Source organism: Sylvia atricapilla, chromosome 27 (assembly GCF_009819655.1).
Source record: "Sylvia atricapilla isolate bSylAtr1 chromosome 27, bSylAtr1.pri, whole genome shotgun sequence".
Lineage (NCBI taxonomy): Eukaryota > Metazoa > Chordata > Aves > Passeriformes > Sylviidae > Sylvia > Sylvia atricapilla.
The window spans coordinates 2911822-3050018 of NC_089166.1; the positions used below are offsets into that span (position 1 = coordinate 2911822).

General features: G+C 51.3%; 10 protein-coding genes and 17 pseudogenes across 10 annotated transcripts; 15 read left to right on the forward strand and 12 right to left on the reverse strand.

Moving 5' to 3' along the window:
- Positions 1 to 6359: 6359 nt before the first annotated feature.
- Positions 6360 to 7123, reverse strand: LOC136372366 (feather keratin Cos2-2-like; annotated as a pseudogene).
- A 2621-nt stretch (positions 7124 to 9744) lies between these two features.
- LOC136372372 (feather keratin Cos2-2-like) lies at positions 9745 to 10519 on the reverse strand (annotated as a pseudogene).
- A 1577-nt stretch (positions 10520 to 12096) lies between these two features.
- Positions 12097 to 13980, reverse strand: LOC136372122 (feather keratin Cos2-2-like). Its single transcript, XM_066336590.1, has 3 exons — positions 13917 to 13980; positions 12820 to 12827; positions 12097 to 12447 (listed from the first exon to the last, which is right to left on the reverse strand). Exons 1-3 carry the CDS (start codon positions 13978 to 13980, stop codon positions 12097 to 12099), a joined length of 423 nt encoding a protein of 140 aa, XP_066192687.1.
- An 882-nt stretch (positions 13981 to 14862) lies between these two features.
- On the forward strand, positions 14863 to 20484 carry LOC136372123 (feather keratin Cos2-2-like). The gene is made up of 2 exons (XM_066336591.1): positions 14863 to 14946; positions 20134 to 20484. The coding sequence occupies exons 1-2, from the start codon at positions 14863 to 14865 to the stop codon at positions 20482 to 20484; spliced, it is 435 nt and encodes a 144-aa protein (XP_066192688.1).
- Positions 20485 to 22063: 1579 nt separating this feature from the next.
- LOC136372073 (feather keratin Cos2-2-like) lies at positions 22064 to 23163 on the forward strand (annotated as a pseudogene).
- A 2588-nt stretch (positions 23164 to 25751) lies between these two features.
- Positions 25752 to 26081, forward strand: LOC136372124 (feather keratin Cos2-2-like). The gene has a single exon (XM_066336592.1). The coding sequence runs from the start codon at positions 25752 to 25754 to the stop codon at positions 26079 to 26081; it is 330 nt and encodes a 109-aa protein (XP_066192689.1).
- A 1575-nt stretch (positions 26082 to 27656) lies between these two features.
- Positions 27657 to 28763, forward strand: LOC136372376 (feather keratin Cos2-2-like; annotated as a pseudogene).
- A 2592-nt stretch (positions 28764 to 31355) lies between these two features.
- On the forward strand, positions 31356 to 31685 carry LOC136372125 (feather keratin Cos2-2-like). The gene has a single exon (XM_066336594.1). The coding sequence runs from the start codon at positions 31356 to 31358 to the stop codon at positions 31683 to 31685; it is 330 nt and encodes a 109-aa protein (XP_066192691.1).
- Positions 31686 to 40559: 8874 nt separating this feature from the next.
- On the forward strand, positions 40560 to 41437 carry LOC136372169 (feather keratin Cos2-2-like; annotated as a pseudogene).
- Positions 41438 to 44078: 2641 nt separating this feature from the next.
- Positions 44079 to 44835, forward strand: LOC136372384 (feather keratin Cos2-2-like; annotated as a pseudogene).
- Positions 44836 to 51379: 6544 nt separating this feature from the next.
- Positions 51380 to 51709, forward strand: LOC136372126 (feather keratin Cos2-2-like). Its single transcript, XM_066336595.1, has one exon. It carries the CDS (start codon positions 51380 to 51382, stop codon positions 51707 to 51709), a length of 330 nt encoding a protein of 109 aa, XP_066192692.1.
- A 1577-nt stretch (positions 51710 to 53286) lies between these two features.
- On the forward strand, positions 53287 to 54072 carry LOC136372143 (feather keratin Cos2-2-like; annotated as a pseudogene).
- A 2763-nt stretch (positions 54073 to 56835) lies between these two features.
- On the forward strand, positions 56836 to 57608 carry LOC136372068 (feather keratin Cos2-2-like; annotated as a pseudogene).
- A 3020-nt stretch (positions 57609 to 60628) lies between these two features.
- Positions 60629 to 61505, forward strand: LOC136372060 (feather keratin Cos2-2-like; annotated as a pseudogene).
- A 2637-nt stretch (positions 61506 to 64142) lies between these two features.
- LOC136372385 (feather keratin Cos2-2-like) lies at positions 64143 to 64899 on the forward strand (annotated as a pseudogene).
- Positions 64900 to 70964: 6065 nt separating this feature from the next.
- Positions 70965 to 71294, forward strand: LOC136372127 (feather keratin Cos2-2-like). The gene has a single exon (XM_066336596.1). It carries the CDS (start codon positions 70965 to 70967, stop codon positions 71292 to 71294), a length of 330 nt encoding a protein of 109 aa, XP_066192693.1.
- A 2305-nt stretch (positions 71295 to 73599) lies between these two features.
- Positions 73600 to 74639, reverse strand: LOC136372381 (feather keratin Cos2-2-like; annotated as a pseudogene).
- A 2748-nt stretch (positions 74640 to 77387) lies between these two features.
- Positions 77388 to 77717, reverse strand: LOC136372128 (feather keratin Cos2-2-like). Its single transcript, XM_066336597.1, has one exon. It carries the CDS (start codon positions 77715 to 77717, stop codon positions 77388 to 77390), a length of 330 nt encoding a protein of 109 aa, XP_066192694.1.
- Positions 77718 to 80307: 2590 nt separating this feature from the next.
- LOC136372151 (feather keratin Cos2-2-like) lies at positions 80308 to 81411 on the reverse strand (annotated as a pseudogene).
- A 1577-nt stretch (positions 81412 to 82988) lies between these two features.
- LOC136372129 (feather keratin Cos2-2-like) lies at positions 82989 to 83318 on the reverse strand. The gene has a single exon (XM_066336598.1). The coding sequence runs from the start codon at positions 83316 to 83318 to the stop codon at positions 82989 to 82991; it is 330 nt and encodes a 109-aa protein (XP_066192695.1).
- A 2590-nt stretch (positions 83319 to 85908) lies between these two features.
- LOC136372148 (feather keratin Cos2-2-like) lies at positions 85909 to 87012 on the reverse strand (annotated as a pseudogene).
- A 1577-nt stretch (positions 87013 to 88589) lies between these two features.
- LOC136372130 (feather keratin Cos2-2-like) lies at positions 88590 to 88919 on the reverse strand. Its single transcript, XM_066336599.1, has one exon. The coding sequence runs from the start codon at positions 88917 to 88919 to the stop codon at positions 88590 to 88592; it is 330 nt and encodes a 109-aa protein (XP_066192696.1).
- Positions 88920 to 91896: 2977 nt separating this feature from the next.
- Positions 91897 to 92675, reverse strand: LOC136372407 (feather keratin Cos2-2-like; annotated as a pseudogene).
- Positions 92676 to 104357: 11682 nt separating this feature from the next.
- On the reverse strand, positions 104358 to 105139 carry LOC136372386 (feather keratin Cos1-1/Cos1-3/Cos2-1-like; annotated as a pseudogene).
- A 1670-nt stretch (positions 105140 to 106809) lies between these two features.
- On the forward strand, positions 106810 to 107587 carry LOC136372067 (feather keratin Cos2-2-like; annotated as a pseudogene).
- A 4849-nt stretch (positions 107588 to 112436) lies between these two features.
- Positions 112437 to 113209, forward strand: LOC136372059 (feather keratin Cos2-2-like; annotated as a pseudogene).
- A 23428-nt stretch (positions 113210 to 136637) lies between these two features.
- Positions 136638 to 137420, reverse strand: LOC136372297 (feather keratin 1-like). The gene is made up of 2 exons (XM_066336849.1): positions 137353 to 137420; positions 136638 to 136945 (listed from the first exon to the last, which is right to left on the reverse strand). Exon 2 carries the CDS (start codon positions 136941 to 136943, stop codon positions 136638 to 136640), a length of 306 nt encoding a protein of 101 aa, XP_066192946.1. The 5' UTR covers positions 136944 to 136945; positions 137353 to 137420.
- Between the last annotated feature and the right edge of the window lie 777 nt (positions 137421 to 138197).

Consider the following 138197-nt stretch of genomic DNA (forward strand, 5'->3'; position numbering starts at 1 on the left):
CATACACTTCTTGAGCTCTGTCAGGTTTGCTGCGCAGACCACTTTCACTGGGGAGCCTGTTCCAGTGCTCAATCACCAAATACCCTCTGGGTGAAGAAACTTTTCCTGATATCCAACCAAAACTGTGGGAGTATGACTACCCCCTGGGCCAAATCCATGAATGGCCCGGAGTGTCCAGGGATGTGAGAATTGAATTAGAACCTTCAGAATCTAAACCTTCTAATTAGAACCTTCTAAATCAAAAATATATAAAACCACAAAACATGAAGTAGACAGACATGTCTGGCTATAATCAAATAGAGGATTGTTAAGTGCCTGAAAAATAAGTGCTTGTGTTAGTAAGTAAGAAAGAGACCAATACCTAGTTGATAGTTCAGTGATATTGCCTTTTGCAAAGTTCATTTAAATTCTAGTCATAATAAAAGTAATGTAACTTTGGTGTGCAACGTCGGGTTGAACAGATAGAGCTATATGTGTAGAATTTGTGTAAGAATTTGTGTTTGTCTTCACACATCCATCTTAACTTAGGATTGGCCCAGCAAGGATGTAGAAATTTTGTGTCTATATCTAATTTGTCAAAAATAGAATAAACACGTACTACTCAAAGACCACACACACAGAGGGCTCACAAACACTGATGCCACTGTTGTTGCTACTGCATGAACTGCTACTGATACAACGCTCATGGGACACAGACTACTGAGGCCCCTGCTGCTGCTGTGGCTGCTGCTTCTGCTTTGACTTAAAGACTTTATGTGACCTGCCTCCTGCGTACTGCTACACACTCTGATAACTTGGCCTTCATGGGACTGATGTAATGGTGCAAAAACGGATTTCTTTTTCAACTGCCCAGCTTTTAGTCTTCAGTGAAGTCGTGCCAAAATATCTGCACTAAACTTCCCTCAGCTCAGCTCCAGCCATTTCCTCAAGTCTTGTCACTGGTCGTGAGAGTGAAGAGTTTGGTTCTTGCCCCTCGACTGCCCCTTAGGAAGATGTTGAAAACCACAGAGCAGTCTGAGCTCAGTCTCATTTTCTACAGGGCGGAATGGGCCAGGTGACCTCAGCCACTCCTCATATAGCCCCTCCAGACCCTTCCCCATCCTCAGGGCCCCCTTTGGGCACTCTCTTGTAGCTTATAGTCCCCTTTAATGATGCAGGTCTGCAGTGGTTTCATGTCCGATGAATTCAGTGTCTGCCATTTTTTACCTCTGGGAGACAGGATTTTGGAGAAAAAGGCAAAACAGGCCCCAACTTAAGGTATGCAGTGAGATTATTAACACACACAAAAGGAAAAGAAGACAATGACAGAAAAATAGCACCCCCCTGTTAGACGGACAAATCTGGAGTCTCTGCCCACAGATCTAGACAGGAGCGGCATATGCAGAAGGTCACATGAATCACAGAATGCTGTGCACCTGAGCTGGTATTTGGAGCCCAGCAACACATTCAGCCGTTCATTTTGTGTACCCAGGAGAACATGGATACCCAGGGAACGATATTTGGAGTATTGCCTAGGGCTGAAGGCCAAGGACTAACCAGAAACTCTCAAGTACAACTGGAAACATTGCTACATGTTGGCACTAGCAGTGAAGTCACAAATCATTTGCACAGGGAAGATGAAAACCTGGAAACAAAGCTTTCCACCCCTTTGGAGCTGTTGGGTTCACAAGGATGGAGACTCCACTGCAGAGATGGAGTGTGTTACCAATCCTAACTTGTGACTCACCTCAGCCCTGTGTGTCTGGGCAGCACTGGGCCCTGCCAAGTGCTGAGGGACTGTGTGAGGTTTGGATCACATCTGCTTGTTGCAGCGTGCGCTGGCCACAGGCCCTAGGGCAGGAAATGAAGGAAGGCCAGGAAGTGATGAGGTTGTGGGCTGTCCCCAGGTGTTGTTGCTTCCAATCCCCCCGCGTTTGGAGCCAAAGTCTCCATGATGGCCTTTGGCTGCCATATAGCCAGGGATATTCTTCATCATCTCCAAGGGAAAAAGGGCACAAAGTAAAATCCAGTGCAGAGAATCCCACCCATTGCTGTCTCCATCTTTTTCCGGAGCAGACTGGAGGATTTGTCACAGAACAAGAGACTCAGAGGCCAAGGCTTGAATGCAGCACAATTTTAATAAGTTTAAAGAAGAAAAGGACATGGCCCACAGAGAGCACCAGGAGCAGTCACTTAGATGGAGCTGCCATGTGGTGTTCTTTGGACTGCCCTGCAGAGGAAGGATGGGCGACAGGTCCACACTGGACTGGCCTGGGGACAGAGGCACAGAGAAGGAGAGGAGAGTAGAAGAAGGAAGCGATGGTCCAAAGCTCTAAATACAACATCCGGAAGCTCTATCTCCTGGCCAGAGCCACGTTCTGAGGTCTTGGAGATTCTTGCCCAAAGATGTTGCCAGCGCATTTAGCAGGGACGACATCTGCTGCCTCCATAGCAGTTGGTGATGCAGGAGATGTCAAAGCCCCCAGAGCTGATGGGCACTCCGCCGCAGCTGAGGATGTTGCCCACAGCAGCAGAGGTGGAGGATCCCACGGCAGTGTTCTGTGGGAAGGAGCTGAGGACGGGGCCGGGCAGGGTCACCAGCACAGCAGGCGGCTCAATGACGACGTGGGAGCTCTGGCACTGCCTGACACAGCACTCATTGCAGCTGCTGGCCAGCGGGCAGGGGCCGCAGGGCTGGCAGCAAGGGTCACAGGGCTTGCAGCAGGACATGGCTGGGGCTCACAGGTGCACCTGGCACAGAGGGCAGGGAGAAGCAGAAAGTGAGGACACGTGAGAAGCAGCACTGCACCCAATCACCCTGCAGCCAAGGCACCTCCTGGCCCACATTGCACTGCCCAGCTCAAAGCCCAGCAGCCACCTCTGCCAAGTCCCAGTTTGTCTTCCTCTGTCTGCACAAGACCTTCTCTCCCCTACCCTCTCCCCCCAAAAGTGCCTCCAAGCCCTGCACTATGACAGCCCCTCTCAGCTGAGACCTCCAGCCAGGAAACAGCTGCTCTTGAAACAGCAGCTAGAGAAGAGGCATCCCACTCACCTGATTCCTGAAGAGAAGGAGGTGAGAGAAGTGGCTGAGAGAGCAGAGATTTGAGCTGCCTTTTATAGCAGTCCTGCACTCCCACAGGTCCACAGGTACCTCAGTGGAAGTCATAATTTTTTGGCCAGCTCATGTCACAAGTGTGAACCATCCCAGCTAATGCTGTGGGGTGTGTCCTGGTTTCCAGCACTTCTGCCTTTTCATTTCCTGGCTAATTCTGCCGGCTTTCCTACATGAAGGGTCATTTCTCTAAGTGCTGGGATGAGAGATTCAAGGACTTCCTGGGCCAAAACCATGCTGAGTGCATTTAGAATGCTCAGAACGTTGTCTGGCAGCATCCTCTGTGGACAGATGTGTTCACCGGTGTCATTCCTGTGGGTTTGTTTTTGTCCAGGTTGTCAGGAAATGAGCATCAGTCCTGTGCTTCTTGCCCACATGCCCATGGACTGCCACGTGAGGGCACATGACATATCATTTTCTCATGCTTTTTCCATCTGTCCATGATGGTCACTCACTGTTGCAAGCTTAGATGCAGCTTCTGAGAGAGTTGAGGCCTGTTGCTACTCTAACAGTGCTCAGACCAAAATTTGTGTTGGCCTGATAAATGTCCATTTATTATCTCCCTGCCAACAAATGGGAACAAAATTGCCCCAGAGAAAAATCTCCAAAAAAGCTAGCCCCCAAGGGAAAGACAGAGGGTATGCAATTGTTTGTCCTTGGAGATCTGGTGGCTTTTGGAGGACCTCCTCACAGTGTTTTTGTCATTAAATGGGATCTGCCAAGAGGACTCAGACTTTCTCAGCACAATCACAGAATCCTAGAGACCTTAAGGATGCTGAGTTGGAAGTGACCCGGAAGGAGCATCAAGTCCAACTCCTGGCCCTGCACAGGACACACCAAGACTCCCAGCAAGTACCTGAGGGTGTGGTCCATACACTTCGTGAGCTGTCAGTTTTGCTGCGCAGACCACTTTCACTGGGGAGCCTGTTCCAGTGCTCAATCACCAAATACCCTCTGGGTGAAGAAACTTTTCCTGATATCCAACCAAAACTGTGGGAGTATGACTACCCCCTGGGCCAAATCCATGAATGGCCCGGAGTGTCCAGGGATGTGAGAATTGAATTAGAACCTTCAGAATCTAAACCTTCTAATTAGAACCTTCTAAATCAAAAATATATAAAACCACAAAACATGAAGTAGACAGACATGTCTGGCTATAAACAAATAGAGGATTGTTAAGTGCCTGAAAAATAAGTGCTTGTGTTAGTAAGTAAGAAAGAGACCAATACCTAGTTGATAGTTCAGTGATATTGCCTTTTGCAAAGTTCATTTAAATTCTAGTCATAATAAAAGTAATGTAACTTTGCTGTGCAACCTCGGGTTGAACAGATAGAGCTATATGTGTAGAATTTGTGTAAGAATTTGTGTTTGTCTTCACACATCCATCTTAACTTAGGATTGGCCCAGCAAGGATGTAGAAATTTTGTGTCTATATCTAATTGGTCAAAAATAAAATGAACACATACTACTCAAAGAACACACACACAGAGGGCTCACAAACACTGATGCCACTGTTGTTGCTACTGCATGAACTGCTACTGATACAACGCTCATGGGACACAGACTACTGAGGCCCCTGCTGCTGCTGTGGCTGCTGCTTCTGCTTTGACTTAAAGACTTTATGTGACCAGTCTTCTGCGTACTGCTACACACTCTGATAACTTGGCCTTCATGGGACTGATGTAATGGTGCAAAAACGAATTCCTTTTTCAACTGCTCAGCTTTTAGGCTTCAATGAAGTCATGCCAAAATATCTGCACTAAACTTCCCTCCGCTCAGCTCCAACCATTTTCTCAAGTCTTGTCACTGGTCGTGAGAGTGAAGAGTTTGGTTCTTGCCCCTCTCCTGCCCCTTAGGAAGATGTTGAAAACCACAGAGGAGTCTGAGCTCAGTCTCATTTTCTACAGGGCAGAATGGGCCAGGTGACCTCAGCCACTCCTCATATGTCCCCTCCAGACCCTTCCCCATCCTCAGGCCCCCCTTTGGGCACTCTCTAGTAGCTTATAGTCCACTTTAATGGTGCAGGTGTGTAGTGGTTCCATGTCCGATGAATTCAGTGTCTGCCATTTTTTACCTCTGGGAGACAGGATTTTGGAGAAAAAGGCAAAACAGGCCCCAACTTAAGGTATGCAGTGAGTTTATTAACACACACAAAAGGAAAAGAAGACAATGACAGAAAAATAGCACCCCCCTGTTAGACGGACAAATCTGGAGTCTCTGCCCACAGATCTAGACAGGAGCGGCATATGCAGAAGGTCACATGAATCACAGAATGCTGTGCACCTGAGCTGGTATTTGGAGCCCAGCAACACATTCAGCCGTTCATTTTGTGTACCCAGGAGAACATGGATACCCAGGGAACGATATTTGGAGTATTGCCTAGGGCTGAAGGCCAAGGACTAACCAGAAACTCTCAAGTACAACTGGAAACATTGCTACATGTTGGCACTAGCAGTGAAGTCACAAATCATTTGCACAGGGAAGATGAAAACCTGGAAACAAAGCTTTCCACCCCTTTGGAGCTGTTGGGTTCACAAGGATGGAGACTCCACTGCAGAGATGGAGTGTGTTACCAATCCTAACTTGTGACTCACCTCAGCCCTGTGTGTCTGGGCAGCACTGGGCCCTGCCAAGTGCTGAGGGACTGTGTGAGGTTTGGATCACATCTGCTCGTTGCAGCGTGTGCTGGCCACAGGCCCTAGGGCAGGAAATGAAGGAAGGCCAGGAAGTGATGAGGTTGTGGGCTGTCCCCAGGTGTTGTTGTTTCCAACCCACCCGCGTTTGAAGCCAAAGTCTCCATGATGGCCTTTGGCTGCCATATAGCCAGGGATATTCTTCATCAGCTCCAAGGGAAAAAGGGCACAAAGTAAAATCCAGTGCAGAGAGTCCCACCCATTGCTTTCTCAATCTTTTCCCGGAGCAGACTGGAGGATTTGTCACAGAACAAGAGACTCAGAGGCCAAGGCTTGAATGCAGCACAATTTTAATAAGTTTAAAGAAGAAAAGGACATGGCCCACAGAGAGCACCAGGAGCAGTCACTTAGATGGAGCTCCCATGTGGTGTTCTTTGGACTGCCCTGCAGAGGAAGGATGGGCGACAAATCCACACTGGACTGGCCTGGGGACAGAGGCACAGAGAAGGAGAGGAGAGTAGAAGAAGGAAGCGATGGTCCAAAGCTCTAAATACAACATCCGGAAGCTCTATCTCCTGGCCAGAGCCATGTTCTGAGGTCTTGGGGATTCTTGCCCACAGATGTTGCCAGCGCATTTAGCAGGGACGACATCTGCTGCCTCCATAGCAGTTGGTGATGCAGGAGATGTCAAAGCCCCCAGAGCTGATGGGCACTCCGCCGCAGCTGAGGATGTTGCCCACAGCAGCAGAGGTGGAGGATCCCACGGCAGTGTTCTGTGGGAAGGAGCTGAGGACGGGGCCGGGCAGGGTCACCAGCACAGCAGGCGGCTCAATGACGACGTGGGAGCTCTGGCACTGCCTGACACAGCACTCATTGCAGCTGCTGGCCAGCGGGCAGGGGCCGCAGGGCTGGCAGCAAGGGTCACAGGGCTTGCAGCAGGACATGGCTTGGGCTCACAGGTTCACCTGGCACAGAGGGCAGGGAGAAGCAGAAAGTGAGGACACGTGAGAAGCAGCACTGCACCCAATCACCCTGCAGCCAAGGCACCTCCTGGCCCACATTGCACTGCCCAGCTCAAAGCCCAGCAGCCACCTCTGCCAAGTCCCAGTTTGTCTTTCTCTGTCTGCACAAGACCTTCTCTCCCCTACCCTCTCCCCCCAAAAGTGCCTCCAAGCCCTGCACTATGACAGCCCCTCTCAGCTGAGACCTCCAGCCAGGAAACAGCTGCTCTTGAAACAGCAGCTAGAGAAGAGGCATCCCACTCACCTGATTCCTGAAGAGAAGGAGGTGAGAGAAGTGGCTGAGAGAGCAGAGACTTGAGCTGCCTTTTATAGCAGTCCTGCACTCCCACAGGTCCACAGGTACCTCAGTGGAAGTCATAATTTTTTGGCCAGCTCATGTCACAAGTGTGAACCATCCCAGCTAATGCTGTGGGGTGTGTCCTGGTTTCCAGCACTTCTGCCTTTTCATTTCCTGGCTAATTCTGCCGGCTTTCCTACATGAAGGGTCATTTCTCTAAGTGCTGGGATGAGAGATTCAAGGACTTCCTGGGCCAAAACCATGCTGGGTGCATTTAGAATGCTCAGAACGTTGTCTGGCAGCATCCTCTGTGGACAGATGTGTTCACCGGTGTCATTCCTGTGGGTCTTATATGGGTCTTATAAACTCAGGCCTCTGGGATGTCACCATTTAAAAATTTGTAGCTTCAAGGGCAAAGGATTCTTTATCTCAAGGAACAGAGATGTCTCCTTACTTCTTTCACTAGTTCAGGCGTCTCCTCATCTCTCTCTCTCTCTGTTCAGGCATTTCATGGGACCACAAGAATCACAGATTTTAATGCACTAGTACTCAGTTCACCACAAACACCTTTGCTCAAAAATCCACAGATCATTTCCCCAAATGCCTATTTTTTCCATGATTTAAAGGATAATCTGCTTAGAGAGTTCATTTCCATAGCTCCAATAAGAAAGTCCAGCCAGCCGACAACTCCGTCATCCTTCCTCTAATTAGTCTTTTACACACTCTGTCCATCTGACTGTTACACTGGGTGGCTGATTTTTCTCTCTCTCAGGGAAGAGCTAAGTTTTAAAAGCCTCAATCTGTTTTAGGAAAGAGTTAACATTCTTGCAGACGGGTCAGGTGATATCTGCCAGGCGGCAGCCAGGATTTCTAAAAGCGGCAGGGATGCGGGAGAAAACTCAGGCTGACAGATCTCAGAGCAGCCCGGCTGATGGATGCCTCCTGCCCCCAGCCCTCGGCCTCATCCGGGATAGCCCAGGTAGGAGCCGCTGTCAGAGGCGGCAGGCTCCTGTCCCCTGCTGGGGGAAAGGGCCCAGGCCCATGGACAGGCCTCGGGCCAGCTCCCAGCATGGGGGGAACAGCAGGGTGCTTTACTGCTGCTGAAAACCGATCCAGGCCGGGACAGAGGCATTGCTCATCCCGTCCCCCAGCCCGGGAGTCACCAGGCCGGGCGGGCCTCCCATGAAAGCCCGGGCCCAGGCAGGATGGGCCATCCTATCACCCTCAAGGGGAGAGCCAGGACTGCCTTACGTCCACTGGGGCCAGAAGGAAAAAGAGCGCTGGGCTTGGCCACCCTCAGCTTTATATGGCTACTACCAAAACTCACCTTTAACACTCTCAGTGATCAAACGACCTGCCAATAGAAAGAACTGGCCTCTGATAGGTCCCTGTCCTTTTGAAAACAAAGTGCCAGGTCCTGGAACAGCCGTATTCCATTAATCAAAAACCAAACTGTGTCAATCTATGAGAGGGTCCTAAAAGGGAGCCATGTGGAGGGGTTGTCCATCAGGGACACACAAACACAGTGAAGTAGAACTGGAGATGGCTTGGTTCTGGCAACAGACAGCAGCGCTTGGGCAACAGGTCTCACTAGGAGCACGTGAAGCCTTGCTTTTGGAAAGAGGAAGGTGTGCCAGCAGCCCTCTCATACATGGACAAAGCTGGTGTCTCTGCCCAGAGATCTAGGCAGTTGCAGCATGTACATAAGACCACATGAATCACAGAATGCTGTGAACCTGAGCTTTTTATTTAGAGCATAGCAAGACATTCAGCAGTTCATTTTCTGCAACCAGGAGAACATGGATACGGAGGGAATAATATTTAGAGCATTTCCTGGGCTGAAGGCCAAGGACTAACCAGAAACTCTCAAGTACAACTGGAAACATTGCTACATGTTGGCACTAGCAGTGAAGTCACAAATCATTTGCACAGGGAAGATGAAAACCTGGAAACAAAGCTTTCCACCCCTTTGGAGCTGTTGGGTTCACAAGGATGGAGACTCCACTGCAGAGATGGAGTGTGTTACCAATCCTAACTTGTGACTCACCTCAGCCCTGTGTGTCTGGGCAGCACTGGGCCCTGCCAAGTGCTGAGGGACTGTGTGAGGTTTGGATCACATCTGCTTGTTGCAGCGTGCGCTGGCCACAGGCCCTAGGGCAGGAAATGAAGGAAGGCCAGGAAGTGATGAGGTTGTGGGCTGTCCCCAGGTGTTGTTGTTTCCAATGCCCCCGCGTTTGAAGCCAAAGTCTCCATGATGGCCTTTGGCTGCCATATAGCCAGGGATATTCTTCATCATCTCCAAGGGAAAAAGGGCACAAAGTAAAATCCAGTGCAGAGAATCCCACCCATTCCTGTCTCCATCTTTTTCCGGAGCCAACTGGAGGATTTGTCACAGAACAAGAGACTCAGAGGCCAAGGCTTGAATGCAGCACAATTTTAATAAGTTTAAAGAAGAAAAGGACATGGCCCACAGAGAGCACCAGGAGCAGTCACTTAGATGGAGCTCCCATGTGGTGTTCTTTGGACTGCCCTGCAGAGGAAGGATGGGCGACAGGTCCACACTGGACTGGCCTGGGGACAGAGGCACAGAGAAGGAGAGGAGAATAGAAGAAGGAAGCGATGGTCCAAAGCTCTAAATACAACATCCGGAAGCTCTATCTCCTGGCCAGAGCCATGTTCTGAGGTCTTGGAGATTCTTGCCCAAAGATGTTGCCAGCGCATTTAGCAGGGACGACATCTGCTGCCTCCATAGCAGTTGGTGATGCAGGAGATGTCAAAGCCCCCAGAGCTGATGGGCACTCCGCCGCAGCTGAGGATGTTGCCCACAGCAGCAGAGGTGGAGGATCCCACGGCAGTGTTCTGTGGGAAGGAGCTGAGGACGGGGCCGGGCAGGGTCACCAGCACAGCAGGCGGCTCAATGACGACGTGGGAGCTCTGGCACTGCCTGACACAGCACTCATTGCAGCTGCTGGCCAGCGGGCAGGGGCCGCAGGGCTGGCAGCAAGGGTCACAGGGCTTGCAGCAGGACATGGCTGGGGCTCACAGGTGCACCTGGCACAAAGGGCAGGGAGAAGCAGAAAGTGAGGACACGTGAGAAGCAGCACTGCACCCAATCACCCTGCAGCCAAGGCACCTCCTGGCCCTCATTGCACTGCCCAGCTCAAAGCCCAGCAGCCACCTCTGCCAAGTCCCAGCCTCTCTTTCTCTGGCTGCACAAGACCTTCTCTCCCCTGCCCTCTACCAGCACAAGTAGGCCCCAGCTCTGTGCTTTGACTCAACCCCTCTCAGCTGAGACATGCAGCCAGGAAAGAGCTGCTCCTGAAGTAGCAGGGGCAGGAGGAGTAGAAGTGGCTTCCCACTCACCTGATTCCTGAAGAGAAGGAGATGATAGAAGTGAATGAGGGAGCAGAGACTTGAGCTGCCTTTTATAGCAGCCCTGCACTGCCTCAGGCCCAGAGGCACCTTTGTGGAAGCAACAATTTTGTGACCAGCTCATGCCAAATGTGCACCAGCCCAGCTAATGGTAGGGGCTGTGTCCTGGTTTCCTGCACTGCGGTCTCTATTTCCTGCTTACTGCCGTGTGCATTCCTATCTGAAGAATTCTTCTGGGGCCAGGATGAGAGGCCCAAGAATTTGCAGGATATAAGGACATCGGAGTAGGCAGGAGGCTCGCATCACGGTCTGGTGGCATTCCTTGCAGACACATGATGTGAACCTGTGTCATTCCTGTGGCTTTGTTGGTGGCCAAGTACTCAGGGCATCACTCTCGTTCTTCCTGTGTACCTGCCCATCTCTCCCTCATCTCTCTGTGACATGCCATGGCTTTTCACGTGCAGCCTGTGTTCCCAGCCCATTTTGGGAATGGGTTGGGGATATAAGGTCTTCCTTGTGCTCTCGCTTCCCCTCTAATACATCTCCTTTGGTCAACAGTCCTTGCCCGCTTCTCTAGCTCCTTCCTGCTCTGGCCCTGGGCTGGATTACCAGCTGTGCTCAGTACACTTTGGCAGGGTGGATGGTGGCCAGCAAGCTGCCCTATCTACCCCCTTTCTCTGGTGGGAAGACAAGGTCAAATGAAACAAAGAACAACTTGAAGCATGATAGAAGGCAGTTTGTTAAAGCAAAACCAAAAGGTTATGCACGCACAGATACACTGGCAAAGAAAATAATTCATGGCCAGCTTCCCTCAGGAAGCAAGGGCTGGCCACTTGCCAGGAAGCAGGCCTTCCTCATGTCTGCTGGTTGCTCACAAAGGGAAACCATGTAAGTAAGGCTGCAGGAACGGGCTCTGTGAGAAGGGTAGAGGGGCTCCCGCCACGTCTGACTCAGTCAGCTCCAGCTGTGTCCAAAGGGGACTCAGCCCCGCCCAACACGGAGCACATCTGGCACACTGCTGAGGCCTCTGTCCAAGCAGACTTCATTAGGAGTGGCTTGGGCTGGAAGGCAATTTCAAGGCCATTTCTTTCCATTCCTCCCGCCCTCAACAGACGGGCACTAATGCTACCCACTCAAGCAGCTTGCTCAAAGCTCTGTCCAACCTGGTCTTGCACATTTCCAGGCTTGAGGCACCCAAAATCATTCTAGGCAAGATATTCCAATGCCTCACCCCTCTCACAGGCAGGGACATCTCTGTCTTCTCCATGGGAAAGGGAACAAAGAAAATTGCCCTGCAGGGATTTCAATGCTGCGCTGTCTCCCCCATTTTCCTATGAGCAGTCTGGAGGTGTTGTTGTAGAAACAAGGTGGAATCACAGGCCGCACTTTGAATGCAAAAGCAACTTTATTGAGACAGAAGAAGAAAAGGAGGGGGCTCACAGGGAGCACCACAAGCAGCTACTGAGATTCCCCAGCGATGTTTGAAGTCCCGGCCTGTGGAGGGAACGAGGCCAATGGGTCCCACTAGGCTGCCACTGAGCGGTGGCGACAGGAAAGGAAGGAAAGAGAAAAAGAGAGCAGGAGAAGAAGGAAACAGCAATCTGAAGCTCTAAATGCAGTGTCTTAAAGTTCCATCTTCATTCCAGTACCATGATCTGAGGTCTTGGAGGTTGTGTCCGCAGGATGTTGGCATCAGCATCTTTAGCATGGACGACAACATCTGCTGCCACCATAGCCGTTGGTGATGCAGGAGATGTCAAAGCCCCCAGAGCTGATGGGCACTCCCTCAGTGCTGAGGATGCTGCCCACAGCAGCAGAGGTGGAGGATCCCACGGCAGTGTTCTGTGGGAAGGAGCTGAGGACGGGGCCGGGCAGGGTCACCAGCACAGCAGGCGGCTCAATGACGACGTGGGAGCTCTGGCACTGCCTGACACAGCACTCATTGCAGCTGCTGGCCAGCGGGCAGGGGCCGCAGGGCCGGCAGCAAGGGTCACAGGGCTGGCACTGCTGGCACTTCTCTGGGCAGGACATGGCTGGAGCCTGGCGCTGCACCTGGCACAGAGGGCAGGGAGGAAGCAGAGCACACGCACACCTGAGACACAGCCCGCAAGGCACCCCCAGCCAGACAAGGCCCCTGCTGCCTGCGCAGCTCCAGGCTCTGCAGCCCCAAACTGGGCATCCTTTGCCTGAGCCCAGCATGATCCTTCTGAGCTCAGCCAGGCCCAGCCGCGCTCCTGCCTAACCTGGATGGAAGTCAGCACCTGAGCGCAGCCTCAGCCTCTGGCCAGAACACACCGTCTCCCCTCTGCCCACAGCAGCACCATTGCAGAACACCACTCCCAGAAGTACAAGGAGCAGGAACAAGGGCTGCAAAGCTCAGTGCTGTCCTAGAGAGCATGGAGGAGAAAGGTGGTTCCAACTCACCTGGTTGCCTAGGAGCAGGAGGTGACAGGAGTGCTTGAGAGAGCCAGCAGTTAGGCTGCCTTTTATCCTGGTCCCACAGTGCCTCAGGGCCCTGCATCCATTCCCCATAAGTGACGATGTTCCCGCATGATCCCAAATGAACGGAAACATCTCTGGGAACGGCATGGCATGAGTTGGTTTTTCCCTCCACAATGACTTTGCATTTCCTGGCCTCCATCCTTCCCATTCCCTCGCGGACAGTTCTTCTGAGAGCTGGTATGTGAGATTCCACGTAACCTGGGGACAAGGATGTGTCAGTGTGGGTAAGAGTCATGAACTAAGTGCAGAAGGGATCTCAAGGATGTAGGTGATGCCAGCCTGAGGCGTTCCTTTGGATCATTTTGGTTTCTGCTGCCTGGAAGGGCCCCATCTTCTCCCAACCATCCTGTCTTTGGCTCATCAGCTCTCCCATCTGCCTAACCTTCCAGGGAAAACCTCTTTGCCTTCCTTCTCGGCCTTCGCTGTCCATGAAACTCTTGCAGCACTGCTGTCTGAGCTTCTGTCCTGCTTGGATTGATCTGAACCTGCTCTGGCTAGGAGCCCCCCTATTGGAGTTCCCAATACCTCTGAGGCTCCAGCTGGGCTTTGCTGTAGTTTTTGTATTATTTTCTTTCCTCACTGAAAACTTTTGGCTTTTTCAAGACACACTTAATCATGCCATCTCACTAATTAATGTATTCTCGTTTTCTGCAAGTGCTGGAGCCTCAGAGGTATTGGGAACTCCAATAGGGGGGCTCCTAGCCAGAGCAGGTTCAGGTCAATCCAAGCAGGACAGAAGCTCAGACAGCAGTGCTGCAAGAGTTTCATGGACAGCGAAGGCCGAGAAGGAAGGCAAAGAGGTTTTCCCTGGAAGGTTAGGCAGATGGGAGAGCTGATGAGCCAAAGACAGGATGGTTGGGAGAAGATGGGGCCCTTCCAGGCAGCAGAAACCAAAATGATCCAAAGGAACGCCTCAGGCTGGCATCACCTACATCCTTGAGATCCCTTCTGCACTTAGTTCATGACTCTTACCCACACTGACACATCCTTGTCCCCAGGTTACGTGGAATCTCACATACCAGCTCTCAGAAGAACTGTCCGCGAGGGAATGGGAAGGATGGAGGCCAGGAAATGCAAAGTCATTGTGGAGGGAAAAACCAACTCATGCCATGCCGTTCCCAGAGATGTTTCCGTTCATTTGGGATCATGCGGGAACATCGTCACTTATGGGGAATGGATGCAGGGCCCTGAGGCACTGTGGGACCAGGATAAAAGGCAGCCTAACTGCTGGCTCTCTCAAGCACTCCTGTCACCTCCTGCTCCTAGGCAACCAGGTGAGTTGGAACCACCTTTCTCCTCCATGCTCTCTAGGACAGCACTGAGCTTTGCAGCCCTTGTTCCTGCTCCTTGTACTTCTGGGAGTGGTGTTCTGCAATGGTGCTGCTGTGGGCAGAGGGGAGACGGTGTGTTCTGGCCAGAGGCTGAGGCTGCGCTCAGGTGCTGACTTCCATCCAGGTTAGGCAGGAGCGCGGCTGGGCCTGGCTGAGCTCAGAAGGAGCGTGCTGGGCTCAGGCAAAGGATGCCCAGTTTGGGGCTGCAGAGCCTGCAGCTGCGCAGGCAGCAGGGGCCTTGTCTGGCTGGGGGTGCCTTGCGGGCTGTGTCTCAGGTGTGCGTGTGCTCTGCTTCCTCCCTGCCCTCTGTGCCAGGTGCAGCGCCAGGCTCCAGCCATGTCCTGCCCAGAGAAGTGCCAGCAGTGCCAGCCCTGTGACCCTTGCTGCCGGCCCTGTGGCCCCTGCCCGCTGGCCAGCAGCTGCAATGAGTGCTGTGTCAGGCAGTGCCAGAGCTCCCACGTCGTCATTGAGCCGCCTGCTGTGCTGGTGACCCTGCCCGGCCCCGTCCTCAGCTCCTTCCCACAGAACACTGCCGTGGGATCCTCCACCTCTGCTGCTGTGGGCAGCATCCTCAGCACTGAGGGAGTGCCCATCAGCTCTGGGGGCTTTGACATCTCCTGCATCACCAACTGCTATGGTGGCAGCAGATGTTGTCGTCCATGCTAAAGATGCTGATGCCAACATCCTGCGGACACAACCTCCAAGACCTCAGATCATGGTACTGGAATGAAGATGGAACTTTAAGACACTGCATTTAGAGCTTCAGATTGCTGTTTCCTTCTTCTCCTGCTCTCTTTTTCTCTTTCCTTCCTTTCCTGTCGCCACCACTCAGTGGCAGCCTAGTGGGACCCATTGGCCTCGTTCCCTCCACAGGCCGGGACTTCAAACATCGCTGGGGAATCTCAGTAGCTGCTTGTGGTGCTCCCTGTGAACCTCCTACTATTCTTTTTCTGTCTCAATAAAGTTGCTTTTACATTCAAAGTGCGGCCTGTGATTTCACCTTCTTTCTATAACAACACCTCCAGACTGCTCATAGGAAAATGGGGGAGACAGCGCAGCATTGAAATCCCTGCAGGGCAATTTTCTTTGTTCCCTTTCCCATGGAGAAGACAGAGATGTCCCTGCCTGTGAGAGTGGTGAGGCATTGGAATATCTTGCCTAGAATGATTTTGGGTGCCTCAAGCCTGGAAATGTGCAAGACCAGGTTGGACAGAGCTTTGAGCAAGCTGCTTGAGTGGGTAGCATTAGTGCCCGTCTGTTGAGGGCGGGAGGAGTGGAAAGAAATGGCCTTGAAATTGCCTTCCAGCCCAAGCCACTCCTAATGAAGTCTGCTTGGACAGAGGCCTCAGCAGTGTGCCAGATGTGCTCCGTGTTGGGCGGGGCTGAGTCCCCTTTGGACACAGCTGGAGCTGACTGAGTCAGACGTGGCGGGAGCCCCTCTACCCTTCTCACAGAGCCCGTTCCTGCAGCCTTACTTACACGGTTTCCCTTTGTGAGCAACCAGCAGACATGAGGAAGGCCTGCTTCCTGGCAAGTGGCCAGCCCTTGCTTCCTGAGGGAAGCTGGCCATGAATTATTTTCTTTGCCAGTGTACCTGTGCGTGCATAACCTTTTGGTTTTGCTTTAACAAACTGCCTTCTATCATGCTTCAAGTTGTTCTCTGTTTCATTTGACCTTGTCTTCCCACCAGAGAAAGGGGGTAGATAGGGCAGCTTGCTGGCCACCATCCACCCTGCCAAGGTGTGCTGAGCACAGCTGGTAATCCAGCCCAGGGCCAGAGCAGGAAGGAGCTAGAGAAGCGGGCAAGGACTGTTGACCAAAGGAGATGTATTAGAGGGGAAGCGAGAGCACAAGGAAGACCTTATATCCCCAACCCATTCCCAAAATGGGCTGGGAACACAGGCTGCACGTGAAAAGCCATGGCATGTCACAGAGAGATGGGGGAGAGATGGGCAGGTACACAGGAAGAACGAGAGTGATGCCCTGAGTACTTGGCCACCAACAAACCCACAGGAATGACACAGGTTCACGTCATGTGCCTGCAAGGAATGCCACCAGACCGTGATGCGAGCCTCCTGCCTACTCCGATGTCCTTATATCCTGCAAATTCTTGGGCCTCTCATCCTGGCCCCAGAAGAATTCTTCAGATAGGAATGCACACGGCAGTAAGCAGGAAATAGAGACCGCAGTGCAGGAAACCAGGACACAGCCCCTACCATTAGCTGGGCTGGTGCACATTTGACATGAGCTGGTCACAAAATTGTTGCTTCCACAAAGGTGCCTCTGGGCCTGAGGCAGTGCAGGGCTGCTATAAAAGGCAGCCCAAGTCTCTGCTCCCTCATTCACTTCTATCATCTCCTTCTCTTCGACAATCAGGTGAGTGGGAAGCCTCTTCTACTCCTCCTTCCCCTGCTACTTCAGGAGCAGCTCTTTCCTGGCTGCAGGTCTCAGCTGAGAGGGGTTGAGTCATAGCACAGAGCTGGGGCCTACTTGTGCTGGTAGAGGGCAGGGGAGAGAAGGTCTTGTGCAGCCAGAGAAAGAGAGGCTGGGACTTGGCAGAGGTGGCTGCTGGGCTTTGAGCTGGCCAGTGCAATGAGGGCCAGGAGGTGCCTTGGCTGCAGGGTGATTGGGTGCAGTGCTGCTTCTCCCGTGTGCTCACTTTCTGCTTCTCCCTGCCCTCTGTGCCAGGTGCACCTGTGAGCCCCAGCCATGTCCTGCTGCAAGCCCTGTGACCCTTGCTGCCAGCCCTGCGGCCCCTGCCCGCTGGCCAGCAGCTGCAATGAGTGCTGTGTCAGGCAGTGCCAGAGCTCCCACGTCGTCATTGAGCCGCCTGCTGTGCTGGTGACCCTGCCCGGCCCCGTCCTCAGCTCCTTCCCACAGAACACTGCCGTGGGATCCTCCACCTCTGCTGCTGTGGGCAACATCCTCAGCTGCGGCGGAGTGCCCATCAGCTCTGGGGGCTTTGACATCTCCTGCATCACCAACTGCTACGGCAGCAGATGCTGTCCCCCCTGCTAAATCTGCTGGCAACCTCCTCGGGCAAGAACGTCCACAACCTCTGAATAACCTCAGAATGTGGAGCAGCACTGAACATGGATCTTTGCCACAACGCATCTGTGCCCTTGCGTTCCTCTTGCTTTTCTCCAGTGTCTTTCCTTCTCTTCCTTTCCTGTCAGCACCACCCAATTCCAGCCTACTGGGACCTCTTGGCTTCCCTCCATCCCTCTGCAGGCCAGGCACATGGACACCCTCACTGCACCCCGGTGCCTGCTCCCAGCGTGCCCTTTGAGCCACCTCCTTTTTCTTCCTTCGACTCAATAAAGTTGTTTTGCATCCAAACCTGGGCCCCCGCTTTCTCTTTCCTTGTGTGGGAACTCTTCCAGTCAGCTCAGGGCAAGAGCTGGAGGAAGCTGTGGGTTGTCACTTCCAGGTGGTTTTGACTTTGGACTTTTTCTGTTGAAGATTACAAATACATCCCTTGCTTCCCCAAAATAGTGAGCATCAGGAGAAGATGATGGCAAAAGGTCACCTGAGAGGGAATGGGAAACAGCAGTGCCTGGGGATGGTCCACAACCTCCTCTCTTCCAGCACGTGCCTCACATTAGCCTTTTCTCCAGCTTCCAGCCGGTCAGCCAGGGCTGAGGGGCTTCAGAGGATCAACTAAGCACCAGGGCAGAACCAAAGCCATCTTCCCACCGTGTTGGAGGCTGCCACTCTTTCCCCTTCTGGGTGCGGGAGAGGAGAAACTCTCCCATCTTCTGGCTTCCCACTCCCAGACACGGTCAAACACTGTTCTCCATGTGCCTCATTCTCTTTGACAGCAGCATTTCCCACCGCTCCTGGCTCAGGACACAGGCCAGTGTGGTCACAGGACTGCCCCATCCCCACAGAGCCACCAGGACACGGTGAACTCCAAGCTTCCCATTAGGCAGGAGCAATGAGCCTGGGAAAGAGCTGAGTGTCCCCAGGCTGCCTGGAGGTGACAGCAAAGGGATGGCCTGGGTTTGGGATTGTCCTGGGGAGAGTGCCGTGGCCCTCTCCAGCTTCCTGCAGAGGAGCCCCTGGGGGCTCAATGTGTGGGTGGCTGGCACTGCTGGGCAGGGAAGTCCCTACGGGGCTTGCAATGGCTGGGCTGAGAGGTCAGCTCAGGCACAGCTGTGGGCACACACACAGGGCCACTGACACATTGCCAGCCTGCCCAGCTGTACCCAGACATGACCCCAGACGCACAGAGCCCAGCACACGGGCACAGGCACACGGGCACGGGGCTTGCACACAAGTGCCCTGCCCTGAGCACAGCCAGCCCCGTGTAGGCCACAGGCTCTCCGGGGGCTGTTGGCACGGGTGCAGAAACCCAGGGATGTGCAGACACTGGCACACAGTGGGGCATGGCCCCAGGGCCCCCAGGCACTTCCTGGCACGTTATTGTGGGGGAGCACATGGGGCAGAGGCCATAGGAAGGGATGTGACCGAGGGGATGCCGGGGAGTGTTGGCATGCACCCCGTACCCCCTGCAGGTATTGCCATATAGGGAAAGGTCTTAGACTCAGCCCTTGCATTTCTTATCAGGTAAAGGACCCAGAAACATCTTTGCTGTCCTGTCAGTACTTGGCTCAGTGGCAGTACAGAGGCATGGATTGGGCTTAGTCGGTGTAACTCAAAGCCTGTTGCCGATTTCATTGGGCCAAGGGCCAAAGGGCCCACCTGAACTGTCGAGCACTAAAGAGAGAGAACAAAGAGGCTCAGCGCATTTTCAGGCTGTTGCAGCAAGTGCGTGGGACCTGTCCCTCTGCTGTGCTGGGCTTTGCTGTAGTTTTTGTATTATTTTCTTTCCTCACTGAAAACTTTTGGCTTTTTCAAGACACACTTAATCATGCCATCTCGCTAATTAATGTATTCTGGTTTTCTGCAAGTGCTGGAGCCTCAGAGGTATTGGGAACTCCAACAGGGGCGCTCCTAGCCAGAGCAGGTTCAGGTCAATCCAAGCAGGACAGAAGCTCAGACAGCAGTGCTGCAAGAGTTTCATGGACAGCGAAGGCCGAGAAGGAGGGCAAAGAGGTTTTCCCTGGAAGGTTAGGCAGATGGGAGAGCTGATGAGCCAAAGACAGGATGGTTGGGAGAAGATGGGGCCCTTCCAGGCAGCAGAAACCAAAAAGATCCAAAGGAACGCCTCAGGCTGGCATCACCTACATCCTTGAGATCCCTTCTGCACTTAGTTCATGACTCTTACCCACACTGACACATCCTTGTCCCCAGGTTACGTGGAATCTCACATACCAGCTCTCAGAAGAACGTGTCCGTGAGGGAATGGGAAGGATGGAGGCCAGGAAATGCAAAGTCATTGTGGAGGGAAAAACCAACTCATGCCATGCCGTTCCCAGAGATGTTTCCGTTCATTTGGGATCATGCGGGAACATCGTCACTTATGGGGAATGGATGCAGGGCCCTGAGGCACTGTGGGACCAGGATAAAAGGCAGCCTAACTGCTGGCTCTCTCAAGCACTCCTGTCACCTCCTGCTCCTTGGCAACCAGGTGAGTTGGAACCACCTTTCTCCTCCATGCTCTCTAGGACAGCACTGAGCTTTGCAGCCCTTGTTCCTGCTCCTTGTACTTCTGGGAGTGGTGTTCTGCAATGGTGCTGCTGTGGGCAGAGGGAAGACGGTGTGTTCTGGCCAGAGGCTGAGGCTGCGCTCAGGTGCTGACTTCCATCCAGGTTAGGCAGGAGCGCGGCTGGGCCTGGCTGAGCTCAGAAGGAGCATGCTGGGCTCAGGCAAAGGATGCCCAGTTTGGGGCTGCAGAGCCTGGAGCTGCGCAGGCAGCAGGGGCCTTGTCTGGCTGGGGGTGCCTTGCGGGCTGTGTCTCAGGTGTGCGTGTGCTCTGCTTCCTCCCTGCCCTCTGTGCCAGGTGCAGCGCCAGGCTCCAGCCATGTCCTGCCCAGAGAAGTGCCAGCAGTGCCAGCCCTGTGACCCTTGCTGCCGGCCCTGCGGCCCCTGCCCGCTGGCCAGCAGCTGCAATGAGTGCTGTGTCAGGCAGTGCCAGAGCTCCCACGTCGTCATTGAGCCGCCTGCTGTGCTGGTGACCCTGCCCGGCCCCGTCCTCAGCTCCTTCCCACAGAACACTGCCGTGGGATCCTCCACCTCTGCTGCTGTTGGCAGCATCCTCAGCACTGAGGGAGTGCCCATCAGCTCTGGGGGCTTTGACATCTCCTGCATCACCAACTGCTATGGTGGCAGCAGATGTTGTCGTCCCTGCTAAAGATGCTGATGCCAACATCCTGCGGACACAACCCCCAAGACCTCAGATCATGGTACTGGAATGAAGATGGAACTTTAAGACACTGCATTTAGAGCTTCAGATTGCTGTTTCCTTCTTCTCCTGCTCTCTTTTTCTCTTCCCTTCCTTTCCTGTCGCCACCACTCAGTGGCAGCCTAGTGGGACCCATTGGCCTCGTTCCCTCCACAGGCCGGGACTTCAAACATCGCTAGGGAATCTCAGTAGCTGCTTGTGGTGCTCCCTGTGAGCCCCCTCCTTTTCTTCTTCTGTCTCAATAAAGTTGCTTTTGCATTCAAAGTGCGGCCTGTGATTCCACCTTCTTTCTACAACAACACCTTCCAGACTGCTCATAGGAAAATGGAGGAGACAGCGCAGCATTGAAATCCCTGCAGGGCAATTTTCTTTGTTCCCTTTCCCATGGAGAAGACAGAGATGTCCCTGCCTGTGAGAGTGGTGAGGCATTGGAATATCTTGCCTAGAATGATTTTGGGTGCCTCAAGCCAGGAAATGTGCAAGACCAGGTTGGACAGAGCTTTGAGCAAGCTGCTTGAGTGGGTAGCATTAGTGCCCGTCTCTTGAGGGCGGGAGGAGTGGAAAGAAATGGCCTTGAAGTTGCCTTCCAGCCCAAGCCACTCCTAATGAAGTCTGCTTGGACAGAGGCCTCAGCAGTGTGCCAGATGTGCTCCGTGTTGGGCGGGGCTGAGTCCCCTTTGGACACAGCTGGAGCTGACTGAGTCAGACGTGGCGGGAGCCGCTCTACCCTTCTCACAGAGCCCGTTCCTGCAGCCTTACTTACACGGTTTCCCTTTGTGAGCAACCAGCAGACATGAGGAAGGCCTGCTTCCTGGCAAGTGGCCAGCCCTTGCTTCCTGAGGGAAGCTGGCCATGAATTATTTTCTTTGCCAGTGTACCTGTGCGTGCATAACCTTTTGGTTTTGCTTTAACAAACTGCCTTCTATCATGCTTCAAGTTGTTCTCTGTTTCATTTGACCTTGTCTTCCCACCAGAGAAAGGGGGTAGGTAGGGCAGCTTGCTGGGCACCATCCACCCTGCCAAGGTGTGCTGAGCACAGCTGGTAGTCCAGCCCAGGGCCAGAGCAGGAAGGAGCTGGAGAAGCAGGCAAGGACTGTTGACCAAAGGGAGATGTATTAGAGGGGAAGCGAGAGCACAAGGAAGACCTTATATCCCCAACCCATTCCCAAAATGGGCTGGGAACACAGGCTGCACGTGAAAAGCCATGGCATGTCACAGAGAGATGAGGGAGAGATGGGCAGGTACACAGGAAGAACGAGAGTGATGCCCTGAGTACTTGGCCACCAACAAACCCACAGGAATGACACAGGTTCACGTCATGTGCCTGCAAGGAATGCCACCAGACCGTGATGCGAGCCTCCTGCCTACTCCGATGTCCTTATATCCTGCAAATTCTTGGGCCTCTCATCCTGGCCCCAGAAGAATTCTTCAGATAGGAATGCACACGGCAGTAAGCAGGAAATAGAGACCGCAGTGCAGGAAACCAGGACACAGCCCCTACCATTAGCTGGGCTTGTGCACATTTAACATGAGCTGGTCACAAAATTGTTGCTTCCACAAAGGTGCCTCTGGGCCTGAGGCAGTGCAGGGCTGCTATAAAAGGCAGCCCAAGTCTCTGCTCCCTCATTCACTTCTATCATCTCCTTCTCTTCAGGAATCAGGTGAGTGGGAAGCCTCTTGTACTCCTCCTGCCCCTGCTACTTCAGGAGCAGCTCTTTCCTGGCTGCAGGTCTCAGCTGAGAGGGGTTGAGTCATAGCACAGAGCTGGGGCCTACTTGGGCTGGTAGAGAGCAGGGGAGAGAAGGTCTTGTGCAGCCAGAGAAAGAGAGGCTGGGACTTGGCAGAGGTGGCTGCTGGGCTTTGAGCTGGCCAGTGCAATGAGGGCCAGGAGGTGCCTTGGCTGCAGGGTGATTGGGTGCAGTGCTGCTTCTCCCGTGTGCTCACTTTCTGCTTCTCCCTGCCCTCTGTGCCAGGTGCACCTGTGAGCCCCAGCCATGTCCTGCTGCAAGCCCTGTGACCCTTGCTGCCAGCCCTGCGGCCCCTGCCCGCTGGCCAGCAGCTGCAATGAGTGCTGTGTCAGGCAGTGCCAGAGCTCCCACGTCGTCATTGAGCCGCCTGCTGTGCTGGTGACCCTGCCCGGCCCCGTCCTCAGCTCCTTCCCACAGAACACTGCCGTGGGATCCTCCACCTCTGCTGCTGTGGGCAACATCCTCAGCTGCGGCGGAGTGCCCATCAGCTCTGGGGGCTTTGACATCTCCTGCATCACCAACTGCTACGGCAGCAGATGCTGTCCCCCCTGCTAAATCTGCTGGCAACCTCCTCGGGCAAGAACGTCCACAACCTCTGAATAACCTCAGAATGTGGAGCAGCACTGAACATGGATCTTTGCAACAACGCATCTGTGCCCTTGCGTTCCTCTTGCTTTTCTCCAGTGTCTTTCCTTCTCTTCCTTTCCTGTCAGCACCACCCAATTCCAGCCTACTGGGACCTCTTGGCTTCCCTCCATCCCTCTGCAGGCCAGGCACATGGACACCCTCACTGCACCCCAGTGCCTGCTCCCAGCGTTCCCTTTGAGCCACCTCCTTTTTCTTCCTTCGACTCAATAAAGTTGTTTTGCATCCAAACCTGGGCCCCCGCTTTCTCTTTCCTTGTGTGGGAACTCTTCCAGTCAGCTCAGGGCAAGAGCTGGAGGAAGCTGTGGGTTGTCACTTCCAGGTGGTTTTGACTTTGGACTTTTTCTGTTGAAGATTACAAATACATCCCTTGCTTCCCCAAAATAGTGAGCATCAGGAGAAGATGATGGCAAAAGGTCACCTGAGAGGGAATGGGAAACAGTAGTGTCTCGGGCTTGGTCCACAACCTCCTCTCTTCCAACACGTGCCTCACATTAGCCTTTTCTCCAGCTTCCAGCCGGTCAGCCAGGGCTGAGGGGCTTCAGAGGATCAACTAAGCACCAGGGCAGAACCAAAGCCATCTTCCCACCGTGTTGGAGGCTGCCACTCTTTCCCCTTCTGGGTGCGGGAGAGGAGAAACTCTCCCATCTTCTGGCTTCCCCCTCCCAGACACGGTCAAACACTGTTCTCCACGGGCCTCATTCTCTTTGACAGCAGCATTTCCCACCGCTCCTGGCTCAGGACACAGGCTAGTGTGGTCACAGGACTGCCCCATCCCCACAGAGCCACCAGGACACGGTGACCTCCAAGCTTCCCATTAGGCAGGAGCAATGAGCCTGGGAAAGAGCTGAGTGCCCCAGGCTGCCTGGAGGTGACAGCAAAGGGATGGCCTGGGTTTGGGATTGTCCTGGGGAGATGGAGTGCCGTGGCCCTCTCCAGCTTCCTGCAGAGGAGCCCCTGGGGGCTGAAGTGTGTGTGGTGGCTGGCACTGCTGGGCAGGGAAGTCCCTACGGGGCTTGCAATGGCTGGGCTGAGAGGTCAGCTCAGGCACAGCTGTGGGCACACACACAGGGCCACTGACACATTGCCAGCCTGCCCAGCTGTGCCCAGACATGACCCCAGACGCACAGAGCCCAGCACACGGGCACAGGCACACGGGCACGGGGCTTGCACACAAGTGCCCTGCCCTGAGCACAGCCAGCCCCGTGTAGGCCACAGGCTCTCCGGGGGCTGTTGGCACGGGTGCAGAAACCCAGGGATGTGCAGACACTGGCACACACTGGGGCATGGCCCCAGGGCCCCCAGGCACTGCCTGGCACGTTATTGTGGGGGAGCACATGGGGCAGAGGCCATAGGAAGGGATGTGACCGAGGGGATGCCGGGGAGTGTTGGCATGCACCCCGTACCCCCTGCAAGTATTGCCATATAGGGGAAGGTCTTAGACTCAGCCCTTGCATTTCTTATCAGGTAAAGGACCCAGAAACATCTTTGCTGTCCTGTCAGTACTTGGCTCAGTGGCAGTACAGAGGCATTGATTGGGCTTAGTCGGTGTAACTCAAAGCCTGTTGCCGATTTCATTGGGCCAAGGGCCAAAGGGCCCACCTGAACTGTCGCGCACTAAAGAGAGAGAACAAAGAGGCTCAGCGCATTTTCAGGCTGTTGCAGCAAGTGCGTGGGACCAGTCCCTCTGCTGTGCTGGGCTTTGCTGTTATGTTTGTGTTATTTTCTTTCCTCATTGAACCCTGTTGGCTTTTTCAAGACACACTTGATCATGCCATCTCGCTAATTAATGTATTCTGTTTTCCTGCAAGTGCTGGAGCCTCAGAGGTATTGGGAACTCCAATAGGGGCGCTCCTAGCCAGAGCAGGTTCAGGTCAATCCAAGCAGGACAGAAGCTCAGACAGCAGTGCTGCAAGAGTTTCATGGACAGCGAAGGCCGAGAAGGAGGGCAAAGAGGTTTTCCCTGGAAGGTTAGGCAGATGGGAGAGCTGATGAGCCAAAGACAGGATGGTTGGGAGAAGATGGGGCCCCTCCAGGCAGCAGAAACCAAAAAGATCCAAAGGAATGCCTCAGGCTGGCATCACCTACATCCTTGAGATCCCTTCTGCACTTAGTTCATGACTCTTACCCACACTGACACATCCTTGCCCCCAGGTTACGTGGAATCTCACATACCAGCTCTCAGAAGAAGTGTCCGTGAGGGAATGGGAAGGATGGAGGCCAGGAAATGCAAAGTCATTGTGGAGGGAAAAACCAACTCATGCCATGCCGTTCCCAGAGATGTTTCCGTTCATTTGGGATCATGCGGGAACATCGTCACTTATGGGGAATGGATGCAGGGCCCTGAGGCACTGTGGGGCCAGGATAAAAGGCAGCCTAACTGCTGGCTCTCTCAAGCACTCCTGTCACCTCCTGCTCCTTGGCAACCAGGTGAGTTGGAACCACCTTTCTCCTCCATGCTCTCTAGGACAGCACTGAGCTTTGCAGCCCTTGTTCCTGCTCCTTGTACTTCTGGGAGGGGTGTTCTGCAATGGTGCTGCTGTGGGCAGAGGGGAGACGGTGTGTTCTGGCCAGAGGCTGAGGCTGCGCTCAGGTGCTGACTTCCATCCAGGTTAGGCAGGAGCGCGGCTGGGCCTGGCTGAGCTCAGAAGGAGCGTGCTGGGCTCAGGCAAAGGATGCCCAGTTGGGGGCTGCAGAGCCTGGAGCTGCGCAGGCAGCAGGGGCCTTGTCTGGCTGGGGGTGCCTTGCGGGCTGTGTCTCAGGTGTGCGTGTGCTCTGCTTCCTCCCTGCCCTCTGTGCCAGGTGCAGCGCCAGGCTCCAGCCATGTCCTGCCCAGAGAAGTGCCAGCAGTGCCAGCCCTGTGACCCTTGCTGCCGGCCCTGCGGCCCCTGCCCGCTGGCCAGCAGCTGCAATGAGTGCTGTGTCAGGCAGTGCCAGAGCTCCCACGTCGTCATTGAGCCGCCTGCTGTGCTGGTGACCCTGCCCGGCCCCGTCCTCAGCTCCTTCCCACAGAACACTGCCGTGGGATCCTCCACCTCTGCTGCTGTTGGCAGCATCCTCAGCACTGAGGGAGTGCCCATCAGCTCTGGGGGCTTTGACATCTCCTGCATCACCAACTGCTATGGTGGCAGCAGATGTTGTCGTCCCTGCTAAAGATGCTGATGCCAACATCCTGCGGACACAACCTCCAAGACCTCAGGTCATGGTACTGGAATGAAGATGGAACTTTAAGACACTGCATTTAGAGCTTCAGATTGCTGTTTCCTTCTTCTCCTGCTCTCTTTTTCTCTTCCCTTCCTTTCCTGTCGCCACCACTCAGTGGCAGCCTAGTGGGACCCATTGGCCTCGTTCCCTCCACAGGCCGGGACTTCAAACATCGCTGGGGAATCTCAGTAGCTGCTTGTGGTGATCCCTGTGAGCCTCCTCCTTTTCTTCTTCTGTCTCAATAAAGTTGCTTTTGCATTCAAAGTGCGGCCTGTGATTCCACCTTCTTTCTACAACAACACTTCCAGACTGCTCATAGGAAAATGGAGGAGACAGCGCAGCATTGAAATCCCTGCAGGGCAATTTTCTTTGTTCCCTTTCCCATGGAGAAGACAGAGACGTCCCTGCCTGTGAGAGTGGTGAGGCATTGGAATATCTTGCCTAGAATGATTTTGGGTGCCTCAAGCCTGGAAATGTGCAAGACCAGGTTGGACAGAGCTTTGAGCAAGCTGCTTGAGTGGGTAGCATTAGTGCCCGTCTGTTGAGGGCGGGAGGAGTGGAAAGAAATGGCCTTGAAGTTGCCTTCCAGCCCAAGCCACTCCTAATGAAGTCTGCTTGGACAGAGGCCTCAGCAGTGTGCCAGATGTGCTCCGTGTTGGGCGGGGCTGAGTCCCCTTTGGACACAGCTGGAGCTGACTGAGTCAGACGTGGCGGGAGCCGCTCTACCCTTCTCACAGAGCCCGTTCCTGCAGCCTTACTTAGACGGTTTCCCTTTGTGAGCAACCAGCAGACATGAGGAAGGCCTGCTTCCTGGCAAGTGGCCAGCCCTTGCTTCCTGAGGGAAGTTGGCCATGAATTATTTTCTTTGCCAGTGTACCTGTGCGTGCATAACCTTTTGGTTTTACTTTAACAAACTGCCTTCTATCATGCTTCAAGTTGTTCTCTGTTTCATTTGACCTTGTCTTCCCACCAGACAAAGGGGGTAGATAGGGCAGCTTGCTGGGCACCATCCACCCTGCCAAGGTGTGCTGAGCACAGCTGGTAATCCAGCCCAGGGCCAGAGCAGGAAGGAGCTAGAGAAGCGGGCAAGGACTGTTGACCAAAGGGAGAGGTATTAGAGGGGAAGCGAGAGCACAAGGAAGACCTTATATGCCCAACCCATTCCAAAAATGGGCTGGGAACACAGGCTGCACGTGAAAAGCCATGGCATGTCACAGAGAGATGAGGGAGAGATGGGCAGGTGCACAGGAAGAACGAGAGTGATGCCCTGAGTACTTGGCCACCAACAAACCCACAGGAATGACACAGGTTCACGTCATGTGCCTGCAAGGAATGCCACCAGACCGTGATGCGAGCCTCCTGCCTACTCTGATGTCCTTATATCCTGCAAATTCTTGGGCCTCTCATCCTGGCCCCAGAAGAATTCTTCAGATAGGAATGCACACGGCAGTAAGCAGGAAATAGAGACCGCAGTGCAGGAAACCAGGACACAGCCCCTACCATTAGCTGGGCTGGTGCACATTTGACATGAGCTGGTCACAAAATTATTGCTTTCACAAAGGTGCCTCTGGGCCTGAGGCAGTGCAGGGCTGCTATAAAAGGCAGCCCAAGTCTCTGCTCCCTCATTCACTTCTATCATCTCCTTCTCTTCAGGAATCAGGTGAGTGGGAAGCCTCTTCTACTCCTCCTGCTCCTGCTACTTCAGGAGCAGCTCTTTCCTGGCTGCAAGTCTCAGCTGAGAGGGGTTGAGTCATAACACAGAGCTGGGGCCTACTTGTGCTGGTAGAGGGCAGGGGAGAGAAGGTCTTGCGCAGCCAGAGAAAGAGAGGCTGGGACTTGGCAGAGGTGGCTGCTGGGCTTTGAGCTGGGCAGTGCAATGAGGGCCAGGAGGTGCCTTGGCTGCAGGGTGATTGATTGGGTGCAGTGCTGCTTCTCACGTGTCCTCACTTTCTGCTTCTCCCTGCCCTCTGTGCCAGGTGCACCTGTGAGCCCCAGCCATGTCCTGCTGCAAGCCCTGTGACCCTTGCTGCCAGCCCTGCGGCCCCTGCCCGCTGGCCAGCAGCTGCAACGAGTGCTGTGTCAGGCAGTGCCAGAGCTCCCACGTCGTCATTGAGCCGCCTGCTGTGCTGGTGACCCTGCCCGGCCCCGTCCTCAGCTCCTTCCCACAGAACACTGCCGTGGGATCCTCCACCTCTGCTGCTGTGGGCAACATCCTCAGCTGCGGCGGAGTGCCCATCAGCTCTGGGGGCTTTGACATCTCCTGCATCACCAACTGCTACGGCAGCAGATGCTGTCCCCCCTGCTAAATCTGCTGGCAACCTCCTCGGGCAAGAACGTCCACAACCTCTGAATAACCTCAGAATGTGGAGCAGCACTGAACATGGATCTTTGCAACAACGCATCTGTGCCCTTGCGTTCCTCTTGCTTTTCTCCAGTGTCTTTCCTTCTCTTCCTTTCCTGTCAGCACCACCCAATTCCAGCCTACTGGGACCTCTTGGCTTCCCTCCATCCCTCTGCAGGCCAGGCACATGGACACCCTCACTGCACCCCAGTGCCTGCTCCCAGCGTTCCCTTTGAGCCACCTCCTTTTTCTTCCTTCGACTCAATAAAGTTGTTTTGCATCCAAACCTGGGCCCCCGCTTTCTCTTTCCTTGTGTGGGAACTCTTCCAGTCAGCTCAGGGCAAGAGCTGGAGGAAGCCTGTGGGTTGTCACTTCCAGGTGGTTTTGACTTTGGACTTTTTCTGTTGAAGATTACAAATACATCCCTTGCTTCCCCAAAATAGTGAGCATCAGGAGAAGATGATGGCAAAAGGTCACCTGAGAGGGAATGGGAAACAGTAGTGTCTCGGGCTTGGTCCACAACCTCCTCTCTTCCAACACGTGCCTCACATTAGCCTTTCCTCCAGCTTCCAGCCGGTCAGCCAGGGCTGAGGGGCTTCAGAGGATCAACTAAGCACCAGGGCAGAACCAAAGCCATCTTCCCACCGTGTTGGAGGCTGCCACTCTTTCCCCTTCTGGGTGCGGGAGAGGAGAAACTCTCCTATCTTCTGGCTTCCCCCTCCCAGACACGGTCAAACACTGTTCTCCACGGGCCTCATTCTCTTTGACAGCAGCATTTCCCACCGCTCCTGGATCAGGTCACAGGTCAGTGTGGTCACAGGACTGCCCCATCCCCACAGAGCCACCAGGACACGGTGACCTCCAAGCTTCCCATTAGGCAGGAGTAATGAGCCTGGGAAAGAGCTGAGTGCCCCCAGGCTGCCTGGAGGTGACAGCAAAGGGATGGCCTGGGTTTGGGATTGTCCTGGGGAGATGGGAGTGCTGTGGCCCTCTCCAGCTTCCTGCAGACGAGCCCCTGGGGGCTGAGTGTGTGTGGGTGGCTGGCACTGCTGGGCAGGGAAGTCCCTACGGGGCTTGCAATGGCTGGGCTGAGAGGTCAGCTCAGGCCCAGCTGTGGGCACACACACAGGGCCACTGACACATTGCCAGCCTGCCCAGCTGTGCCCAGACATGACCCCAGACGCACAGAGCCCAGCACACGGGCACAGGCACACGGGCACGGGGCTTGCACACAAGTGCCCTGCCCTGAGCACAGCCAGCCCTGTGTAGGCCACAGGCTCTCCAGGGGCTGTTGGCACGGGTGCAGAAGCCCAGGGATGTGCAGACACTGGCACACACTGGGGCATGGCCCCAGGGCCCCCAGGCACTGCCTGGCACGTTATTGTGGGGGAGCACATGGGGCAGAGGCCATAGGAAGGGATGTGACCGAGGGGATGCCGGGGAGTGTTGGCATGCACCCCGTACCCCCTGCAGGTATTGCCATATAGGGAAAGGTCTTAGACTCAGCCCTTGCATTTCTTATCAGGTAAAGGACCCAGAAACATCTTTGCTGTCCTGTCAGTACTTGGCTCAGTGGCAGTACAGAGGCATGGATTGGGCTTAGTCGGTGTAACTCAAAGCCTGTTGCCGATTTCATTGGGCCAAGGGCCAAAGGGCCCACCTGAACTGTCGAGCACTAAAGAGAGAGAACATAAGAGGCTCAGCGCATTTTCAGGCTGTTGCAGCAAGTGCGTGGGACCAGTCCCTCTGCTGTGCTGGGCTTAGCTGTTATGTTTGTGTTATTTTCTTTCCTCAATTGAACCCTGTTGGCTTTTTCAAGACACACTTGATCATGCCATCTCGCTAATTAATGTATTCTGTTTTCCTGCAAGTGCTGGAGCCTCAGAGGTATTGGGAACTCCAATAGGGGCGCTCCTAGCCAGAGCAGGTTCAGGTCAATCCAAGCAGGACAGAAGCTCAGACAGCAGTGCTGCAAGAGTTTCATGGACAGCGAAGGCCGAGAAGGAGGGCAAAGAGGTTTTCCCTGGAAGGTTAGGCATATGGGAGAGCTGATGAGCCAAAGACAGGATGGTTGGGAGAAGATGGGGCCCCTCCAGGCAGCAGAAACCAAAAAGATCCAAAGGAATGCCTCAGGCTGGCATCACCTACATCCTTGAGATCCCTTCTGCACTTAGTTCATGACTCTTACCCACACTGACACATCCTTGCCCCAGGTTACGTGGAATCTCACATACCAGCTCTCAGAAGAAGTGTCCGTGAGGGAATGGGAAGGATGGAGGCCAGGAAATGCAAAGTCATTGTGGAGGGAAAAACCAACTCATGCCATGCCGTTCCCAGAGATGTTTCCGTTCATTTGGGATCATGCGGGAACATCGTCACTTATGGGGAATGGATGCAGGGCCCTGAGGCACTGTGGGGCCAGGATAAAAGGCAGCCTAACTGCTGGCTCTCTCAAGCACTCCTGTCACCTCCTGCTCCTTGGCAACCAGGTGAGTTGGAACCACCTTTCTCCTCCATGCTCTCTAGGACAGCACTGAGCTTTGCAGCCCTTGTTCCTGCTCCTTGTACTTCTGGGAGGGGTGTTCTGCAATGGTGCTGCTGTGGGCAGAGGGGAGACGGTGTGTTCTGGCCAGAGGCTGAGGCTGCGCTCAGGTGCTGACTTCCATCCAGGTTAGGCAGGAGCGCGGCTGGGCCTGGCTGAGCTCAGAAGGAGCGTGCTGGGCTCAGGCAAAGGATGCCCAGTTGGGGGCTGCAGAGCCTGGAGCTGCGCAGGCAGCAGGGGCCTTGTCTGGCTGGGGGTGCCTTGCGGGCTGTGTCTCAGGTGTGCGTGTGCTCTGCTTCCTCCCTGCCCTCTGTGCCAGGTGCAGCGCCAGGCTCCAGCCATGTCCTGCCCAGAGAAGTGCCAGCAGTGCCAGCCCTGTGACCCTTGCTGCCGGCCCTGCGGCCCCTGCCCGCTGGCCAGCAGCTGCAATGAGTGCTGTGTCAGGCAGTGCCAGAGCTCCCACGTCGTCATTGAGCCGCCTGCTGTGCTGGTGACCCTGCCCGGCCCCGTCCTCAGCTCCTTCCCACAGAACACTGCCGTGGGATCCTCCACCTCTGCTGCTGTTGGCAGCATCCTCAGCACTGAGGGAGTGCCCATCAGCTCTGGGGGCTTTGACATCTCCTGCATCACCAACTGCTATGGTGGCAGCAGATGTTGTCGTCCCTGCTAAAGATGCTGATGCCAACATCCTGCGGACACAACCTCCAAGACCTCAGGTCATGGTACTGGAATGAAGATGGAACTTTAAGACACTGCATTTAGAGCTTCAGATTGCTGTTTCCTTCTTCTCCTGCTCTCTTTTTCTCTTCCCTTCCTTTCCTGTCGCCACCACTCAGTGGCAGCCTAGTGGGACCCATTGGCCTCGTTCCCTCCACAGGCCGGGACTTCAAACATCGCTGGGGAATCTCAGTAGCTGCTTGTGGTGATCCCTGTGAGCCTCCTCCTTTTCTTCTTCTGTCTCAATAAAGTTGCTTTTGCATTCAAAGTGCGGCCTGTGATTCCACCTTCTTTCTACAACAACACTTCCAGACTGCTCATAGGAAAATGGAGGGAGACAGCGCAGCATTGAAATCCCTGCAGGGCAATTTTCTTTGTTCCCTTTCCCATGGAGAAGACAGAGACGTCCCTGCCTGTGAGAGTGGTGAGGCATTGGAATATCTTGCCTAGAATGATTTTGGGTGCCTCAAGCCTGGAAATGTGCAAGACCAGGTTGGACAGAGCTTTGAGCAAGCTGCTTGAGTGGGTAGCATTAGTGCCCGTCTCTTGAGGGCGGGAGGAGTGGAAAGAAATGGCCTTGAAGTTGCCTTCCAGCCCAAGCCACTCCTATGAAGTCTGCTTGGACAGAGGCCTCAGCAGTGTGCCAGATGTGCTCCGTGTTGGGCGGGCTGAGTCCCCTTTGGACACAGCTGGAGCTGACTGAGTCAGACGTGGCGGGAGCCGCTCTACCCTTCTCACAGAGCCCTGTTCCTGCAGCCTTACTTAGACGGTTTCCCTTTGTGAGCAACCAGCAGACATGAGGAAGGCCTGCTTCCTGGCAAGTGGCCAGCCCTTGCTTCCTGAGGGAAGTTGGCCATGAATTATTTTCTTGCCAGTGTACCTGTGCGTGCATAACCTTTTGGTTTTATTTAACAAACTGCCTTCTATCATGCTTCAAGTTGTTCTCTGTTTCATTTGACCTTGTCTTCCCACCAGACAAAGGGGGTAGATAGGGCAGCTTGCTGGGCACCATCCACCCTGCCAAGGTGTGCTGAGCACAGCTGTAATCCAGCCAGGGCCAGAGCAGGAAGGAGCTAGAGAAGCGGGCAAGGACTGTTGACCAAAGGGAGAGGTATTAGAGGGGAAGCGAGAGCACAAGGAAGACCTTATAGCCCAACCCATTCCAAAATGGGCTGGGAACACAGGCTGCACGTGAAAAGCCATGGCATGTCACAGAGAGATGAGGGAGAGATGGGCAGGTGCACAGGAAGAACGAGAGTGATGCCCTGAGTACTTGGCCACCAACAACCCACAGGAATGACACAGGTTCACCTCATGTGCCTGCAAGGAATGCCACCAGACCGTGATGCGAGCCTCCTGCCTACTCTGATGTCCTTATATCCTGCAAATTCTTGGGCCTCTCATCCTGGCCCCAGAAGAATTCTTCAGATAGGAATGCACACGGCAGTAAGCAGGAAATAGAGACCGCAGTGCAGGAAACCAGGACACAGCCCCTACATTAGCTGGGCTGGTGCACATTTGACATGAGCTGGTCACAAAATTATTGCTTTCACAAAGGTGCCTCTGGGCCTGAGGCAGTGCAGGGCTGCTATAAAAGGCAGCCCAAGTCTCTGCTCCCTCATTCACTTCTATCATCTCCTTCTCTTCAGGAATCAGGTGAGTGGGAAGCCTCTTCTACTCCTCCTGCTCCTGCTACTTCAGGAGCAGCTCTTTCCTGGCTGCAAGTCTCAGCTGAGAGGGGTTGAGTCATAACACAGAGCTGGGGGCCTACTTGTGCTGTTAGAGGGCAGGGGAGAGAAGGTCTTGCGCAGCCAGAGGAAAGAGAGGCTGGGACTTGGCAGAGGTGGCTGCTGGGCTTTGAGCTGGGCCAGTGCAATGAGGGCCAGGAGGTGCCTTGGCTGCAGGTGATTGATTGGGTGCAGTGCTTGCTTCTCACGTGTCCTCACTTTCTGCTTCTCCCTGCCCTCTGTGCCAGGTGCACCTGTGAGCCCCAGCCATGTCCTGCTGCAAGCCCTGTGACCCTTGCTGCCAGCCCTGCGGCCCTGCCCGCTGGCCAGCAGCTGCAATGAGTGCTGTGTCAGGCAGTGCCAGAGCTCCCACGTCGTCATTGAGCCGCCTGCTGTGCTGGTGACCCTGCCCGGCCCCGTCCTCAGCTCCTTCCCACAGAACACTGCCGTGGGATCCTCCACCTCTGCTGCTGTGGGCAACATCCTCAGCTGCGGCGGAGTGCCCATCAGCTCTGGGGGCTTTGACATCTCCTGCATCACCAACTGCTACGGCAGCAGATGCTGTCCCCCCTGCTAATCTGCTGGCAACCTCCTCGGGCAAGAAGAACGTCCACACCTCTGAATAACCTCAGAATGTGGAGCAGCACTGAACATGGATCTTTGCAACAACGCATCTGTGCCCTTGCTTTCCTCTTGCTTTTCTCCAGTGTCTTCCATTCTCTTCCTTTCCTGTCAGCACCACCCAATTCCAGCTACTGGGACCTCTTGGCTTCCCTCCATCCCTCTGCAGGCCAGGCACATGGGACACCCTCACTGCACCCAGGTGCCTGCTCCCAGCGTTCCCTTTGAAGCCACCTCCTTTTTCTTCCTTCGACTCAATAAAGTTGTTTTGCATCCAAACCTGGGCCCCCGCTTTCTCTTTCCTTGTGTGGGAACTCTTCCAGTCAGCTCAGGGCAAGAGCTGGAGGAAGCCGTGGGTTGTCACTTCCAGGTGGTTTTGACTTTGGACTTTTTCTGTTGAAGATTACAAATACCCTTGCTTCCCCAAAATAGTGAGCATCAGGAGAAGATGATGGCAAAAGGTCACCTGAGAGGGAATGGGAAACAGCAGTGCCTGGGGCTTGGTCCACAACCTCCTCTCTTCCACACGTGCCTCACATTAGCCTTTTCTCCTGCTTCCAGCCGGTCTCAGCCAGGGCTGAGGGGCTTCAGAGGATCAACTAAGCACCAGGGCAGAACCAAAGCCATCTTCCCACCGTGTTGGAGGCTGCCACTCTTTCCCCCTTCTGGGTGCGGGAGAGGAGAGAACTCTCCCATCTTCTGGCTTCCCACTCCCAGACACGGCTCAAACACTGTTCTCCACGTGCCCACATTCTCTTTGACAGCCAGCATTTCGCACATCTCCAGGCTCAGGAAAAGCCTGTACCTTCAAATCTCAGAACCTGGTGATGTAATCCAGACAAAATTTGGAACATTCAGTTTGCCTTTCTTGATTTTCTTTCCTTTTTCGATCTCACTCATCCCTTCCCTTCCTTTCCTGTCTCCATGACCAATGCCAGCTTGTCTGGTCTGTCGGCTCCCACTCCTTCCTCCCTCTGTCCTGCAGTCCACAGTGCTGGACACGCCCGCTGCATCTTTGTGGTTACTTCTGCTGCTCTCTTTGAGATCAGCAGCTTTTCATCTTTGAATTCAATTAGGTTAATTTCTATCCACTCTTGGGCTTCTCTTTTCTTATTCATCTTGAAAACTCATCCAGTCACTTCAGGACAATGTTGGAAAAGCAGAAAGTGGGACTCACTTTTACGGATTTTCATTGTGCCCTTTCCCTTGGGGCTGAAAAGACACCCATGACAGTGAGGTGACAATGCACTGGAAAGAATTGCACAGAGAAGTTTCTTTGCGTTCCTGGATGTGTTAAGGCAAGGTCACTCAGGACTTTGAACCACTTGATTTTTTGAGTGCCGTCCTTGCCCATATTTGGGGGGGGGGGGGGGGGGGCTAAGTGTCACAAACAAAAAAAATTTTTTCTGTCCCTTTGATCTCAAGTTTTTGAGTCAACAGTCAGGCAGGTGGAACAACCATGGTGATAAGGCAAAGAGTAAATTTTTCCTTGCTTCTCTGCACAAGGCAGGCCAAGGAAATGCTAGGGTACAGATGCACCAGTGAGACTTTGTCCCACTTAGGCTCAGTCCTTGCTGGCAGAGCTTCTCTTTACACCAGTGCTATGATGTCTCTGTGCTTTTTGTGATCTCTGCGCTTTGATCTTCTCTCTCCCAGAACAGGGAGTTCAGCATGTCTGTGACAGGGTCTCCAAGTCTCTCCAAACACCGCCCTTGTCTCTACACAGACATTTTACTTCTCCAAACACAGGATGAAACAGCAGTAGCTATCCTTTTGGGGTTTCCCACACTGATACCCTCAGGCTTTGGCTTTCTCATCTCCAGGTCACTTGAGTAATGTACAATCATCCTCCTGATTCTCCTGCATTTAACCCTTTCCTACAAACCCAACCCATTCCTAATGAAATCCACTTTCCCAGGGACATCAGCAGTGTGACAAATGTGCTCTGTGTTGGGCAGAGCTGAGTCCCTTAGGACAGAGTGGGACTGAGTCAACCCGGTGGGACAACTGGACTCTTCTCACAGAGCTCATTCCCGCGGCCTTTGGCTCCAGCTAACAAACCTTGCAACTCTAACACAAGGGAGACTATCCATCACAGTCTGAAACAAAATTTCAAGAGCAAAGAATTATGCGAGTTTTGCTTTAGCAAACAGCCTTTGGTAAGCCTCATTTTTACAATATATTTTTTTCTTTCCTGTCTAAATCAGAAGAGGGAGCAAGAGCATGCCTGGAAGGTACTGGCCATCCAACCAGGGTCAGCCCACCACAGCTGGTAGTAACAACCAATTGTTCTAGGTAAGAACATGTGGTGAGAAAGACCAGCATGTGGCTGGAGAAGGGGCCCTGGGGAGGTAGGACATCTCTTTTCTGTGAGAAGTGTCCTTGCTGTGGCTGCTGGAGAGAAACAAAACCCAACACAAGGAAAGAGCAGGAACGTTATGGAGCAACCAGTATGGACTGTTGACCAGAGACCGACCCAGTCAAGAGGATTCAAGACACATCTAGTGCTCTTATGGGACGTCACCAGACCATGACCCGAGCACCCTCTCACTCCTGACAAGTTCATACCCTAGAAATTCTTGGGCCTCCTCCTCAGGCTGTACCAATGTCTTCACATAGGAATGTACAGGCAGCAACCAAGAAATGAAAAAATGTAGGAAACCAGTACACAGCCCCTACCATTAGCTGGGATGGTGCATATTTGACATGAGCTGGTCTGAAAATTATGACTTCCACTAAGGTGCCTCATGGCCTGAGGCAGAGGAGGTCCTGCTATAAAAGGCAGCCCAAGTCTCTCTGCTCCCTCATCCACTTGTCTCACCTCCTTCTCTTCAGGAATCAGGTGAGTGAGAAGCCTCGTCTCCTGCTACTCCTGCTGCGCTTCAAGACCAAATCTTTCGTGGCTGTGGACCTCAGCTGAGAGGGGCTCTTGTAGCAGAGGGCAGGGGGTTTGCGTCACCTGGGAGAGGGCAGGAGAGAGAAGGTCTTGTGCAGCCAGAGAAAGAGAGGCTTGGGACTTGGCAGAGGTGGCTGCTGGTCTTTGAGCTGGGCATGCAATGTGGGCCAGGAGGTGCCTTGGCTGCAGGTGATTGGGTGCAGTGCTGCTTCTCACGGTCCTCACTTTCTGCTTCTCCTGCCTCTTGTGCCAGGGGCACCTGTGAGCCCCAGCCATGTCCTGCTGCAAGCCCTGTGACCCTGCTGCCAGCCCGGCGGCACGGCCACGTGGCCAGCAGCTGCCAATGATGCTGGTCAGGCCGTGCCAGAGCTCCCACGTGGTCATTGAGCCGCCTGCTGTGCTGTGACCCTGCCCGGCCCCGTCCTCAGCTCCTTCCCACAGAACACTGCGTGGATCCTCCCCTCTGCTGCTGTGGGCAGCATCCTCAGCACTGAGGGAGTGCCATCAGCTCTGGGGCTTTGACATCTCCTGCATCACAACTGCTATGGCAGCAGATGTTGTCGTCCCTGCTAAATATGCTGAGGCCAAACTTCTTGAGCAGAACATCCAGAAATCAGAACTTGGTGCTGGAATAATGACAGAATTTTGGGACACTGAATTTACACTTTTCCACTATTAGTTCCTTCTTCTGCTCCCTCCTCTCTCTTCCCTTCCTTTCCGGGCACCACCACCCAGTGCCAGCCTAGTGGGATCATCTGCCCACTCCTTTCCTCCCTCTATCTTCCAGCCTGGCAGATGGACACCCTCACTCCATCTTTGTGGGTTCTCCTGTTGCTGTCTCTGATGTACCCACTTTTTCCTATAGATTCAATAAGTAGTTTTGCATTTATTCCGGAGCCTGTGATTCGTCTTCATTCTGCAAGAACTCTTCCATCCTCCTCAAGGGTATGATGGAAAAGCAGGGAGTGTGACTCACTGCTATGGATTTTCCTTGTGCCCTTTCCCTTGGAGCTGACAAAGACATCCCTGACAGTGAGAGTGATGAGGCAGTGGAACAAGTTGCCTGGAGACAATGAGATTTCTCATAGCTGGAAATCTTCTACGCAAGGTTGCTCAGCACTTTGAGCCATTGGTTTGGTGGATGCAGTCAAAGCTTATTTTTGTGTGGTAGCTGTAGGTTTGAAAATGAAATTAACATGTTATTTATATTCCCTTCCATCACAGTGTTTGCATCAACACAGTTGTGCAGCTGGAACAACCACAAAACCGTGGTGGAAAGGAAAAGATGAAATCAGTTGCCATAATCTCACTCAATGGAGGAGGTTGAAGCAATGCTTGGGCAGAGATGCACAGATGGGGACATGTCCCCCTTAGGCCTCAGCCCTTGCTGGCAGGGCTCCTCTTTGCACCAGTGCTCAAGTATGTCTGTGACAGGGCCACCAAGTCTCTCTGAACACTGGCGGGTTTTCTACACAGATTCTGCTTCTTCAACACAGGATAAAAGAACAGGAGGCATCCTTTATGGGTTTTTTGGACACAGCAGGAGTCTGACTCTGTCAGAAGTGTTCGAGGGTGGTGAATGATGTCCCAGAGCCTGTTCCTGAAGTCTTCTGCCCCAGCTGCCAAATTTCACCACCTTACAGAAGAGGGAAGGTCCATTCATAACCGTGTAAAAAACAATTGCATGAATAAACTTTTTAACAGCCACACAGTGGTCCAGGCTTGAGACAGGGATGAATGTAACTTGCAGTAACCCAAACAAAAATTATATTATTAGTCCCTCAGTAAGAGGGAATTTGCCTGACCTCCCCTTGATGGAGGAGCTGTGTTATTGGCCTTTTGGTCCTGAATGACGTGCTGCTGCTTTCCTGGCCTCATTGCTGGGAACACCTTTCCAGAGGATCTGCAAGTCCTGGAGCTTGAACACTAAAAAGAGTCCACAGCTCTTTCACTAACCCTGTGTCACCTCGAACATCTATCCCACATCTCAGAGCAAGGCACCATCTGTATCCTGGTCCCTTCAGTTCCATCCCCTCATTTGTTTTAAGGTCTTGGCCCCTGCCTCACTCCACAGCAGTCTGAGTGGTACCATTGGCCTGGGCAGGAAGAGACTGTGTTCCATCCCAGTGGAGAAGTGGAGGAGATAAGGGCTGATGTGTATGTCTCGGAGACACAGAGCTGGATGCCCCTGGAGCCAGCCAAGGCTTGTGGCTGTGTTGGTGTGCCTGAGATGCAGTTCATGTTCCCCACAGCAGCCCTGGCAGGGCTGTGCGCTGCACTGGGAGTTACAAAGGTGCTGGTAACACTGCAGTCCTGTGGCTCCTGCTGAGCAGTGCTCACACAGCACCAGCACTGTCTCTCCAACATTCCCTTCCCCATCAGGAGCTGGGGAAGTGGGGGGCAAGATCCTGGGAGTGGATCAGACAGTTGTCCCAAATTGAGTGGAAGGGATATTTCATGCCATATGACAGGAGGTCAGACACAATAGCTAAGGAAAGGAGAAACAAGGGTGGGCATTGTGGGCTCGATACTGAGCTTGAGAAGAGCTAGCTCTTCTCAAGGGATACTTTTCAACAGTTTTTTGGGTTTGGTTTTTCCCCCAAAACAACCCTGTGTAAACAATGTTCTTTTCCAATAACAGCAGATGCTGTTTCCTACTTCTGTTACTTAGCCAATGGGAGAGGTACCAGTTATGTAGACCAATGGCGTGTCTTCTTAGGGCACCATGTTTAACAGGGCCAAATGAAATGTAAAAAAAGCCTTCTAATTTCTACTGCCTTCTGACTGGGGTGGGGGTAACCATCTTTATTTCGTGTCCATTGCTACAGGCATTTGTTATTTGCAACGTTTGCCTTCAACTAACACCACTATATTTGCTCAAGCTCCGCTTCCTGGAAGTGGCAAGACAGAATTTCCTGATTGGAGTGATCTTCTGATGCTCTGATGAAGAGCATAAAAAGTGGGAGCTTTTTCCACTTTACAACGGCATGCACAATCTTTTGATGGTTTTAGTGAATATTCCAATCCTTATATTCATGTTGTTTTTCTTCTTATTTTCTCTTCCTTGTTCACTTCAGAAGGGAGAGTGATAGATTGTCTGGAGAGTACTGGCCATCCAGCCAAGGTCAACCCAGCACAGCTGGTAGTAACAACCAAGGAGTCTTGGTAAGAACATGTCGTGGGAATGACCAGCATCTGGCTGGGGAAGGGGCCCTAGGGAGGTAGGACACCAATTTCTGGGGCAAGTGTCCTTGCTGTGGCTCCTGGAGAGAAACAAAATCCAAAACAAAAAAAGAGCAGGGATGAGGTGGAGCAACAAGTATGGACTGTTGACTGCAGCCTGACCCAGTATAGAGGATTCAAGACACATCACGTGTAGTCATGGAATGGCACCAAAAAATGATACAAGCACTCTGGTTGTGCAGATGAGTTCATATCCCAAAAATTCATGGGCCTCTAATCCCAGCCATAACCCAAGACTTCATATAGGAATGCAAATGGCAGAAGCCAGGAAATGAGAAGACAGCCATGCAGAAAAATGGTACACTGCCCCTGCCATTAGCTGGGATGCTGCATATTTGACATGAGCTGGTCTGAAAATTATGATATCCACTAAGGTGCCTCTGGGCCTGAGGCAGTGCAGGGCTGCTATAAAAGGCAGCCCAAGTCTCTGCTCCCTCACCCACTTGTCTCACCTCCTTCTCTTCAGGAATCAGGTGAGTGGAAAGCCTCATCTCCTGCTGCTCCTGCTGCTTCAAGAGCAGCTTTTTCCTGGCTCTAGGTCTCAGTTTGAAAGGGGCTGTCATAGTGCAGGGCTTGGAGCTACATGTGCTGGGAAAGGACAGGGGAGAGAAGGTCTTGTGCAGCCAGAGAAAGAGAGGCTGGGACTTGGCAGAGGTGGCTGCTGGGCTTTGAGCTGGGCAGTGCAATGTGGGCCAGGAGGTGCCTTGGCTGCAGGGTGATTGGGTGCAGTGCTGCTTCTCACGTGTCCTCACTTTCTGCTTCTCCCTGCCCTCTGTGCCAGGTGCATCTGTGAGCCCCAGCCATGTCCTGCTGCAGACCCTGTGACCCTTGCTGCCAGCCCTGCGGCCCCTGCCCACTGGCCAGCAGCTGCAATGAGTGCTGTGTCAGGCAGTGCCAGAGCTCCCACGTCGTCATTGAGCCGCCTGCTGTGCTGGTGACCCTGCCCGGCCCCGTCCTCAGCTCCTTCCCACAGAACACTGCCGTGGGATCCTCCACCTCTGCTGCTGTGGGCAACATCCTCAGCTGCAGCGGAGTGCCCATCAGCTCTGGGGGCTTTGACATCTCCTGCATCACCAACTGCTATGGCAGCAGATGTTGTCGTCCCTGCTAAAGATGCTGAGGCCAACCTTCTTGAGCAAGAACATCCAAGAAATCAGAACTTGGTGCTGGAATAATGACAGAATTTTGGGACACTGAATTTACACTTTTCCACTATTAGTTCCTTCTTCTGCTTCCTCCTCTCTCTTTCCTTCCTTTCCGGGCACCACCACCCAGTGCCAGCCTAGTGGGATCATCTACCCACTCCTTTCCTCCCTCTATCTGCCAGCCTGGCAGATGGACACCCTCACTCCATCTTTGTGGGTTCTCCTGTTGCTGTCTCTGATGTACCCACTTTTTTCCTATAGATTCAATAAAGTAGTTTTGCATTTATTCCGGAGCCTGTGATTCGTTCTTCATTCTGCGAGAACTCTTCCATCCTCCTCAAGGGTATGATGGAAAAGCAGAGAGTGTGACTCACTGCTATGGATTTTCCTTGTGCCCTTTCCCTTGGAGCTGACAAAGACATCCCTGACAGTGAGAGTGATGAGGCACTGGAACAAGTTGCCTGGAGACAAGGAGGTTTTTCATTTCTGGAAGTGTTCAAGGCAAGGTTGCTCAGCACTTTGAGCCAGTTGGTTTGGTGGGCTCCATTCTTGCCCATTTTTGGTTAGGTGGATGAAGTGTTGCAAAAAAAAAAAAAAAAAAGCTTAAGTTCCCTTTCATTCCAAGTTTTTCAGTTGACACAGTAGAGCAGACGGAACAACCACAATACCATGGTGATAAGGCAAAGAATAAATTTATTTCCTTATCTAACTCCACGAACAGGAATAAATCGACCCTGTGGCAAAGATTCACAAGTTGGAACATTTTCCCCCTTAGGCTCAGTCCTTGCTGGCAGAGCTTCTCTTTACACCAGTGCTATGATGTCTCTGTGCTTTTTGTGATCTCTGCGCTTTGATCTTCTCTCTCCCAGAACAGGGAGTTCAGCATGTCTGTGACAGTGTCTCCAAGTCTCTCCAAACACCGCCCTTGTCTCTACACAGACATCTTACTTCTCCAAACACAGGATGAAACACCAGTAGCCATCCTTTTTGGGGTTTCCCACACTGATACCCTCAGGCTTTGGCTTTCTCAGCTACCAGGTCACCTGAGCACACCTACAATCATCCTCCTGATTATTTTGCATTTAACCCTTTCCTCCCAACTCAAACCATTCCTTATGAAATCTGCTTCCGCAGAGGCATCAGCAGTGTGACAAATGTGCTCTGTGTTGGGCAGAGCTGAGTCCCCTTAGGACAGAGCTGGAGCCGACTCTGTCAGATATGGTGGGAGACACTGGACTCTTCTCACAGAACCCATTCCCGGGATTTTCTGTCCCAGCTATCAAACATCACCCGTTTTAGGCAAGAGACAATGGCTACCACACTGTGAAAAACAATCAGATGAATGAAAGCTTCTACAGTAGATTGTTATGCATGGTTTTGCTTTAGTCAGCTGCATTATGTCAATCCTCATATTGTTTCCCATTTTATTTTCTCTTCCCTACCCCCGTTCAGAAGGGAGAGTCATGGAATGGCTTGCAGGGCACTGGCCACCAGGCTAAGGTCAAACCAACACAGCTGGTAAAAACCACCAAAGATTACCAGTAAGAACAACCTGGCCAGAAAGACCAGCATGTGGTGGGATTTCTCTTTACCCTTCCCCTTCCTTTCTCCTTTCCCTCTCCATTCCTCTATTTCCATGCCAAGTCTGCAATTTATTAATAAAATGTGAAAGCTTCTTTGGACTCTCTGACTTTGGTCTTTCCTCCCAACCGCCAGCATGTACAAATCCTGGCTGTTTCATTCCCCTGCCAGTGGGACACCACAGCCACTCACCAGCAACACTGCAGCAGAGCGGGATCCATTTAGGATGAAGGCCTGCAGAGGCTGGCAGGATTTCTGGGCTTTCTTCCTGAACATAAAGCAGGAAGTGGAGGGTGGAGGAGGCAGAGGCTACATTTCAGTCCTCTGGACACCTCTCTGTAAGGTCAAAGCAGCACCATTCAGCTGTCCATTGCCTCTGTCTCTCCAGGGCAACCAGTGCCTCTGTGGGACCAAAGGACACGCCAAAGGAGAAACCTTCACATTCAAGCCCCCATGATGCACACATGCACAAAGTGACACACGTGCTTACGAGGGCCTCCCTTGAACCTTACAATCCTGACATTCATAAATGAAAACCATCAAAGGGCGGATCTCTGTTGAAGTGTTGAGGACAACTCTGAGAACTCAAGCACCCTGCGAAGGAACCCAGCCATAGAAATGGTCCTTGACTTCCCGAAGGACCCACAGAGAGTGTACAGAAAGACGGTGAGGTCGAAGAGACCAGCCCAATTTTCCTGAGATACTGTAAATATAGCAAGAAGGATAAACCCTCCAACGGAAGTGCATCTGACTGAAAAAAAAGCGACTGCCATAGAGTGATGGGGAAGAAGAAAAAAGATCTTTCCACTTCCCGCAAATGTCAGCACATGTGCATGTGTACAAGAAGAATGAGCATGATGCACTAAAAATCCTGCCACAAAGAATCCAACAGGGATGACATAGGTGAACATCACGTGCCTACATAGAATGCCACCAGACAATGATCTGAGCACTCAGCTAACTGTGCTAAGCTGTTTACATCCTGGAAATTCTTGTGCCTCTCACCCAGCCCCAACACAAGGCTTTACATAGGAAATAGGAACATACAAAGCAGAAGCCAGAAAATGAAAAGGCAGCAATGCAGGAAACCAGGACAGAACCCCTACCATTTGCTGGGCTGGTGCACATTTGACATGAGCTGGTCACAAAATTGTTGCTTTGGAAAAGTACCTCCGGCCCTGAGGCAAGGCAAGACAGCTATAAAAGGCACCCCAAGTCTCTGCTCCCTCATCCACTTGTCTCACCTCCTTCTCCTCAGGAATCAGGTGAGTGGAAATCCTCTCATCCTTCTTCAAGGCCAGGTCTGTCCTGGCTGGAGGTCTCACCTGAGAGGGCCTGTAGTAGCCCAGGGCTGGGACCTGTGTGAGTTAACAGAGAGCAGGAGAGAGAAGGTCTTGTGCAGACAGAGAAAGACAAACTGGGACTTGGCAGAGGTGGCTGCTGGGCTTTGAGCTGGGCAGTGCAATGTGGGCCAGGAGGTGCCTTGGCTGCAGGGTGATTGGGTGCAGTGCTGCTTCTCACATGTCCTCACTGTCTGCTTCTCCCTGCCCTCTGTGCCAGGTGCATCTGTGAGCCCCAGCCATGTCCTGCTGCAGACCCTGTGACCCTTGCTGCCAGCCCTGCGGCCCCTGCCCGCTGGCCAGCAGCTGCAATGAGTGCTGTGTCAGGCAGTGCCAGAGCTCCCACGTCGTCATTGAGCCGCCTGCTGTGCTGGTGACCCTGCCCGGCCCCGTCCTCAGCTCCTTCCCACAGAACACTGCCGTGGGATCCTCCACCTCTGCTGCTGTGGGCAACATCCTCAGCTGCGGCGGAGTGCCCATCAGCTCTGGGGGCTTTGACATCTCCTGCATCACCAACTGCTATGGAGGCAGCAGATGTCGTCCCTGCTAAATCTGCTGGCAACATCTTAGGGCATGAACATCCAAGACCTCAGAACCTGGTGCTGGAATGATGACACAATATTGGGACACTGTATATAGGGCTTCTGACTTTACTTACCTTCTCATGCTCTCTTTTTTCTATTTGCTTCCTTTCCTATCAGCATCACCCAATGTCAGCCTACTGGGACCTGTTTTCTTCTCTCCGTCCCTCCCTCCCTCTGCAGACCAGCACATGGTCACCCCAACTGCACCACACTTGCTGCACTTGGTGCTCTCTGAGAATTAGCTCCATTTGTTGTTTAGAGTCAGTAAAGTAATTTTGCAACCAAGCCTTGGATTCTGATCCTCTTTCCATCTGTGTCAGCTTTTCTGGTGAGCTCAGGGAAAAAGGCAGAGGAAGCAGAGGTTGGGACTCCTTACAGTGGATTTCACTTTGTGTCTTTTGTCTTGCTGAAAAGGTGGTTCACAAATACATCCCTCACTACACCACTGCAGCTACTGAGGGAGGAAGATGATTCCCAAACCTGGCAGAAAAGGGGGGTGAAAGGCGGTGGGTGGGAATCAGCAATGCCGTGGGACAGCCCACAACCTCCTCTCTGGTGCTGCTCATTCTGTACTTATGGGTTAGATGTTCCTGTTCTGCTTATATGCTGCTTCTCAGTAAATGGTTTATTCCATGTACCCCTTTATAGTTAACTCCCTTTGTTCCTTTCCTTGGTACAGTTGTATGTCAGTCTTGTGTTATGTAATCCTTGCGTCCTGTCCATCACTCTGGGGCCTCTCCCTGTGCCTGGGAAGTTCCAGGCTGAGGCCAGCTTTCCCCTCCTACGGCAACCTGGTTTGTTACCTTGTTTGTCTTTCATGTTCAGAGCCCCTCCCCTGGTTCTCCTGACTGGACCTTGGCTGAACCCATCCCCCTGTACCAGCCCCGACTAAAAGATGCTGCACAAGCCTGCTCCTTGGCACTGCTGAGGCAGGCACCTTGGGCTTCAGTTGTCTCCCCTGGGGACCAATAAACCCAGTTTGGTAAATCCTCAACAGCATCCCTCTTTCTTTCTCCTGCCATCGTCACCTCGAGCCTGAGGACAAATCAAGTCCCACTGGATCCTGATGGTGATCAAATCACTGGAAGGTACCTCACTTGCCTTGGTGCCAGGGCTGGCTGGGGTGGGAGAACCAGCACACAGCGACACTCCTCTTTTCTGACACCCGCCTCACATTAACTGCTCTGCCCAGCTGCTCTCCACACACACAGGACTGAGGGGCTTCATAGGTTGAGACTGGCATCAGCCACACAGAGGAGCTGATTGGGATCAGCTGTTCTTTGCAGCCCTTTGCAGGTGAACGTACCATGAAGGAAGCTGTGACCCCATGAGGAGCCTGCACCAGAAAACATTCCCAGCAGGAAAGTCCACTGCAGTAGAGAGAAGGCCATAGTGGAGCACATCCTGCTGATAGGACTTCTTCCACTTTTGGGGAGCTGCCGTGGAGCATTCTGTTCTTGAACAAGTGCACCCCTTGGAAGTGACCCACTCTTTCCACGGGAATCCTTGAAAGGAAAGAGGCCACATCCTTTTTTGTTGCAATCTTTGAACTGCGGGAAAACTGGATTTTTCCAGTTTTCTGGAGTTTTCCAGAACCTTTTTCTTTCCAGAGAGAAAAGAGTCCACAGCTTCGCTCATAGCACAGGTTCTCCAGCTCTTTGGTTATCTGTGGCACAATACAGCGGGGTTGCAGCGGCTGCTGGATTGAGATTTGACACTTTCCTCAGGCGGTGCTGGTTCACCTTTCAGACTGGAACCACGATGCATGACGCATCTTTATACAAAACATTCCAATGCCTTTCTGAAGAACCAAAAGAAGGGTGTGGCTCCCTCATCCACTTTATGCTCAGATAATTACACTTTTGGTGAACAGCAACCACCCTCTTCAGTACTGTAGTGGTTTCAAATTTGCCTATTTCTTTTTTCCAAATTATGTGTATTTGTTTGGGTCTCTGCTATAATTAGTTACTCTTTTTCTGCTGTGAGATAGGATTAGGAGAAAAGCAAATCTGGCTCAAAACTTAAAATTGTATAAAAACAGGTTTATTAACAAAACAACAAGAGAGAAAAAATTAATAAGAATCAGAATAAAGCCTTGAAAACACTTCTCCTCTTGCCCAACTTCTTTTCCCATCTTATGAACAATGTATACAGACAAAACTTGGGACCTTTTATCAGTTTACCACCTATAAAATAGTATTTCATTAGCACCTTTATGTTGCTGTTAGGGACATGAAAGAACCAGCAGACAGCAGAAAGGTCAGCAGGAAAAGCTCTAAACTTTATTTTTCTGACTCCATCTTGCATACACTTGATGAAAGGGAAAAGGTTGGCTACACAAGTAGCCGCCTCTTCAACCTCATTGGTGAACATCACCATCAATCATTTTTCTCCTCCCAGAGGAGAAATATGTAAACAAAATTGATAAATTCTAAAAATATACATAGTTTTCTTGAAGCTGCGTGAGAATAAAATGCAAACAGTGAAAAGCAGGCAAACTTGGGGCAACACCTTTAGACAGAGAAGTCTCATTTGGTCTGCTATGGAAACTTCCCCACAAGAAAGAAGAGTTCTCTTTTGGCTTTTAATTCTCACAAAAGCAGCTGTCCAGGAATCTGCATTTGTGAAATCCCTCCCATCTCATGCAGCCTTTCCACATCTGTGTTATGAGTCATATCAAAACTCATGGGTTACTGTTTTTAAAGATGAACAGTTCAAAAGCAAAGGTTTTCTTCATCTCTAGGAACAGAGATCTTTTCTCTTTCTAGGGGCAGATCTTTATCTTCATCTCATCTCTCTCTCTGTTCCAGGTTCTCATAGGATCACAGCTGTTTCAATATTCGCTTAGTCCACCACAAATACCTTTGCTCAGATCTACAAATTGAATACACATCATCTTCCCAATGCATATTTTCCATGATTCAAAGGGATATTCTAGTACATCACAGTCCATCACCATGACTTACAAAAGAATTTCAGCCTAAATCCAAGGAATCTTCTCATTCTCGTCCATCTAGGCCTCAACTCTTCCTTCTTCACTGACTTTGATGTCTTCATATTGTCTCTCTACATGTTTCCCCTCTGTCCCTTTTCTCTCTTCAGAGACGATTAGCGTTTTGCAAGTTTCATCTGTGCAAGGAAAGAGCTGACTTTCTGCAGAGGGAATGATGATTCTTCCAGACAGTGGCAGAAGGTGGTGCAGCTGCGGGTGGTTGCGGTGCGCTGTGGGGGAAGGCTGGGATCTCCCCGCAGCACGGCCACAGCTGGGGCTTCCCCCTCTTCCTCTGCCTGGAAGCCACTGAGGGGGGCCTGGCCTGGCCCTGCCAGGCCTCCAGGCCACGATGGAGAGGCAGCTTAGTGGGAGGATGTTAACAGCTGCTGGAGGCCAGGATGGGACCCTCTCTCCTCCCCTGCCCCGGCCCGGCAGTCACTGGGTGGGCCCTGACCCAGGGCCCAGCAGGCTCCTTGGGAAGGGGCCTGGCCCCAGACAGGGTCCAGCTGGCTCCTTCCTAACAAGGAGGCAGCCAGGGCCCCTTGTTACCCCTTAGCAGGCGGGAAGAATAGAGAAGTTTTCCCAGGATTCCTCTGATTTTTAACCTGTGTACTCCAGAGGGGCATCCCCATATTTAATTGGTTGATCAGGCTGTCAACATTCAAAGCCAGTCACTAATTGGTTTTTTCCCACAGCTTTCTTCAATCAATTCAAAACCAGTACAAGTAGCCACTGGAGGGGAGGTGCTCTGAGCAGCCAGGGAGGCCCAATGTCCCAAGTCCAACTCCAGCAACTTCATGGTGGTCCCTGAGACTCTGGACTTCTGTCAAATCATGGAGTAGGAAGGACAGTCCAACATTTCTACTTTTCCTGCTCTGATCTAAGATGCTGTTGTCTCTTGACATCATTCACAGCACAGCAATACATAAATGCAATGGGTCAGTCTGTGTATATCTGCGTGTCCATTGCTTTCATTCCATTTATTTCCTCAAAAAAATAAAGCATGAAAGTTAATCGGAGTTCTTAGCACAGCATGGATACAGCAGAGTCATGGCAGATGATGAACCTGAACCATCAGGATCAGATGTATCCCAATGGGAAAAGTGCAATTTTACCAGTCAAATTTGAATTTTCAAATGAAACACCTGTGTCCACGTATTCCAACTGATTTGCCCTTTAATCTCAAAAGTTTCCCACTCTTCTCACATGATTCTGAAGCCACTTTTATACACAATTGTGAGCTCAGCCAAGCATAAGGACAGACCAAAACCATCCTAATAAAATGTTGGAAGCTGCCTCTGTTTCCCTTTCTGGGTACTGGAGAGGAGAAACTCTCCAGTATTGGGGCTTCAATTTCCAAGACAGAGTTAAAAACATTTCTCCAAGTGCCTCATTCTCTTTGACAGCAGTATTTCCCACAGCTCCTGGCTCAGGACACAGGCCAGTGTGGTTACAGGACTGCCCCATACCCACAGAGCCACCAGGACACGGTGACCTCCAAGCTTCTCCATTAGGCAGGAGCAATGAGCCTGGGAAAGAGCTGAGTGCCCCCAGGCTGCCTGGAGGTGACAGCAAAGGGATGGCCTGGGTTTGGGATTGTCCTGGGGAGATGGGAGTGCCATGGCCCTCTCCAGCTTCCTGCAGAGGAGCCCCTGGGGGCTGAGTGTGTGTGGGTGGCTGGCACTGCTGGGCAGGGAAGTCCCTACGGGGCTTGCAATGGCTGGGCTGAGTGGTCAGCTCAGGCACAGCTGTGGGCACACACACAGGGCCACTGACACATTGCCAGCCTGCCCAGCTGTACCCAGACAGGACCCCAGACGCACAGAGCCCAGCACACGGGCACAGGCACACGGGCATGGGGCTTGCACACAAGCGCCCTGCCCTGAGCACAGCCAGCCCCGTGTAGGCCACAGGCTCTCCGGGGGCTGTTGGCACGGGTGCAGAAACCCAGGGATGTGCAGACACTGGCACACACTGGGGCATGGCCCCAGGGCCCCCAGGCACTTCCTGGCACGTTATTGTGGGGGAGCACATGGGGCAGAGGCCATAGGAAGGGATGTGACCGAGGGGATGCCGGGGAGTGTTGGCATGCACCCCGTACCCCCTGCAGGTATTGCCATATAGGGAAAGGTCTTAGACTCAGCCCTTGCATTTCTTATCAGGTAAAGGACCCAGAAACATCTTTGCTGTCCTGTCAGTACTTGGCTCAGTGGCAGTACAGAGGCATGGATTGGGCTTAGTCAGTGTAACTCAAAGCCTGTTGCCGATTTCATTGGGCCAAGGGCCAAAGGGCCCACCTGAATTGTCGAGTATTAAAGAGAGAGAACAAAGAGGCTCAGCACATTTTCAGGCTGTTGCAGCATGTGCGTGGGACCTGTCCCTCTGCTGTGCTCGGCTTTGCTGTAGTTTTTGTATTATTTTCTTTCCTCACTGAAAACTTTTGGCTTTTTCAAGACACACTTGATCATGCCATCTCACTAATTAATGTATTCTGTTTTTCTGCAAGTGCTGGAGCCTCAGAGGTATTGGGAACTCCAATAGGGGGGCTCCTAGCCAGAGCAGGTTCAGGTCAATCCAAGCAGGACAGAAGCTCAGACAGCAGTGCTGCAAGAGTTTCATGGACAGCGAAGGCCGAGAAGGAGGGCAAAGAGGTTTTCCCTGGAAGGTTAGGCATATGGGAGAGCTGATGAGCCAACGACAGGATGGTTGGGAGAAGATGGGGCCCTTCCAGGCAGCAGAAACCAAAATGATCCAAAGGAACGCCTCAGGCTGGCATCACCTACATCCTTGAGATCCCTTCTGCACTTAGTTCATGACTCTTACCCACACTGACACATCCTTGCCCCCAGGTTACGTGGAATCTCACATACCAGCTCTCAGAAGAAGTGTCCGCGAGGGAATGGGAAGGATGGAGGCCAGGAAATGCAAAGTCATTGTGGAGGGAAAAACCAACTCATGCCATGCCGTTCCCAGAGATGTTTCCGTTCATTTGGGATCATGCGGGAACATCGTCACTTATGGGGAATGGATGCAGGGCCCTGAGGCACTGTGGGGCCAGGATAAAAGGCAGCCTAACTGCTGGCTCTCTCAAGCACTCCTGTCACCTCCTGCTCCTTGGCAACCAGGTGAGTTGGAACCACCTTTCTCCTCCATGCTCTCTAGGACAGCACTGAGCTTTGCAGCCCTTGTTCCTGCTCCTTGTACTTCTGGGAGTGGTGTTCTGCAATGGTGCTGCTGTGGGCAGAGGGGAGACGGTGTGTTCTGGCCAGAGGCTGAGGCTGCGCTCAGGTGCTGACTTCCATCCAGGTTAGGCAGGAGCGCGGCTGGGCCTGGCTGAGCTCAGAAGCAGCGTGCTGGGCTCAGGCAAAGGATGCCCAGTTTGGGGCTGCAGAGCCTGGAGCTGTGCAGGCAGCAGGGGCCTTGTCTGGCTGGGGGTGCCTTGCGGGCTGTGTCTCAGGTGTGCGTGTGCTCTGCTTCCTCCCTGCCCTCTGTGCCAGGTGCAGCGCCAGGCTCCAGCCATGTCCTGCCCAGAGAAGTGCCAGCAGTGCCAGCCCTGTGACCCTTGCTGCCGGCCCTGCGGCCCCTGCCCGCTGGCCAGCAGCTGCAATGAGTGCTGTGTCAGGCAGTGCCAGAGCTCCCACGTCGTCATTGAGCCGCCTGCTGTGCTGGTGACCCTGCCCGGCCCCGTCCTCAGCTCCTTCCCACAGAACACTGCCGTGGGATCCTCCACCTCTGCTGCTGTGGGCAGCATCCTCAGCACTGAGGGAGTGCCCATCAGCTCTGGGGGCTTTGACATCTCCTGCATCACCAACTGCTATGGTGGCAGCAGATGTTGTCGTCCCTGCTAAAGATGCTGATGCCAACATCCTGCGGACACAACCTCCAAGACCTCAGATCATGGTACTGGAATGAAGATGGAACTTTAAGACACTGCATTTAGAGCTTCAGATTGCTGTTTCCTTCTTCTCCTGCTCTCTTTTTCTCTTCCCTTCTTTTCCTGTCGCCACCACTCAGTGGCAGCCTAGTGGGACCCATTGGCCTCGTTCCCTCCACAGGCCGGGACTTCAAACATCGCTGGGGAATCTCAGTAGCTGCTTGTGGTGCTCCCTGTGAGCCTCCTCCTTTTCTTCTTCTGTCTCAATAAAGTTGCTTTTGCATTCAAAGTGCGGCCTGTGATTCCACCTTCTTTCTACAACAACACTTCCAGACTGCTCATAGGAAAATGGGGGAGACAGCGCAGCATTGAAATCCCTGCAGTGCAATTTTCTTTGTTCCCTTTCCCATGGAGAAGACAGAGACGTCCCTGCCTGTGAGAGTGGTGAGGCATTGGAATATCTTGCCTAGAATGATTTTGGGTGCCTCAAGCCTGGAAATGTGCAAGACCAGGTTGGACAGAGCTTTGAGCAAGCTGCTTGAGTGGGTAGCATTAGTGCCCGTCTCTTGAGGGCGGGAGGAGTGGAAAGAAATGGCCTTGAAGTTGCCTTCCAGCCCAAGCCACTCCTAATGAAGTCTGCTTGGACAGAGGCCTCAGCAGTGTGCCAGATGTGCTCCGTGTTGGGCGGGGCTGAGTCCCCTTTGGACACAGCTGGAGCTGACTGAGTCAGACGTGGCGGGAGCCGCTCTACCCTTCTCACAGAGCCCGTTCCTGCAGCCTTACTTAGACGGTTTCCCTTTGTGAGCAACCAGCAGACATGAGGAAGGCCTGCTTCCTGGCAAGTGGCCAGCCCTTGCTTCCTGAGGGAAGCTGGCCATGAATTATTTTCTTTGCCAGTGTACCTGTGCGTGCATAACCTTTTGGTTTTGCTTTAACAAACTGCCTTCTATCATGCTTCAAGTTGTTCTCTGTTTCATTTGACCTTGTCTTCCCACCAGAGAAAGGGGGTAGATAGGGCAGCTTGCTGGGCACCATCCACCCTGCCAAGGTGTGCTGAGCACAGCTGGTAATCCAGCCCAGGGCCAGAGCAGGAAGGAGCTGGAGAAGCGGGCAAGGACTGTTGACCAAAGGAGATGTATTAGAGGGGAAGCGAGAGCACAAGGAAGACCTTATATCCCCAACCCATTCCCAAAATGGGCTGGGAACACAGGCTGCACGTGAAAAGCCATGGCATGTCACAGAGAGATGAGGGAGAGATGGGCAGGTACACAGGAAGAACGAGAGTGATGCCCTGAGTACTTGGCCACCAACAAACCCACAGGAATGACACAGGTTCACGTCATGTGCCTGCAAGGAATGCCACCAGACCGTGATGCGAGCCTCCTGCCTACTCCGATGTCCTTATATCCTGCAAATTCTTGGGCCTCTCATCCTGGCCCCAGAAGAATTCTTCATATAGGAATGCACACGACAGTAAGCAGGAAATAGAGACCGCAGTGCAGGAAACCAGGACACAGCCCCTACCATTAGCTGGGCTGGTGCACATTTGGCATGAGCTGGTCACAAAATTGTTGCTTCCACAAAGGTGCCTCTGGGCCTGAGGCAGTGCAGGGCTGCTATAAAAGGCAGCCCAAGTCTCTGCTCCCTCATTCACTTCTATCATCTCCTTCTCTTCAGGAATCAGGTGAGTGGGAAGCCTCTTCTACTCCTCCTGCCCCTGCTACTTCAGCAGCAGCTCTTTCCTGGCTGCAGGTCTCAGCTGAGAGGGGTTGAGTCATAGCACAGAGCTGGGGCCTACTTGTGCTGGTAGAGGGCAGGGGAGAGAAGGTCTTGCGCAGCCAGAGAAAGAGAGGCTGGGACTTGGCAGAGGTGGCTGCTGGGCTTTGAGCTGGGCAGTGCAATGAGGGCCAGGAGGTGCCTTGGCTGCAGGGTGATTGGGTGCAGTGCTGCTTCTCACGTGTCCTCACTTTCTGCTTCTCCCTGCCCTCTGTGCCAGGTGCACCTGTGAGCCCCAGCCATGTCCTGCTGCAAGCCCTGTGACCCTTGCTGCCAGCCCTGCGGCCCCTGCCCGCTGGCCAGCAGCTGCAATGAGTGCTGTGTCAGGCAGTGCCAGAGCTCCCACGTCGTCATTGAGCCGCCTGCTGTGCTGGTGACCCTGCCCGGCCCCGTCCTCAGCTCCTTCCCACAGAACACTGCCGTGGGATCCTCCACCTCTGCTGCTGTGGGCAACATCCTCAGCTGCGGCGGAGTGCCCATCAGCTCTGGGGGCTTTGACATCTCCTGCATCACCAACTGCTACGGCAGCAGATGCTGTCCCCCCTGCTAAATCTGCTGGCAACCTCCTCAGGCGAGAACGTCCACAACCTCTGAATAACCTCAGAATGTGGAGCAGCACTGAACATGGATCTTTGCCACAACGCATCTGTGCCCTTGCTTTCCTCTTGCTTTTCTCCAGTGTCTTCCCTTCTCTTCCTTTCCTGTCAGCACCACCCAATTCCAGCCTACTGGGACCTCTTGGCTTCCCTCCATCCCTCTGCAGGCCAGGCACATGGACACCCTCACTGCACCCCAGTGCCTGCTCCCAGCGTTCCCTTTGAGCCACCTCCTTTTTCTTCCTTCGACTCAATAAAGTTGTTTTGCATCCAAACCTGGGCCCCCCGCTTTCTCTTTCCTTGTGTGGGAACTCTTCCAGTCAGCTCAGGGCAAGAGCTGGAGGAAGCCGTGGGTTGTCACTTCCAGGTGGTTTTGACTTTGGACTTTTTCTGTTGAAGATTACAAATACATCCCTTGCTTCCCCAAAATAGTGAGCATCAGGAGAAGATGATGGCAAAAGGTCACCTGAGAGGGAATGGGAAACAGCAGTGCCTGGGGATGGTCCACAACCTCCTCTCTTCCAACACGTGCCTCACATTAGCCTTTTCTCCAGCTTCCAGCCGGTCAGCCAGGGCTGAGGGGCTTCAGAGGATCAACTAAGCACCAGGGCAGAACCAAAGCCATCTTCCCACTGTGTTGGAGGCTGCCACTCTTTCCCCTTCTGGGTGCGGGAGAGGAGAAACTCTCCCATCTTCTGGCTTCCCCCTCCCAGACACGGTCAAACACTGTTCTCCACGTGCCTCGTTCTCTTTGAGAGCAGCATTTCGCACCTCTCCTGGCTCAGGAGAAAGGCCGGTACCTTCATAATCTCAGAACCTGGTGATGTAATCCAGACCAAAATTTGGAACATTCAGTTTGCCTTTCTTGATTTTCTTTCCTTTTTCTAATCTCACTCATCCCTTCCCTTCCTTTCCTCTCTCCATGGCCCAATGCCAGCTTGTCTGGTCTGTCGGCTCCCACTCCCTTCCTCCCTCTGTCCTGCAGTCCACACTGCTGGACACGCCCACTGCATCTTTGTGGTTACTTCTGCTGCTCTCTTTGAGAATCAGCAGCTTTTCATCTTTAAATTCAATTAGGTTAATTTCTATCCACTCTTGGGCTTCTCTTTTCTTATTCATCTCTGAAAACTCATCCAGTCACTTCAGGACAAAGTTGGAAAAGCAGAAAGTGGGACTCACTTTTACGGATTTTCATTGTGCCCTTTCCCTTGGGGCTGACAAAGACACCCATGACAGTGAGGTTTACAATGCACTGGAAAGAATTGCACAGAGAAGTTTCTTTGCGTTCCTGGATGTGTTAAGGCAAGGTCACTCAGGACTTTGAGCCACTTGATTTTTTGAGTGCCGTCCTTGCCCATATTTGGGGGGGGGGGGGGGGGGGGGGGCTAAGTGTCACAAACAAAAAAAAATTTTTTCTGTCCCTTTGATCTCAGGTTTTTGAGTCAATACAGTCAGGCAGGTGGAACAACCATGGTGATAAGGCAAAGAGTAAATTTATTTCCTTGCTTCTCTGCACAAGGCAGGCCAAGGAAATGCTAGGCTACAGATGCACCAGTGAGAACTTTGTCCCACTTAGGCTCAGGCCTTGCTGGCAGAGCTTCTCTTTACACCAGTGCTATGATGTCTCTGTGCTTTTTGTGATCTCTGCGCTTTGATCTTCTCTCTCCCAGAACAGGGAGTTCAGCATGTCTGTGACAGGGTCACCAAGTCTCTCCAAACACCGCCCTTGTCTCTACACAGACATTTTACTTCTCCAAACACAGGATGAAACAGCAGTAGCTATCCTTTTTGGGGTTTCCCACACTGATACCCTTAGGCTTTGGCTTTCTCATCTGCCAGGTCACTTGAGTAAATGTACAATCATCCTCCTGATTCTCCTGCATTTAACCCTTTCCTACAAACCCAACCCATTCCTAATGAAATCCACTTTCCCAGGGACATCAGCAGTGTGACAAATGTGCTCTGTGTTGGGCAGAGCTGAGTCCCCTTAGGACAGAGTGGACTGAGTCAGACACGGTGGGAGACACTGGACTCTTCTCACAGAGCTCATTCCTGCAGCCTTTGGCTCCAGCTAACAAACCTTGCAACTCTAACACAAGGGAGACGATGCATCACAGTGTGAAACAAAATTTCAAGAGCAAAGAATTATGGGAGTTTTGCTTTAGCAAACAGCCTTTGGTAAGCCTCAATTTTTTACATATATTTTTTTCTTTCCTGTCTAAATCAGAAGAGGGAGCAAGAGCATGCCTGGAAGGTACTGGCCATCCAACCAGGGTCAGCCCACCACAGCTGGTAGTAACAACCAAGGGTACTAGGTAAGAACATGTGGTGAGAAAGACCAGCATGTGGCTGGAGAAGTGGCCCTGGGGAGGTAGGACATCTCTTTTCTGTGAGAAGTGTCCTTGCTGTGGCTCCTGCAGAGAAACAAAACCCAACACAAGGAAAGAGCAGGAACGTTATGGAGCAACCAGTATGGACTGTTGACCAGAGACCGACCCAGTCAAGAGGATTCAAGACACATCCAGTGCTCTTATGGGACGTCACCAGACCATGACCCAAGCACCTTCTCACTCCTGACAAGTTCATACCCTAGAAATTCTTGGGCCTCTCATCCAGGCTGTAACCCATGTCTACACATAGGAATGTACAGGCAGCAACCAAGAAATGAAAAAAATGTAGGAAACCAGTACACAGCCCCTACCATTAGCTGGGATGGTGCATATTTGACATGAGCTGGTCTGAAAATTATGACTTCCACTAAGGTGCCTCATGGCCTGAGGCAGTGAAAGACTGCTATAAAAGGCAGCCCAAGTCTCTGCTCCCTCATCCACTTGTCTCACCTCCTTCTCTTCAGGAATCAGGTGAGTGAGAAGCCTCGTCTCCTACTACTCCTGCTGCTGCTTCAAGACCAAATCTTTCGTGGCTGTGGGCCTCAGCTGAGAGGGGCTCTTGTAGCAGAGGGCAGGGGGTTGCATCACCTGGGAGAGGGCAGGAGAGAGAAGGTCTTGTGCAACCAGAGAAAGAGAGGCTGGGACTTGGCAGAGGTGGCTGCTGGGCTTTGAGCTGGGCAGTGCAATGTGGGCCAGGAGGTGCCTTGGCTGCAGGGTGATTGGGTGCAGTGCTGCTTCTCACGTGTCCTCACTTTCTGCTTCTCCCTGCCCTTTGTGCCAGGTGCACCTGTGAGCCCCAGCCATGTCCTGCTGCAAGCCCTGTGACCCTTGCTGCCAGCCCTGCGGCCCCTGCCCGCTGGCCAGCAGCTGCAATGAGTGCTGTGTCAGGCAGTGCCAGAGCTCCCACGTTGTCATTGAGCCGCCTGCTGTGCTGGTGACCCTGCCCGGCCCCGTCCTCAGCTCCTTCCCACAGAACACTGCCGTGGGATCCTCCACCTCTGCTGCTGTGGGCAGCATCCTCAGCAGTGAGGGAGTGCCCATCAGCTCTGGGGGCTTTGACATCTCCTGCATCACCAACTGCTATGGCAGCAGATGTTGTCGTCCCTGCTAAAGATGCTGAGGCCAACCTTCTTGAGCAAGAACATCCAAGAAATCAGAACTTGGTGCTGGAATAATGACAGAATTTTGGGACATTGAATTTACACTTTTCCACTATTAGTTCCTTCTTCTGCTCCCTCCTTTCTCTTCCCTTCCTTTCCTGGCACCACCACCCAGTGCCAGCCTAGTGGGATCATCTGCCCACTCCTTTCCTCCCTCTAACTGCCAGCCTGGCAGATGGACACCCCCACTCCATCTTTGTGGGTTGTCCTGTTGCTGTCTCTGATGTACCCACTTTTTTCCTATAGATTCAATAAAGTAGTTTTGCATTTATTCCGGAGCCTGTGATTCGTCCTTCATTCTGCAAGAACTCTTCCATCCTCCTCAAGGGTATGATGGAAAAGCAGGGAGTGTGACTCACTGCTATGGATTTTCCTTGTGCCCTTTCCCTTGGAGCTGACAAAGACATCCCTGACAGTGAGAGTGATGAGGCAGTGGAACAAGTTGCCTGGAGACAATGAGATTTCTCATAGCTGGAAATCTTCTACGCAAGGTTGCTCAGCACTTTGAGCCAGTTGGTTTGGTGGATGCAGTCAAAGCTTATTTTGTGTGGTAGCTGTGGGTTTGAAAATGAAATTAAAATGTTATTTATATTCCCTTCCATCACAAGTGTTTGCATCGACACAGTTGTGCAGCTGGAACAACCACAAAACCATGGTGGAAAGGAAAAGATGAAATCGATTGCCATATCTCACTCAATGGAGGAGGTTGAAGCAATGCTTGGGCAGAGATGCACAAGTGGGGACATTGTCCCCCTTAGGCTCTGCCCTTGCTGGCAGGGCTCCTCTTTGCACCAGTGCTCAAGTATGTCTGTGACAGGGCCACCAAGTCTCTCTGAACACTGGCGGGTTTTCTACACAGATTCTGCTTCTTCAAACACAGGATAAAAGAGCAGGAGGCATCCTTTATGTGTTTTTGGACACAGCAGGAGCTGACTCTGTCAGAAGTGTTCGAGGGTGGTGGAATGATGTCCCAGAGCCTGTTCCTGAAGTCTTCTGCCCCAGCTGCCAAATTTCACCACCTTACAGAAGAGGGAAGGTCCATTCATAACTGTGTAAAAAACAATTGCATGAATAAACTTTTTAACAGCCACACAGTGGTCCAGGCTTAAGACAGGGATGAATGTAACTTGCAGTAACCCAAACAAAAATTATATTAGTAGTCCCTCAGTAAAGAGGGAATTTAACTGACCTCCCCCTTGATGGAGGAGCTGTGGTATTGGCCTTTTGGTCCTGAATGACGTGCTGCTGCTTTCCTGGGCCTCGTTGCTGGGAACACCTTTTCCAGAGGATCTGCAAGTCCTGGAGCTTGAACACTAAAAAGAGTCCACAGCTCTTTCACTAACCCTGTGTCACCTCGAACATCTATCCCACATCTCAGAGCAAGGCACCATCTGTACCCTGATCCCTTCAGTTCCATCCCCTCATTTGTTTTAAGGTCTTGGCCCCTGCCTCACTCCACAGCAGTCTGAGTGGTACAATTGGCCTGGGCAGGAAGAGACTGTGTTCCATCCCAGTGGAGAAGTGGAGGAGATAAGGTCTGATGTGTATGTCTCAGAGACGCAGAGCTGTATGCCCCTGGAGCCAGCCAAGGCTTGTGGCTGTGTTGGTGTGCCTGAGATGCAGTTCATGTTCCCCACAGCAGCCCTGGCAGGGCTGTGCGCTGCACTGGGAGTTACAAAGGTGCTGGTAACACTGCAGTCCTGTGGCTCCTGCTGAGCAGTGCTCACACAGCACCAGCACTGTCTCTCCAACATTCCCTTCCCCATCAGGAGCTGGGGAAGTTAGGGGCAAGATCCTGGGAGTGGATCAGACAGTTGTCCCAAATTGAGTGGAAGGGATATTTCATGCCATATACCAGGAGGTCAGACACAATAGCTAAGGAAAGGAGAAACAAGGGTGGGCATTGTGGGCTCGATACTGAGCTTGAGAAGAGCTAGCTCTTCTCAAGGGATACTTTTCAACAGTTTTTTGGGTTTGGTTTTTCCCCCAAAACAACCCTGTGTAAACAATGCTCTTTTCCAATAACAGCAGATGCTGTTTCCTACTTCTGTTACTTAGCCAATGGGAGAGGTACCAGTTCTGTAGACCAATGGCATGTCTTCTTAGGGCACCATGTTTAACAGGGCCAAATGAAGTGTAAATAAAGCCTTCTAATTTCTACTGCCTTCTGACTGGGGTGGGGGTAAGCATCTTTATTTCGTGTCCATTGCTACAGGCATTTGTTATTTGCAACGTTTGCCTTCAACTAACACCACTATATTTGCTCAAGCTCCGCTTCCTGGGAAGTGGCAAGACAGAATTTCCTGATTGGAGTGATCTTCTGATGCTCTGATGAAGAGCATAAAAAGTGGGAGCTTTTTCCACTTTACAACTGCATGCACAATCTTTTGATGGTTTTAGTGAATATTCCAATCCTTATATTCATGTTGTTTTTCTTCTTATTTTCTCTTCCTTGTTCACTTCAGAAGGGAGAGTGATAGATTGTCTGGAGGGTACTGGCCATCCAGCCAAGGTCAACCCAGCACAGCTGGTAGTAACAACCAAGGAGTCTTGGTAAGAACATGTCGTGGGAATGACCAGCATCTGGCTGGGGAAGGGGCCCTAGGGAGGTAGGACAGCAATTTCTGGGGCAAGTGTCCTTGCTGTGGCTCCTGGAGAGAAACAAAACCCAACACAAGGAAAGTGCAGGGATGAGGTGGAGCAACAAGTATGGACTGTTGACCGAAGGCTGGCCCAGTCGAGAGGATTCAAGACACACCACGTGTAGTCATGGAATGGCACCAGACAATGATACAAGCACTCTGGCTGTACAGATGAGTTCATTTCCCAAAAATTCTTGGGCCTCTAATCCCAGCTATAACCCAAGACTTCATATAGGAATGCAAATGGCAGAAGCCAGGAAATGAGAAGACAGCCATGCAGAAAAATGGTACACTGCCCCTGCCATTAGCTGGGATGCTGCATATTTGACATGAGCTGGTCTGAAAATTATGACTTCCACTAAGGTGCCTCTGGGCCTGAGGCAGTGCAGGGCTGCTATAAAAGGCAGCCCAAGTCTCTGCTCCCTCATCCACTTGTCTCACCTCCTTCTCTTCAGGAATCAGGTGAGTGGAAAGCCTCATCTCCTGCTGCTCCTGCTGCTTCAAGAGCAGCTCTTTCCTGGCTTTAGGTCTCAGTTTAAAGGGGCTGTCATAGTGCAGGGCTTGGAGCTACATGTGCTGGGAAAGGACAGGGGAGAGAAGGTCTTGTGCAGCCAGAGAAAGAGAGGCTGGGACTTGGCAGAGGTGGCTGCTGGGCTTTGAGCTGGGCAGTGCAATGTGGGCCAGGAGGTGCCTTGGCTGCAGGGTGATTGGGTGCAGTGCTGCTTCTCACGTGTCCTCACTTTCTGCTTCTCCCTGCCCTCTGTGCCAGGTGCACCTGTGAGCCCCAGCCATGTCCTGCTGCAAGCCCTGTGACCCTTGCTGCCAGCCCTGCGGCCCCTGCCCGCTGGCCAGCAGCTGCAATGAGTGCTGTGTCAGGCAGTGCCAGAGCTCCCACGTCGTCATTGAGCCGCCTGCTGTGCTGGTGACCCTGCCCGGCCCCGTCCTCAGCTCCTTCCCACAGAACACTGCCGTGGGATCCTCCACCTCTGCTGCTGTGGGCAACATCCTCAGCTGCGGCGGAGTGCCCATCAGCTCTGGGGGCTTTGACATCTCCTGCATCACCAACTGCTATGGCAGCAGATGTTGTCGTCCCTGCTAAAGATGCTGAGGCCAACCTTCTTGAGCAAGAACATCCAAGAAATCAGAACTTGGTGCTGGAATAATGACAGAATTTTGGGACATTGAATTTACACTTTTCCACTATTAGTTCCTTCTTCTGCTCCCTCCTTTCTCTTCCCTTCCTTTCCTGGCACCACCACCCAGTGCCAGCCTAGTGGGATCATCTGCCCACTCCTTTCCTCCCTCTATCTGCCAGCCTGGCAGATGGACACCCCCACTCCATCTTTGTGGGTTGTCCTGTTGCTGTCTCTGATGTACCCACTTTTTTCCTATAGATTCAATAAAGTAGTTTTGCATTTATTCCGGAGCCTGTGATTCGTCCTTCATTCTGCGAGAACTCTTCCATCCTCCTCAAGGGTATGATGGAAAAGCAGGGAGTGTGACTCACTGCTATGGATTTTCCTTGTGCCCTTTCCCTTGGAGCTGACAAAGACATCCCTGACAGTGAGAGCCATGAGGCACTGGAATAAGTTGCCTGGAGACAAGGAGGTTTTTCATTTCTGGAAGTGTTCAAGGCAAGGTTGCTCAGCACTTTGAGCCAGTTGGTTTGGTGGGCTCCATTCTTGCCCATTTTTGGTTAGGTGGATGCAGTGGTGCAAAAAAAAAAAGCTTAAGTTCCCTTTCATTCCAAGTTTTTCAGTTGTCACAGTAGAGCAGACGGAACAACCACAATACCATGGTGGAAAAGGTAAAGAGTAAATTTATTTCCTTATCTAACTCCACGGACAGGGATAAATTGACCCTGTGGCAAAGATTCACAAGTTGGAACATTTTCCCCCTTAGGCTCAGTCCTAACTGGCAGAGCTTCTCTTTACACCAGTGCTATGATGTCTCTGTGCTTTTTGTGATCTCTGCGCTTTGATCTTCTCTCTCCCAGAACAGGGAGTTCAGCATGTCTGTGACAGTGTCTCCAAGTCTCTCCAAACACCGCCCTTGTCTCTACACAGACATTGTGCTTCTCCAAACACAGGATGAAACACCAGTAGCCATCCTTTTTGGGGTTTCCCACACTGATACCCTCAGGCTTTGGCTTTCTCAGCCACCAGGTCACCTGAGTACACCTACAGTCATCCTCCTGACTCTCCTGCATTTAACCCTTTCCTCCCAACTCAAACCATTCCTTATGAAATCTGCGTCCGCAGAGGCATCAGCAGTGTGACAAATGTGCTCCGTGTTGGGCAGAGCTGAGTCCCCTTAGGACAGAGCTGGAGCTGAGTCTGTCAAATGTGGTGGGAGACACTGGACTCTTCTCACAGAACCCATTCCTGGGATTTTCTGTCCCAGCTATCAAACATCACCCGTTTTAGGCAAGAGACAATGGCTACCACACTGTGAAAAACAATCAGATGAATGAAAGCTTTTACAGTAGATTGTTATGCATGGTTTTGCTTTAGTCAGCTGCATTATGTCAATCCTCTAGTTGTTTCCCATCTTATTTTCTCTTCCCTACCCCCGTTCAGAAGGGAGAGTCATGGAATGGCTTGCAGGGCACTGGCCACCAGGCTAAGGTCAAACCAACACAGCTGGTAAAAACCACCAAAGATTACGAGTAAGAACAACCTGGCCAGAAAGACCAGCATGTGGTGGGATTTCTCTTTACCCTTCCCCTTCCTTTCTCCTTTCCCTCTCCATTCCTCTTTTTCCATGCCAAGTCTGCAATTTATTAATAAAATGTGAAAGCTTCTTTGGACTCTCTGACTTTGGTCTTTCCTCCCAACCGCCAGCATGTACAAATCCTGGCTGTTTCGTTCCCCTGCCAGTGGGACACCACACCCACTCACCAGCAACACTGCAGCAGAGTGGGATCCATTTAGGATGAAGGCCTGCAGAGGCTGGCAGGATTTCTGGGCTTTCTTCCTGAACATAAAGCAGGAAGTGGAGGGTGGAGGAGGCAGAGGCTACATTTCAGTCCTCTGGACACCTCTCTGTAAGGTCAAAGCAGCACCATTCAGCTGTCCATTGGCTCTGTCTCTCCAGGGCAACCAGTGCCTCTGTGGGACCAAAGGACACGCCAAAGGAGAAACCTTCACATTCAAGCCCCCATGATGCACACATGCACAGAGTGACACACGTGCTTACGAGGGCCTCCCTTGAACCTTACAATCCTGACATTCATAAATGAAAACCATAAAAGAGTGGATCTCTGTTGAAGTGTTGAGGACAACTCTGAGAACTCAAGCACCCTGTGAAGGAACCCAGCCATAGAAATGGTCCTTGACTTCCCGAACGACCCACAGAGAGTGTACAGAAAGACGGTGAGGTCGAAGAGACCAGCCCAATTTTCCTGAGATACTGTAAATATAGCAAGAAGGATAAACCCTCCCAGGGAAGTGCATCTGACTGAAAAAAAGTGACTGCCATAGAGTGATGGGGAAGAAGAAGAAAAAAGATCTTTCCACTTCCCTCAAATGTCAGCTCATGTGCATGTGTACAAGAAGAATGCGCATGATGCACTAAAAATCCTGCCACAAAGAAACCAACAGGGATGACAAAGGTGAAAATCACATGCCTACATGGAATGCCACCAGACAATGATCTGAGCACTCAGCTAATTGTGCTAAGCTGTTTACATCCTGGAAATTCTTGTGCCTCTCACCCAGCCCCAACACAAGGCTTTACGTAGGAAATAGGAACATACACAGCAGAAGCCAGAAAATGAAAAGGCAGCAATGCAGGAAACCAGGACAGAACCCCTACCATTTGCTGGGCTGGTGCACATTTGACATGAGCTGGTCACAAAATTGTTGCTTCTGCAAACGTACCTCTGGGCCTGAGGCAAAGCAAGACAGCTATCAAAGGCAGCCCAAGTCTCTGCTCCCTCATTCACTTCTCTCACCTCCTTCTCTTCAGGAATCAGGTGAGTGGAAAGCCTCTCATCCTTTTCAAGGCCAGGTCTGTCCTGGCTGGAGGTCTCACCTGAGGGGGCCTGTAGTAGCCCAGGGCTGGGACCCATGTGTGTTAACAGAGGGTAGGAGAGAGAAGGTCTTGTGCAGCCAGAGAAAGAGAGGCTGGGACTTGGCAGAGGTGGTTGCTGGGCTTTGAGCTGGGCAGTGTAATGAGGGCCAGGAGGTGTCTTGGCTGCAGGGTGATTGGGTGCAGTGCTGCTTCTCACGTGTCCTCACTTTCTGCTTCTCCCTGCCCTTTGTGCCAGGTGCACCTGTGAGCCCCAGCCATGTCCTGCTGCAAGCCCTGTGACCCTTGCTGCCAGCCCTGCGGCCCCTGCCCACTGGCCAGCAGCTGCAATGAGTGCTGTGTCAGGCAGTGCCAGAGCTCCCACGTCGTCATTGAGCCGCCTGCTGTGCTGGTGACCCTGCCCGGCCCCGTCCTCAGCTCCTTCCCACAGAACACTGCCGTGGGATCCTCCACCTCTGCTGCTGTGGGCAACATCCTCAGCTGCGGCGGAGTGCCCATCAGCTCTGGGGGCTTTGACATCTCCTGCATCACCAACTGCTATGGAGGCAGCAGATGTCGTCCCTGCTAAATCTGCTGGCAACATCTTAGGGCATGAACCTCCAAGACCTCAGAACCTGGTGCTGGAATGATGACACAATATTGGGACACTGTATATTGGGCTTCTGACTTTACTTACCTTCTCATGCTCTCTTTTTTCTATTTGCTTCCTTTCCTGTCAGCATCACCCAATGCCAGCCTACTGGGACCTGTCTTCTTCTCTCCCTCCTTCCCTCCATCTGCAGACCAGCACATGGTCATCCCAACTGTACCACACTTGCTGCTCCTGGTGCTCTCTGAGAACCAGCTCCTCTTCTTGTTTAGAGTCAATAAAGTCATTTTGCAACCAAGCCTTGGATTCTGATCCTCTTTCCATCTGTGTCAGCTTTTCTGGTGAGCTCAGGGAAAAAGGCAGAGGAAGCAGAGGTTGGGACTCCTTACAGTGGATTTCACTTTGTGTCTTTTGTCTTGCTGAAAAGGTGGTTCACAAATACATCCCTCACTACACCACTGCAGCTACTGAGGGAGGAAGATGATTCCCAAACCTGGCAGAAAAGGGGGGTGAAAGGCGGTGGGTGGGAATCAGCAATGCCGTGGGACAGCCCACAACCTCCTCTCTGGTGCTGCTCATTCTGTACTTATGGGTTAGATGTTCCTGTTCTGCTTATATGCTGCTTCTCAGTAAATGGTTTATTCCATGTACCCCTTTATAGTTAACTCCCTTTGTTCCTTTCCTTGGTACAGTTGTATGTCAGTCTTGTGTTATGTAATCCTTGCGTCCTGTCCATCACTCTGGGGCCTCTCCCTGTGCCTGGGAAGTTCCAGGTTGAGCCCAGCTTTCCCCTCCTACGGCAACCTGGTTTGTTACCTTGTTTGTCTTTCATGTTCAGAGCCCCTCCCCTGGTTCTCCTGACTGGACCTTGGCTGAACCCATCCCCCTGTACCAGCCCCGACTAAAAGATGCTGCACAAGCCTGCTCCTTGGCACTGCTGAGGCAGGCACCTTGGGCTTCAGCTGTCTCCCCTGGGGACCAATAAACCCAGTTTGGTAAATCCTCAACAGCGTCCCTCTTTCTTTCTCCTGCCATCGTCACCTCGAGCCTGAGGACAAATCAAGTCCCACTGCATCCTGATGGTGATCAAATCACTGGAAGGTACCTCACTTGCCTTGGTGCCAGGGCTGGCTGGGGTGGGAGAACCAGCACACAGCGACACTCCTCTTTTCTGACACCCGCCTCACATTAACTGGTCTGCCCAGCTGCTCTCCACACACACAGGACTGAGGGGCTTCATAGGTTGAGACTGGCATCAGCCACACAGAGGAGCTGATTGGGATCAGCTGTTCTTTGCAGCCCCTTGCAGGTGAATGTACCATGAAGGAAGCTGTGACCCCATGAGGAGCCTGCACCAGAAAACATTCCCAGCAGGAATGTCCACTGCAGTAGAGAGAAGGCCATAGTGAAGCACATCCTGCTGATAGGACTTCTTCCACTTTTGGGGAGATGCTGTGGAGCATTCTGTTCTTGAGCAAGTGCACCCCTTGGAAGTGACCCACTCTTTCCACGGGAATCCTTGAAAGGAAAGAGGCCACATCCTTTTTTGTTGCAATCTTTGAACTGCGGGAAAACTGGATGGAGTTTTCCAGAACCTTTTTCTTTCCAGAGAGAAAAGAGTCCACAGCTTCGCTCATAGCACAGGTTCTCCAGCTCTTTGGTTATCTGTGGCACAATACAGCAGGGTTGCAGCGGCTGCTGGATTGAGATTTGACACTTTCCTCAGGCAGTGCTGGTTCACCTTTCAGACTGGAACCACGATGCATGACGCATCTTTATACAAAACATTCCAATGCCTTTCTGAAGAACCAAAAGAAGGGTGTGGCTCCCTCATCCACTTTATGCTCAGATAATTACACTTTTGGTGAACAGCAACCACCCTCTTCAGTACTGTAGTGGTTTCAAATTTGCCTATTTCTTTTTTCCAAATTATGTGTATTTGTTTGGGTCTCTGCTATAATTAGTTACTCTTTTTCTGCTGTGAGATAGGATTAGGAGAAAAGCAAATCTGGCTCAAAACTTAAAATTGTATATAAACAGGTTTATTAACAAAACAACAAGAGAGAAAAAATTAATAAGAATCAGAATAAAGCCTTGAAAACACTTCTCCTCTTGCCCAACTTCTTTTCCCATCTTATGAACAATGTATACAGACAAAACTTGGGACCTTTTATCAGTTTACCACCTATAAAATAGTATTTCATTAGCACCTTTATGTTGCTGTTAGGGACATGAAAGAACCAGCAGACAGCAGAAAGGTCAGCAGGAAAAGCTCTAAACTTTATTTTTCTGACTCCATCTTGCATACACTTGATGAAAGGGAAAAGGTTGGCTACACAAGTAGCCGCCTCTTCAACCTCATTGGTGAACATCACCATCAATCATTTTTCTCCTCCCAGAGGAGAAATATGTAAACAAAATTGATAAATTCTAAAAATATACATAGTTTTCTTGAAGCTGCGTGAGAATAAAATGCAAACAGTGAAAAGCAGGCAAACTTGGGGCAACACCTTTAGACAGAGAAGTCTCATTTGGTCTGCTATGGAAACTTCCCCACAAGAAAGAAGAGTTCTCTTTTGGCTTTTAATTCTCACAAAAGCAGCTGTCCAGGAATCTGCATTTGTGAAATCCCTCCCATCTCATGCAGCCTTTCCACAGCTGTGTTATGAGTCATATCAAAACTCATGGGTTACTGTTTTTAAAGATGAACAGTTCAAAAGCAAAGGTTTTCTTCATCTCTAGGAACAGAGATCTTTTCTCTTTCTAGGGGCAGATCTTTATCTTCATCTCATCTCTCTCTCTGTTCCAGGTTCTCATAGGATCACAGCTGTTTCAATATTCACAAATACCTTTGCTCAGATCTACAAATTGAATACACATCATCTTCCCAATGCATATTTTCCATGATTCAAAGGGATATTCTAGTACATCACAGTCCATCACCATGACTTACAAAAGAATTTCAGCCTAAATCCAAGGAATCTTCTCATTCTCGTCCATCTAGGCCTCAACTCTTCCTTCTTCACTGACTTTGATGTCTTCATATTGTCTCTCTACATGTTTCCCCTCTGTCCCTTTTCTCTCTTCAGAGACGATTAGCGTTTTGCAAGTTTCATCTGTGCAAGGAAAGAGCTGACTTTCTGCAGAGGGAATGATGATTCTTCCAGACAGTGGCAGAAGGTGGTGCAGCTGCGGGTGGTTGCGGTGCGCTGTGGGGGAAGGCTGGGATCTCCCCGCAGCACGGCCACAGCTGGGGCTTCCCCCTCTTCCTCTGCCTGGAAGCCACTGAGGGGGGCCTGGCCTGGCCCTGCCAGGCCTCCAGGCCACGATGGAGAGGCAGCTTAGTGGGAGGATGTTAACAGCTGCTGGAGGCCAGGATGGGACCCTCTCTCCTCCCCTGCCCCGGCCCGGCAGTCACTGGGTGGGCCCTGACCCAGGGCCCAGCGGGCTCCTTGGGAAGGGGCCTGGCCCCAGACAGGGTCCAGCTGGCTCCTTCCTAACAAGGAGGCAGCCAGGGCCCCTTGTTACCCCTTAGCAGGCGGGAAGAATAGAGAAGTTTTCCCAGGATTCCTCTGATTTTTAACCTGTGTACTCCAGAGGGGCATCCCCATATTTAATTGGTTGATCAGGCTGTCAACATTCAAAGCCAGTCACTAATTGGTTTTTTCCCACAGCTTTCTTCAATCAATTCAAAACCAGTACAAGTAGCCACTGGAGGGGAGGTGCTCTGAGCAGCCAGGGAGGCCCAATGTCCCAAGTCCAACTCCAGCAACTTCATGGTGGTCCCTGAGACTCTGGACTTCTGTCAAATCATGGAGTAGGAAGGACAGTCCAACATTTCTACTTTTCCTGCTCTGATCTAAGATGCTGTTGTCTCTTGACATCATTCACAGCACAGCAATACATAAATGCAATGGGTCAGTCTGTGTATATCTGCGTGTCCATTGCTTTCATTCCATTTATTTCCTCAAAAAAATAAAGCATGAAAGTTAATCGGAGTTCTTAGCACAGCATGGATACAGCAGAGTCATGGCAGATGATGAACCTGAACCATCAGGATCAGATGTATCCCAATGGGAAAAGTGCAATTTTACCAGTCAAATTTGAATTTTCAAATGAAACACCTGTGTCCACGTATTCCAACTGATTTGCCCTTTAATCTCAAAAGTTTCCCACTCTTCTCACATGATTCTGAAGCCACTTTTATACACAATTGTGAGCTCAGCCAAGCATAAGGACAGACCAAAACCATCCTAATAAAATGTTGGAAGCTGCCTCTGTTTCCCTTTCTGGGTACTGGAGAGGAGAAACTCTCCAGTATTGGGGCTTCAATTTCCAAGACAGAGTTAAAAACATTTCTCCAAGTGCCTCATTCTCCTTGACAGCAGTATTTCCCACAGCTCCTGGCTCAGGACACAGGCCAGTGTGGTTACAGGACTGCCCCATACCCACAGAGCCACCAGGACACGGTGACCTCCAAGCTTCTCCATTAGGCAGGAGCAATGAGCCTGGGAAAGAGCTGAGTGCCCCCAGGCTGCCTGGAGGTGACAGCAAAGGGATGGCCTGGGTTTGGGATTGTCCTGGGGAGATGGGAGTGCCATGGCCCTCTCCAGCTTCCTGCAGAGGAGCCCCTGGGGGCTGAGTGTGTGTGGGTGGCTGGCACTGCTGGGCAGGGAAGTCCCTACGGGGCTTGCAATGGCTGGGCTGAGTGGTCAGCTCAGGCACAGCTGTGGGCACACACACAGGGCCACTGACACATTGCCAGCCTGCCCAGCTGTGCCCAGACATGACCCCAGACGCACAGAGCCCAGCACACGGGCACAGGCACACGGGCACAGGGCTTGCACACAAGTGCCCTGCCCTGAGCACAGCCAGCCCCGTGTAGGCCATAGGCTCTCCAGGGGCTGTTGGCACGGGTGCAGAAGCCCAGGGATGTGCAGACACTGGAACACACTGGGGCATGGCCCCAGGGCCCCCAGACACTGCCTGGCACATTATTGTGGGGGAGCACATGGGGCAGAGGCCATAGGAAGGGATGTGACCGAAGGAATGCTGGGGACCTCCCAGCCAAATAAGGTTCAGGGCACTCAAAGCAGGACTGAAGCTCAGGCAGCAAGACTACAGGACCATCAAGGATTGTGGAAGTAGAGGAGTAGGGCAGGGAGGTTTAATTAAAAAGACAAGCCAAATAGGAGAGCTGCTGGGTCATGACCAAAAGACTGGAGGCCCTTCTCATCAGCAGAGATTACAAAATTCTGACAGCATTATAAATCTCAACCAGAATGCCCCAGGCTTGCATCACCTGCCATCCTCGGGATCCCTTCTGCACTTAGTTCATGACTCTTACCCACACTGACACATCCTTGCCCCCAGGAAAACTGGGATCTCCCATACTAGAACTGAGAATAAATGTCTGTGAGGGAATGGGAATGACGTGAGTCAGGAAATGCAGTCATTTTAGAAGGAAACAGCAACTCATGCCATTCCATTTGCAGAGATGTTTCAGTTCATGTGGATCATGCCTGAAATTTGTCACTTTTTTGTCACAGCACAGACTCTTGGCCCTGAGGCACTGTGGGGCCAGGATAAAAGGCAGTCTAACTGCAGGCTATCTCAACCACTCCTGTCACCTCCTCCTCCTTGGGAACTAGGTAAGTTGCAAGCTCCTTTCTACTCCACACACTCTAGGACAGCACTGAGCTTTGCAGCCCTTGTTACTGCTCCTTGTACTTCTGGGAGTGGTGTTCTGCAATGGTGCTGCTGTGGGCAGAGGGGAGACGGTGTGTTCTGGCCAGAGGCTGAGGCTGCGCTCAGGTGCTGACTTCCATCCAGGTTAGGCAGGAGTGCGGCTGGGCCTGGCTGAGCTCAGAAGGAGCGTGCTGGGCTCAGGCAAAGGATGCCCAGTTTGGGGCTGCAGAGCCTGGAGCTGTGCAGGCAGCAGGGGCCTTGTCTGGCTGGGGGTGCCTTGCGGGCTGTGTCTCAGGTGTGCGTGTGCTCTGCTTCCTCCCTGCCCTCTGTGCCAGGTGCAGCGCCAGGCTCCAGCCATGTCCTGCCCAGAGAAGTGCCAGCAGTGCCAGCCCTGTGACCCTTGCTGCCGGCCCTGCGGCCCCTGCCCGCTGGCCAGCAGCTGCAATGAGTGCTGTGTCAGGCAGTGCCAGAGCTCCCACGTCGTCATTGAGCCGCCTGCTGTGCTGGTGACCCTGCCCGGCCCCGTCCTCAGCTCCTTCCCACAGAACACTGCCCTGGGATCCTCCACCTCTGCTGCTGTGGGCAGCATCCTCAGCACTGAGGGAGTGCCCATCAGCTCTGGGGGCTTTGACATCTCCTGCATCACCAACTGCTATGGTGGCAGCAGATGTTGTCGTCCCTGCTAAAGACGCTGATGCCAACATCCTGCAGACACAACCTCCAAAATCTCAGATCATGGTACTGGAATGAAGATGGAATTTTGGTACATCGGATTTACACTTTTTATCTTTAGTTCCTTTTTCCTTCTCCTCTCTTGTCCATTCCATTCCTGTCTCCAGAACTCAGTCCCAACTTACTGAGACCTGTTGCGCACTCTCCCTCCCTCCTTGTATCTGCCAGCCTGGCAAATGAGCACCTCACTGCTTTTTTTGGCTTCTCCTTTTGCTGTCTGTGAGACTACCTCCTTTTCTTCTTTAGACTCAATAAAGTTCTTTTTGCATCAAAACCTTGGCCTCTGATTTGTCCTTCATTTTGTGACAACTCTTCCAGTCTCCTCAGGAGAAAGGTGGGAAAGCAGACAGCAGAACTCATTGCTATGGATTTTTCATGGAGCTGTCAAAGATATCTATGACAGTGAGAGTGATGAGGCACTAGAACAGAGATGATACTTCGCATTCCTTTAATTGCTCAAAGCTCCAGTTCCACAGGACTTTGACCCACTTGGTTTATAGATGTTGCCAGTGTCTGTATTGTAGGGTGGCTGTGGAGCTGGAAGTGAAACAAATATTCTTTATATTCCATTCCATCCCATGTCTTTGAATCAACAGAGTCAGGTACCTGACAGAGATTTTACTTCACCAAACACACAGAGGATATACAGCAGTCACAGAGACAAATGATCACTGCATTAGGTAGGCAAGTGAGACCATTGCCACACCCTTCTTTTGGTTCTTCAGAACGGCATTGGAATGTTTTGTATAAAGATGCGTCATGCATCGTGGTTCCAGTCTGAAAGGTGAACCAGCACTGCCTGAGGAAAGTGTCAAATCTCAATCCAGCAGCCGCTGCAACCCTGCTGTATTGTGCCACAGATAACCAAAGAGCTGGAGAACCTGTGCTATGAGCGAAGCTGTGGACTCTTTTCTCTCTGGAAAGAAAAAGGTTCTGGAAAACTCCATCCAGTTTTCCCGCAGTTCAAAGATTGCAACAAAAAAGGACGTGGCCTCTTTCCTTTCAAGGATTCCCGTGGAAAGAGTGGGTCACTTCCAAGGGGTGCACTTGTTCAAGAACAGAATGCTCCACGGCAGCTCCCCAAAAGTGGAAGAAGTCCTATCAGCAGGATGTGCTCCACTATGGCCTTCTCTCTACTGCAGTGGGCATTCCTGCTGGGAATGTTTTCTGGTGCAGGCTCCTCATGGGGTCACAGCTTCCTTCATGGTACATTCACCTGCAAGGGGCTGCAAAGAACAGCTGATCCCAATCAGCTCCTCTGTGTGGCTGCTGCCAGTCCCAACCTATGAAGCCCCTCAGTCCTGTGTGTGTGGAGAGCAGCTGGGCAGACCAGTTAATGTGAGGCGGGTGTCAGAAAAGAGGAGTGTCGCTGTGTGCTGGTTCTCCCACCCCAGCCAGCCCTGGCACCAAGGCAAGTGAGGTACCTTCCAGTGATTTGATCACCATCAGGATCCAGTGGGACTTGATTTGTCCTCAGGCTCGAGGTGACGATGGCAGGAGAAAGAAAGAGGGATGCTGTTGAGGATTTACCAAACTGGGTTTATTGGTCCCCAGGGGAGACAACTGAAGCCCAAGGTGCCTGCCTCAGCAGTGCCAAGGAGCAGCCTTGTGCAGCATCTTTTAGTCGGGGCTGGTACAGGGGGATGGGTTCAGCCAAGGTCCAGTCAGGAGAACCAGGGGAGGGGCTCTGAACATGAAAGACAAACAAGGTAACAAACCAGGTTGCCGTAGGAGGGGAAAGCTGGGCTCAGCCTGGAACTTCCCAGGCACAGGGAGAGGCCCCAGAGTGATGGACAGGACGCAAGGATTACATAACACAAGACTGACATACAACTGTACCAAGGAAAGGAACAAAGGGAGTTAACTATAAAGGGGTACATGGAATAAACCATTTACTGAGAAACAGCATATAAGCAGAACAGGAACATCTAACCCATAAGTACAGAATGAGCAGCACCAGAGAGGAGGTTGTGGGCTGTCCCCCGGCATTGCTGATTCCCACCCACCGCCTTTCACCCCCCTTTTCTGCCAGGTTTGGGAATCGTCTTCCTCCCCCAGTAGCTGCAGTGGTGTAGTGAGGGATGTATTTGTGAACCACCTTTTCAGCAAGACAAAAGACACAAAGTGAAATCCACTGTAAGGAGTCCCAACCTCTGCTTCCTCTGCCTTTTTCCCTGAGCTCACCAGAAAAGCTGACACAGATGGAAAGAGGATCAGAATCCAAGGCTTGGTTGCAAAATTACTTTACTGACTCTAAACAACAAATGGAGCTAGTTCTCAGAGAGCACCAGGAGCAGCAAGTGTGGTGCAGTTGGGGTGAGCATCTGCTGGTCTGCAGAGGGAGGGAGGGAGAGAAGAAAACAGGTCCCAGTAGGCTGGCATTGGGTGATGCTGACAGGAAAGCAAGCAAATAGAAAAAAGAGAGCATGAGAAGGTAAGTAAAGTCAGAAGCCCTATATACAGTGTCCCAATATTGTGTCATCATTCCAGCACCAGGTTCTGAGGTCTTGGAGGTTCATGCCCTAAGATGTTGCCAGCAGATTTAGCAGGGACGACATCTGCTGCCTCCATAGCAGTTGGTGATGCAGGAGATGTCAAAGCCCCCAGAGCTGATGGGCACTCCGCCGCAGCTGAGGATGTTGCCCACTGCAGCAGAGGTGGAGGATCCCACGGCAGTGTTCTGTGGGAAGGAGCTGAGGACGGGGCCGGGCAGGGTCACCAGCACAGCAGGTGGCTCAATGACGACGTGGGAGCTCTGGCACTGCCTGACACAGCACTCATTGCAGCTGCTGGCCAGCGGGCAGGGGCCGCAGGGCTGGCAGCAAGGGTCACAGGGTCTGCAGCAGGACATGGCTGGGGCTCACAGGTGCACCTGGCACAAAGGGCAGGGAGAAGCAGAAAGTGAGGACACATGAGAAGCAGCACTGCACCCAATCACCCTGCAGCCAAGACACCTCCTGGCCCTCATTACACTGCCCAGCCCAAAGCCCAGCAGCCACCTCTGCCAAGTCCCAGTTTGTCTTTCTCTGGCTGCACAAGACCTTCTCTCTCCTGCCCTCTGTTAACACACATGGGTCCCAGCCCTGGGCTACTACAGGCCCCCTCAGGTGAGACCTCCAGCCAGGACAGACCTGGCCTTGAAAAGGATGAGAGGCTTTCCACTCAAATGATTCCTGAAGAGAAGGAGGTGAGAGAAGTGAATGAGGGAGCAGAGACTTGGGCTGCCTTTTATAGCTGTCTTGCTTTGCCTCAGGCCCAGAGGTACGTTTGCAGAAGCAACAATTTTGTGACCAGCTCATGTCAAATGTGTACCAGCCCAGCAAATGGTAGGGGTTCTGTCCTGGTTTCCTGCATTGCTGCCTTTTCATTTTCTGGCTTCTGCTGTGTATGTTCCTATTTCCTACGTAAAGCCTTGTGTTGGGGCTGGGTGAGAGGCACAAGAATTTCCAGGATGTAAACAGCTTAGCACAGTTAGCTGAGTGCTCAGATCATTGTCTGGTGGCATTCCATGTAGGCACGTGATTTTCACCTTTGTCATCCCTGTTGGTTTCTTTGTGGCAGGATTTTTAGTGCATCATGCTCATTCTTCTTGTGCACATGCACATGAGCTGACATTTGAGGGAAGTGGAAAGATCTTTTTTCTTCTTCTTCCCCATCACTCTATGGCAGTCACTTTTTTTTCAGTCAGATGCACTTCCCTGGGAGGGTTTATCCTTCTTGCTATATTTACAGTATCTCAGGAAAATTGGGCTGGTCTCTTCAACCTCACCGTCTTTCTGTACACTCTCTGTGGGTCGTTCGGGAAGTCAAGGACCATTTCTATGGCTGGGTTCCTTCACAGGGTGCTTGAGTTCTCAGAGTTGTCCTCAACACTTCAACAGAGATCCGCTCTTTGATGGTTTTCATTTATGAATGTCAGGATTGTAAGGTTCAAGGGAGGCCCTCGTAAGCACGTGTGTCACTCTGTGCATGTGTGCATCATGGGGGCTTGAATGTGAAGGTTTCTCCTTTGGCGTGTCCTTTGGTCCCACAGAGGCACTGGTTGCCCTGGAGAGACAGAGCCAATGGACAGCTGAATGGTGCTGCTTTGACCTTACAGAGAGGTGTCCAGAGGACTGAAATGTAGCCTCTGCCTCCTCCACCCTCCACTTCCTGCTTTATGTTCAGGAAGAAAGCCCAGAAATCCTGCCAGCCTCTGCAGGCCTTCATCCTAAATGGATCCCACTCTGCTGCAGTGTTGCTGGTGAGTGGGTGTGGTGTCCCACTGGCAGGGGAACGAAACAGCCAGGATTTGTACATGCTGGCGGTTGGGAGGAAAGACCAAAGTCAGAGAGTCCAAAGAAGCTTTCACATTTTATTAATAAATTGCAGACTTGGCATGGAAAAAGAGGAATGGAGAGGGAAAGGAGAAGGGAAGGGGAAGATTAAAGAGAAATCCCACCACATGCTGGTCTTTCTGGCCAGGTTGTTCTTACTCGTAATCTTTGGTGGTTTTTACCAGCTGTGTTGGTTTGACCTTAGCCTGGTGGCCAGTGCCCTGCAAGCCATTCCATGACTCTCCCTTCTGAACGGGGGTAGGGAAGAGAAAATAAGATGGGAAACAACTAGAGGATTGACATAATGCAGCTGACTAAAGCAAAACCATGCATAACAATCTACTGTAGAAGCTTTCATTCATCTGATTGTTTTTCACAGTGTGGTAGCCATTGTCTCTTGCCTAAAACGGATGATGTTTGATAGCTGGGACAGAAAATCCCAGGAATGGGTTCTGTGAGAAGAGTCCAGTGTCTCCCACCATATCTGACAGAGTCGGCTCCAGCTCTGTCCTAAGGGGATTCAGCTCTGCCCAACACAGAGCACATTTGTCACACTGCTGATGCCTCTGTGGAAGCAGATTTCATAAGGAATGATTTGAGTTGGGAGGAAAGGGTTAAAGGCAAGAGAATCAGGAGGATGACTGTAGGTGTGCTCAGGTGACCTGGTGGCTGAGAAAGCCAAAGCCTGAGGGTATCAGTGTGGGAAACCCCAAAAAGGATGGCTACTGGTGTTTCATCCTGTGTTTGGAGAAGCACAATGTCTGTGTAGAGACAAGGGCGGTGTTTGGAGAGACTTGGAGACACTGTCACAGACATGCTGAACTCCCTGTTCTGGGAGAGAGAAGATCAAAGCGCAGAGATCACAAAAAGCACAGAGACATCATAGCACTGGTGTAAAGAGAAGCTCTGCCAGTTAGGACTGAGCCTAAGGGGGAAAATGTTCCAACTTGTGAATCTTTGCCACAGGGTCAATTTATCCCTGTCCGTGGAGTTAGATAAGGAAATAAATTTACTCTTTACCTTTTCCACCATGGTATTGTGGTTGTTCCGTCTGCTCTACTGTGACAACTGAAAAACTTGGAATGAAAGGGAACTTAAGCTTTTTTTTTTTTTTTGCAACACTTCATCCACCTAACCAAAAATGGGCAAGAATGGAGCCCACCAAACCAACTGGCTCAAAGTGCTGAGCATCCTTGCATAGGAGATTTCCAGCTATGAAAAACCTCCTTGTCTCCAGGCAACTTATTCCAGTGCCTCATCACTCTCACTGTCAGAGATGTCTTTGTCAGCTCCAAGGGAAAGGGCACAAGGAAAATCCATAGCAGTGAGTCACACTCCCTGCTTTCCATCATACCCTTGAGGAGGATGGAAGAGTTCTCGCAGAATGAAGGACGAATCACAGGCTCCGGAATAAATGCAAAACTACTTTATTGAATCTATAGGAAAAAAGTGGGTACATCAGAGACAGCAACAGGACAACCCACAAAGATGGAGTGGGGGTGTCCATCTGCCAGGCTGGCAGATAGAGGGAGGAAAGGAGTGGGCAGATGATCCCACTAGGCTGGCACTGGGTGGTGGTGCCAGGAAAGGAAGGGAAGAGAAAGGAGGGAGCAGAAGAAGGAACTAATAGTGGAAAAGTGTAAATTCAATGTCCCAAAATTCTGTCATTATTCCAGCACCAAGTTCTGATTTCTTGGATGTTCTTGCTCAAGAAGGTTGGCCTCAGCATCTTTAGCAGGGACGACAACATCTGCTGCCACCATAGCAGTTGGTGATGCAGGAGATGTCAAAGCCCCCAGAGCTGATGGGCACTCCCTCAGTGCTGAGGATGCTGCCCACAGCAGCAGAGGTGGAGGATCCCACGGCAGTGTTCTGTGGGAAGGAGCTGAGGACGGGGCCGGGCAGGGTCACCAGCACAGCAGGCGGCTCAATGACGACGTGGGAGCTCTGGCACTGCCTGACACAGCACTCATTGCAGCTGCTGGCCAGCGGGCAGGGGCCACAGGGCCGGCAGCAAGGGTCACAGGGCTGGCACTGCTGGCACTTCTCTGGGCAGGACATGGCTGGAGCCTGGCGCTGCACCTGGCACAGAGGGCAGGGAGGAAGCAGAGCACACGCACACCTGAGACACAGCCCGCAAGGCACCCCCAGCCAGACAAGGCCCCTGCTGCCTGCGCAGCTCCAGGCTCTGCAGCCCCCAACTGGGCATCCTTTGCCTGAGCCCAGCACGCTCCTTCTGAGCTCAGCCAGGCCCAGCCGCGCTCCTGCCTAACCTGGATGGAAGTCAGCACCTGAGCGCAGCCTCAGCCTCTGGCCAGAACACACCGTCTCCCCTCTGCCCACAGCAGCACCATTGCAGAACACCACTCCCAGAAGTACAAGGAGCAGGAACAAGGGCTGCAAAGCTCAGTGCTGTCCTAGAGAGCATGGAGGAGAAAGGTGGTTCCAACTCACCTGGTTGCCAAGGAGCAGGAGGTGACAGGAGTGCTTGAGAGAGCCAGCAGTTAGGCTGCCTTTTATCCTGGCCCCACAGTGCCTCAGGGCCCTGCATCCATTCCCCATAAGTGACGATGTTCCCGCATGATCCCAAATGAACGGAAACATCTCTGGGAATGGCATGGCATGAGTTGGTTTTTCCCTCCACAATGACTTTGCATTTCCTGGCCTCCATCCTTCCCATTCCCTCACGGACACTTCTTCTGAGAGCTGGTATGTGAGATTCCACGTAACCTGGGGGCAAGGATGTGTCAGTGTGGGTAAGAGTCATGAACTAAGTGCAGAAGGGATCTCAAGGATGTAGGTGATGCCAGCCTGAGGCGTTCCTTTGGATCTTTTTGGTTTCTGCTGCCTGGAAGGGCCCCATCTTCTCCCAACCATCCTGTCTTTGGCTCATCAGCTCTCCCATCTGCCTAACCTTCCAGGGAAAACCTCTTTGCCCTCCTTCTCGGCCTTCGCTGTCCATGAAACTCTTGCAGCACTGCTGTCTGAGCTTCTGTCCTGCTTGGATTGACCTGAACCTGCTCTGGCTAGGAGCCCCCCTATTGGAGTTCCCAATACCTCTGAGGCTCCAGCACTTGCAGGAAAACAGAATACATAAATTAGCGAGATGGCATGATCAAGTGTGTCTTGAAAAAGCCAACAGGGTTCAATCAGGAAAGAAAATAACACAAACACAACAGCTAAGCCCAGCACAGCAGAGGGACTGGTCCCACGCACTTGCTGCAACAGCCTGAAAATGCGCTGAGCCTCTTAGTTCTCTCTCTTTAGTGCTCGACAGTTCAGGTGGGCTCTTTGGCCCTTGGCCCAATGAAATCGGCAACAGGCTTTGAGTTACACCGACTAAGCCCAATCCATGCCTCTGTACTGCCACTGAGCCAAGTACTGACAGGACAGCAAAGATGTTTCTGGGTCCTTTACCTGATAAGAAATGCAAGGGCTGAGTCTAAGACCTTTCCCTATATGGCAATACCTGCAGGGGGTACGGGGTGCATGCCAACACTCCCCGGCATCCCCTCGGTCACATCCCTTCCTATGGCCTCTGCCCCATGTGCTCCCCCACAATAACGTGCCAGGCAGTGCCTGGGGGCCCTGGGGCCATGCCCCAGTGTGTGCCAGTGTCTGCACATCCCTGGGCTTCTGCACCCGTGCCAACAGCCCCTGGAGAGCCTGTGGCCTACACAGGGCTGGCTGTGCTCAGGGCAGGGCACTTGTGTGCAAGCCCCGTGCCCGTGTGCCTGTGCCCGTGTGCTGGGCTCTGTGCGTCTGGGGTCATGTCTGGGCACAGCTGGGCAGGCTGGCAATGTGTCAGTGGCCCTGTGTGTGTGCCCACAGCTGTGCCTGAGCTAACCTCTCAGCCCAGCCATTGCAAGCCCCGTAGGGACTTCCCTGCCCAGCAGTGCCAGCCACCCACACACATTCAGCCCCCAGGGGCTCGTCTGCAGGAAGCTGGAGAGGGCCACGGCACTCCCATCTCCCCAGGACAATCCCAAACCCAGGCCATCCCTTTGCTGTCACCTCCAGGCAGCCTGGGGGCACTCAGCACTTTCCCAGGCTCATTGCTCCTGCCTAATGGAGAAGCTTGGAGGTCACCGTGTCCTGGTGGCTCTGTGGGGATGGGGCAGTCCTGTGACCACACTAGCCTGTGTCCTGATCCAGGAGCGGTGGGAAATGCTGCTGTCAAAGAGAATGAGGCACGTGGAGAACAGTGTTTGACCGTGTCTGGGAGGGGGAAGCCAGAAGATGGGAGAGTTTCTCCTCTCCCGCACCCAGAAGGGGAAAGAGTGGCAGCCTCCAACGCGGTGGGAAGATGGCTTTGGTTCTGCCCTGGTGCTTAGTTGATCCTCTGAAGCCCCTCAGCCCTGGCTGACCGGCTGGAAGCTGGAGAAAAGGCTAATGTGAGGCACGTGTTGGAAGAGAGGAGGTTGTGGACCGTCCCGAGACACTACTGTTTCCCATTCCCTCTCAGGTGACCTTTTGCCATCATCTTCTCCTGATGCTCACTATTTTGGGGAAGCAAGGGATGTATTTGTAATCTTCAACAAAAAAAGTCCAAAGTCAAAACCACCTGGAAGTGACAACCCACGGCTTCCTCCAGCTCTTGCCCTGAGCTGACTGGAAGAGTTCCCACACAAGGAAAGAGAAAGCGGGGGCCCAGGTTTGGATGCAAAACAACTTTATTGAGTCGAAGGAAGAAAAAGGAGGTGGCTCAAAGGGAACGCTGGGAGCAGGCACTGGGGTGCAGTGAGGGTGTCCATGTGCCTGGCCTGCAGAGGGATGGAGGGAAGCCAAGAGGTCCCAGTAGGCTGGAATTGGGTGGTGCTGACAGGAAAGGAAGAGAAGGAAAGACACTGGAGAAAAGCAAGAGGAACGCAAGGGCACAGATGCGTTGTTGCAAAGATCCATGTTCAGTGCTGCTCCACATTCTGAGGTTATTCAGAGGTTGTGGACGTTCTTGCCCGAGGAGGTTGCCAGCAGATTTAGCAGGGGGGACAGCATCTGCTGCCGTAGCAGTTGGTGATGCAGGAGATGTCAAAGCCCCCAGAGCTGATGGGCACTCCGCCGCAGCTGAGGATGTTGCCCACAGCAGCAGAGGTGGAGGATCCCACGGCAGTGTTCTGTGGGAAGGAGCTGAGGACGGGGCCGGGCAGGGTCACCAGCACAGCAGGCGGCTCAATGACGACGTGGGAGCTCTGGCACTGCCTGACACAGCACTCATTGCAGCTGCTGGCCAGCGGGCAGGGGCCGCAGGGCTGGCAGCAAGGGTCACAGGGCTTGCAGCAGGACATGGCTGGGGCTCACAGGTGCACCTGGCACAGAGGGCAGGGAGAAGCAGAAAGTGAGGACACGTGAGAAGCAGCACTGCACCCAATCAATCACCCTGCAGCCAAGGCACCTCCTGGCCCTCATTGCACTGCCCAGCTCAAAGCCCAGCAGCCACCTCTGCCAAGTCCCAGCCTCTCTTTCTCTGGCTGCGCAAGACCTTCTCTCCCCTGCCCTCTAACAGCACAAGTAGGCCCCAGCTCTGTGTTATGACTCAACCCCTCTCAGCTGAGACTTGCAGCCAGGAAAGAGCTGCTCCTGAAGTAGCAGGAGCAGGAGGAGTAGAAGAGGCTTCCCACTCACCTGATTCCTGAAGAGAAGGAGATGATAGAAGTGAATGAGGGAGCAGAGACTTGGGCTGCCTTTTATAGCAGCCCTGCACTGCCTCAGGCCCAGAGGCACCTTTGTGAAAGCAATAATTTTGTGACCAGCTCATGTCAAATGTGCACCAGCCCAGCTAATGGTAGGGGCTGTGTCCTGGTTTCCTGCACTGCGGTCTCTATTTCCTGCTTACTGCCGTGTGCATTCCTATCTGAAGAATTCTTCTGGGGCCAGGATGAGAGGCCCAAGAATTTGCAGGATATAAGGACATCAGAGTAGGCAGGAGGCTCGCATCACGGTCTGGTGGCATTCCTTGCAGGCACATGAGGTGAACCTGTGTCATTCCTGTGGGTTTGTTGGTGGCCAAGTACTCAGGGCATCACTCTCGTTCTTCCTGTGCACCTGCCCATCTCTCCCTCATCTCTCTGTGACATGCCATGGCTTTTCACGTGCAGCCTGTGTTCCCAGCCCATTTTTGGAATGGGTTGGGCATATAAGGTCTTCCTTGTGCTCTCGCTTCCCCTCTAATACCTCTCCCTTTGGTCAACAGTCCTTGCCCGCTTCTCTAGCTCCTTCCTGCTCTGGCCCTGGGCTGGATTACCAGCTGTGCTCAGCACACCTTGGCAGGGTGGATGGTGCCCAGCAAGCTGCCCTATCTACCCCCTTTGTCTGGTGGGAAGACAAGGTCAAATGAAACAGAGAACAACTTGAAGCATGATAGAAGGCAGTTTGTTAAATAAAACCAAAAGGTTATGCACGCACAGGTACACTGGCAAAGAAAATAATTCATGGCCAACTTCCCTCAGGAAGCAAGGGCTGGCCACTTGCCAGGAAGCAGGCCTTCCTCATGTCTGCTGGTTGCTCACAAAGGGAAACCGTCTAAGTAAGGCTGCAGGAACAGGCTCTGTGAGAAGGGTAGAGCGGCTCCCGCCACGTCTGACTCAGTCAGCTCCAGCTGTGTCCAAAGGGGACTCAGCCCCGCCCAACACGGAGCACATCTGGCACACTGCTGAGGCCTCTGTCCAAGCAGACTTCATTAGGAGTGGCTTGGGCTGGAAGGCAACTTCAAGGCCATTTCTTTCCACTCCTCCCGCCCTCAAGAGACGGGCACTAATGCTACCCACTCAAGCAGCTTGCTCAAAGCTCTGTCCAACCTGGTCTTGCACATTTCCAGGCTTGAGGCACCCAAAATCATTCTAGGCAAGATATTCCAATGCCTCACCACTCTCACAGGCAGGGACGTCTCTGTCTTCTCCATGGGAAAGGGAACAAAGAAAATTGCACTGCAGGGATTTCAATGCTGCGCTGTCTCCCCCATTTTCCTATGAGCAGTCTGGAAGTGTTGTTGTAGAAAGAAGGTGGAATCACAGGCCGCACTTTGAATGCAAAAGCAACTTTATTGAGACAGAAGAAGAAAAGGAGGAGGCTCACAGGGATCACCACAAGCAGCTACTGAGATTCCCCAGCGATGTTTGAAGTCCCGGCCTGTGGAGGGAACGAGGCCAATGGGTCCCACTAGGCTGCCACTGAGTGGTGGCGACAGGAAAGGAAGGGAAGAGAAAAAGAGAGCAGGAGAAGAAGGAAACAGCAATCTGAAGCTCTAAATGCAGTGTCTTAAAGTTCCATCTTCATTCCAGTACCATGACCTGAGGTCTTGGAGGTTGTGTCCGCAGGATGTTGGCATCAGCATCTTTAGCAGGGACGACAACATCTGCTGCCACCATAGCAGTTGGTGATGCAGGAGATGTCAAAGCCCCCAGAGCTGATGGGCACTCCCTCAGTGCTGAGGATGCTGCCAACAGCAGCAGAGGTGGAGGATCCCACGGCAGTGTTCTGTGGGAAGGAGCTGAGGACGGGGCCGGGCAGGGTCACCAGCACAGCAGGCGGCTCAATGACGACGTGGGAGCTCTGGCACTGCCTGACACAGCACTCATTGCAGCTGCTGGCCAGCGGGCAGGGGCCGCAGGGCCGGCAGCAAGGGTCACAGGGCTGGCACTGCTGGCACTTCTCTGGGCAGGACATGGCTGGAGCCTGGCGCTGCACCTGGCACAGAGGGCAGGGAGGAAGCAGAGCACATGCACACCTGAGACACAGCCCGCAAGGCACCCCCAGCCAGACAAGGCCCCTGCTGCCTGCGCAGCTCCAGGCTCTGCAGCCCCCAACTGGGCATCCTTTGCCTGAGCCCAGCACGCTCCTTCTGAGCTCAGCCAGGCCCAGCCACGCTCCTGCCTAACCTGGATGGAAGTCAGCACCTGAGCGCAGCCTCAGCCTCTGGCCAGAACACACCGTCTCCCCTCTGCCCACAGCAGCACCATTGCAGAACACCCCTCCCAGAAGTACAAGGAGCAGGAACAAGGGCTGCAAAGCTCAGTGCTGTCCTAGAGAGCATGGAGGAGAAAGGTGGTTCCAACTCACCTGGTTGCCAAGGAGCAGGAGGTGACAGGAGTGCTTGAGAGAGCCAGCAGTTAGGCTGCCTTTTATCCTGGCCCCACAGTGCCTCAGGGCCCTGCATCCATTCCCCATAAGTGACGATATTCCCGCAGGATCCCAAATGAACGGAAACATCTCTGGGAACGGCATGGCATGAGTTGGTTTTTCCCTCCACAATGACTTTGCATTTCCTGGCCTCCATCCTTCCCATTCCCTCACGGACACTTCTTCTGAGAGCTGGTATGTGAGATTCCACGTAACCTGGGGGCAAAGATGTGTCAGTGTGGGTAAGAGTCATGAACTAAGTGCAGAAGGGATCTCAAGGATGTAGGTGATGCCAGCCTGAGGCGTTCCTTTGGATCTTTTTGGTTTCTGCTGCCTGGAAGGGCCCCATCTTCTCCCAACCATCCTGTCTTTGGCTCATCAGCTCTCCCATCTGCCTAACCTTCCAGGGAAAACCTCTTTGCCTTCCTTCTCGGCTTTCGCTGTCCATGAAACTCTTGCAGCACTGTTGTCTGAGCTTCTGTCCTGCTTGGATTGACCTGAACCTGCTCTGGCTAGGAGCGCCCCTATTGGAGTTCCCAATACCTCTGAGGCTCCAGCACTTGCAGGAAAACAGAATACATAAATTAGCGAGATGGCATGATCAAGTGTGTCTTGAAAAAGCCAACAGGGTTCATTGAGGAAAGAAAATAACACAAACACAACAGCTAAGCCCAGCACAGCAGAGGGACTGGTCCCACGCACTTGCTGCAACAGCCTGAAAATGCGCTGAGCCTCTTAGTTCTCTCTCTTTAGTGCTCGACAGTTCAGGTGGGCCCTTTGGCCCTTGGCCCAATGAAATCGGCAACAGGCTTTGAGTTACACCGACTAAGCCCAATCAATGCCTCTGTACTGCCACTGAGCCAAGTACTGACAGGACAGCAAAGATGTTTCTGGGTCCTTTACCTGATAAGAAATGCAAGGGCTGAGTCTAAGACCTTCCCCTATATGGCAATACTTGCAGGGGGTACGGGGTGCATGCCAACACTCCCCGGCATCCCCTCGGTCACATCCCTTCCTATGGCCTCTGCCCCATGTGCTCCCCCACAATAACGTGCCAGGCAGTGCCTGGGGGCCCTGGGGCCATGCCCCAGTGTGTGCCAGTGTCTGCACATCCCTGGGCTTCTGCACCCGTGCCAACAGCCCCTGGAGAGCCTGTGGCCTACACAGGGCTGGCTGTGCTCAGGGCAGGGCACTTGTGTGCAAGCCCCGTGCCCGTGTGCCTGTGCCCGTGTGCTGGGCTCTGTGCGTCTGGGGTCATGTCTGGGCACAGCTGGGCAGGCTGGCAATGTGTCAGTGGCCCTGTGTGTGTGCCCACAGCTGTGCCTGAGCTAACCTCTCAGCCCAGCCATTGCAAGCCCCGTAGGGACTTCCCTGCCCAGCAGTGCCAGCCACCCACACACACTCAGCCCCCAGGGGCTCCTCTGCAGGAAGCTGGAGAGGGCCACGGCACTCCCATCTCCCCAGGACAATCCCAAACCCAGGCCATCCCTTTGCTGTCACCTCCAGGCAGCCTGGGGGCACTCAGCTCTTTCCCAGGCTCATTGCTCCTGCCTAATGGAGAAGCTTGGAGGTCACCGTGTCCTGGTGGCTCTGTGGGGATGGGGCAGTCCTGTGACCACACTGGCCTGTGTCCTGATCCAGGAGCGGTGGGAAATGCTGCTGTCAAAGAGAATGAGGCACGTGGAGAACAGTGTTTGACCGTGTCTGGGAGGGGGAAGCCAGAAGATGGGAGAGTTTCTCCTCTCCCGCACCCAGAAGGGGAAAGAGTGGCAGCCTCCAACGCGGTGGGAAGATGGCTTTGGTTCTGCCCTGGTGCTTAGTTGATCCTCTGAAGCCCCTCAGCCCTGGCTGACCGGCTGGAAGCTGGAGAAAAGGCTAATGTGAGGCACATGTTGGAAGAGAGGAGGTTGTGGACCGTCCCGAGACACTACTGTTTCCCATTCCCTCTCAGGTGACCTTTTGCCATCATCTTCTCCTGATGCTCACTATTTTGGGGAAGCAAGGGATGTATTTGTAATCTTCAACAAAAAAAGTCCAAAGTCAAAACCACCTGGAAGTGACAACCCACGGCTTCCTCCAGCTCTTGCCCTGAGCTGACTGGAAGAGTTCCCACACAAGGAAAGAGAAAGCGGGGGCCCAGGTTTGGATGCAAAACAACTTTATTGAGTCGAAGGAAGAAAAAGGAGGTGGCTCAAAGGGAACGCTGGGAGCAGGCACTGGGGTGCAGTGAGGGTGTCCATGTGCCTGGCCTGCAGAGGGATGGAGGGAAGCCAAGAGGTCCCAGTAGGCTGGAATTGGGTGGTGCTGACAGGAAAGGAAGAGAAGGGAAGACACTGGAGAAAAGCAAGAGGAACGCAAGGGCACAGATGCGTTGTTGCAAAGATCCATGTTCAGTGCTGCTCCACATTCTGAGGTTATTCAGAGGTTGTGGACGTTCTTGCCCGAGGAGGTTGCCAGCAGATTTAGCAGGGGGGACAGCATCTGCTGCCGTAGCAGTTGGTGATGCAGGAGATGTCAAAGCCCCCAGAGCTGATGGGCACTCCGCCGCAGCTGAGGATGTTGCCCACAGCAGCAGAGGTGGAGGATCCCACGGCAGTGTTCTGTGGGAAGGAGCTGAGGACGGGGCCGGGCAGGGTCACCAGCACAGCAGGCGGCTCAATGACGACGTGGGAGCTCTGGCACTGCCTGACACAGCACTCGTTGCAGCTGCTGGCCAGCGGGCAGGGGCCGCAGGGCTGGCAGCAAGGGTCACAGGGCTTGCAGCAGGACATGGCTGGGGCTCACAGGTGCACCTGGCACAGAGGGCAGGGAGAAGCAGAAAGTGAGGACACGTGAGAAGCAGCACTGCACCCCATCAATCACCCTTCAGCCAAGGCACCTCCTGGCCCTCATTGCACTGCCCAGCTCAAAGCCCAGCAGCCACCTCTGCCAAGTCCCAGCCTCTCTTTCTCTGGCTGCGCAAGACCTTCTCTCCCCTGCCCTCTAACAGCACAAGTAGGCCCCAGCTCTGTGTTATGACTCAACCCCTCTCAGCTGAGACCTGCAGCCAGGAAAGAGCTGCTCCTGAAGTAGCAGGGGCAGGAGGAGTAGAAGAGGCTTCCCACTCACCTGATTCCTGAAGAGAAGGAGATGATAGAAGTGAATGAGGGAGCAGAGACTTGGGCTGCCTTTTATAGCAGCCCTGCACTGCCTCAGGCCCAGAGGCACCTTTGTGGAAGCAACAATTTTGTGACCAGCTCATGTCAAATGTGCACCAGCCCAGCTAATGGTAGGGGCTGTTTCCTGGTTTCCTGCACTGCGGTCTCTATTTCCTGCTTACTGCCGTGTGCATTCCTATCTGAAGAATTCTTCTGGGGCCAGGATGAGAGGCCCAAGAATTTCCAGGATATAAGGACATCAGAGTAGGCAGGAGGCTCGCATCACGGTCTGGTGGCATTCCTTGCAGGCACATGACGTGAATCTGTGTCATTCCTGTGGGTTTGTTGGTGGCCAAGTACAGAGGGCATCACTCTCGTTCTTCCTGTGTACCTGCCCATCTCTCCCTCATCTCTCTGTGACATGCCATGGCTTTTCACGTGCAGCCTGTGCTCCCAGCCCATTTTGGGAATGGGTTGGGGATATAAGGTCTTCCTTGTGCTCTCGCTTCCCCTCTAATACCTCTCCCTTTGGTCAACAGTCCTTGCCCGCTTCTCTAGCTCCTTCCTGCTCTGGCCCTGGGCTGGATTACCAGCTGTGCTCAGCACACCTTGGCAGGGTGGATGGTGCCCAGCAAGCTGCCCTATCTACCCCCTTCTCTGGTGGGAAGACAAGGTGAAATGAAACAGAGAACAACTTGAAGCATGATAGAAGGCAGTTTGTTAAAGCAAAACCAAAAGGTTATGCACGCACAGGTACACTGGCAAAGAAAATAATTCATGGCCAACTTCCCTCAGGAAGCAAGGGCTGGCCACTTGCCAGGAAGCAGGCCTTCCTCATGTCTGCTGGTTGCTCACAAAGGGAAACCGTCTAAGTAAGGCTGCAGGAACGGGCTCTGTGAGAAGGGTAGAGCGGCTCCCGCCACGTCTGACTCAGTCAGCTCCAGCTGTGTCCAAAGGGGACTCAGCCCCGCCCAACACGGAGCACATCTGGCACACTGCTGAGGCCTCTGTCCAAGCAGACTTCATTAGGAGTGGCTTGGGCTGGAAGGCAACTTCAAGGCCATTTCTTTCCACTCCTCCCGCCCTCAACAGACGGGCACTAATGCTACCCACTCAAGCAGCTTGCTCAAAGCTCTGTCCAACCTGGTCTTGCACATTTCCAGGCTTGAGGCACCCAAAATCATTCTAGGCAAGATATTCCAATGCCTCACCACTCTCACAGGCAGGGACGTCTCTGTCTTCTCCATGGGAAAGGGAACAAAGAAAATTGCCCTGCAGGGATTTCAATGCTGCGCTGTCTCCTCCATTTTCCTATGAGCACTCTGGAAGTGTTGTTGTAGAAAGAAGGTGGAATCACAGGCCACACTTTGAATGCAAAAGCAACTTTATTGAGACAGAAGAAGAAAAGGAGGAGGCTCACAGGGAGCACCACAAGCAGCTACTGAGATTCCCCAGCGATGTTTGAAGTCCCGGCCTGTGGAGGGAACGAGGCCAATGGGTCCCACTAGGCTGCCACTGAGTGGTGGCGACAGGAAAGGAAGGGAAGAGAAAAAGAGAGCGGGAGAAGAAGGAAACAGCAATCTGAAGCTCTAAATGCAGTGTCTTAAAGTTCCATCTTCATTCCAGTACCATGACCTGAGGTCTTGGAGGTTGTGTCCGCAGGATGTTGGCATCAGCATCTTTAGCAGGGACGACAACATCTGCTGCCACCATAGCAGTTGGTGATGCAGGAGATGTCAAAGCCCCCAGAGCTGATGGGCACTCCCTCAGTGCTGAGGATGCTGCCCACAGCAGCAGAGGTGGAGGATCCCACAGCAGTGTTCTGTGGGAAGGAGCTGAGGACGGGGCCGGGCAGGGTCACCAGCACAGCAGGCGGCTCAATGACGACGTGGGAGCTCTGGCACTGCCTGACACAGCACTCATTGCAGCTGCTGGCCAGCGGGCAGGGGCCACAGGGCCGGCAGCAAGGGTCACAGGGCTGGCACTGCTGGCACTTCTCTGGGCAGGACATGGCTGGAGCCTGGTGCTGCACCTGGCACAGAGGGCAGGGAGGAAGCAGAGCACACGCACACCTGAGACACAGCCCGCAAGGCACCCCCAGCCAGACAAGGCCCCTGCTGCCTGCGCAGCTCCAGGCTCTGCAGCCCCAAACTGGGCACCCTTTGCCTGAGCCCAGCACGCTCCTTCTGAGCTCAGCCAGGCCCAGCCGCACTCCTGCCTAACCTGGATGGAAGTCAGCACCTGAGCGCAGCCTCAGCCTCTGCCCAGAACACACCGTCTCCCCTCTGCCCACAGCAGCACCATTGCAGAACACCCCTCCCAGAAGTACAAGGAGCAGGAACAAGGGCTGCAAAGCTCAGTGCTGTCCTAGAGAGCATGGAGGAGAAAGGTGGTTCCAACTCACCTGGTTGCCAAGGAGCAGGAGGTGACAGGAGTGCTTGAGAGAGCCAGCAGTTAGGCTGCCTTTTATCCTGGCCCCACAGTGCCTCAGGGCCCTGCATCCATTCCCCATAAGTGACGATGTTCCCGCATGATCCCAAATGAACGGAAACATCTCTGGGAACGGCATGGCATGAGTTGGTTTTTCCCTCCACAATGACTTTGCATTTCCTGGCCTCCATCCTTCCCATTCCCTCACGGACACTTCTTCTGAGAGCTGGTATGTGAGATTCCACGTAACCTGGGGGCAAGGATGTGTCAGTGTGGGAAGAAGATATTAACTAAGTGCAGAAGGGATCCAAGCCATTGCAGGTGATGCCAGCCTGGGGCACTCTTTTGGAGATTTATAATGCTGCCAGTTCTTTGTGATTCCTCCTGACTGGAAGGAAGTCTATGCTCCCAGCCCTCCAGACTCTTGCTCAGCACCCAAGGGTGCCACTATGTGATTTCTCAAGTATATGAACGTATTTGTCTTCTGGCTCATCTTGCACAATCCTTGAGACTCCTGTAGCTCTGCTGCCTGAGCTTCTGTCCTGCTTTGTGCTCTCAGAATATGCTCTGGATGGGAACTCCCCCAGAAGCTCCTCGTTCACATCCCTTCCTATGGCCTCTGCCCCATGTGCTCCCCCACAATAATGTGCCAGGTATTGCCTGGGGGCCCTGGGGCCATGCCCCAGTGTGTGCCAGTGTCTGCACATCCCTGGGTTTCTGCACCCGTGCCAACAGCCCCCGGAGAGCCTGTGGCCTACACGGGGCTGGCTGTGCTCAGGGCAGGGCACTTGTGTGCAAGCCCCGTGCCCGTGTGCCTGTGCCCGTGTGCTGGGCTCTGTGCGTCTGGGGTCATGTCTGGGCACAGCTGGGCAGGCTGGCAATGTGTCAGTGGCCCTGTGTGTGTGCCCACAGCTGTGCCTGAGCTGACCTCTCAGCCCAGCCATTGCAAGCCCCGTAGGGACTTCCCTGCCCAGCAGTGCCAGCCACCCACACACACTCAGCCCCCAGGGGCTCCTCTGCAGGAAGCTGGAGAGGGCCATGGCACTCCCATCTCCCCAGGACAATCCCAAACCCAGGCCATCCCTTTGCTGTCACCTCCAGGCAGCCTGGGGGCACTCAGCTCTTTCCCAGGCTCATTGCTTCTGCCTAACGGAGAAGCTTGGAGGTCACCGTGTCCTGGTGGCTCTGTGGGGATGGGGCAGTCCTGTGACCACACTGGCCTGTGTCCTGAGCCAGGAGCGGTGGGAAATGCTGCTGTCAAAGAGAATGAGGCACGTGGAGAACATTGTTTGACCGTGTCTGGGATGGGGAGGCCACAAGACGGGAGAGTTTCTCCAGAAGGGGAAACAGTGTCAGCTTCAACTGTAGGAGGATTCCTTTAATTCTGTACTCATGTATAACTGAGCCCACAGTTGTGTATAAAAGAGGCTTAACGATAACGAAATAAAAGTAGGAAATTGGTGAAATAAATGGCACATCAGTTGGAATACACAGGCGGTGATATTTCATTTGAAAATGGAAACATGAATATTACAATTGCATGTTTCTCCTTAGGATACATCTGATCCTGATAGTTCAGATGCATTATCTTCGATGACTCCACAGAATCCATACTGTGCCAAGAACTCTGCGTGACTTTCATGCTTTAGAGTGTCAGAAATATTGACTTGGGAAAACAAGTTAAGTGACAGCAATGCATATGCAGAAATACACAGACTGACCCACTGCATTTATGTATTGCTGTACTGTGAGTGATGTTGAGAGAGAACATCTTCGATCAGAGCATGCGAAGTGGAAATGTTGGACTGTTCTTCCTACTCCATGATTTGGCAGAAGTCCAGAGCCTCAGGGGCCACCATGGAGGTGCTGGTTGGACTTGAGACACTGGGCCACCCTGGCATCTCAGAGCACATCTCCTCCAATGGGTACTGAAGAGCCTGATCACTGTTCCACTGGGAGAGTGAAACGATCTCTGCACAGGGTGGGCAAGTGAGGCCATTCCCTTGCTCTTCTTTGCTTCTTCAGAAAGACATCCAAATGTTTTTTCTAAAGATGCATCTTGGTGCCAGTCTGAAAGGTGAGCCTGCACTGGTTCAGGAATGTGTTTGTGAGCTCCAATGGAAAGAGCACAAAACAAAATCCACTGCAGTATGTCCCATACTCTGATTTTACCACCCCTTTTTCCCCTGAGCTCCTTGGAAGAGCTCCCAGAGATGGAAGGATAAATTATACTCAAGGTTTGGATGCAAAACCAGCTTTATTGAGTTTTAGAAGAAAATGAGGAGGTTCAGAGAGGGCACCAGGAACAGCCACTATGATGAAGCAGGAGTGTCTGTCTGTTGGCCCTGCAGAGCAAAAAGGCCAACACATCACACCAGGCTGGCATTGGGTGGGGGTGAAGGAAAGGAAGGGAAGAGAAAGGGAAGAGAGTGTTGTAAGCCAACAGTAAACCAACAGCCTAAATATACAATGTTCCAATGATGCATCTGCAGTTCAGGACCATGTTCAGAGATCTTAGACTCTAGACCCCAGTGTTCCCAAGGGCACTGCCAGCAGATTTAGCAGGGACGACAACATCTGCTGCCACCATAGCAGTTGGTGATGCAGGAGATGTCAAAGCCCCCAGAGCTGATGGGCACTCCGCCGCAGCTGAGGATGTTGCCCACAGCAGCAGAGGTGGAGGATCCCACGGCAGTGTTCTGTGGGAAGGAGCTGAGGACGGGGCCGGGCAGGGTCACCAGCACAGCAGGCGGCTCAATGACGACATGGGAGCTCTGGCACTGCCTGACACAGCACTCATTGCAGCTGCTGGCCAGCGGGCAGGGGCCGCAGGGCTGGCAGCAAGGGTCACAGGGCTTGCAGCAGGACATGGCTGGGGCTCACAGGTGCACCTGGCACAGAGGGCAGGGAGAAGCAGAAAGTGAGGACACGTGAGAAGCAGCACTGTACCCAGTCACCCTTCAGCCAAGGCACCTCCTGGCCCACATTGCACTGCCCAGCTCAAAGCCCAGCAGCCACCTCTGCCAAGTCCCAGCCTCTCTTTCTCTGGCTGCACAAGACCTTCTCTCCATTGCCCTCTCCCAGCCCAAGCAGCCTCCTGCCTTCTGCTACAATAGACCCTCTCAGCTGAGACCTCCAGCCCAGAAACAGCTGCTCTTAAAGCAGGAGGAAGAGGAGGAGAAGGAGATGAGGCTTTCCACTCACCTGATTCCTGAGGAGAAGGAGGTGAGAGCAGTGGATGAGAGAGCAGAGACTTGGGCTGCCTTTTATAGCTGTCCTGCCTTGCCTCAGGCCCAGAGGCACCTTAATGCAAGTCATGATTTTGTGACCAGCTCATGTCAAATGTGCACCATTCCAGCTAATGGTAGGGGTTGTGTCCTGGTTTCCTGCACTTCTGCCTTTTCATTTTCTGTCTAATTCCATGTGCCTTCCTATCTGAAGAATTCTTTTAAGTGCTGCGATGAGACGCCCAAATATTTCCAGGATATAAACATGTCAGTTCAGGCAGAAGACTCAGATCGTGGCATTCCATGCGGTCAGTTAATGAGAACCTGTATCATGTCTGTGTGGGGTTTTGTGCTAAAATTTTCAGGGAATATATACTGCTCTCATTCCTGTATATGAAGGACTGCCATCTGAGGGGACATTAGGCATCCTTTTCTGTTTTTCTCCCTGACTTTCTGTGACAGTCAGTCATGGCTGCACTGGCCCCATTGCAACACAAACATTGCTCTCAGGAAAATTCAGTGGGTCTCATTTGCCTTATCCTCTCACTGTGCAGTCTCTGTTGGTGATCTGTGAACACCAGCAGTGTGTCTGTGACCTGGTCTTTCCCCAGTATACCTGAGTCCTCTCCTGTCAGAGTTGCTCCCAACATGTCCTCAGTAGGGTTCTGAGGTACTGGTATTTTTATGGCCTTCTGTGAAAATAAAGAGTTTTCTTTGGTCATGCGTGAGCACACATGAGTCAGTCTGTGTATGTGCTTGTGTGTGTGAATCTCATCATGAGGGCATATGAAGATTCTCTCAGTCGCCACCCACTCCCTCCCCACCCCTTGATTTGTCCTTCAGCACCACAGAGTAGCCAGGCATCTTTGCTGGAAGAAGCCAATACACAACTGAAAGGTGCTTTTAGAGAAGTACTTGCAGAGCTGAAATGCAGCCTCTGCTCTCTACATCCTCCATTTCTTGCTTTATGTTCAGGAAAAAAGTCCAAGAAGATCTTTGCAACTCTGTAGATTTTCATTCCTTAATGGAAAATTGAAGAAGGGGGTAATTGCTTTGTCTCTTTTTGAAAGACAAGTGTCTGCCAAGAAAGTCAGGAACCTCCCTTGGAATGGAGAATATGACCCCCTTCCCTCCAAATTATTATAACTTTGAAATTAAGGGGCTTTCAGGCAAAGGCAGGGAAAAGGAATAACAGTTCTTTACCAGTATGTGTATGTATAACAAGGCAAGCAAACAACAACTATGGCAGCAACAACAAACAAAGAACCCAGAAAACCCAATAAAGTCTCTTCCCTGCTCTTCAAGCACTTTCCCCTTTGGTGCAGTTCCGGTCACAGCCAGCAGGGGCGCTGGTGGCTCCCGGCCGGGCAGGGCTGGTGCGCTGATTCCCCCGAGCCTGCAGGGGGCGCTGTGGCTGGAGCTCAGTCGTGTCTCTGCATGTGGGTAATGGCGGGTGGGCAGGCAGGAGAGATGGAGAAGGGGCTTCCTTTACAAACCCACAAGGACAGCCATTCCCGGAGCCCCTCTAGATAGCAAAATGAGCTGTAGCAGGAAACCCGGAAGCAGCAAGCTGGAGCAGCAGGGATGAGCAGATCACGGTGTGGTAGCCGAGATGTGTCAGAGACTCTGCAGCTGTAGCAGGAGCCTCAGGGTGTCCCTACAGGCAGGGGGGCAGGGTTAAAGTGTATTGAAGAACCAGTGGCAGTGGCAGAGAAGTGTTAGGGTTGGGCAGCAGCAGCCCAGCTCCTGAACACAGCAGAGAGAGGCTCCCGTGAAGGGGAAAGGGCTTGGGCATTCTGGGGCTTCCCCTGAGGCACCTGAGCAGATAGTGAAGGGTCCCCTGTTTGGTGAGGTGGGGAGTTAATGAGGTCACAGTGCAATGGCCACTCTTAAGAGCAAAGCTCCACTAACAGTAGGAGAAGGCAGCAGAAGGTAGTACCCTACAGACTTGGTGAATTCTTCCCACAGAGACTGCGGCCTCCTTCCCCTCCAAACACTAACAGCAAGACAACAGCTGAGCCCAGCCCCCTTTTTTTTCAAAGCACCAATTCTCAAGCTATCTGTGCCCCTCTGAAAGAAACCTTAAGATAAGAGAGTAGGGAGCTAAATCCTCTCTAGGGCAACTTCTTTTGTCTCTCTTACAGACCTGGTCGTTATTGTCTCTTAACAACAAAATGGGAGAAAATTCCCTAAGACAAAGAAAACAAAAGGAAGAACCCTAACCTCCTACAGGCTTGAAGCTCTAAATACCATATCCCAAAACTCTGTCTTCTGGCCAGCACCATGTTCCAAGTTCATTCCCAGCAGCTTTAGCAGCTTTTCAGGTAGGGGTCTTGTTTGATTAAAAATAATTTCATGTCCAGATGAGTGAAAAAGGAAAAGTTCGGCAAGCACAGTCTGTGCAATCATTGGGCAATATTTATACCCCTTTGGTATAAATCTGAAAAAGTGTATTGTCTTCACTTCCATGCAAGTGTGAATTGACAAATCATGTTCCCAGCATGGAATAAAAACCCATTTCTTTTACATCCCCAGTTGCCATCCATGAGTGGGAGGCTTTCTGCATTTGAACTACCAGGTGTACAGAATTTAGCACAGCCAGAGTTGTAGTTTAGTTTATTGTAGTTTAGTTGTAGTTGTAGTTTAGCACTACAGATTCAGTGTTAGCATGATACCAAAATAATTCAGATGTAAACCTTTTAACACAGTTTTGAGTATTATTCTTTACTGCAGTATTGGGGACTCAGAAGATCCTTCCTCTAATCAAGTGCACCAAGCATAGGGTAAGCAGAATTTTTATCATACACACTGATTACATACTCATTTTCTATCCCTGCTTACTTGAGATATATGCATTTCTTTATTTTACATGGTCACACCCCTTATTGCAAGTCCTTGTTTGGTCTTTTGGGGTCTTCTTCAGTGGTCATCAATGTCTGATATCCCAAAATTTTTCGGGGGCTGTTCCTTGAACTCAGTGTTTGAGTAATGCACAATACCATTGTTTTGCATGACTTTTGTTTTGTCAGCCTTATCTAATATTCCCTAAGGCTACATTGTTCCATTAATTTGGTAAGAGTAAAATGCTGTTCTGTTCTACTGTTCATATCAGGTATTCAAACATTTGGCCTTGATTTTAGGGCCTCAGGGAGCAGAGAGGAACACCAGCATCAGCTGGCATTGCCACACAGGGAAACTACCCACTGTCTCTTCTCTTGAAGGGTTTTTTATTAAAAGCCATTCTTCCTGGTAAAATGTTTGGCCTTTGCCAAATGCAGCCTTTGATCTGCAGAAGCTACAGCTGCCTGCTCTGACTCCTGCCAAGTTCAGCTGTTTGCTATCAGTGTTTCCAGGCAACCTGCAGCGTTCCTTCCCCCAGAGGCTTTCATTCCTGGAAAGGCCACTATCTATATCTGAACCCACTCTCTAAACCAGTTCCTTCACTCCTGCTCCCTCCATGCCCTGGAATGAGTTCTACCCCATCTGTCTACTACTGAGAATTTCCTGAGCAGATGCAGAGCCAAATTCAAACTGACTGATTCCAGAGGTAGACAGCAAAGTTTTGTCCCTTCCTGCTGTGTCTCCTGGGCTTCCCATCCCTCCTGCTGCAGCCTGAACTGAGAGCTCTTGTGCTGAATTAAAACTTTGCATTGCAGCTCCTGTTTACTGCAGTATCAGAGACAACTAAACAGAGCAAACTAGAAAAAGAGTGCTCCAAGCTGAGTATTTTTTTGGCATTTACTGGAAAGGACCAGATGGAAATGCTGTCCCTGATGCACCCCAGGAAACAGTTGGGAAGAGGAGAGGGAGAGGGAGAGGGAGAGGGAGAGGGAGAGGGAGAGGGAGAGGGAGAGGGAGAGGGAGAGGGAGAGGGAGAGGGAGAGGGAGAGGGAGAAGTCACCACTTTTGGCTCCAGCACTGATCCAGCTGATGGAGTATCCAGGGGCCTGGGGGTGCTGCCTGGATTTTGTGAGGCTGCCTCTTTATAGGTGTGCTTCCCTGCCTTGGAGCGAAGTTTACCACTTCTGTGCAAACTAGTTATCAAGTGCAGTTTGTTCATCTAGACATTTCTAGAAATGGGTCAGAAGGCTTTGGGGGTTTTTGGTGGTCTTGATCCTCTGCATTTTGTTGGCCTTTGGTAAACAGTCCATGCCCATTTCACCTCATTCCTGCACTTGTCCTGTGCTGTGCTTCTCCCGAGCAGCCAGAGCAAGGACATTTGTCCCAGAAAAGTGCTGTCCTACCTCCACATGAGCCCTTCTCCAGCCATATGCCATTTGTTCTCACAGTGTCTTCGTACCAAGAACCCTCGGGTGGCCCCACAGCCATCAAGCTGTGGGTTTGAGACACACACAAGTCCCTCTACTCCTATGCTCCTACACCAGTGCTCAGTGAGGTGGACGCAGATGGTATCTGTTGAAAAAAACAGGGCAGGAGATTTACTCTTTTTTAATGCCTTTATTGGAGTCAGCTCAAGATGGGGGCCTGATGGGTCACGTGCATGCTGCCACCACTCCCAGGGGTGACATGGAGGAGGAGGTGTGCAGCTTCGTCTACTGGGGTGCAGTGCAGTCAGAGCCAGGATTTCTGTCCTCATGGGAGCACCAGGAGTCCCTGCTGGCTCAAAGTCTAGGGGTGTCACTCTGGGCTAGTCTCTTGCTCGTCACGGTGACAATATCAGGTCTATGAGGATGAAGTGGGAGGATGATACTACTCTTTCCCAACCATGGTGTGTCCTTTTCAGTTCTCCAGTCACACATTGGCACATCGTCCTTTGGGGTTTTTCTTTTTGGAATGGTGTTAACTGGCTCTTCATTTGCATACACTTCTGGTTGCCATTTTGAGGAGCAACGGGGCTCAACGATAAGCTGGCAGAAGGAGAAACAGAACAAAGGGTTACCACTTAACAAGGAACACTGAACTGACAACATTGTAATAACAACAATTACTACCATTGCTCTAGTCAGACTTGTTAATCTCATCTGTGCCATGAACTTTGGGCAGGAAGAACATGGAGGGAACCAGATAAGATCCATGGGACATTGTGTGCCTGAGCTGCTCTTTTGAGCCCAGCTGTACCTTCAGGAGTCCCTGAAGATGCTGTGAGAAAAAACACAATGTGACTGGAGAAGGGGCTATAGAGAGGTAGGCAGCTTGATTCTGGCACAAACATATTTGCTGTAGTTCCTGGAGAGAAGCACAACATGGGACAGCACGAGGAGATGCATGAGGTCACAAAGTGTACACAGGGGGGGAATAAAGGCCACCAAAGACACCTGAATCTTCCAACCCATTTCCAGAAAGGTCTGAAAGAACAGATTATGTATGAGAATTCCTTTGCATAGTGTGGTGGTTTGGCCAGGAAGTGATTTTTTTCAGGAAGTTGTAGTTTGACAAACCAATTAGAAAGAGATATGTCTCCGTGAACCGACAGGGTTAAATATCAGAGGCTCCTACAGAACAGCCGTTTTCCTTCTGACCAGTGGAGCAGGTAACACCAGCCCTGTGGCAGCTGGGCAGGCAGGGCCAGGCTCCACTGCTCCACTGGGCTTGCGGGACCAGGCCATTTCCAGGCCTGGTGGTAGCTGACAGCAAGGGAAGGGAGGAAAAGCCCCTGTTACTAACATCTAGCCAATTTTAAGCTCACCCTGGCAGCTGCCCACACTGCTGGCCAGGGCTGGGGTGGGGAGATGTCCCCCCTTTCCCTGGGCTGCAGGGAGCAACCCATGCCATGAGATCGAGGGGTGGAGGGGAAGGCATCCACCAGCCTCCCCCATCGGCATGGCTTTAAGTATCCACAGCTGTGCAGCCTAGAGCCGCAGCCCACAGAGTTCACATGACCACTGCAGGCCTGGGCAGCTTTACCTCTTTCCTGACACAGATGAGACTTTTTAAAACTCTAATCTTCCCTTTCAGTAAAAAGAAAAGGACAGAGTGAATGTGGAGAAGACACAGCATGAAGTCACTGAACAGAGAGTGAAAAGACTAATTGGAGGAAGGACAGAAAAGTTGACTTGCTGGCTGGAATTTCTAGTGAAACCATGAAGAATAGGCTATTTCCTGTAACATATGAATGCTCTTTGGGGGCATGCATTGGTTCTAACTTGTGGGCTGATATAATTGAGATTTAATGGAGAATTTTGAACAGAGAAAAGAAAATTACATGAAGCCCTTCGCTCCTAGGGAAAAAGGAGATCTCTAGTTTTAGAGATTAAGATGATTTTGGAGATGGAAGAACAGAATCTTTGTTTTATACTAGAGGAAGCATCCTTAAACAGTACCCTAAATAAGCAGACATGACCCATAAGCAGCTTGGGAAAATGCTAACAGGAGGGACTTCACAAAGCTTTTGTGAGAGTTGAGAACCCACAAGATAACTGTTCTAAGTTGTCAGCAGGGGAAGATAAAAATTCCATGGTAAACTAAACCTCTCCTAAAGAACTGATGAAAGAGTATTTTTAAAATGGTCAAACTGGCTGAAAATCACAGGTTTTGTCTCTTTATGTGGCTTGTGGGAAAGTGAACACCCGTGGGGAGGAGGAAGAGTGTTTTAAAAGTTTCTCTTTTTTCCATTTTCTTTTCCTCTTTTTATGCGTGTTAATAAATTTGTTTGTGTAAGTTTGGGCCTGCTTTTCTTCTCCTGATCGTATCTCACAGAGGGAAAAAGAGAGTAAACACTCAAGCCACTACACTGAATTTGGCAAACAGAATTTGGCAAACATGAAACCACTACACCTACTGCTTTCTATGAAAGCAAGAAACCTATCTTTGGGTCAGAGAAACCTATCCGTGAAAAGGTACCCCCCAAGTCAGAGCACTGTCCTCATGTTGTACTCCACTGTGGGGAACTGTGAGGAGTTCTTTTAAAAACAGATGGTCTAGAACAATATTAAGTCAACTGAGACAACACTGTATCTGAGAACAGCTTATTGGTAATGAAAAAAACAAAAACAAAAACAGAGTTGCCCTACTAATGAGGGCTAAAAAAGACAGAAAAGGAGGAAGGAAAATGGAAATGGATGGGAGCAGGAAGACAGAGGAAGAGCAGGCATTGCCATAAGAAGATCAGGGTGTGCCATCAACATCCATGCTGCAGTGGTATGTGCATGCTGCCTGCCAGGGAGTGTGTGCAGCTCTGGAAGAGGCACAGCTCCACAGGCACAGCTCCCACGAAAACAGGCAGCTGGACACCAGGTGAGCAGGGATTGGGCAAGGAATGTGAGATTCTGGACAGGGTCATGGCAGGGATTGCGATGGCAGGCTGGATTGGAGGCAGGCAGGACTGGATGCAGGTGGCTCAGGCAGGAATGCAGGGACAAAGTGGGCAGGGCACCAGACAGGAACACTGAGAGGCAAGACAGGCAGTGGCTGCTTAGGGAAGGACACAGGATACACATGCAGCTCAGAGGTCACCAGGTGCCACCAAATGCCCAGACAGAGGGAAGGCTAGTATGTGAGAGCCAGCAAGGGCCAGCGAGGGCAGGAGAGCCAAAAGGCAGGCTGGACCCAGGGCAAAAAGAGCAACAATTCAGTCTGCTGCCAGGATAAAGAAAAAACCTCAGCAGGCTAGAGCCAAAGCAAAAACACAAAACTCAAAAGGGCTCCAGACTCAAAAAAGACCCAAAAAGACAAGACTCAAAAAGCCCAAAGCCAAAATGCCCTAAAAGCCCCAGAGCTTGTGATGAAGTTATTTCTATGCCCCCTGGCTTCTCCCAAAGTCTGCCTTCTGACCAGAGACCATTGGCCCAGTCCAATGTTCCGTGGCAGTCTGTTGGTGGAGGTCTTTTGCAATCTGACTGGAGAACCACTCTGGAGGGTACAGTGTCCTTGGTGTTCCCCTGCTGACTGCCTCTCCCGTGTGTGCTAGTTTGGCATTTATTGACATTTGATGAGGAAAGGAAGACACCTACAGAAGTGTTTTTTCTAAGAAAACCTGTGATTAACCAGTCAGTGGCTAAGTTTGAATGTTGATATCTGGTTAAACCAGTAGAAAATTGACACACCTCTGGGAATACACATGTTAAAATCAGAGAATACTGTGAAAAGCTATTTTCCTTCCAAGCCTGGGAACAGGTAACAACTGGCCTGACCTGCTCTGTGCGGCTGTTCTGCTGCTCTGCTGTTCTGGCAGGACCGGGCCTGGCTGGAACCCCCAAGTCCCAGTAGCTGCTGGTGGGGCTGGGAGGAGGCCACGTCTACTAACATCCAGCTGACCCTAAAGCCCATGCTGCTGCCAGCCTGGGCTGAAGGAAGTGTCTGCTGGGCCTCCAGGAGCAACTCTGAGCCTGGGCTGAGCCCAACCTACTCAATGCCACTAAGGTGTGGGGAGAAGCGTCCATCAGCCTGCCTGGCTGCTGAGATCCTGACCACCATTCTCACAAAAGTAGTAGCTCAGCAATGCACCCAGTCATCACTACCAAAGATTGCCCTCAGTGATAAAGAGAGATCCATCAGCAGTTACCCTCAGACTTTCCCATCACCCACACATCAGCTGGGGAAGCTGTCCCAGCCAAGGACTGCAGAGCCTCTCCTGGACACTGGGAATTCCTGCAGCTGCCTCCAGCCACAGGTGAAGCTCCAACCTGGCTGGGAGAGGGCCCAGCTCTGAGAGTGCTGAATAAACAAACTGACAGCATTTCTAGTGTTGGAACATGTGGGTTCATCCTCCTCTTGGGTCCCACCCAAAGCCTGGCCAGGGCCCAAGGACGAACCAGGGGAGATGACTTTGACCATACAGCCCCAAACAAGGCCAGATGTGAGATTTCATGGCCTTGTCTGGCTTCTAGACACAGAAAGGTCAATACGTGTTTCACTAATAAGTGGATACATGTAGCGGAGTTTCCAAGAGACGGAGGACATGATTTGTATTTGGAGTGAGGTGTGAGCAATTCCAGACTGGGCCCTTTGGCCTGTGGGGCCTGTGGGCTCCTTGAGTCTGCGGGACCTGTGGGCCTTTGTGGCGCAGTGGAAATTCAGGTTGTGGTGCAGCAAAAATTCACCTCTTTCTTAAGATATTTCAGGTACTAATGGGTGTTCACATGTAGATGTATAATGCTAATACAGTAGCCACCTTAAGGCGGCAAATGTGTACATTCTTTGTGTGCCTTGTAATGTCAATAAAGTTGCAAGAGGATAAATACGAATGCACAAACAATAAACGTCAGTACGACATTTATCACTGCATCAGTGTAGACGTGTCATAGCTCGGTCTGACCTCTCAAAGGGACCCTAACTTTACATACATCTATCACAGCACTAATGATCATGCATATTTTGTTAATGATCAAATACAAAGATAACCTTTGGTTGGAAGGTTCACCCAGAGGTCACCTTTGGCTCAGGGACGCTCTGACCTCTCTGACCTCTTCTAGTGATGCTACCGAGGCTTCCCCCTATCAGCACAGCTTTGAAATCCAATACCATGAGCCACAGCCCAAGAGGGAGAGACCTGGGCAAGATAGTAACTCTTAAACTGCACAAATGAGACCTGAGACCTGAGGACATTAACGGTCTCCCCAAGTGAGAGGAAAAGGACAGAGTGAGACATGGAGAGGCGCAGCATGAGACTGAAGTCTGTGAAGAGAGAAAGTAAAAGTCCTAGGTGGGAGGAAGATTGAGGAGTTGCCTAGTTTGGGCTGGACTTCTCTTGTGAGGCCACGGAGAATGGACTAAAATATCCCAGTAACTTATAGAATGTTTCTTAGGGGGATGCAAAGTTCTATTCATAGCCATGAGCTAATGTAGCTGTGGTCTAATGGAGAATTTTGAACCGTGGAAGATAGAGAGAATGAGATATGAAGCCCTCTGCCCCCAGGGAAAGAGAACACCTCTGTTTCTTGAGATGAAGATGATATTAGAGATAGATTAAGAGAGAACCTTTGTTTTTGTACTAGAACAGCCATCCTATAAACATTACCCTAACAAGCTCCTATGCCCATGAGCGCAGCTGTCAGAAGGCTGTCAAGTGGGAGGGACTTCATGGTTTCCTGAATTTCTGAGCAGCTGCAGATTCGTGACGTGGGAGCCACCAGAGAACTGTTTCTTGTGGCAGTGTCTCCATGGGACTTCTAAGAGAGGCTCCTCTCCCTAAGAACCGATGAAAGACTATTTTGAAGTGGTGAAACTTACTGAAAATCCCAGGGTTCTTCTCTTTATGTTGTCAGTGGGAAAATGAACAGTTGTAGGGGGAAGGAGAAGTGTTTTGAAGGTTTCATTCTAAATATTTTTATTTTTCTTTCTTGTGGTTTTGTTAATAAACCTGTCTTTATACCTTTTAAGTTTTGAGCCTGCTTTGCTTTTCTCCTAATCCTATCTCACAGCAGAAAAAGAGTACGTAATTCTAGTAGACACTCAAACCACTACACATAATTCAGGAAACAGAAATTGGTGAATGTGAAACCACTACATTGTGTGAGACATGAAATGGTTGCCTGGCAGTCTCCCCAGAGACAAGACTTTCTCCCATCTTCTAGTTGACTCCTGCAACTGACACATATGCAACCACTCCTTCACATGCCTCTGACAAACCAGTATTAAGACAGAAATCAAGATTAAATTGGCTTCTCACACTTAAGGACCTTGAACATCCAATGGACTGGACTGACACAGCTGGCTGGATGCTGAAACCAAGACTGACACTCCAGCAGCTGGATCAACACTGAAACCAGGACTGAGATCTCACCACTGGATCAACACTGAAACTGGAACTAACATCTTATCAGCTGGATGGAAGCTGGAACCAGGACTGGATCTCTTTTTCTTTCTCTTTCCCTCTCTCTTTCCACCTTTTTGTTTTTCTTCATTAATTCATCTCTCCTTTAATTTCTCTCTTCCCTTTCACCAAACCCCTTGATGCAAAACACACTGCCATTGTTTTTATAGTAGGTCTGGGACTACTGTAACATACTAACCTCCACACCAAGTGTATAATTTACTAATAAAACTTTCTGATTGCTCATGAACCCTCTGACTTCTGCTATTCCTTTTGACTGTGATCATTTAAGAATCTTGAGTGTTTCCTTCACCTTCACGGTGTGACCCCATGGCCTGCTCAATTTGATTGGCAGATGCTGATCCCAACTTCTGCATGGCCTCAACCCTGCATGTGTGGACAGCAGCTGGATCCTGACAGGTGCTGAAGGAGTCTGAGAGGTACCTGTCTTCTTTACCTTTGACCACATGTGCTGCTTATGGGCCCTAGACTGGGAAATACAGGAGGAGAAGGAAAGAGATGAGGCTATGGGCTGGTCCCAGACATTGCTATTTCTCTTCCTCATTCCTGCCACCCTTTGGAAAGGGGTGGCATCTTTTCCCTGTTTGGCATTGGCTGTGAAGTACCATGGGGATGTCTTCAGCCGCTCCAAAGGAAAAGGCACAAAGTAAAATCCACTACAGGGTGTCCCACACTCTGCCCCTCCACCTTCGACCCAGAGCAGACTGGAAGAGTCGCCGTAGAAAAAAGGAAGATACAGAGGCCAAGGCTTGGATGCAAAACAAGTTTATTGAGTGCAAAGAAGAAAAGGAGATGGCTCACAGAGGCCAAGAGGAACAGCCACAAAGATGCAGTGGAGCTCCTGCAGAGTGTGCAACTGCTTGCCTTGCGGAGTGAGGAAGGGATACATGTCACTCTTGGCTGGTCTGAGGAGACATAGACAGTGAATAAAAGAGGAGGAAGAGTAGAATAAGGAAATAATAGTCTGCAGCTCTAAATACAATGTTCCAAAGTTCTATCTCTGCCCAGAAGCAGGTTCAGAGGTCTTGGAGGTTCATGCCCTAGGATGTTGCCAGCGCATTTAGCAGGGACGACAACATCTGTTGCCACCATAGCAGTTGGTGATGCAGGAGATGTCAAAGCCCCCAGAGCTGATGGGCACTCCCTCACAGCTGAGGATGTTGCCCACAGCAGCAGAGGTGGAGGATCCCACGGCAGTGTTCTGTGGGAAGGAGCTGAGGACGGGGCCGGGCAGGGTCACCAGCACAGCAGGCGGCTCAATGACGACGTGGGAGCTCTGGCACTGCCTGACACAGCACTCATTGCAGCTGCTGGCCAGCGGGCAGGGGCCGCAGGGCTGGCAGCAAGGGTCACAGGGCTTGCAGCAGGACATGGCTGGGGCTCACAGGTGCACCTGGCACAGAGGGCAGGGAGAAGCAGAAAGTGAGGACACGTGAGAAGCAGCACTGCACCCAATCAATCACCCTGCAGCCAAGGCACCTCCTGGCCCTCATTGCACTGCCCAGCTCAAAGCCCAGCAGCCACCTCTGCCAAGTCCCAGCCTCTCTTTCTCTGGCTGCGCAAGACCTTCTCTCCCCTGCCCTCTCCCAGCACAAGCAGCCCACAGCTCTGTGTTATGACTCAACCCCTCTCAGCTGAGACCTCCAGCCAGGAAACAGCTGCTCTTGCAGTAGCAGGAGCAGGAGGAGTAGAAGAGGCTCCCCACTCACCTGATTCCTGAAGAGAAGGAGGTGAGAGAAGTGGATGAGGGAGCAGAGACTTGGGCTGCCTTTTATAGTAGCCTGGCACTGTCTCAGGCCCAGAGGCACCTTTGTGGAAGCAATAATTTTGTGACCAGCTCATGTCAAATGTGCACCATCCCAGCTAATGGTAGGGGCTGTGTCCTGGTTTCCTGCATTGCTGCCTTTTCATTTCCTGGCACATGCCATATTCATTCCCCCTTGAGGGCTTTTTTAAGTGCCGGGAGGAGAAACCCAAAGATTTCCGGGATGTAAACACACCGGCACCTGTAGAATGCTCAGATCAAGGGCTGTTGGCATTCCATGTGGACAGCTGATGTGAACCTGTATCATTCCTGTTGGTTTGTTTGTGGCAAAGTTGCCAGGAAATGGGCACCTCTTTTTTGCTTTTTGCATTAGGACTGCCATGTGAGGGGATACGTGGTGTCAGCAGAGACTCCAGCTGCTAAATTTTTCTCTTCTTATATAAGCACACATATTTTTGAGTTATTTCAGGCAGACCACAGAATTGAAGTCCCTGAATTGATCCTCTTATGCTGGAGTGTTGCTGGTGACTGGAGTGGGACACAGGTTCTTCCTCTCCAGACCAATGCCAGATGCATTTGTACAGCTCATCTGCCTGGTGCTGAGTGAGGAAGTGGCTGCATATCACAACAAATTGATGTTGGACTGAAGGGACTGGAGCCTGTGTTGTGCTCTGTTGTGAGATGTAGAACAGAATAGACTCTCTCTGTGGTCCAGGGGAAGTCAAACATCTTTGAGTCAAACTACTTTCATGTTCAAGAACCAGGACCTCCATACCTCCCCAAAATTGCATGCCTAGCAACTGTGTCTGGAAAGGTAGGAAGGTGTGATTGTTTTTAGGGTAACTGCTGAACTCCTGCTGCTTTTTCATGATCTGGTCTGTTAAAGTCAATCTTTGTCCAAAAAATAACTGTTGTGTTCTGACTGCAACAGTTATTCCCCCCATTCTGTATCCCACTGTGCTGCTGAAACATGGAGGAAATAGAAGAGAACCAGGGAAAAGGAAGAACAGTTGCATTGGTGAAAAAGAGTTGTAGATGGAGTGAAGTTTTTTTAGTGGTTTCTTGCGCAATCTTGCTTTGTGTTGTTTGCAAAGTGTAAATGAGTGTTCCCCAAATCAAGCCATGTTTTTTCTGTTCATAATTGGTAAGAAATCCCTCTGTCTTTTCCTCCACCCACAACATTTTTCTCATTTTTTTTTTCTGAGAGGGAAAAACCTCTTCTTCTGAGAAAGGACAAATAGTGCTCTTCCAGCACAGCCTTGCAGTGCTCTGTGTAGCCCCAGATGTTCATTGCACACATTTTACAGGGCTGAGGCATCTTGCAGACAGCACATTCCCAACTTTTGTCACACAGAACACCTCTGGGAGAGGAAAGGTTGTTCATCCGTTCAGGATGAGCCCTTCCTATAGGCTGCAGTCCTTCAAGGTTGGCAGCCTATACCCACAGAATGGATGCAAAGAGCAAAGACAGAACTCTATTTTGCCACTACAGCTTTGCCATGAACAAACCCATGGAAATTACACAGCTTTACATTACATGCCTGCATGGGATGCCACCAGGCCTGGACTTGAGCATTCTTCCTGTCCCAATGTTTTTATGATCCCAGAAACTCTTGGGCCTCTCATCTCAGCACTTACAGAAGAATTCATGTAGAAAAGCATGTGGCATGTGCCAGGAAATGAAAAGGAGGCAGTACAGGAAATGAGGACACATCCCCATTATTAGCTTGGATGGTTGGCATTTGCCATGAGCTGGTCAGAAAATAATCATTTCCACAAAGGTTCCACTAGGCTTGAGGCAGTGCAGGACTGCTATAAAAGGTAGCCCAAGTCTCTGCTCTCTCATCCACTTCTCTCACCTCCTTCTCTTCAGGAATCAGGTGAGTGGGAAGCCTCTTCTACTCCTAATGCTCCTGCTACTTCAGGAGCAGCTCTTTCCTGGCTGCAGGTCTCAGCTGAGAGGGGTTGAGTCATAACACAGAGCTGGGGCCTACTTGTGCTGTTAGAGGGCAGGGGAGAGAAGGTCTTGCGCAGACAGAGAAAGAGAGGCTGGGACTTGGCAGAGGTGGCTGCTGGGCTTTGAGCTGGGCAATGCAATGAGGGCCAGGAGATGCCTTGGCTGCAGGGTGATTGGGTGCAGTGCTGCTTCTCACGTGTCCTCACTTTCTGCTTCTCCCTGCCCTCTGTGCCAGGTGCACCTGTGAGCCCCAGCCATGTCCTGCTGCAAGCCCTGTGACCCTTGCTGCCAGCCCTGCAGCCCCTGCCCGCTGGCCAGCAGCTGCAATGAGTGCTGTGTCAGGCAGTGCCAGAGCTCCCACGTCGTCATTGAGCCGCCTGCTGTGCTGGTGACCCTGCCCGGCCCCGTCCTCAGCTCCTTCCCACAGAACACTGCCGTGGGATCCTCCACCTCTGCTGCTGTGGGCAACATCCTCAGCTGCGGCGGAGTGCCCATCAGCTCTGGGGGCTTTGACATCTCCTGCATCACCAACTGCTATGGAGGCAGCAGATGTTGTCGTCCCTGCTAAATCTTCTGGCAACCTCCTAGGGCAAGAACCTCCAAAACCTCTGAACCTGCTTCTGGGCTGGAGATAGAGCTTTGAGACATTGTATTTACAGCTTAAAGTCATTATACCTTTCAACTTTTCTTTCTCCTCTATTTGCTGTCCGTGTCTCCCCAGACCAGCCTAGTGGGGACATGTTGCCCTGCCTTTCTCTGCAGGGCAGGCAGATGCACACTCTGCATCTTAGTGGCTGCTACTGGTCCTCTCTGTGAGCTACCTCCTCTTCTTCCTTACACTCAATAAAGTTGTTTTGCATCCAAGCCTTGTCCTCCAAGTTCTCTTTCTTTCCACGGTATCTCTTCCAGTCTGCCCAGGATTAAAGGTGGAGAAGCAGAGGGTGGGATTCCCTGCAGGGTATTTTACTATGTGCTCTTTCCCGTTCGAGCTGAGGAGAATGTACCTGGACACTGCACAGTCAGTGGCCATCATGAACAGTGAGGCTCCAAAGGCTCACAGTATTGGGCTGGTGTATGGATTGATATGTCCAAGTCACCAAACCACAGCTGAAATGCGAAGAATACATTTATTTCACTACCTCATTAACTGAAAGGTCCCAAGGCACTGCCAGGCTGCAGAGACACATAAAATGGGAACAGTGGCACCATTAGGGTCAGTCTAATCCTGGCAGGTCACTGACCGTCCCTGTATCTCAGGGGGTCTCATGCATGTGCAGTTTATGACAATGCTGTGCTTTTATCACCTTTGAGTTTTTTGATCTCCCACTCTCCCAGCAGGAGGCTCAAGACTATCTGTGAGAGATCCCTCTTAAGGTTCTGATAGCTTTTATATTGTGTCTCCAAAGAGAGACAGGATAATCAGCAGTAAATATGTGAAGTTTTCCACATGGATATTCCTACCCTCCCCACCTACAAAGTCACCTTGTACAAATCTATCATCCTGCTCTCCAAATCTTTCCGTTTTAACCTTTTCCTCCCAACAGCTGGGAAACAGCAATGCGTGGAAACAGCCCACAACCTCATCTCTACCTTCTTCTCCTCTCCATTATCCAGTCTATGGTCCATAGGCTGCACACAGCAGCACAGGCAGATGAGGTACACATCTCATTGGGGCCCTCAGCTCATGCAGTGCCTATCTCTGTCCTAAGATGCAGTGCTGAGATATGTCAAAAGTTAGGGTTGGTGTCAGCCATACTCTGGATACGCAGTGGTAAATGACTTTTGCTTGAGTCTGTGCAGAAGACTTAGGGCTTCACTATTAATTCACATTTCTCCCATGTATGGATAGATGGAATCTGTCCATCAATGCCTTCCCAACTGAAGCCTTTGACCAAACCTGTGCCCGAGGGGGACTGCAAGACAGACAATGGACCCTGGTGAAGACAGGGTCTGCCATAAACAGCCCGCAGATCACAGGGTCATCTAATGCTTTAGGTTGGACAATTTTGTCCCACCCCAGTGCCATGCACAGGGACACCTGCCACCAGACCAGCCTGCTCAAAGCCCCGCTGTCACCAAAAACCTGGAACTAAACTCTCCAACCAATTTCCTGCATCAGAAAGCTGGTGTTACTTTATTAGCAGAGCTGGATGCATAGGGATGTCTCCTCTAAGCATGCCCAGTAACCTAACAGACCAGGTTGTATTCCAAAAACTAATACATATTCATCACTTTTTTGAATACATGCATGCATGTTAATTATGTCCATAGATTTGTTTAGATATGGTTCCAGATCTTCTGATTAATCTTTTATTTGAGAGTATCTCAAATATGTTGCCAGGTCATAATGTACTTCTCTCATCATTTTTTTCTTTTGTTTCTGTCTCATGGAATTTTGTCCCATCTGTTGCCAAGAAACCATAACAATCGATACTTAAGAGAGACAAAAGAATTTGCCATGGGAAGGGTGTGAGTGATTACTCCTATAGCTGGGGAGTTCCTCTTGGAGGGGCAGAGATACTTCAGGATTTCAGTTGGGTTAAAGGCAGTTGAGCACAGCTTCTAGCCCTCTCACAGGAAAGCAGTCTGCAGTCGCTCTGGGGAGAGTTCACCACCACTGAGGTGAGACTGAGGCTCCATCTCCTGCTGACTTCTCCTGGGTGAAGCTCTGCTTGTGGTTGCAGCCATTACACTCAGACAGGAGTCCTTATTAAGGAGATCTTATTAACACCCTGTCTCACTAGAGGGGGGCCCTTTTCACCATCTGCTCACTTGCCTCAGGGGAAACCCTGGGCCCCCAGGCCTTTTCCCCCTCCAGGAAATACGAGCTGCTGCTGTTGAGTTTCTGCTGCTTCTTGCTTGCTGCGTTGGGTGAGCCTGCCCTGCCGTTCCAGCCACCACTTTGATGTTCCCGCCGCAGGCCATGTCACCATCCAGCCCGTCCACCATTACTGGGTGAGGGAGACACGGCCGAGGTGCTGCCACAGCGCCCCCTGCAGGCTCGGAGGAATCATCACACATCCCGTGGCCGGGAGCCACCAGCGCCCCTGCTGGCTGTGACCGGAACTGCACCAAAGGGGGGATTGCTTAAAGAGCAGGGAAGAAACTGTTTATTGAGATTTCTGGGTCCTTTTGTTTGTTGTTGCTGCTGTTGTTGCTTGCTGTTTGTCTTGTTATATATACATGTACTGGTAAAGAACTGTTATTCTTTTTCCCGTATCTTTGCCTGAAAGCCCCTTAAAGTCAAAGTTATAATAATTCAGAGAGGAGGGGGTCATATTCTCTATTCCAAGGGAGGTTTCTTGGCAGACACCTGTCTTTCAAACCAAGGCATTTCAAGACTAAGATATTGGCTAGTATGTACTAATCACTGATATAAGTAAATAAGGAAGCATTAGCTGACACATTATCAGTCACAGTTTTAAGGAGTTAACACAAGGTCACATTAATCTCTGGTATTTGTACTAAGCACAGTCTGCTACAAAACTAAGCATTAACCATGAATATAGGGATCATACGCTACGTATAAAAGTCAAAAGAGTTTTCCAGCACCTTTCCCCATTGCTGTAAAGACTCCTTGAAGAAATAGAACATGTTTGGTAGCAAATCCCCCCTTTGAGACTTCAATATAATTTCTTTAAAGTGTCATATGCAGTTATATTGATTGACTCTTCATGGCAGTAAGCACTGAATTAAGCAAATGATTAAGGTCATGAGTACCACATCACACAATGATAAGTGCAAGAGATTATTTTAAGCATGCAAAGTTCAGGAGTGTGGGGCCATGAGCCCCACAGCCAAGAGAAATCTAGTCCTTTCATCTCTGTAGCATTTGTGGCTGGTTTCTTCAGATTTTTCTTTCTTTTCTATTAGTCAGGAGTTATTGGAAAGATTGAACCAACACATCCCTTAAAGTTCTTCACATCCCTGATTATGTCTGAACACCAAGTAGTCAATTGCTGCTTGATTTTCAAGGGCAGATCTCTGACTTGTGTCATTTCTGTACTTAGGGCTGTTAATGCTCGTGAAGCATAATTTATAGCTTTACCTAAAGCACACATGGTTCCCTTTCTGGTGTGATAGCTCACAGCAACCCTCACTCCAGGTGTTCAAAAGGCAGCAGCAATCAGTTCACTCTCACTATATAGGGTAACTTGGGAATCCCAATCCTCTGTCAACTGATAAGCTGAGCAGTTTTCTCTTTTGTGCTTCACACACTCTTGGTGAAATAGTAGAGGAGGTAATCTACCAATGGCACTGGCCCCTTGAGACATATTGGCCAGAACATATGAGTAGGGCTGTCAGCCACACAACAAAACCCATCCTATAAGTAACTTCATGTGCTCCCAGGTGTAAGAAATATGTTCTGTGCTATTGCTTTGTAAGGGAGGATGTACCTGTGTTGGATGTTAACATTTAGAGGAGCAATTGACAAATGACATTGCTTTTCTCTGCACTGATTGTGGCAGCCACTGATCCCAACTTGTGAATCCCCTCAGCTCTGCATGTCAGGACAGCAGCTGGGCCCTGCCAGGCACTGGACTGTAGAAGGTACAGATGTCATAAGGGTGTCATGTCTTTGACCACATGCTGCTCATGGAGAGAATGGAGAGAAGGAGAAGGAAGGTATGAGGCTATGGGCTGTGACCTCCACAGTGAAGATTGTTTCTCATATTCATCACTGCCACTCTTTGCATCCAGGATCTCCCTGATGGCCATTGACTGCAGAGTAACCAGCAACGTCTTGATTACCTGCAAGAGAAAGGACACAAAGTAAAATCCACCCAGGGACTCCCACCCAAGCTTCTCTACCTTTTTCACTGAGCAGATTGAAAGTGTTGCCACAGAATGAAGGATGACTTGGAGGCCCAGGTTTGGATGAACAACCTTAAGGAGTCTACAGAAAAAAGGAGGTGGCTCACAGAGGGAACCAGGAGCCGCCACAAAGATACCATGAAGCTCCTACAGGGTGTCCATCTGTCTCTCAGGCTGGGGGAGAGTGGGCAACACATCACCTCTAGACTGGCCTAGAGAGACACAGAGAGACTGTGGTAAGAATGAGAGGAGCGGAAGAAGGAAACCACATCCAAAACTTCTGCCGTGTCCCCTCACGTTGCAGTTCTTAGGCATGTGAGCAAGATGCACAAGAGCAATGCCCATTTCTTGACAACATTAACACAAACAAACCACTCAGAAATGACACAAGACAACATCACCTGCCCACAAGGGATGCTGCTGGCACTTGATCAGAGCCTTCTGCCTGTGCTGACGTCTTTCTGCCCTGGAAATCCTCCTGGCACTAAGAGAAGTAGCACTTCCTATGAGAAAGGAAGCGAAATTACCAGGAAATGAAAAGGACACAATGCAGGAAACTAGGACACAGCCCCTATCATTAGCTGGGATGGTGCACATTTGACATGAGCTGGTCAGAAAATTATTGCTTCCACTAAGGTAACTCTGGGCTTGAGGCAGTGCAGGACAGCTATAAAAGGCAGCCCAAGTCTCTGCTCCCTCAGCCACTTCTCTCACCTTCGCCTCCTCAGGAATCAGGTGAGTGGAAAGCCTCTTCTCCTCTTCCTCCTCCTCTTCCTCCAAGACCAGCTGTTTCCTGGCTGGAGGTCTCACATGAGAGGGGATGTCATAGTGCAGGGCTGGGAGCTGCATGTGCTGGGAGAGGGCAGCGGAGAGAAGGTCTTGTGCAGCCAGAGAAAGAGAGGCTGGGACTTGGCAGAGGTGGCTGCTGGGCTTTGAGCTGGGCAGTGCAATGTGGGCCAGGAGGTGCCTTGGCTGCAGAGTGATTGGGTGCAGTGCTGCTTCTCATGTGTCCTCACTTTCTGCTTCTCCCTGCCCTCTGTGCCAGGTGCACCTGTGAGCCCCAACCATGTCCTGCTGCAAGCCCTGTGACCCTTGCTGCCAGCCCTGCGGCCCCTGCCCGCTGGCCAGCAGCTGCAATGAGTGCTGTGTCAGGCAGTGCCAGAGCTCCCACGTCGTCATTGAGCCGCCTGCTGTGCTGGTGACCCTGCCCGGCCCCGTCCTCAGCTCCTTCCCACAGAACACTGCCGTGGGATCCTCCACCTCTGCTGCTGTGGGCAACATCCTCAGCTGCGGCGGAGTGCCCATCAGCTCTGGGAGCTTTGACATCTCCTGCATCACCAACTGCTATGGAGGCAGCAGATGTCGTCCCTGCTAAATGCGCTGGCAACATCTTTGGGCAAGAATCTCCAAGACCTCAGAACATGGCTCTGGCCAGGAGATAGAGCTTCCGGATGTTGTATTTAGAGCTTTGGACCATCGCTTCTTTTTCTATTCTCCTCTCTTTGCTGTTTGTGTCTCCCCAGGCCAGTCCAGTGTGGACCTGTCGCCCATCCTTCCTCTGCAGGGCAGTCCAAAGAACACCACATGGGAGCTCCATCTTATTGACTGCTCTTGGTGCTCTCTGTGGGCCATGTCCTTTTCTTCTTTAAACTTATTAAAATTGTGCTGCATTCAAGCCTTGGCCTCTGAGTCGTCTGTTGTTCTATGGCAAATCCTCCAGTCTGCTCCGGAAAAAGATGGAGAAAGCAATGTCTGGGGCTCTCTGCATTGGATTTTACTTTGTGCCCTTTTTTTCTCGGAGCTGATGAAGAACTTGGCTACTTGGCATCCAAAGGCCATCATGGAGACTTTGGCTCCAAACGAGGGAGGATGGGAAACAACAACACCTGGGGACAGCCCAACAGCCCACAACCTCATCTCCTAATGGCCTTCCTTCATTTTCTGCCCTAGGGTCTGTGGCCAGCAAACGTGGCAACAAGCAGATGTGATCCAAACCTCACACAGTCCCTCAGCACTTGGCAGGGCCCAGCTGCTGCCCAGACACACAGGGCTGAGGTGAGTCATAATTAGGATTGGTATCACACTCAGTCTCGGCAGTGGAGTCTCTACCCCTGTGAACCCAACAGCTCCAAAGGGATGGAAAATTTTGTTTCCAGGTTTTCATCTTCCCTGTGCAAATGATTTGTGACTTCACTGCTAATGGCAATGTGTAGGAATGTTTCCAGTTCTACTTGAAAATTTCTGGTTATTCCTTGGCCTTCAGCCCCAGGCAACGCTCCAAATATCATTCCCTGGGCATCCATGTTCTCCTGGGTGCAGAAAATAAACTGCTGAATGTGTTGCTGGGCTCCAAATACCAGCTCAGGTTCACAGGATTCTGTGATTCATGTGATCTTCTGTTCATGCTGCTCCTGCCTAGATCTCTAGGCAGAGACACCAGCTTTGTCCATCTAACAGAGGGGTGCTGGCATCGCTTGCTCTGTCCCAAAAGCAAGGCTTCATGTGCTTCTAGTGAGACCTGTTGCCCAAGCGCTGCTGTCCGTTGCCAGAACCAAGCCATCTCCAGTTCTGCTTCACTGTGTGTGTGTCCTTCATGGGCAACCCCTCCACATGGCTCCCTTTTGGGTCCCACAATATAAAAAAGATGATAAGCTACTAGAGAGTCCCCAAAGGATGCCACAAGTATGGGGAAGGGTCTGGAGTGGCCATATGAGGAGTGGCTGAGGTCACCTGGCCCATTCAGCCAGGAGAAGATGAGACCGAGCTCAGATCTCATTGTGGTCTTCAACATCCTCCTGAGAGGTAGCAGATGAGGGCCTTTGACCTCTCCTGCCTCACCAGGCACTACAGTTGTAGCAGGAGATGCCCCTCTTGCTAAAGACACCAGTGATAGACTAGACAAGAATGCAGAACATGATTTCAAACTCAAATAAACAGACTGTGGCTGTGGCATCCAAAAGGGCTGAGCAAGTTCCTCTCCTGCTTCAAAGGAGGAGCCTTTTGGAAAGGGCCTGCCTGGACTCTCTGGAAACATGGCCTATGTCTCTCATTTGCTTCCTCTGCTTTCTCCATTTCCACCTTTTCCTTTGTTAGTTTCATCTTCTCTCAGTCTTGACACCCGCCAAAAGCTTTTTAGGGGGACTTGCACTGACTTTTGGCTGCCCATGGTGATCCTTTCACTCTTGTGTCCTCTCAGAGACTTCATGTTTCTTTTCTTCAACTCATTAAGCTCTGCTGCATTCCACCTTCTGACTCTGCGTGGTCCTTTCCTCTGCAGATGCTCTCTCAGTGTGTCATGGGAGAAGGACATGCTTTGGAAGGGAACATGTGGGTGAACAAGTAGACCTTTCTCATTCCTTGAAGATTGAGAGGACAGGACTCTCTGCCTGCTGACCTCCTTCAGGCTCTGACCATTGGAGGTGAGAACAACAGCTCTGGCCGCTCCACAGCTGGTCACCATCAGCCCTTCCCTTGCGGCATGTCTTCCCAGGAATGTTCCCCTTGGCCTCAGAACATGCCCTGTAGATGGTGACCCCAACCTCTGCTTTGTTCATGGGAGGATCCTGGTGATGCAGGAGGCGCTGGAAGGTCTGAAGGCCCCCAAGCACACAAGGCCCCCTGCTCTAAGCTGACCTGCATTGGGGGAGAAGGTTTGGACAGAAGATGCCAACAAGAGTGGGAGTAGGAGATATTAGGAAAAATCACCTTGGCTTGAGCCTAGAGCCTCCTCCTCACCTTCCCACCCATCTCAAGTGGGTGGTGTCACGATCCGCTGATGCAAGCAGGAGTCGTGATGGTTTGTTAACTGATCTCAGAGTGCAAAAACAACACAGAATAGATTTCAGTATTCATCAAAACCAATGCACCTTTATTGAGTGCCAACAGCAAATGCGATAGAAGGATTTGAAAGGAAATAAAGGATAGAGAGGAAAGGGAAAGAGAGGGTGGGTAATAGCTACCAACGGAGAGATGAAATTCTTGTGGTCTGGCCAATAGATCCGTCTTCTTCCGTGGGGTGATCACAAAAGTTGGTTAACTCAGGGGTCTATATAGTCCTTTCCAAAGTGACAGGCAGTTGGCCAAAAGGTGGGGAAATCATTATGATGTGTTCGTTTTGAGAACTCAGAACTGGTCAGCCATCAGCAAGTACAGTCTTAACCACAACAGGCACAGTCGTCAGCAAGTGCAGTCAATTCACCGTGACTTGCCCTTTGTTTCTGCTCAGGTTTCGATGGAAATGAGTGCTAGGTTTTTCCACTGAACACACCTGCAGGCAACACTTGGCAAACATCCCACCTCAGCCAGGCCAGAACTCCTGTGTTGAGGTTTTAGAGTTCTTTTAGGAATTTCAGTCTCTGCCCTTGACGATGGTCTTGAGGCAGATGAGGGATCTTCAGACTGTCTCTTACAGGTTGGTGTGGTGGTTTTGCATTTATTGACATTTAGTGAGGAAAGGAAGACACCTAAGGAAGTGATTTTTCTAAAAAAGCTGTGATTAACCAAAGAGACTAAGTTTAAATATTGATTTCTAGTTAAACCAGTAGAAAGGTGACACTCTTCTGTGAACACAGAGGGTTAAAATCAGAGTACTTCCAGGAATTTCTCTCTTTTCTTTCCAAGCCTGGGAACAGATAACAGGGCTAGCAGGGCAGGTCCTGCTCTGCCGCGTGGCTCCTGGGCCTGGTGCTGCCTGGCTGCTGCAGCAATCCTGGCTGGAGCAGCCAGGCAGCTCCTGGGCAGGGAAAGGGGAGGAGAGTGGGCCCTGTTCCAGCTGTATTGGGCCTCCAGCAGCTGTTAAAACCTTGCTGCTAAGCTGCGAGGCCAGGCCAAGTCCCCCACAGCTGGGCAGAGGAAGTGGGGGAAGCCATCAGCCATGGGCATGCTGCTGTGACATCCTAGCTGCCCTCTACCCACCCGGACCAAACCCCTGGCTGGGCCCTTCCCCCAGCCATGGGAGAGATCATGCAGCTGAGACCAGGGGTGGCTCTGCAGCTATGTGGAGTGGCCCCACAGCAAAACCTGATTTTACCATCTTTCAGCCACTGCCTGGAAAAACTATAATGCCCACTGCAGGCTTTTAAATCTTTCCTTGACAGATGAAGCTTGCAAAACATTAAATCCTGAACATTAAATCCTTTCTCTCAGTGAGAGAATATAAAAGAGTGGAGACATGTAGAGAGAAAATATGAAGACATCAAAGTCAGTGAAGTAACAGTTCAATTTTAGATGGAAGAGATGAGAAGATGCATTGATTTTAGGCTGAAAGTCTTTTTTGAGCCATGGTAATGGACTATAATATACTAGAACATCCTTTCAAATAGTGGAAAAAATATGATGAGAGTATTCAGATTGCAGATACAAGCAAAGGCATTTGTGGTGGACTAAGCAAATATTGAAGTAGTTGTGATTTTATGAGAAGCTTTAACAGAGAGAGAGATGAGATGAAGATCTTCCTCTAGAGAGAGAAAAGATCTCCGTTCTTAGAGATGAAAGACTATTTTATAGAGAATCTTTGCTTTTGGAACCATTCATCTTTAAAATGATACCCCATGAGCTTCATGGCCCATACACAGCTACGGGAAAGGCTGGGTAATACCTGAAGGACTTCACAAAGGCACCCAGGCAGCTGTTTTTGTGAGAATCAAAAGCCACAAAAAGACTGGTCTTTTCTTGTGGGGAATTCCATGGCAGACTTAAAGAGACCTTTCTTTCTAAGTGAACTGATGAAAGACTATTTTATAGATGGCAACCTGACCTAGATTTCCAAGTTTTGTCTCTATACATTGTCTGTAAGAAAGGAAAAGAAGCTGTTGGGGGAGAGGGGAAGTGTTTTGAAAGTTTTATTCTGATTCTTATTAGTTTTTTCTTTCTTGTAGTTTTGTTAATAAACCTCTCTTTATACCTTTTAAGTTTTGAGCCTGCTTTGCTTCTCTCCTAATCCTATCTCACAGCAGAAAAAAAATCTAGGAGACACTCAAACCACTACACTAAATTTGGAAAGAGAAATTGGCGAACGTGAAACCACTACAGTGGGGGCATGGCATAGATGTACAGCATCATTTCTGATGGCCCAGTCTCAACAGTTGCAGGCAGTAGGGAGTCTGCTTGTCCCAGAAACACCACCCTCTTCAGCCATGGGAGTACAATATTGAGACACTGTTTCATACAGAGGAACCTTGGATGGCTCCAGAATCCCTAGTAAGAACCACTAGAGAGCTTTAAGGTTTCATGTAATTAGTGCTCAGGCATTTGAAGCCATCCCCAAGCATGGAGGAAGTGTCAAATGCCTCTCAAGGAGAGTATTTGGCCATTCATGTCACTGTAGCTGTAAACAAGTTTTAACTACATTTGATCAAAATTACCTCCCCTTTCTAACAGGGATTTACATCAGGCCCACTGCAAAATAAATTTGGAGAGACAGAAATGGGAAGTTGAGTGCCACCAAAGAGGTCCAGTCCAAGAAACATCAGAAGTACAATAGGGAGTGCCTGGTCAGTGCCTGGGAAAGAGAAGGGGAAAGCTCTGAGAACAAAATTATTCAACAAAAATGTGGGAGTGCAAGAATCAGTTTCTGCACCTCCTTCCTCCCCTCATTATTCCCTACTCCAGTGTGAGCCAATCTATTGTGAGTGGAGTGGGTGTGATGCCTTGAGAGGCTGCCTGTAACAGAGGCTAGACACTGTTAAAGGAATAAAGTAGCATATTTTTTAAAAGAGGGCTTTGTGTTTTTTTCATCTATTTTTAAAGTAGGTTATTTATTAAAAGACCTTCAAAGGATACACCTCGGGCAGTACAAGAGCCTGGTCATGGCTACACCCAACATGTTACGTTTTCACACTTTTATAAGTTTTGGTCCCTTTACGTATTGGGGCAAATTGTCCAATTGCAGCTTCAGGTTATAAAGTCCCATCCTCCCAGATTGCTCTCCTCAATTTGCTGTTGCTTATACTTTTTGGGCCTAAAGCTGCAACTGTGTCCTTGGTTCTTGGAGTGAAAAAGGATTGTTTTGTCTAACTAAACTGTGAAGAGAACTTGCTAACCCTTTATATGAAATTCAGAGTTACATACTTAGGCAGTACAGAATCTGGAAAATATGAAAGCTAAAACTTAAAGCATAAGACAGAGTTTATTAAAGAAGCCTGGCCACTGAGTCACGATGCGCCAAGAAGATCTCCTTGCTCTCTAAATCCCTTCTCAGAGAGAGGAGTCCAGGGTCTGGATCTTATCTTAACCTCAGATTATCAACAATTTAAGTTTTGCAACTTTATCCCACATGTTTTAATAATGGCAAATCAGATACATTTATGAAAGATGAGCTATTTGTTAAGGCAAACAAACAGACAAAAGATAACACATGAAAGATCTTAATCTGAATTACTTACTACAAGGTATTAAAGAATTAGTAGATTACATAACATAAACAGTGCAGTATATCAAGGTACCTATACTAAAGCTAGCAAAAGAAATAGAAATAAAACAGCATTAATTTGGCACAGTGCCAACAACTGCTGGTTTTAACAGTGGTAGGCAAGGTACAGTTCTGTCAGCTATGACACCAATTTACCAGGATTCTTAGCCTCCTGAAGTGTAAAATTCATGGATATGGGAGGTGATAACTGCTCTGCACACTTGCCCAAACCCTTTCACACACCCTGTAACACAAGCACCAGCCACCTCAGGGCATATTTCATTGTTGTGTCACCCAAAAGTTGTCTCCTTTCAGCCAGGATAACACTGTATTCCACAAACCTGACAATAAGCCAACAGTGTTAATTAGCACAGCTGTTAATTAAGCATCTAGGTGAAGGTAAACAAGGACTTGGGAAGCCTGCAGAACAAAATAATTCATTTCACTCATGGATGGGAAGAGGGATGTGCATTCCTTCTCCATTCCATTGCTCCCCCAGCACAGCAAGGGCATTGCGCAAAGCACTCAGCTTTTGATCCAATCAAAGTGTTCCCAAGGTCATTTTAAGTGTCAGAGTGCCTATCACAGCTGAGGTTTAAATCATAATAATCTAAATAAACATCTGAGCCATGCATCAGGCAACTGATCCGCAGCCCCTACTCAGGACAGTGGGGAGAGGTATTTCAGGTATCTGCAGGTATCTCTGGTGATCATCTGGTGTAGGAGGTGATGAATCACCCATGGGAAGTGTCACTTCTTTGCATGGATGAAGGAAAGAACTGAGGTGAATGCCTGATACCACACATAGTTTTTCCATCCCAGTGAGGACATCTGAAAGGAATCAGTCTCATAAACCTCCTTTTCATGTTGTAAATGAGCAGAAACTGTGCTCCAAGATAGAGCTTGTCTGAGTTAATTGAGAGTTTTCTGATGTTTATTTGGAGATATAATTCTAAATAGAAAAGAATTGATCTCTTGACCTCTAGAGCAGTTGTCTTCACCTAAGCTGTATGTCACAGATGATCAGTGGGGAGGAATAGGCAATTTCAGGCCTAAATTTATCTCCTTCCAAAGTTTCTGTACCAGTCAGGCAAGCCACATTTTACAAGCATCAAATTTTCTCCCAGTGGCATTCAAGAGAGTGTAAAGACTAAAAACAACCTAGGCAAAGAAAGGATCAGAGTAGATGTAGACATCCAGGTTTTATTGAGAAGACTTCCACCCAAAAAGACATGGTCTACACTGTCTAGAGACAAAACAGGAAAATGTTGGTATGAGAAAATCACTTTTTGCAACTCCTGTGTCAACTCCAAAGACTCAATGTGTTAGAAGGAGGCTGGTTTACTTTGGTGGTTTGTGTGACAGATGCAGCTAAATAGAGGAACCAGTCCAACTTCTCTCCTGCTCACAAAAACCCTTACCCTGCCACCTCTCTCCCTAGAGTACTTTGGACATGGGTGTGAGATTCTGCAATCAGATAGAGCTGCTGACCTGGGCTCCAATGGCAAGTGGTGGGTTCCCATCTAATCCTTTGCTGGAGCAAGTCATGCACACAAGGAAATGCATGTAGATCACACAATTGGTTCCCACTTTTCAGCCAAAGCAGTGGACATCCTGTTCACATTGGCTTTACCAAAACCTGCCCTCACAAATAATCCTTATAGCCAAACTGGTGAGCCAAGGTAGAAAAGTGGAGTTTAAGGTGGGTGAAAATTCTACTAGATGTCCAGGCTCAGAGGATTCTCACCAGAGCTAAATACTGCATCTCCCACACAGGCACATTGATCCACTAAATTTGCAACATCAGAATGTCTTGATTTTACCAGAAGCAAAGGGGGAAAGGCTCAGACAAAAGAATACAGAAAGAAATGCCACTGTCTTGAGAGCTGATTAAAGTCCTCCTGTTTACCACCTTCTGTGCCAGTAAAAACAAACAAGCCAACAAAACTGGAAAAGCTCCCTAATTAACCACATGGGAAGGATTTGCTTTCCAGTTCTTAATGAGTGGTGAGAAACATTCCACTCTTCATTAGGGGCAGGGCCATGTGATGCCTTTAGGGGGATCACACATGCTTTAAAATCATTGCAGGCAGCCCAAGCAGCAGGAGCTCTGAGTCTGATACCACTTTACAAAAACTGTTCCTCTGGGAACTCTAGATGGACCCATCTGTGCCAAGGGGATCCATTTCTGTATAATATCTCCTCAGGAGAACAGTGAACAGCAGAGATTCAATAACAGTAATACACCCAAGAGAAGGATGAATAAAGATGTAGGTAAAGGGTGCTGTTGATTCTTATGGGATTTAAATATTATTTGTGTGACTTTGTCAATTATTTCGCATCCTTGCTCAGTACCCCTCATTCATCACATCCATTTCTCTGGCAATCAAAACCAAATCTCCACCTGTAACACAAAGCCTGCAATCAGGTGTTCACCCATAGGATGAGGTGAACATCCTGCTCAGTCTTTTCCAGCTTGGGCCCTCACCTCCTTACTTCATCTCAGAGCTCCATAGTCACTCTAGATACACTTTGGACATTATCCCTGGAGCCCACATCAAAGAGCAGCAAAGGGTATTTGTCCAAAGACAGGGCAAGCTCCGCAGCTTTCTTCTCTGCAACAAGAACGCTCTCAAGATATCAGGTCAGGTTAGGAGACTGGTGCTTAACATTCTGAGAGAGAGTCTTCTTAAGATGCCACAGGTGTTTTCTCCTTCAAGGAGGAAAAATTATTTGAGCAAGGTTCCTCTGGCAAATTCCCTAATGTGTCTTTTTGTCCTCACCCTTCAAGTTTGCAGGTGACAGCACCTGTTCTGGAGTTAAAGTCCACAGAGGAGCAGAAGCCTTTTTTTTATTCCTGAAACTCACCAGCTTCCAGCCTTCCTCCCCCTGACCTGGCTGGCCATGGTCCCCATCCGCCCTGCCTCTGTGCAGCTGAAGCTTTGGATTCCATGAGACAGACACCCACCAGACAGCACTGGAAGTAGATCCACTCAGGGTTTCCATGCACAGGTTAGGCAGGATTTCTTGGCATTTCTCCCCTGACATGAAGCTAATGCTCTTTTATGCTTTTTAACATGGAAGATACGAGAAGCAGCCCAGCCTGCAGGGCTAGGCTGAGGTGAGGAACACCACCTGTGGGGATGGCCATCACATCCTGTTGTGATGAATGCCAGAAATATACAGGCTTCTTTGTGCTCATCTGCACAGCACTGCATGCAAATTTGTCCATGCCATGTATTCAAAACGATTTATCATTCACCTAAATGTATTCACCAAGCAAAAATTCCCTTTTGTGACCGCTGAGGGTTCAATAGGCACAACCCTTGTTGGGCTGGAGCATGCCAAGGGAGCTCAAGGCTCAAAACATGGATTCGCTGAGGGTCCCCAGTCATGGCCTAGAGTGGAGGAAGCCAAGCAGCCTGGGAAATCTCTTCCAAGGTTGGTGAACAAAGGAGAAATATTGAAGCTCAGCAGAGCAGTTCAGCTGCCTGGAAGAGAAAGATCAGTAGCAATCAGAAGGTGCTGGGAGGACGAGGGGGAAAAGGATGATGTGTCCTCAGAAATGGGATCCATTTGGTGTCCAGACAAGGATTGAAGGGCTTAGATGAGCTTGGCCTTTTGTCAGTGAGGTTGAAAACACCATCCCAGGACTGCCCAGGCCACTGGTCCTGGTCTGTAGAGGACTTCTCCAGCAATAGGTGTGAGTGTTCTGCCCACAATTACATGCTCCTGTCCCAGAAATTTTAGGAAATCTCATTCTAACCTCAAAACAAACATTCATGAGGGAAATATAATGGTGTAGACAAAGAAGTAAAAGGCATCAAGAACCTGAAACACAGCCTGTATCATCTGGGATGTCTTACATTTCAGAAGAGCTTGTCAAAAACTTTTCAGTCTGCTTGGGCAACCTCTGAGCCTGGGGCAGTGCAGAACCAGTATAAAAGCCAATGAAAGTCCTTGGTCTCTCATCCACTTCACTCTCCTTTTTCTCCTTAAGAACTAGGTGAGTCTGTAGTTCCTTTTCCTTCTGGTACTCCTAGAGGATGAAGCCATTACTCAGTAGACATGTGTTGTGATTTAACCTCAGCCAGCAACTGAGCATGACAGAGCTGCTCGCTCACACTGCCCCAGCAGGCTAGGTGAGAAATTCAGAACAGTAAAAGTGAGGAAATCCATGAGTTGAGATAGAACAGTTTAACAGGTACAACAAAACCCAGCACACAAGAAAAGCAGGCCAAAGAATTCATTCACCATTTCCCAAGGCAGGTGGGAGTTTAGCCAACCCCAGGAAAGTAGGGCTCCAAGGTGTGGAATGCTGACTCGGGAAGACAAATGCCTTAACTCCAAACATCCCACTCATCCTTCTTCTTCCACATATTTATATGCAGAGCATGACATCATATGGTCTGGAATATCCCTTTGGTCAGTTGGGGTCAGCCACCCCGGCTGTTTTCCCCCGAAGTCCTTGTACACCCTCAGCAGGTGGGGGTACATGAGGGGTGGACAAAGCCTTGACTGTGTAAACACCACTCAACAATAAATAAAACATGCCTGTATTTTAAAAACTATTTCCACCACAAATCAAGGCATAATGAAGATGGTATGGAATAATGGGTGGAGAGTATACTGGTTTTGGCTTGGATAGAGTTAAATTTCTTTAGGGTAGTTGATATCGGGCTGAGTTTTGGATTTGTTCTGAAAACTCTGCTGATAATACACCTATGATCCTATAGCACAGGAAGCTGAACCTCTTGTGGTGTTCAGCAATCTGGCAAATGGGCTCCTCTCCTTGGAGTCAGCTGCTGTGTATTATGACAACAACCTGTCCTCTCCTCTACCGGTACCAGATCACACTGTAAAAGTTAGAGCTCTAACAGTTGTGAGTGGTCTGGAAGGTGATTCTAGCCCTCCATGACAGAGGGTCCCCCTTTCTCTGAGTCATTGTGTCTGGAAAAATGTAAGAAACGGTAAAAGCGCAAGGAAAGGCGCCAGGAAGCAACTCTACATGTCTCATGCAAGTTCTTATGGAAGAATTTTCCCCATTCCTTGCTTATCAGGAAGAACTGAAGGGCTAGGGACAGCAAATGGTGAGGGCAAGAGCTCTCAGTTCTCAGCTCAGTGTTGTTCCCCAGTACAGTAATGACCTTTACTTCAAAGAAAATTATCCTACAGGACAACTGTATGTGGCCCCACTCCCAGACTCTTGGTCTCTTGTTCCACAAAATTCCCAGGAAACTGTCTGTTGTGTTGACCTGGTTCTGGCATCTATGGAGCAGCTAAGAATGTTACTTCCTTCCTCCAATTTCCTGTTTTCTGAGGTGCAAATATCCACAAACCAAAGGAGAATGAAGGAAAGAGAGGTCTTTGGCAGTTTCTTCCAGCAAGAAGAAATCAGTAGCCACAGCGGTATGTATCAGACAGAAAAGTGAGTAGGGTTGCCTGTTAATGTGCATGGCTGCATCTTGGAAATACAGACTCCATGTTTAGAGGGCAGAAAATTCAAACAGCAGTGGAGAACTTTCTTAGAGACAAAAATGAGAAACCATGGCCTGAATGAGTTAGAAGGTGAGACAGAGAGGGGGCAGGGAAAGGAAGAAATGGGAAACAAAAGCAGTTATTAGTGTGCAACAACTTAGGCCCCATGCCCACATCCTGGGCAGTGCTTGATGCTGCTCTTTCAGCTCAGCCAGAAGGGCCCAGATACAACCAGGCTGAGTCAGGCCACAGGGATTCCATTCTATTCAAAGAGACCTGAGATAGGAATCAGGTGCCAACCGTGGCAACAGAGCACTGGGGGCAGGTGGGGACCTCTCAGGAGCTGGCAAACTCATACCCCAGCAGAGAATCCCTGTATCCCTTCAGCCTCAAGGCCAGTTGTGGATTAATTCTTTCAGATATCTTTTTGTCCTCAGTGGAACAGGGTGAGAGCACCTCTCCCAGAGGAGCAGTCCTGCAGGTGAGCTGTACCTGTCCTCATACACAGGAATCCTTGGCCCTCTGGCCAAGGGTTGCACAGCTGGAAGGGGATTGGCTTTGTGTGCCCTGTCAGCTTGCCTGGAAACACCCCATGGGAGTGTGCCAGGCCAATGACTCCAGCCTGCAAGGGAATCCTGCAGGACTTCCAACGCAGTGTAGGGTAGCAATGACACACTCCTGCAATGGAAATTCTCATAATCCTCATCAGCCCTCAAAGCAATGATCCATCGGGGAATGAACGTAAACACAGGAATCAAAAGTTAACAATGCATGAGTCTGAAACACAAACCATATCGTTAGCTGGACTGTTCTGCAACTCATTTCAGGGAATTATTGCTTCCACAGGAGAAGATCTCAAGACCTGGAGCAGTGTAGGGCCAGACCAATTGACTCTCCCATCTATTTGGTTCGAGCTTAGGATGTTTTTTTTTCTTTCTCTCGGGGAATTTTCTCCCATCTGTTGCTTAAAAGATAATAACAACTGGTACTTAAGAGACAAAAGAAGAGGCCAAGGTGAGGGAAATGATGCAGCTGCCCTCTCTAGTTGAGGGATTTTCTCTTGGAAGGGCAGAGATACCCCGAGGTTTTTGCTGCAGGGTGAGGGAGTGGGCTTGGTCCCTGTCTCTCTTGCTCTCAGGATGGGAGTGGAAGAATCCAACAGTCGAGTTGCTGCCACCGAGGGAAGAATTCACCACCACCATGGAGTCCAGCCCGGCACTGCTTCTTCTTTACTGTGGGTGAGCCTCTGATCATTAGAGCAGCCAGTGAACTGGGACCTTAGTAACACTGGATCTGACAGGAGAGGATCCACACCATCCACTCAGGTGCCTCAGGGGAAAACCTGGGGCCCTGAGCCCCTCCCCTGTCCTGAGAGTGTGTCACTTGGCTGCGTGAGGCAGCTGCTAAAGAGAAGCCCAGCTGCTGCTGCCCAGCCCACTGCTTTCTGCCACAGCCTTGGGCTTTCTTACTACGCTCTGACCCAACACCTCGTGTTTGCCTGACACCCACGGCTCCTGCTAAGGCTGTGGAGTTTAATGGTATATTTTTTTTCATCACCCCAGGGTATGCCTGGCTCTGCCATTTCAGGCACTCCTGCTACAGCTCATTTCACCATCCAGAGGGGCACCAGGACCGGCTGCTCCTGTGGGTTTGTAAAGGAAGCCCCTTCTCCATCTCTCCTGCTGGCTGGGCCCACCATTACCCACACGCAGAGAGGAGGCCCCTCCTCTCTCACTGCCTGGGCCGCCATTACCGCGTGAGGGAGACGTGGCTCCCTCGTGAGGGCGAGCTCCCGCCACAGCGCCCCCTGCAGGCTCGGAGGAATCAGCGCACCCGCCCTGCCCGGCCGGGAGCCACCAGCGCCCCTGCTGGCTGTGACCGGAACTGCACCAAAGGGGAAAGTGCCTGCGGCCGGGACGTGGCTGCGTGTCTGGGTCTGGTTGTGGCTGCTGCTGTTATTGTTGTCTATTTGAGTTGTTAGATACATACATACACACTGGTAAAGAAGGGCTGTTACTTCTCGTATCTTTGCCTGAAAGCCCCTTAATTTCAAAGTTATAATAATTTGGAGGGAAGGGGACGATCACATTTTCCACTCCAACAGAGGTTCCCACCTTCCTTAGCAAACATCTGTCCTTTAAACCAGGACACTCTTCACTCCACTTTCCTTCATCCTGTAATAGGTGACGTGGGAGCCCTGTTCTCTTCCAGCAGGATGTGGACTTGTGTGAATGGATCGTGTGCTCCGAGCTTGACAGAATGTTCATGGGTATGGCTTTTATTTGTGGAGTGCTTGGGACCTAAAGGCAAGGATTATATTTGCCATCCTACATAGCACCTAACTTACATAAGTGGGCCTAATATAAGAGCCCTGTGTGCCATCCTACAGCTGGGCATGACAGTGTGCTCTGATAAAGGTGCTGGCCTAGTCTGATTCCTTTGGAACCCTTGCTACATCGCTCTTGCAGTTTACCCAATTGCATCATAGTGCAAGGTTTATCTTGTTATAGTGGACCCTACCTCATAAATTAATTCTGCCAGTTTTTACAAGTTGGCAGAGTTTAGGGTGAGGTGGGGAGTTTGGCTTTACTGCATCAAACTCCTCTGACAGGGAATAAAGCATAGAGGACTTCTATAGTATAGATTGATTGACTCAGTCGTGTGTCTGTGGTGGCAGCAATGTAAGGACATTGATTAGGGTTTGGTGAGCCATATACAGGTCACCCGTTCTCCCCACTCCTACTACTGATAGCCTGGCAAATAGAGCATTCTCCAAGATGCTTAACCACATTACAGGGCAGAGCATCCTGCTACAGTGTCTCGACATTCCATCCCATCAGGAAGACCCAGAGCTCTGATCTCTGCCTGCCACATCCCCCCAGAGGATGTGGCAATTTTCTCTCTAGCAGCTGGGGACATCATGGAGAGAGAGAAGGACCACACAGAGTCACAGGCTGGGATGCAGAAAAAACTTTATTGAGTTGGAAGAGGGAAGGGAGGTCCTCTGAGTGAGCACCATAGTGCAGGGAGCACCAGGGGGATGTAGCAGACTCTGTCCCTTGGCCAGGGTGCAGTTTACACCTTGGATGGGGCTTAGCCAGAGGTCACAGCTCAGGAAAGGCCAAACAACAGAGAAAACAGAGAGCGAGAAAGAAGACAGAGAGAAATAGGCAAGTTAGAGAAGGACCATGGCTTTAGAGAGCCCAGGCACCCCTCCTCCAGTGCAGCTGGAGGCATGGATGCTCAGTGGCTCTGAAAGCAATAGTCAGGATCTCCATGTTCAGTCCATATTCATTTCCTGGGTTCCGGGGGGGTCCTTCTGTGGGGCTGTCACCAGTGGCTTTAGCAGGTCCTGTTGCAGTAGCGATTGGTGATGCAGGAGAGGTCAAAGCCCCCAGAGTTGATGGGCACTCCACCACAGCTGAGGATGTTGCCAACAGCAGCAGAGGTGGAGGATCCCACCACGGTGTTCTGTGGGAAGGAGCTGAGGATGGGTCCAGGCAGGGTCACCACCACGGGTGAGGGTTCAATGACGATGTGGGAGTCCTGGCACTGCCTGACACAGCACTCATTGCAGCTGTTGGCCAGCGGGGTGGGGCCACAGGGCTGGCAGGGACGGCAGGGCTGCCAGCAAGGGTCACAGGGCTGGTAGCAGGGGTCGCAGGGCTGGCGACAGGGGTCACAGGGGTCACAGGGTTGGCAACAGGGGTCACAGGGCTTGTAGCAAGGGTTGCAGGGTGGGCGGCAGGGGGTGCAGGGCTTGAAGCAAGGCCTGCAAGGCTGGTAGCAGGGCGGGCAGGGCTGGCAGCTGGACATGACTCTGGCTCACAGGTGCACCTGGGAGAGAAGAAAGGGACAAGATGAGGATGGTTGAGGAGACACCTCTCCACCCACCACAAGGCAGCCAAGACACAGGCTGGCCTGGGAGATGCAGCCAGGGCAGGGAGGACCACACAACCCTTTGCCTGGTCCCCACCAATGAGCAAGGACAGACATGCCCACAAAAGCACTTTCTAAGTCAAGAGAACAAGAGTTTCCACAGCCCAGACACAGCCCCCTCCACACCAAACCGTCTCTCCACCTCCCCTCCCCAAACAAGCAGCCTCAAGCCCAGTACACGACAGGGCTTCCAACTCACTTGCTTCCAAAGGAGAAGAAGAACAGTGAAGTGGATGAGAGAGTGAAAAGCTGAGATGCCTTTTATACTGGTCCTGAACTCCCCGAGGTCCAGAGGAAGTCTCTCTGGAAACAATAATTTTCTGAGAAGCTCATTTCAAGTGCAAAACACTCCAATTAGTGATGTGAGCTGTGTTTTGTTTTCCTTCCTGCATGGCTGCATTTTGATTGCCTTCTTTGGCCACACACGTTTCTCCCTGAAGGCTCCTTTTTAGAGCTGGGCACGGAAGCCCATGGACTTCTGGGACAGGAGCTCATTGGTGCCAGCAGAAGATGAGTCTTGAGTGCCACAGGCATTGCCTGCAGTCTGGGGACATTAGCTTGGGGCACTTGCGTGGGCTTGTTTGCAGCCCCATGGGCAGGAAGGGCCCTTTTGCTCCAAGCCCTGGAATGTTTGCTCCAATGCCAAAGGGTTACCAAACATGTTGATGTGCTACATCCCCTTCCTCCCACCCTCCAAAATCTCTGATTGACTCTGGCCATTGTCTTTGCAGGTTGCAAGGTCATCAGTGCTGATGCTCTTGTCTCTCTTCCTCTGAATGCTGCCCTTCGGAGTCCTTGGTGCACTTCTTGGGCCTCCTCTACTCCGTGGACTCTCTCTGACAGTCCCCTACTAACACAAACAGCCTCATCATGTCCTCTCCCAGAATGCTGCAGCCTTGCCCTCCCAAGAGGTTTCTCTCAGTCTCCTTTGCCCCACAAGCCCACAGCTGCTCAGGGGGAGGCAGGGCTGTTTGCTCAGTGGTGCTTGCACAACATCAAGGCTTCTTCTGCTTTACACATTAACCCATCAGTTAGCTGGGCACAAGAATGTCGGTGAATAAGAATAGGGAGGGGACACAGATGGGACAGCTGGTCACAACCACCTAAAAGGATAAACCATATCATGATGCACATATTAAGCTGCAGGAAGAAGCAAGGAATGTTTGGAGTGAAGGCATTTGTCTTCCCAGTTAACCATTCTGTGTGATAGATCTCTGCTGTCCTGAGAATGGCTGAACACCTGTTTGAACATGGGTAGTGGACAATGAATACCTGATATTGCTCTTGTGGGGCAAAGGAGACTGAGAGAAACCTCTTGGGAGGGCAAGGCTGCAGCATTCTGGGAGAGGACATGATGAGGCTGTTTGTGTTAGTAGGGGACTGTCAGAGAGAGTCCACGGAGTAGAGGAGGCCCAAGAAGTGCACCAAGGACTCCGAAGGGCAGCATTCAGAGGAAGAGAGACAAGAGCATCAGCACTGATGACCTTGCAACCTGCAAAGACAATGGCCAGAGTCAATCAGAGATTTTGGAGGGTGGGAGGAAGGGGATGTAGCACATCAACATGTTTGGTAACCCTTTGGCATTGGAGCAAACATTCCAGGGCTTGGAGCAAAAGGGCCCTTCCTGCCCATGGGGCTGCAAACAAGCCCACGCAAGTGCCCCAAGCTAATGTCCCCAGACTGCAGGCAATGCCTGTGGCACTCAAGACTCATCTTCTGCTGGCACCAATGAGCTCCTGTCCCAGAAGTCCATGGGCTTCCGTGCCCAGCTCTAAAAAGGAGCCTTCAGGGAGAAACGTGTGTGGCCAAAGAAGGCAATCAAAATGCAGCCATGCAGGAAGGAAAACAAAACACAGCTCACATCACTAATTGGAGTGTTTTGCACTTGAAATGAGCTTCTCAGAAAATTATTGTTTCCAGAGAGACTTCCTCTGGACCTCGGGGAGTTCAGGACCAGTATAAAAGGCATCTCAGCTTTTCACTCTCTCATCCACTTCACTGTTCTTCTTCTCCTTTGGAAGCAAGTGAGTTGGAAGCCCTGTCGTGTACTGGGCTTGAGGCTGCTTGTTTGGGGAGGGGAGGTGGAGAGACGGTTTGGTGTGGAGGGGGCTGTGTCTGGGCTGTGGAAACTCTTGTTCTCTTGACTTAGAAAGTGCTTTTGTGGGCATGTCTGTCCTTGCTCATTGGTGGGGACCAGGCAAAGGGTTGTGTGGTCCTCCCTGCCCTGGCTGCATCTCCCAGGCCAGCCTGTGTCTTGGCTGCCTTGTGGTGGGTGGAGAGGTGTCTCCTCAACCATCCTCATCTTGTCCCTTTCTTCTCTCCCAGGTGCACCTGTGAGCCAGAGTCATGTCCAGCTGCCAGCCCTGCCCGCCCTGCTACCAGCCTTGCAGGCCTTGCTTCAAGCCCTGCACCCCCTGCCGCCCACCCTGCAACCCTTGCTACAAGCCCTGTGACCCCTGTTGCCAACCCTGTGACCCCTGTGACCCCTGTCGCCAGCCCTGCGACCCCTGCTACCAGCCCTGTGACCCTTGCTGGCAGCCCTGCCGTCCCTGCCAGCCCTGTGGCCCCACCCCGCTGGCCAACAGCTGCAATGAGTGCTGTGTCAGGCAGTGCCAGGACTCCCACATCGTCATTGAACCCTCACCCGTGGTGGTGACCCTGCCTGGACCCATCCTCAGCTCCTTCCCACAGAACACCGTGGTGGGATCCTCCACCTCTGCTGCTGTTGGCAACATCCTCAGCTGTGGTGGAGTGCCCATCAACTCTGGGGGCTTTGACCTCTCCTGCATCACCAATCGCTACTGCAACAGGACCTGCTAAAGCCACTGGTGACAGCCCCACAGAAGGACCCCCCCGGAACCCAGGAAATGAATATGGACTGAACATGGAGATCCTGACTATTGCTTTCAGAGCCACTGAGCATCCATGCCTCCAGCTGCACTGGAGGAGGGGTGCCTGGGCTCTCTAAAGCCATGGTCCTTCTCTAACTTGCCTATTTCTCTCTGTCTTCTTTCTCGCTCTCTGTTTTCTCTGTTGTTTGGCCTTTCCTGAGCTGTGACCTCTGGCTAAGCCCCATCCAAGGTGTAAACTGCACCCTGGCCAAGGGACAGAGTCTGCTACATCCCCCTGGTGCTCCCTGCACTATGGTGCTCACTCAGAGGACCTCCCTTCCCTCTTCCAACTCAATAAAGTTTTTTCTGCATCCCAGCCTGTGACTCTGTGTGGTCCTTCTCTCTCTCCATGATGTCCCCAGCTGCTAGAGAGAAAATTGCCACATCCTCTGGGGGGATGTGGCAGGCAGAGATCAGAGCTCTGGGTCTTCCTGATGGGATGGAATGTCGAGACACTGTAGCAGGATGCTCTGCCCTGTAATGTGGTTAAGCATCTTGGAGAATGCTCTATTTGCCAGGCTATCAGTAGTAGGAGTGGGGAGAACGGGTGACCTGTATATGGCTCACCAAACCCTAATCAATGTCCTTACATTGCTGCCACCACAGACACACGACTGAGTCAATCAATCTATACTATAGAAGTCCTCTATGCTTTATTCCCTGTCAGAGGAGTTTGATGCAGTAAAGCCAAACTCCCCACCTCACCCTAAACTCTGCCAACTTGTAAAAACTGGCAGAATTAATTTATGAGGTAGGGTCCACTATAACAAGATAAACCTTGCACTATGATGCAATTGGGTAAACTGCAAGAGCGATGTAGCAAGGGTTCCAAAGGAATCAGACTAGGCCAGCACCTTTATCAGAGCACACTGTCATGCCCAGCTGTAGGATGGCACACAGGGCTCTTATATTAGGCCCACTTATGTAAGTTAGGCGCTATGTAGGATGGCAAATATAATCCTTGCCTTTAGGTCCCAAGCACTCCACAAATAAAAGCCATACCCATGAACATTCTGTCAAGCTCGGAGCACACGATCCATTCACACAAGTCCACATCCTGCTGGAAGAGAACAGGGCTCCCACGTCACCTATTACAGGATGAAGGAAAGTGGAGTGAAGAGTGTCCTGGTTTAAAGGACAGATGTTTGCTAAGGAAGGTGGGAACCTCTGTTGGAGTGGAAAATGTGATCGTCCCCTTCCCTCCAAATTATTATAACTTTGAAATTAAGGGGCTTTCAGGCAAAGATACGAGAAGTAACAGCCCTTCTTTACCAGTGTGTATGTATGTATCTAACAACTCAAATAGACAACAATAACAGCAGCAGCCACAACCAGACCCAGACACGCAGCCACGTCCCGGCCGCAGGCACTTTCCCCTTTGGTGCAGTTCCGGTCACAGCCAGCAGGGGCGCTGGTGGCTCCCGGCCGGGCAGGGCGGGTGCGCTGATTCCTCCGAGCCTGCAGGGGGCGCTGTGGCGGGAGCTCGCCCTCACGAGGGAGCCACGTCTCCCTCACGCGGTAATGGCGGCCCAGGCAGTGAGAGAGGAGGGGCCTCCTCTCTGCGTGTGGGTAATGGTGGGCCCAGCCAGCAGGAGAGATGGAGAAGGGGCTTCCTTTACAAACCCACAGGAGCAGCCGGTCCTGGTGCCCCTCTGGATGGTGAAATGAGCTGTAGCAGGAGTGCCTGAAATGGCAGAGCCAGGCATACCCTGGGGTGATGAAAAAAAATATACCATTAAACTCCACAGCCTTAGCAGGAGCCGTGGGTGTCAGGCAAACACGAGGTGTTGGGTCAGAGCGTAGTAAGAAAGCCCAAGGCTGTGGCAGAAAGCAGTGGGCTGGGCAGCAGCAGCTGGGCTTCTCTTTAGCAGCTGCCTCACGCAGCCAAGTGACACACTCTCAGGACAGGGGAGGGGCTCAGGGCCCCAGGTTTTCCCCTGAGGCACCTGAGTGGATGGTGTGGATCCTCTCCTGTCAGATCCAGTGTTACTAAGGTCCCAGTTCACTGGCTGCTCTAATGATCAGAGGCTCACCCACAGTAAAGAAGAAGCAGTGCTGGGCTGGACTCCACGGTGGTGGTGAATTCTTCCCTCGGTGGCAGCAACTCGACTGTTGGATTCTTCCACTCCCATCCTGAGAGCAAGAGAGACAGGAACCAAACCCACTCCCTCACCCTGCAGCAAAAACCTCGGGGTATCTCTGCCCTTCCAAGAGAAAATCCCTCAACTAGAGAGGGCAGCTGCATCATTTCCCTCACCTTGGCCTCTTCTTTTGTCTCTTAAGTACCAGTTGTTATTATCTTTTAAGCAACAGATGGGAGAAAATTCCCCGAGAGAAAGAAAAAAAAAACATCCTAAGCTCGAACAAATAGATGGGAGAGTCAATTGGTCTGGCCCTACACTGCTCCAGGTCTTGAGATCTTCTCCTGTGGAAGCAATAATTCCCTGAAATGAGTTGCAGAACAGTCCAGCTAATGATATGGTTTGTGTTTCAGACTCATGCATTGTTAACTTTTGATTCCTGTGTTTACGTTCATTCCCCGATGGATCATTGCTTTGAGGGCTGATGAGGATTATGAGAATTTCCATTGCAGGAGTGTGTCATTGCTACCCTACACTGCGTTGGAAGTCCTGCAGGATTCCCTTGCAGGCTGGAGTCATTGGCCTGGCACACTCCCATGGGGTGTTTCCAGGCAAGCTGACAGGGCACACAAAGCCAATCCCCTTCCAGCTGTGCAACCCTTGGCCAGAGGGCCAAGGATTCCTGTGTATGAGGACAGGTACAGCTCACCTGCAGGACTGCTCCTCTGGGAGAGGTGCTCTCACCCTGTTCCACTGAGGACAAAAAGATATCTGAAAGAATTAATCCACAACTGGCCTTGAGGCTGAAGGGATACAGGGATTCTCTGCTGGGGTATGAGTTTGCCAGCTCCTGAGAGGTCCCCACCTGCCCCCAGTGCTCTGTTGCCACGGTTGGCACCTGATTCCTATCTCAGGTCTCTTTGAATAGAATGGAATCCCTGTGGCCTGACTCAGCCTGGTTGTATCTGGGCCCTTCTGGCAGAGCTGAAAGAGCAACAACCACCTTTTTTTGTATTATTGTGTTGTTTGTGAGTTTCACCTCAGTGAAATTGTGAATCTAATATTTTTAACCTCTCACAGTATTCTTTCTTTCCCCACTGAGTTTTTTAAACCATTTCACATCAGAAAGACCAGAAGAGTGAGGAATGAGGCACTTTTGCTCTTATCAGACATACAACTTTGGTGCCGTGTTCTGGTACAAGCAAAGGGAAGGCCAGCACACATCTGCTTTTGTATCCCACAGCAGCTGGTCCCAAGCAGAACACTCAACTCAGCATATGGCTCAGCACTGTGGGGAAATACAGTCTCCAGCAGCTGGAGGAATTTCCAGTCTCTAACAGCAGTTTGTTCCTCTGTGCTGTCCATGTCACCCTGGTGCAGGCACCTTCCTTTTCTGGACAAAAGCCTGGAAAACAGAGGTGTTCCTGTGCAAAGGGCACAAAGGTAGTGAAGGGTTGGAGGGGAAGCTGAGATGAGAGGTTTAGGTCACTTGGCCTGTTCAGGCTGGAGGAGACCAAGATGAGACCTCATCCCAGTCTACAGCTTCCTCATGAGGGGGAGTGGAGGGGCAAGGACTGACCTTTTCTTTCTGGTGACCAGTGACAGGACATGAGAGAATGGCTGGAGCTGTGTCAGGGCAGATTTAGTTTGGATATCAGGAAAAGGGTCTTCCCCTAGAGAGTGATCAGATATTGAACAGGCTTCCCAAGGAATGGTCACAGTCCCAAGGCTGCCAGAGCTCAAGAAACGTTTGGACAATGCTATCAGGCACAGGGTGGGATGGCTGTCTGTGCAGGGCCAGGATTTGGATTTGATGATTCTTCTGGGTATCTACCAGGGTATTTGGTGATTCTATGAAGGCTGAGCTCCAGGCACAGTTGTTATTTCACCTCCACAGCCAGACATGTCCAGTCAATGAACCCCTTTCTGACAGCAACCACTCTTCAGAGAGTTGACACTCTGGTGAAAAGATTCTATGGTGGAAATTTTCTCTCTCCATGTCCTAAGACCACAATTCCTTGTAGGCTATACTTGCCTACATTGACCTGGCCCCACTGCACTGTTCCAAGCCTGAAAGAAATTGTTAAAGTCTCCACCAAGTCCAACAGTTCAGTGACAAAAAGTGGTTTTTGAAGAGGTTCTTATCTCACAACAACAAAAAAAAGAGAGAGATTTCCAGGTGGAGCATTTAAGCTTAACAAAAGGGATTCTGGCATGCAGGTTTTGTGAGTAGTGGACTCTCTAACCACAAAGAAGCAGAAATTTCACGGAATGGAAAGGATTGGCAGATGTGGAGCAAGTTCTCCTGGTGCACTAGAGAAAGAGTGGCACTCCATATGAACCTTCTATCCAAAAAATTAAAGTTGGCCATGGATGCCATTAGCAATAAACTCCCGCTGGCATCCAGAATATCATCGTGCTAGTTTTGCAGGATTTAGAAAGCAGAAAGTAATCCAATGTCTGAGTGAGCAAGCTTGATGTAAACCTGTGTCCACATTCACTTCAGAGGCATCCCCAAACACCTCCTCCCAGAACAAAGACTGAGCAACATCTCTTTCCCTGGCCATCTTGGGAGAGCATCTGCAGGGGAAATGACACAGAGGCTATAGCTCAAATGCAGCATAACTTTAATGATCCAAGAGAGGAAAATTAGGTCATTTATGAGCAGTGGTCATGGTGAAGTGAACACAAAGGACAGATAAGAGATTGTGCTCCATGGCTATGGCTGAGAACCCTCTGGAAGTCCATCTGCCTGCCCTACAGAGGGAGCAGGGCCAGCAGGTCCTCCCAAGGATGGCTGTGTGGGGTTCACAACCCAGGGCAACAAGGACACAGGAAGGAAAAGAGGGCAGAGGCAGGGATGAGCTGTGCTTCAGGAGAGTCCTTTTGCAAGGGCTGCTGGGGTTGCTCAGCCCCTCAGGAAGCAACAAGCTGATGCTCCATCCCTAGTGAAGTGTCATCTTGTTGAGTCTTTAGGTTCATACCCTGGAATAATTGCCAGCAGCTTTAGCAAGGGAAGCATCTCCTGCCACAGAGGCCACTGCCCAAGCCCGAGAGGCCAAAGCCCCCAGAGCTGATGGGCACTCCCTGAGAGCTGAGGATGCTGCCCACAGCAGCAGAGGTGGAGGATCCCACGGCGGTGTTCTGTGGGAAGGAGCTGAGGATAGGGCCGGGCAGGGTCACCACCACGGGCGAGGGCTGGATGGCCACGGTGGAGTCCTGGCACTGCCTGACACAGGGCTCATTGCAGCTGTTGGCCAGCGGGGTGGGGCCGCAGGGCTGGCAGGGCCGGCACGGGCTGTAGCAGGACATGGCTTGGGGCTGCACAGGCACCTGGCAGAGAGAGGGAAGGGGGATAGAAAAGCATAAGGGGTAAGTGAGAAGAAGCCTGTAACACCACCACAAGGAAGAGAAGACATAAGCTCACACAAAGAGCTGGAAGGATCACAGGGAAGGCCACAGGCTTCTCCTTGTCCAAATCCCAAAAGAGATCTGCAAAACACTGCCAAGCCCCAGGAGATCCCTTCCTGGCCCATACCACAGGAGACAGCTAACTGAGCTCCAACCTCTCTCCGTGTCAGTCCTTTTGCACCCTTCCCTCTCCCATAGAAAGCAACCGCAGAATCTGGTATAGAACAAAATGACAGTTTTGTGCTGAAAAATCCCATAGAAGGATAATGATGAGAATTAATAAAAGAAGAATAAAGAGCTTCAGACTTACCTTGTTCCCAAGGAGATGGTGTGGAGGACTGGATGAGAGAGTGTGGAGATGGAACAGCTTTTATACTGCTCCTGTGCTGCCCCAGGCTTAGAGTCACTGCATGAGGACAGTAATTTTCCAACAGACTCATCTCCAAAGCAAAATGTCCCACCTAATGCCCCAGGTTGTGTTTTGTTTTCCATCGCTATTGCAGTACATTTCCTCATTTCTGACGTGCCCATTATGTTATGCAGGTTCCTTTCAAGTTCCAGGGTGACAGATCCAGTGATTTCCCAAGATGGATCATGTCACTCTCCCCAGAAGATGAGTCCTCAAGTGCAGGAGGGGTCCATGCAGATGTAGGACATGGAACTGGGAAATCAGGCAAAGATTTTTTCAAACCCCATTACAGAAAGTTTTGACTCTCCCTCTTCCAATGCAGGAGTCTGTCCTGGATACACAAAGGCTCCTGTGCCTAATGACATGACTTAACTATCTCCCTCAATCCTTTACAAATTTACCTGGAAGAGTCATCCCCTCACAGGGCAGTCTCTGGCTCATATCACTGCCTTCAGTCACCATGAAGAAAGAAATCATCCTTCCTTAGGACCATGATTACAGTTCTGGTGGTATCAGGTCTCTCTTCACTACATGAGGGGTATGTTGGGGCTTGGTACAGCACCTTGTTAGTCCCATTCTCCTCACATTGCCATGAACTTTGGCTACATGCCTTAAACCTTAACCAGCAGGAGAAATTTTCCAAAACATGTTGACTTTCCTGTGAGCCCCTGAAGCTGTGGGAGTGTTGGCAAGAAGGTCATGCTGACAGCAATGGCTGTTGTGGCTGCCTGAAGCTGTGTACTCGG

Coding starts and splice junctions, on each gene's coding strand:
- LOC136372122 (XM_066336590.1), bottom strand. CDS start 13,980: ATGACTTTGCATTTCCTGGCCTCCATCCTTCCCATTCCCTCGCGGACA.
- LOC136372123 (XM_066336591.1), top strand. CDS start 14,863: ATGGTGGCAGCAGATGTTGTCGTCCATGCTAAAGATGCTGATGCCAAC. Junction 14,947..20,133: donor CTCCAAGACCTCAGATCATG/GTACTGGAATGA, acceptor CCTCTGTGCCAG/GTGCAGCGCCAGGCTCCAGC.
- LOC136372124 (XM_066336592.1), top strand. CDS start 25,752: ATGTCCTGCCCAGAGAAGTGCCAGCAGTGCCAGCCCTGTGACCCTTGC.
- LOC136372125 (XM_066336594.1), top strand. CDS start 31,356: ATGTCCTGCCCAGAGAAGTGCCAGCAGTGCCAGCCCTGTGACCCTTGC.
- LOC136372126 (XM_066336595.1), top strand. CDS start 51,380: ATGTCCTGCCCAGAGAAGTGCCAGCAGTGCCAGCCCTGTGACCCTTGC.
- LOC136372127 (XM_066336596.1), top strand. CDS start 70,965: ATGTCCTGCCCAGAGAAGTGCCAGCAGTGCCAGCCCTGTGACCCTTGC.
- LOC136372128 (XM_066336597.1), bottom strand. CDS start 77,717: ATGTCCTGCCCAGAGAAGTGCCAGCAGTGCCAGCCCTGTGACCCTTGC.
- LOC136372129 (XM_066336598.1), bottom strand. CDS start 83,318: ATGTCCTGCCCAGAGAAGTGCCAGCAGTGCCAGCCCTGTGACCCTTGC.
- LOC136372130 (XM_066336599.1), bottom strand. CDS start 88,919: ATGTCCTGCCCAGAGAAGTGCCAGCAGTGCCAGCCCTGTGACCCTTGC.
- LOC136372297 (XM_066336849.1), bottom strand. CDS start 136,943: ATGTCCTGCTACAGCCCGTGCCGGCCCTGCCAGCCCTGCGGCCCCACC.